Source organism: Macaca mulatta, chromosome 14 (assembly GCF_049350105.2).
Source record: "Macaca mulatta isolate MMU2019108-1 chromosome 14, T2T-MMU8v2.0, whole genome shotgun sequence".
Lineage (NCBI taxonomy): Eukaryota > Metazoa > Chordata > Mammalia > Primates > Cercopithecidae > Macaca > Macaca mulatta.
The window spans coordinates 110838755-110965497 of record NC_133419.1 but is presented as its reverse complement, the minus strand read 5'-3'; the positions used below and the strand labels follow the sequence as shown (position 1 = coordinate 110965497).

The 126743-nt window shown below is 39.9% G+C and overlaps 1 protein-coding gene across 4 annotated transcripts; it reads right to left on the bottom strand.

Moving 5' to 3' along the window:
- Positions 1–12858: 12858 nt before the first annotated feature.
- ZC3H12C (zinc finger CCCH-type containing 12C) lies at positions 12859–91705 on the bottom strand. 4 transcript variants are annotated; one of them, XM_077964260.1, is made up of 6 exons: positions 91317–91705; positions 47683–48434; positions 31927–32066; positions 25195–25429; positions 21309–21415; positions 12859–20350 (listed from the first exon to the last, which is right to left on the bottom strand). In XM_077964260.1, exons 2-6 carry the CDS (start codon positions 48360–48362, stop codon positions 18954–18956), a joined length of 2559 nt encoding a protein of 852 aa, XP_077820386.1. In that variant the 5' UTR covers positions 48363–48434; positions 91317–91705; the 3' UTR covers positions 12859–18953. The 4 variants fall into 4 exon arrangements, with proteins under 4 accessions (XP_077820386.1, XP_014971114.3, XP_014971116.3 ...); XM_015115628.3 differs by lacking the exon at positions 91317–91705 and adding an exon at positions 90722–91149; XM_015115630.3 differs by lacking the exon at positions 91317–91705 and adding an exon at positions 90512–90658.
- Between the last annotated feature and the right edge of the window lie 35038 nt (positions 91706–126743).

Genomic DNA, 126743 nt, shown 5'->3' with positions numbered 1-126743 from the left:
AGCCTCAGAACAAGAACCCACTTCTCTTCACCCATGAATTGCCCACACCCATCAGGCTGGGCAGTGGCCCATGAAGAGTGCTTCTGTAACTATCCGGTGTCAGTCCTGGTCAAGTTCTATTCCCAACTGTGTAAGCCCAAAGCCGATGGGCGTAGCAACACAAAGCGGGGAAGCTAGTCACTAATACTTAGGAAATGCATCGGTTGGGGGCTTCCCTCCTCCCGTGTGGATGCAACTATCATCAATCAGCACCATACCCTTTCCCTGGTGGCATCCCTGTTGCTGCCGCAGTGCTCAGATCAACTCCGTCTCCAAGGCCAGGTTATGTTCTGTTTCCAAGAAGGTGGGATGAGTTGCGTGACTGGTGGGTTTGTAGCCCAGTCCTGTTCCCAGATTTTCCTTTGGGGAAGGAGCTGTCTGCAGGAAGCATAAGCACCTCCATGCCATAGTCTGCTCTTCCCTGCCATAGTCTCACAGAGGCCAGGCTCCCACCTGGGAGGGGCAAGTCTGGGGTTCAGTATTAGAAAGCCCAGTCGCCACAGGCATAAGCCCACGTTCTCTAGTGCTGGCTTTATCAAGGATGAAGGTGGTCTGACAGCTTCACCGCCTTACTCTTTTGCTTTGCTTCTCAATGGATTTAGCACCGTGGTTCTCACTTGAATGTGCAGCAGAACTGCCTGCCGGAGCTGTGAACACACACAAGCTGGGCTCTGCTACTAGAGTTTCTGATTCAGCATGTCAGGAGTGGGGCCCAAGAATCTGCATTTCAGACAAGTTCCCAAGTGAAACCGAGGCTGCTGGACCGGAGACCACACTGAAGACCCAAGGGACACTTGGCTAAGAGAAGGCGTTCTGTTATTGTTCCCTGAAACTCCAGAAGAACCCAGTGTTCTCAAAGCTGTCTGAGTCAGCTGGGCCTCCTTTGCTAACCTTTGCTAACCTGGGGCTGGCAAACAGTCCTCGGTCAGCATGACTAATTCTTACAAATCAATATCCTCTTCTAGCCCACGGCCTTGGGGAGAAACAAATGGTTATGGATTATCCTCATTTCTGTTCTATGTGGAAAGCAAGATGAGTCAACGGCAGCTGTACGTCAGCCCTGAAATGGCTATTTTAAAACAGAGTTGGAGACATGCTCAGTTCTCCTTGGATAAAACCTTGTACAGCACTGTGCGCAAATAAAGACTTTTTAATAATGACGGAGCCAGTGGATTTTAATGACTTGTCATTGAAGTGTAAAAGTACAAACATTTGCAGGTTAGGGAACCGTGTGATGAATTTCAGTGGATTCGGGAGAAGGCCAGAGCAGAGCGCGCTTCCCCGCAGACGTCCCTAGTGATTTTCTCAGGCCCTAGCCCTCCCTCCAAGGTCAGCACCATCTTAAACTCTAACAGGTAGATATGTTTTACTGGCTGGCGCGTTATAAAATTGAGATCATTCAGCAGGTACTATTTCATGTCTGCTTTCTTTTACTCCACAAAGGCATGAATTCCTGAAAATGTTTCTCCTCTGATCAGCCTTGTTGCTGACCACACATCCTTCACTCCAGCCTCTGTTAGTGGGCTGCCCACCGCACAGCCCGCCTCCCACCTGCCACAAGTTTCTGCAACTTCCTGGCACAGTGTGGCTGTTCCGGTAGAGCCAGTTCCCTCTAGACGTGTCAGCAGCTGGGCCTTCCCATCTCTGGGGCTTCCTTCAGGTCTCCCACCCCCATCAGAAGGGCTTTCCCTTCTCGCCTCTGCTCATTTCATTCAGTCAGAGCAGGTGAGGCTCTACTACCCACCCCTCAAGGCTTATACCTTAGAGGCCCGTGCCTTGCTCTCTGTTCATCTGGGGGCATCTTGCTCTGCACAGTCCCTCAGGGATGTGGATTTCCCTGCACCAGGAGGAACACACGACCTCTTAGGCACCAAGTCAGGGAGATGGAGGCTAGAGAACCCCACAGGGCTGTTCACCGCCTCGGCTTGGGAATGACACCTGTCTCTTCTGCCAATATTTCATGGTCAGAACTAGTCATGTGGCGAGTTCTCTTGGCTACAAAGGGGGATGGGAAAGGCAGGGGAGCAGAGGGGAGATTTGGTGAACATCCCTGTTGCTGCCGCAGTGCTCAGATCAACTCTGTCTCCAAGGCCAGGTTATGTTCTATCATCCCGTCTGCACTTGGGCTCTCACATGCTCCCTCTCCCTCCCGTTATTCTACAGTATCCGTACCTTGCACAACAGTGGTCTTCCAGGGCACATGTCTGGGGACGTTTGTGATTGCTGAGATTTGGGTGTGTGTGGCACTGACATCTAGTGGGGATAGGCTAGGGATGTTGGAAAATATCCATGCACAGGACAGCCCTCCCAACACAAAGCACGGCCCAGTCCTAAGCATCTGTAGCAGCGTGGCCAGAGCCCTGTAGTCCAGGATGCCATTTCACCTGGCGTAGGTCTTGCCTACTCCTGCTGAATTGCAACTCTGGGGAAAACAATCATGGTGGCCTACAGCCAGCCTTGGTGACGGATTGTGGCCTGCTGCCCTGGCCCCTTCAGTGGGCCTGATGACTCCAGGAGAAATGAGGGACAGAAGTGACCAGGTTATGGAGCAGTGGCAGAGAAAATAGGTCATCTGAGTGATATTTGTAATGGCTTCACCAGACTTAAAAATACAGCAAATAGTCTGGGTGCAGTGGCTTATGCCTGTGATCCCAGCACTTTGGGAGGCAGAGGCAGGAGGATCGCTTGAGACTAGGAGTTGGAGACTACTCTGGGCATCATAGTGGGACCCTTTCTCTACAGAAAAACAAATTGGCTGGGCTGGTAGCGTGTACCTGTAGTCCTAGCTATGTAGGAGGCTGAGGTGGGAGGATCACTTGAGCCCAGGAGTTTGCAGCTGCAGTAACCTGTGATTGTGCCACTGCACTCCAGCCTGGGTGGCAGAGCAAGAACTTTTCTAATATCTATAGATATAGGTATACATATATTAATAGCAGATGGCAAGCCGAGTAGAGCTTCTCACCTGGAGTGCTCCTCCCTCCCTGTGGACTGGGCACTGGGCTGCATCGCCACCTCTGAGAGGAGCTGGCAGGTCCTGAGTGTGTACACTCAGGCCTGTTGCACCCTGTACCCACCATATTTCTTTATCCGTGCCTACTTTTTAGTTGGTGATTGAGCCACCACGCCCAGCCACGTTCATTCAACAAATATTTCTGACCCTCCTCAAAGTCCCAGGCACTGGAGATGCTGCAGAACGAGTGGCGTCTCTGCCCTCCTGGAGTCCCGCCTCTTCCGCATCTCCCTCGGTGCGCAGCACTGGGGCGAGGACTCCGTGGAGCTCAGTAGTCCTCACTTGCTGAGGAGAAGGGTAGAATTGGAAGTCTCAGAGTTTTCCATTCAGAAAGCTGCTAAAGCAGCTGCTGGGTGTCTCTCCCCCACCTTTTCTCGTGCTGACCCTGGAGCACAGTAGGCATGGGAGAGGGTGGCCGAGGGAGGAACAGGGAGGGGTGAGGGGTGTGCAGATGGCCAGATGAGGGGGTGCTTGTACCCAAGTCATCAGGAGTTGACTGAGTTACTGGTGAGTCCCGGGTGTGTCTGAGTCTGAGTCTGAGGTGGTAACAATGTCTCAGAATAAAAGCTGCCCCCCTTTTTTTTTCAGGCTGCTGCTGTGGGACAGTGAAGCAGATTTAAAATGGTTCTGCCCTGGTAAACTACCTGGTGTGTGTGTGATAACATGGCCTGGGACGCCTCTCTTCCCTTGCTCTGTTGGAAGTTGGTAGATACGCTCCAGACTGTACAGCCTGGGACTAGCCTTTGTCCATTACCATTTCTGGGAACTCCTTCATAGCCACACATTGTAAAATGAAGGCACAGGGGCCATGCCCCCATTCTTAGCCAAGCCCTGAGGCTCTGCTGCCCAACTCATCTAGGCCCCCTGACCTCTTGCCTACCAGGGCACAGGGCAGTTTAAGATACTGGGAAGGGGCCAACCTCAAGTAGCTCATGACCTTAGAGGAGCACTAAGATGCAGCCGTGGCTGGGCGTGGTGGCTCACGCCTGTAATCCCAGCACTTTGGGAGGCCGAGGCGGGAAGATCATGAGGTCAGAAGTTCGAGACCAGCCTGGCCAACATGGTGAAACCCCATCTCTACTAAAAATACAAAAATATCAACTGGGCGTGGCGGCAGGTGCCTGTAATCCCAGCTACTAGGGAGGCTGAGGCAGGAGAATTGTTTCAACCCAGGAGATGGAGGTTGCAGTGAGTCGAGATCATGCCATTGCACTCCAGTCTGGGTGACAGGGAAAGTCTTCATCTTGAAAAAAAAAAAAAAAAAATGCAGCCCTGAGCTGGTGTGTGTGTGTGTGTGTGTGTGTGTGTGTGTGTGTGTGTGTGTGTGTAGCCTGGGTCCTGGCCACTACCTGAGCTGCTCTAACCCAGGCAGATCCAGATGCATTCCAAGGTGATACCTGGAATGGGGCAACCAAGCAGTTTTATCCATTCATTCATCATATGTGAAGTGAGCAACCAAATAAAATCCCTGCCTTCATGCAGTGCATGTCCCAGGACGGGGACTGAGCAATAAAGGAGCCACACAGTTCATCCAATGGTGGTTCATGCTGTGGAGGAATAGAACATGGGGCATATCCAAGAGGGGGTACTAGAGCTACAATTTTCTAAATGTCAGGAAGGTTTCACTGAGAAGGTGATGTTTGAGCAGATATCTGAAGTGAGAGAGGGATCCACGCCGCACCTGGAAGGATAAAGCCAGGCAAAGGGAATGACAAAATCGTGGAGGTTGCAGCGAGCCGAGATAGAGCAAGACTGTCTTAAAAAAAAAAAAAAAAAGTCCAAAGCAGTGCAGGGAGGTCTAGAGGCTGAGGCATTCCATAGCTGGATCTGCAGGTACAACTTACCTTGTTAGATTTTATTAGTATTATTTTTAGACAGAGTCTTGCTCTGTTGCCCAGGCTGGAGTGCAGTGGTGTGATCTTGACTCACTGAAACCTCTGCCTCTGGGTTCAAGTGATTCTCCTGCCTCAGCCTCCCGAGTAGCTGGGATTACAGGCACCCACCACCACACCTGGCTAATTTTTCTATTTTTAGTAGAGACAGGGTTTCGCCATGTTGAGCAGGCTGGTTTCAAACTTCTGACCTCAGGTGATCCGCCCACCTTGGCCTTCCAGTGTGCTGGGATTACAGGCATGAGCCACTGTGTCCGGCCTAGATATTTAAGAGAATATTCTGATTACTCTGTGGAGACAGGATTTAGGAGGGCACAAGTGGAATCGGAAAGATGGGGCCTTAACATCCTAGAGACAATGGAAAGGCGAGGGTAGTGACAGGAATGAACATTTGCTGGGTGATGGCTCTGGGCTAAGTGTGGGACTTCCTGGCGTGGTGTTTGTTGCTGCTTTTTGCCACTGGGGCTCAGGCCCAGGATTCCATGTGTGATGGATGGTTACAGGGCAAAAAGCTTATCCAGCATGACCCACATAAAAAGCCTAGTTTGATCCTACTTCCAAAATGTTTCTGGCACTGGTTCCCCTGCTCCTGGCCCTTGGGTGGGCCTTTTGTGAGCTCTCCTGGATGGCCGTTGCAGCAGCTTCCTCCTGGCTGAACCCCTCTACTCTAATCACCCTCCTCAAAATTGTGCTCCACCATTTGGTACCCGTGTAAAAATCTTTGGTATTTTCCTTGGCCCCGGTACTACCTGTTTGCAGAGACCCAAAACTCGAATGTCTGTAGGAGCCTGGTGTAACAAAATCAGCAGGGCTGGTGGCAGCGATCAATGTAGAGAGTACACACATGGCTGGAGGCATTCAACGAAAAGAGAAACGAGTTGTACCGGCCAAAGCAGATGCATCTGTCATCAAGTCAAGCCCTGGTGTTCCCTCTTTATAATCTGTAAAGGCTCAAATCCTGAGCTGCTCAAACAGCGGCCTCTGCAGCCTGGCCTCAGTGTCTCTGGCTTCCTCTCTGTGCACTCAGTACTTTGGCCGCACTATACCTCTGTCCCTGGAAGGTGCTCTGTCATGCCTGCTTGCTTCTGTACCTGATTTCTCCTGACTTTTCTATTTCCTGCCCCCCAAAAGCTATCAACCTTCGGGACATAGGTCCAAGGCCACCTTCTCTGTGAACCTCTCCCATCTTCCCACAGCGTGATTGTTGGTTGCAAGCATCATAGACGAGTCCCCCTGCCCTGACTCAGATGGTGTTCTCCAGGGCAGAAGCCAACTGACGTAATAGCCACAGCATAGCCCTCAACGTGACGTAGACAGTGCTGATCCTTAGTTCTCTCCCCACACTCTTGTTCAGCATGTAACTTAGCAACTGCATTGATCAGTCAAAGGGGAAAATCAACCCAACACAGCCACTGTTTTTGCGCCTCTGATTTGGACAAAGAGGGAAAGTACTGAACCCAAATTCAGAATCAGGATGCAGTTGAGTTCTGCACTAGGAGAGAGGCCCCCCGCTTGCTTTTGTTAGAAAGACTGGGAGAGCTGAAGGTAGAGGATGACATTTACATGGAGCTAAGGATTTTGTCTTTGCTGGTGAAGCAGAGATGGAGGTTATCCCTGGCAGGGGAGTCTGCAGGACACACCCTGGAGGAATGAGAGTGCTTGCCAGGCATACTGTGAGACGGGCCAAGGGTCTAGAGGCCATGGTGGGTGGGGAGGGCAGATGGTGGACTTGGGATGTCACTGTGTGGGGAGTTTTGTGTGTTATGGTCAGACATCCCAGCCTGATCAGAGAGGCAGGGAGTGTGCTGGGGAGGTAGGAGGGGGAGTGTCGGGGATGGCACAGGGAATGTCAAAGTTTCTAAGTATATCGTGAGATGGTTAACTCTAGCTACAGGGTAGAAGGATTTGAGGCGGGGTGGAGCAGTAGGGAGACTGGAGAGGAAGTGTTTGCTGTAACAAGAGCTCCCAGGCCGGGAGCGGTGGCTCATGCCTGTAATCCCAGCACTTTGGGAGGCTGAGGCAGGCAGATCACCTGAGGTCAGGAGATCGAGACCAGCCTGGCCAATATGGCGAAACCCGTCTCTACCAAACACACACACACATACACACAAAAGAGCTGCTCCCAGGCCACGCCAAGGCCCAGCCAGAGCCATAGAGAAGGACGAAAGTGAGGCAAAGGTGATGAAAGTGAGATCTATTCAGAGGCTGAATGGAGGACTTGGGGGGCTGCGTATGTGCTCTGGGAGGGAGAGGGGAGAACGGGGGCCTAGGTGCAGGCCTCCAGCTGGGAAGGGAATTCTGTCTTTGACACCTCTCATGTCCTGGACTCTGGAGCTGGACATCCCACAGCCCTGTGTGGTGGGTTAAAAGATCCCCTTTCACAACAGAGGAAGTTGCTGAGCTTCAAGATTAAGGACCTGCTCAAAGTTGTGCAGTGCGGCAATGGGGGGTGCCAGATTAGCAACTGGGTCTGGACCCCACTACCTCACTGCTTCCCACAGGAGTTCGCGCTGTCACGGCCTCAGGCCTCAGCCAGGGAGGGGTTGGAGTCTCATGGTTCCTGTCCCCGGGGGGAGGTGAGAAATTCTTCTCCATGAGCATCTCTCCTTGCCTTGGCTTTTTCTACTTTGCCCCAAGGCATTTTGCTTTACAGCTTGACAGAACCAATGTCTCTGGAAATGTGTTTCTTTTCTCTGGAAGATGCATTTGGACCCAGAAACTCTAGGCCTCTCAGAGGGTCTTTTGGGCAAAGCTTTAGTCATGGTGGAAAGGGAGGTGGTGTGCGCTTGGCCCTCGGCAGGCTGCAGGCCAGCCAACTGTGCAATGTTGCGCTGGTTCCTTCAGGTCAGCAGAGAGGACTCCCAAAGGGCCTGGTGATACTGCCACCTGTTCACAAGAACTACAGCCCTGCAGGATAGGCCTGAGTTAGGGGACGCACCCACCACCCTGGCTCCTTAGGAGTTCAAGAAGCACAAGCTGTGGCCTGACAATGCCCCTCTAGCTTCCTGCTAGGCCTCCAGAGCCTGGCGTTGCTCAATCCTTGTAATCCTTGATTCAAGTATTTCCTGTGCCACCCCTCTCACCATTTGGCATTTCCTGCTACCAATCTGGAAAGCGGTATCAGAAGTCTGTATATTAAGTTGTGAGAGAGATGGAGAAGGATCTTTTAAAGTCAGTTGCCATCTTCCTCTTTCCCCATCTGCCTACAGTCACTGCTAACAGGGTGATCGCAATGTCCCCAGGCACCGCGTGGCTGTGGGGAGCAGGAGGCAGAGTTGAGAATGTTTACCTTTTTGGATGACTCAGAGCCAGGAGATGATAGGGTGTGGAAGGCAGGAGCCAGGGGGGTACTGACTGGATGGGCTCTGGGGTTCGTGAAAGCTGGTGCTAGGCCGGACACGGTGGCTCACGCCTGTAATCTCAGTACCTTGGGAGGCTGAGGCAGATAGATCACTTGATGTCAGGAGTTTGAGACTCGTCTGGCCAACATGGTGAAACCCCATCTCTACTAAAAATACAAAAATTGGCTGGGTGTGGCGGCATGCACCTGTGGTCCCAGTTACTTGCTTGAACCCGGGAGGCAGAGGGTGCAGTGAGCTGAGGTCGTGCCACTGCACTCCAGCCTGGGCAACAAAGTGAGACTCTGCCTCAAAAAAAAAAAAAAAAAAAAAAAAAGAAAAAAGAAAAAGAAAAAATGGCTGGCGCTGGTGCGCCCTCACCCGCACCCACCTTGGTCCAGGGGCCTCCTGTAGTCCCCACTCCCGCCTCTCCCACTGCTTCCCACCTCCCTTCAATGTAGGCAATGAAGTTGAGCTTGGACTAGAACAGGCGTCTTGCTCCAATCCTCCTTGTCTAATTTGCAGGGTTTTAACGTGTATTGCATTCACTATGGCACAATGTGCTTTGTCCTTGTCTTGTTAATTTGGCAACATACAGAGCAAACCCATAAATCTCCTCCAGAGTTTATTGAATGGCTTTTCATGTAGTTACCAAATTGTATTTGCCATCTCCCTTAATCTTTTCACATGCATATTTGAAAGAATTATTCAAATGAATGATAATTACATCCTTGGAAAGTGGAGAGCAGGGGGGAGAGGGCTTTGAAGGCTGAGACAGAAAGCCTTGCCTCGGGCAGGCCCCCACCCCCACCCCAGGGGCTGAAGGGGGACCCTCTGTGCACTGACACCCACCCACCCAGACCTCTGGACAAGAGCAGGAAGTGCATTTAAACACTGTACTTGCCATTCTTTCAGTGCTCTGTTCCTCACTGAGTTCTCCTGGGGAACTAGGAAGGGAATCTGTTTGGTTACCTCATTAAACTTTCCTATTTTTAATCTCATGGTGAATTTGTGCAAAATAGAAAGCACAGGGAAACGCCAGCGGCAGCTGCTTCAGCATAAAAGGTGTTGTGTTTGCAGTGGGCATTGTCAAGAGTCTGAAAGCTAAATAGGCCTTCTCTAAAAACACCCTAGAAGGTCCCTGAGCATGATTGGAAACATTAGAAATAAATGTACTGCCTTTTCCTCTCCAGGGCTACAAAGAATGCTACAGTGGAGACAAGACGCCAGACTCTGAAATAACCTCCTTTGGACACAGAACCTACCACTCTTGCTTATCAGAGGCAGCGGACCCTGGATTTTTCCAGGGCCTTGAGCACTGAACCCTGGTCAGCTGGCTTGAGTCCCAACCCAAGCCCATCACCAGAAGCCTCAAGACAGGAAGATCTCAGTGAAACCTTTCCCTCTAATCCAAGTGACATCTTTGTCGCAGGTGTTTGTACATGAAAGCAGAGTGATGAAGGTGTGGGGGTCCACGGAAGAAGTAAAAATACAGCCCTAGTTCATATTTTTCCTAGTCTCTCCCTGTTCCCAGGTAAAGTTATAGCATGTTCAAGGATGTGCACTTATAGCATAACTGGTTTCATTCCTCAGACCCACGTTTGTGTAGAATAACTCATACCAAAGATGACAAAGGGCCCGTTCCTAGCCCTGCCTTGCAGCACACTGAAGTGGGAAAAAGAATTCTGAAAGCGTGCACAGTGGGAATTGAATCATGAGGTTGTCTTTGAGCAAGTGCTTTTAGCTCTTTGAGTTTTAGTTTCCTCATTTCTAAAATAGGGATAATGCTTGTTTCATAGAATTTTAATTTGTGTAAATATATAGTACGGGACCCTCAGATGTGAGTACTCTTCTTGCTAGCCTCATCTCTCCAACTTTGAAAGCAGCAGTTGTAAACTAGAAGGGAATGCTTAAGGGAAAAACAGTCGCCCAATGTCATCTGACATCTCCCCCAAGATGTACATCGTACACCGGAGACCACACAGCAGCTATTGCTCTGTCCAGGTTGGCTCTGTAGGTTCTTATGGGAAGGGACCGACATTCCTCTTCCCTTGGGTCAAGGGTGTGTGCGGTGGGGAAGAGGTGCAGACAGGTTTGCGGAGCGCCACCTTCAGGAGTAAAAGTGGAGTGCAGGGGATGTTAGTGATGCAGTCTGAAACTGCTTAACTGTGAGATTCTGAAACCCTTTTGTAATCATCATTTGTTATTCCACTTTCCCTATTACAATGCAGATACAGAGAAAAACCCTTAAACCAAGAAGAGCTGAGTGATGGGAGTAGCAAGGAAATGGGTTCTAAGAACTCTTCGAAGGTTAAAATACCACTTCTGAAATAGACCTCACCATTGAATATATCAAATTACATTGATTGTTAGAATTCACACTCTTCCACAGCATAACTATAGAGACAGGGAAGGCTCCATTGAGAACGTCTCAAAATTACTATGCATTTAAATACCCCTAGTTATTTACATAATAATGGCTGTCACTTACTAAACACACACTATGGATTTGCATGTTCAAAAGGTTTTACTTGTTTCAACTCATTTAGTCTTAACAACCCTTGGAGATGGGGGCAATTATTACTCTGTTTAGAAATTTGCCAATCTGCTACATGTATGATGTGTGGAGCTGGGGTGTGTACTCTTAACCCAAGGCTGATGACTGCACCTAGAGAGAAATACATTTTTTAAAAGGTTATTTTAAAAATCTTTAAAAAGGGAAACCTTTAAAATGTTAAAAAAAATTAAAAATCCTTTAAAAACACAAAAATGAAAACCATTAACTCTAAAACAGCAACAGAGGCTGAGGTGCAAAGCCTAACAAATAAGGATGTTCAACTAATGAGAGACCCAACTGCAGGCGTTTTGTTTTGAATAAATTCACTATCACAGTTGCTTTTTACCAAACTCCCCTTCTCACATGCCACTTCATTCATCAATGAGTATTAATCCATTCTTCTCACCCAATGGTATAGGTGGAGAAGAAATAGTCCTTACCCCAGGTAACACTGTTGCCTGATAGAATGTTCTCCTGGATTCTTGGCTCAGCCTGTGGAAGTACCTGGGGAACTCACACCTAATGCTTATTTTGAATATGCTGACTCCTCTGCCAACAATCAAACATCAATAATCAAATCTGCTGACAGAGCCAAAATAAATGGTCTAAATCCACAAGCTGGCAGTTACACAGCTTACAGTAATCGAGTAGGGGGAGAAAAGAATACTTAACAATGCAAATGGCAATTTTAGAGAACAATAAGAAAAGCAAAGGTCCAAAAAGCAATGTAGGAGGAGAAACCTGCTCTCTGAAGTAGTGGCTTGTCACGCAGTGACATAGAACGTCCACATGCTAAATCATGAAGATCATGACAATACGGTGACTGCATTGGAAACAGTATTTCATTAATAGAAAATTATTAGGACAATTGGGTCAGGAAGACGCTGCTGTCTAGAATAGTTGGGTTACAGCGAAGATTGCTGTTTTACTTCAGCAAGAACAGGGTGGATACGGCATTGTATTTGTTTGCATCTGTCCTTGAGTTATCCTTACGCCCACTGTCATCACCACCATGTAGCTAGTGACAATAAGCCTGTGAGATGGGCATTCTGATCATTTCACAGCTGTGCATGAAAAAGACTCTGAAAGAGAATTTGCCCAAATTTTACATATTGTGTGTCTCATATATATAGTTACCATAGTAATATGTGCAGGACTGAGATTCAAACACAGCCCTGGAGTTCCTGACAGCTGTCTGCAATCTCTCCCAATCTGTGCAGGAATTTCACAGAAGCAGAGCCTTTCCCCACAGTGATCTAACTTTTCCAGCCTCGACTATTAAAGAGATAAAAATTTCCATTTCTGTTCATTCAAATCTATTCAATTTATTTTTACAAACAAAATCCTTATTCCTGTTGGCTATGTGGCCCTGCACATTCCAGGCCAGCTAAAGAAGTTGAACTCCTTGAAGGGGGCATGTATGTACCCTCGTTCTCTGTGCCCCACTACCTGTCAGGGTGTCATGGACATCAGTGCTCAAAGTTTTGCGCATCCTAGTAAATACCACTGCACCAACATGAGTCTTTTCGATACATTTTTTTTTTTTTGAGACGAAGTCTCGCTCTGTCACCCAGGCTGGAGTGCAGTGGCACGATCTTGGCTCACTGCAGCCTTCTCCTGCCTCAGCCTTCTGAGTAGCTGGGATTACAGGCGTGTGCCATGAAGCCCAGCTAATTTTTCTTTTTGTATATTTAGTAGAGATGGGATTTCACCATGTTGGCCAGGCTGGTCTCGAACTTTTGACCTAAAGTGATCTGACTGCCTTGGCCTCCCAAAGTGCTGGGATTACAGGCATGAGTCACTGCGCTCGGCCCTTTCAATACATTTTAAATCAATTGGCAGCCCTCATAATCAGAAAAGAGGATGTCGTGCCATCTAGCATTATCTTACAAACTCCCTGGACGAGGTCCCTACCAACAATACTCCTAGCCAGACACCTGATGATACTTCAAAAGCACCGGGAACCAACACTATAATGACGGGTTCAGGAAAAAAAAACCACTCTCATCATGCCTTAAGTTATGTCTAGTTGTCTTTGACATTTAATTTCAATTTTCATAGAAATTAATTATGGCTCTAACATTTACATTGATACTGACCATGTGTTTATCTTACACAATGCTCACAATGTTAAGCTCTGAATGCGGGCAAAGTAGAGAGGTATGATGCTTTTATTTATTTAGCATCTATGGTGCCATATGAGATCAATTTCTTCATTAAAGAAAAACAAACCAGCAGAAGAAAAAAGAATTTTTAAATTTTTTTCTCAGTGGCAGAATCACATAGCTGTTTTGATATAGATTTCCAGTAGATCTAAAATACTGCTTTGGGCATTATAAAGATTCCATTACAGAAATACACAGAACAGAGGATAAATACAATCACATCAGTTTATCAGATGGTTGCACTGAACATCTTTTGCCTTACTTTTCCTATAAGAAAAGTTTGCAGGATCAAATAAAAAATTCAACTAGCAGCATACGACTCTGGTTTGGGAGAAAAAACCCTGAAAGGAAAAGATAAAATCAATAACCTGGTACACTTGCAATGAAATGCTTTGTCTCTGCAGAAGTCTGCATGTTTGTGAATATTTCACATAAGAAATTTCTAATTTCAAAAAAAACTGAAGGAATTCGAACACGTATTCTTCATAAAAAGAAACGTTTGCTTTTCGATGCCTTCTTCTCTTGGAACATAAGCTGCTTTAAGAAAGGTGGCGAAAGCTTTAATGAACAACATTTTGTTATTCATCTGAAATACTTGGACAGAAAATTGGCAAATTTGGTATATGGTTCAAGAAGTAAAACGTTAGGGATTTTATAAAGCTAAGTTAAAACATGCACATTTTCTACTGCCAAGTGGCCAAAACCTTAAATTGTCTTTAAATCTAAAAGACTAAGGATCTTAGGGGAAAAGCCACTTTCTAACATATAACAGTTAACACTGCAACAGGAGTTAACAAGCAAGTTAACCGAAAGTATTAAGGAAAAACAAAGTAACCACTTAAAAAAAATAAACATTGTTAAAACCCAGAGTTGCATTCCAATTTTAAAATAAAGTTTAACTATTTAAGTGGATAATGATGTTCATGCTGTTTAAATGTTCTTATAAAAATGATATTATCCATGCAACAGCCGGTATAAAGCACTGTGAATGAACATGCTCAGCAGCGTGTACTTCCAACGAACTCAGAATTACACATGATCATATGAAGAATATCATTGACCAAGGACAGTCCCAAAGCATCTAAAAAACCTAAAGATCTGGACAGACAAAGCAGAGATACATTTTATTTCTTATAAAGAGTTACATTGTAACATGCCACTCACATTATAGCTACGATTACACTAGTCACAAGTTTTAATCTTACAGAATAAAGCTATAGCATGTGAAATTACAATATATTTATCTTCTTTAAAACCATTTTTAAAGAATGGCAGATATACCATTTATTAGAAGCCAAAACCAACAGAAAAATGTAACTGGTAAATGCAGCCAAAATGTATTTGTGGCTAATTAAATGCTGCAACAGATTTTTTTTGGTCCATGAGGCTGTTAAAAAACAAAAGGTTGGTAAGGGATTCCCATTTATCAATAGAAATGAAAAGTTCATGAAAAAAATTCAATACATATTAAAACATTTTAACAGAATGCTTTTTTTGTGTGTGGTGAAGCACAAGAAATATCTCTAATAAATAACGGGTGTAAACAGGTAAAAAACTCAAATGAATTAGGATGCTTTAATATGAATGTCTAACAATCCTCTTTTGAAGGATATCAAAAACTACCAGATTTTCTTTGAATGTCAACTGAAATGCAATTATGATTTCTTCTGTTAACATATACTAGGATTTACTTCTTGAGATCAGCAAACCCTGGCCCACAGGCCAAATCTGACCTGCTTCCTGTTTCTGTAAATAAAGTTTTATTGGAACACAGCCACACTCATTTTACATGTTATCTGTGGCTGTTCTTATGCTATACAGCCAGAGATGAGTAGTTTTTACAATGGTATTTTAGGCCCATATGATTCCTGTATTATTTACTATCTGATCCTTTACAGAAAAAATCCGCCCCTGCCCTAGGGGGCTAAGATAGTGTATGTTTTTTTACTTTTATTAACGCTCTGTTTTCTCTTATTCTAAGGCATGTGTGTAATCCATCTCTTTTTAATACCTCACTTTATTTGTCAGTGTATACCTTGGAAACTTAACATGTTAGCTGAATTACCATCTTTAATATATTTGGAACATAAGTATATGTCCAACCAGAACCTGTTTGATTTCAGGTCACTTGAGAATTCTCCAGGAGTTATATGACAATAAAATGGATGCACCACACACCAACAGAATGGCCAGAAAACTGTACATCTTATTTTATCTTGAATAAGGAAGCTGAATAGCAAAAAGAATAACGAAAACCATATATACTTTAAAGTAAATACCATTGTAAATCAGAGGAAAACAGCTTGAGTTTTCAACACACACACACACACACACACACACACACACACACCCCCAGAGCCATCCTCCCACCTGTCACAAACAAGAGCTATAACATAAGCAAAGTATATTTGTTTTATAAATATATTACTGTCTATATACATATAGATACATCCATAAGACATGTTAAATAATTATTTGTATAATCAATACTACTTTAAGTTTTTTGTGTACTTTAAAATTACACATTCTATTAAAAATATCAAAATAATTCTTTTAAAATACCAAGAATAAAACCAGTGAAGAATCGCTTTCCATCCAAGTGGTTCTAAATCTTATCATTGGCTGTCCAGACCCCAGACTTGGTCGTTCACAACTCAAAGAAACATAGTTCAATTAGAGAAAAGTTAGCCATCAGAAGCACTCCCCCAACCCCTGTTTTTAATACCTCATAACAAATACATATTTGTGTATATATAGATATATATAAAATACTCTTCAGTTATATTACATATTCTCATAAATGAATTTTCATAAAAACACAAAGGTCAAGTTTCCACCAGTATCAAATATTGTATACTGGGGTGCATTTCTTCCAAATGTGTAGGTCAGTGACAAACTCTTATCAGGATATATAGAGAGATCATAAAAACAAGACTGAAAACGTCTGTATCACATGCAAGAAAGAAGGAAATACCAAGAGCCAGTATTTGGCCAGTTAGGTGCTATTCCCTCTGGACTAAGACACAGAGACAACAGACTGGCTACTTACTGTGTAAAGTACAGTCAACTGTCAATTATTCAGGGGCAAAATATTCCAATCTGAATCCTTTTTTTTGTTTTTGATCAGTTGACCATTTCTGGCAATTTCACTTATTAACACACCTCTCTGGTTACTTATTAGCAAGTCTGGTAAAAGATTTGGTTAGAGAGAAAGTTTTGGCTAACATGAAGGCTTGTGATCAGCTATGGATTTAATTTAATGATGGACTCCTTTGACTTATTGCTTTAGATAAGTAAGAATTTGCTGTACCTAAAGTCTGCCAATTATCTCATTCTACAGCTCTGAACGCAACATTGGTGATTCAAAACAAGGGGACAAATTGTCCTCTTCACATAAGAAAACTGCTATTTTTAAACTCATAATTAATTACACTGAAGGATTTAGTGTGGGTAGTTCAGAGCTATTCACTTCAGTAGAGGTGGCAGCTGGTTACACTATTTTCCCAGAATTTAAAATCCATGAGGCAATGACAAATAGTCAGCTAATAACACAAGAAGGTCAAATTCAAAGTGTCACACACATCTCACCTAAGATCTCATTTAAATAAATGGAGTAAAATTTGGCGAATGTTCAAATAAATGGTAAAATGAAGAAAATGGAAGCAAAACCTACATGTATAATTTAAAAGTGATTTCATACTAAAAAAAAGTCTTAGAATATGACTAAAATAAAAGATATTACACATCTGTAACCCTAGTTTTGGCACTGAGTTAGCCTCTACGTTTAAACTTGCTTTATAGTGACCAACCAAATCAAGGAGAACAATTTCACAGGTGAGTAGCGTTGCTCTCAGACAGACACCACTCACAATGGGTTGTGTGGTCTCACCCATATTATTTCTGGGTACAGATGAGTGCCACACTCATTTCAAACACAACAGCAATAATTGTGTAGAATACCACTTTCCTGAATTAAGTTTGCTGAACACGGTTCAGATTATTGGTTATGTCAATATGCACAATGCCTTTTAGAAGCATTTACTGTATACCCAAATCCTACTTCGTGCAACACACAGTGTCACACAAGTAGTGAAAATGTTATCCTAGTCAAAGGTGCTTGGACATTATTTTCAGGCAGCATTTTACCTTTATTTTAAGTTCACACTAGGTAAGTTTTAGGAGAAAGAAAATGCCAATAAATTTATGTAATGTGTTTTAATATATTATATAAAACTAAGACAAACACTTTTATTTATCTAAATTGTTATTTTTATTTTCTAACCTATTCTAGACCTCAATTTTACTTAAAAAATTTGTATTTAAATAAGGGATAAAATGTTGCCCAAAAGTCTAATCATAGTTACATACTTGTGTTTTAACTAGATCTACAAATCAAAACAGTTCTTATAGTTAAAAAGATACAATTTGTATCAACAGTAAAAGGTACTTTCTGGTTTTTCAGGGCTTTACTTCAAACTGTAGCATGTAGAATAATCAGAATAGCCAGGGCATCTAAGCAGACTACAGAAAAAGATCTGAATGAGTCTGTTACACAAAGTACAATTCAAAATCTGGAGGCAACCGTCAAGTGATGTCAGTCACACAACTGTCTGCCACTGGCTGCAAAATCTGTCTTCTAATCCGCAGAAATGTATTCACCGCTAGCAAAACCCATGACTTTGAAACCAGAAATATCCCTTACTAATACTAGAACAGACCTTAGTCTGTATCTAAAACTACACTATTTGTGGCAAGAATCTGGCCTTAATAATATAACAGGCCCCCCAAGAAAACTACCTTCAGGAAAATGGAAAATATACAATATCTTACAAAAATTTTAAGTTACCATTTACAACTTCTCCATCACCATTTCTATAGTGCAGTATCAAGAAATGTTGCATATCCTCAACACATAAACCCACCTCAGGCCAGCCTTGATAAATAGCAGGAAAGCTAAAGAGTATGTTAAATATAAAAGTTGCATTGTGAATAATTAGATTCATTAAAAACAGGCAAGTGCTGTGAAAGGGTTATTTTATCCAGTATTGTTGTGCCCCAAAACAAAAAGACAGACATATTAAAAATACAGGTTAATGGAAATCTAGGAATTCAATTCCACTTCTACTGTCTAGAAGCACATCACAGCTGGATAACAAAGCTCTAACCTGTAACAGTTATAGCTTTTGCCTTACTCATTTAAAAAAAATGGAAACATTTCTTCCATTGATTGCATCTGCTTTCTTTTAAATCAACCATATTAAATTAACTAATTTCTTAACAGAAAAAAATCCAAACAAAAATAACACAATGAAAAGTGCCATATTGTAAATCATTCTAATATATATACTGTTACCCATTTCAACATAAAACTGGTAACTTACATTTTGTTTAAAATATAAAGTCAGTGCTGTAGTATATCTTTGTTTCTATAAATAATGATTATAGCACAAAGAAACCCACTTTCCCCAAATAAAAATAACTTAAAAAGCTGTAAAAGAGTCTAATTAAGCTTGGCTCGAAAAAACAGTTTGCTAGGTCTAGTCAAATGTCCCACATTCTGAAGGTATTGTAATTGCTTGCAATTGATAGACAAACACCAAGTTAATAAAACACAAAACAAGGATAAAAAGTGCTGCATATAAACCCCTGATGCACCAAAGATTAATATCAAAGATCACAGATACATCTATTAAATCAAACTGGAAAAATTTCCAGCCAAGGATATAGCTTTAAAAAGGAAATGTTAAAAAAAAGTTTAAATGTAAAGCAATCCCGTGATACTTCCACCATGTGGGGCTATACATACAGATTCCATGATACAGTATTTCACATAAATGGATACTATATAACCTCCTTGCCGAGAAGGAGATCACATGTGCTATTGTAGCAAACCTCCCTCAGCATTTGAGCTGAACAAAAAAACTACTAAACACCACAAAGATGCATCATCTTTCAATAACCCAGCTGGGATTTCTCCACTAAAATGGCTGCGGCGAGCTGCTGGGCGTCTGTCATGTGAGGATTCCTTTTCATGACAATTCTCACAAGGTCAGGTGGGAAGATGTTGCACAAATTGATATAAATCTTTTCTCGGTTGTCTTGATACCTGGGGGGATCTTGCGGCATTCCACAGTACGGGATCCGCCAGGCGGGCTCCTGCTGCTCGGGGAGGCTCTGGAAGGTGAACTGCTCATAGCACGGCTGCGTGGAGTTATCGGGCAAGGAATATGTCTGCCGGTACCCATAGGCGTCGATCCCATAACCCGGCCTGTCCCAGCCTCCCAGGCCTTCCTGGCGGGAATAAGGCTTTCTTTGTCGTGAAGGAGAACTATCATAAAGTCGAGAGTCAGAGATGCTGTCTATTCTCGTGGCCACCAAGGACCTCCCTAGGTGTGGTGCCTTAGAGTGTGCTGAACTTGGAGGAGAGGGGTAGTCGCCGGGACAGCTGGACCGGGCGCCCACAGCGGGGTGCTGCAGGTGCAGAGCCAAGTGCGGAAGAGGAGGCTTGTGATGGAACTTTGGTTCTTCGTGACTGTAACTTTGCACTCTGGTTAAGGGGTCGTGGAAATTCTGCAGGAAGGGTTGAGGATTAAGGCGGCTGTGAGGGTGCATGTGTTGACACTTCAAATTCTCCTCTAGCTGTGGGTCGGGGGAGCTGACATAGGACCGGTCATTGTAACCCACGTAGGAGTCGCTGCTCCCACAGCTCATGCTCCCTTCACTGCTGCAGTCAGAAGCTACGGAACTTATTCTATAATCTGTGTCTAAGGAGAAACGCCTTTCAGGGCTTCGTGGGCCTGAGAGACTCAGATTTGAGTATGCATTCAACATGGAATAATATCCAATGTCGACAGGCGAGTCACATTTTGGATACTGTTCATAAGGCATTAGCGTTCCATGATTTTTGGTTGCCATCATCATTGGAGGATATTGTCCCTGTGGTCTCTGATCCTGAGGTGGGAAATGAACTCCAGATGGAAGGCCATTGCTTAAAGATGTAGTGCTTTGGGGTTTTGCAGTAGAAGTAGCCGGGATGCTAACTAAGGAAGGTACAGACCTGGTTTCCAATTTGTTTTTGGTGGGAAGCTTTTCTTCTAGGTCTTGGTAGACTTGAGTCCTTATGCTTGGATCTGATTGCCTCTTTGGAGCACCTCGTTTGACATCAGAAGAGCTATCAGCCTTGGTGCTACAAGGAACACTGTTGCTTTTCACCAGTCCTCCTTCGTTTGCAGTTTTGGCTGCTGTATTTCTAGACATGGCACGGAGTTCATCAGCCACTGACCGCTGTGGCTGGCTGCCCCTTTCGGGATGATAATATTTGCACTTGTGTCCATAGGTACACTTCTTTCCTAAGAAGAGTAAAATTAATTAGGCAAAGGAGCATACCATCAGATCCGGAAAACACAGTTTGGCCCTATGATTTTAACTTGTAGAAGAGACAACGACAGAAATGGGAGCTGTTTTAAGTGTCACCCTGTTCTTTACTCTTGAGAAATGTCACTTCTCAGTCTTTTCCTTACTATTAAGAGCAGTAGGAAGTTGGCCGAATGAGTAACAATCACCTCCAGAACTTTTTTTTTTTTTTTTTGGGACAGAGTCTTGCTCTGTCACCCAGGTGGAGGGCAGTGGTGTGATCTCAGCTCACTGCAACCTCTGCCTCCTGGGTTCAAGCAATTCTTATGCCTCAGTCACTTGAGTAGCTGGGATTACAGACGTGCGCCCCCACGCCTGGTGAATTGTTTTGTATTTTAAGTAGAGACAAGGTTTCGCCATGTTACCTAAGCTGGTCTCAACTTCTGGCCTCATGTGATCTGCCCACTTTGGCCTCCCAAACTACTGGGATTACAGGTTTGAGCCACTGTGCCCAGCCACCTCCAGAACTTTTGGCTAATACCTCTGTGTCCTCAACTCCTCCCTGCCTCTTCTCTTCCAGTAGGACTTTATAATTAGGTAGGAAATTCTGTTTTGAAGAGCATAGTGTACTATTGTAGGGCAAAAGAACCATGCTAATCTGATTTGTATCTAGATGAAAAAATTCCAAATTTTTATTCACTTCGAAGCTAACTTCATGTAGAATTAACAGTGTTTTTTGAACCATGTTTTAATATAAGGAAATGCATTTGTATTGAATCCAAACAGGTAAAAATAATTCTTTTTCATGGCCAAGACATTTTCTGAAATTTAATTGGAATCCAAAGACCTGCATATTATGCCATCCAAAATTTTAAGTGTTTATTTTTATTAACAAAAGTTTAATAATATATTGTGTTCTAACGGCATATACTCAACATTCATAAAGCAAGTTACCATATGGACAAGGCTGCTTTTTGTGTTCAGGAACAATAGGTTTCTTCCTCAGAAAATTATCCAGACTGGGGCCATGTCTGCCAAGAGGGTCATCAGGGGGCATGAACCTGTCACAGAGAAAATAAAAAAATGATACCTAAGTTGGAAGCTGATCATTTAATTCTAAAAAGAGGACAAAGATTTGTTCACTCTAAGGAATTTTTTTTGAAATTTTAATCCAAGCGTTTTGATTCAATGTTTACAGAGTAAAAAAGGAATCAGTAAATGAAGTTCTCATTTCTTAATGAAAATTCAACTGTTTTGAGCTCTGAAATTGTATTTGTTTTCATTCAAGTAAGTTTTGAGTTGAGCATATCCTATTAATTCTTCCTTCCTCTCAGTCTTGGGATTTTGTAAGGGTTTTAGAAAATGATTTCAGTCACACTTTAGGAGTTTCATCAACATAGACCTCATGAAATAGATTGCTGCAGGTGGGGCGAGGCGGAGCAGCTGAGAAGGAAGGGGCTAGAACACAATGGGAAGGCACAAACTTACCGAACACGGGTTAGTGCCAGGCACTTTACACACTACACCATGGCGTCCTAACCATGAGCCCATGAAGTATCAGCTCCATTTTACAGACAAGTAAACTTCTCTAATTTAGGTTTAGATAAATTAGGTGATTTTTATCCAATGTCGCATGGCACAGTCGAGATTCAATTATATCTAACTCCAATCTATTCTCTTTCCTATTTGAATGCGCTTCTCAGCTGAGATAGAAAAAATGCTAAGGAAATAAACCTAGTATTTTGGATGGACTAATAAAGAAGAGAAGAATTTATGGCATGAATAATGAAAAGAAGTTACACTTGAAGAATTCTGCTGTTCATTATATCACCATTTGAACTTAAACCCAAGTATTTACCTATAAAATGTGAATAATGGGAATAATGTAAGAACCCTTAAAGGAGTGTCAACATGGCTGATTATTAACACTTAGCAAACACAGTGTTCAGTATTATAAAACAATATGGTAACATTACATGTTACAAAACAGAAGATAAAGTCACTCAATCCCACAATCTTAATACAATTACTTTCCATGTCCGTGTTAGATTGAAGTCATTTTCATTGTGCACATATCATTTTACATGGCTTTAATCAAACACAAATATGATTTTACACTTTGTCTTTTTAACATAAAAAACTTTCCCATGTTTCTTAATAGCCTTCATAATAATTCTTTTTATCTTTTTGACACAGAGCTTTGCTGTTTCACCCAGGCTGGAGTGAAGTGGTATGATCTCGGCTCACTGCAACCTCTGCCCCCCGGGGTTCAAACAATTCTCCTGCCTCAGCCTCCCAAGTAGCTGGGATTACAGGCGCCCACCACTACACCCAGCTAATTTTTTTTGGATGTTTAGTAGAGATGGGGTTTTGCCATGTTGGCCAGGCTGGTCTCAAACTCCTGGCCTCAGGTGATCCACCCACCTTGGCCTCCCAAAGTGCTAGGATTACAAGTGTGAGCCACCACACCTGGCATAATTCTTTTTTTCATAATAACCCTGAAGAGCTGAATAATATTCCAGTAGGAGATGTATCATAATTTGATTGATTTCTCTATTGTACATTTAGTTGCCCTTGAATTCTTGCAATTATAAATAATACAGAAATGAACACATCTGGTCTTTATTTATTCCTCATTATATATTCCAAGAAATGAGATTTTTGGGTTGATAGAACACAATATTCTTGAGGCTTCTGTGAACCTCTGCCAAATAATATATCAGTGCATCTTTAATAGCATGAGGCATACACAAAACTATTGTTGTGAATTAAATGAGTGAGAAAATATATTCTTTTTAGATTCATTTGCATTTTTAATTAGCACAAGAGGTGAACTTTTTCTACATATTTATAAATATATTTACTTCTCATGAGACATGCTTGTTGATGTCATTTGTTCATTCATCAACTTTTAGACTCTCATCACGGCCAGAATCTTAAATTAGTTTAAGAACTTTAAAAATTCATGTACAGTCACACACTGTATAACAGCTTGGTCAACAATGGACTGCATATATGACGGTGGAGCTGAAAAGTTGCTGGTAACGTGATAGCATAATGTATTACGCATGTGTCTGTGATCATGCTGATGCTGGTACAAACAAAGCTACTGTGCCCCCAGTCGTATAAAAGTGTAGCACATACTATTACGGACTGTGCATAATACTTGATAAACTACGATGTTACTGGCTGTGCATCATGGCTCACGCCTGTAATCCTAGCACTTTGGGAGGCCAAGACAGACAGACAGCTTGAGGCCAGGAGTTTGAGACCAGCCTGGCCAACATGGTGAAACCTTGTCTCTACTAAAAAAAAAACCAAAAATTAGCCAGGTGTGATGGGGCATGCCTGTAATTCCCGCTACTCAGGAGGCTGAGGAATGAGAATTGCTTGAACCTGGGAGGCTGAAGTTGCAGTGAGCTGAGATGGCGCCACTGCACTCCAGCCTGGGCGACAGTGCAAGACTCCGTCTCAAAAAACAAAAAAACAAAAGAAAACTAAAAAGTCCCCAACTACGTTACTGGTTTACGTAGTTACTATATTATACCTTTTGTTTTTATTTTAGAGTGTATTCCTTCTACTTCTAAAAAAAATGTTAACTGTAAAACAGCTTCATGCAGCTTCTTCGGGAAGTATTTCAAAAGGCATTGTTACCATAGGAGATGACAGCTCCACGCACAGTGCCGCCCCGGGAGACCTTCCAGAGGAACAATATGTGGAGGTGGAGGACAGTGATTCTGATGATCCTGACCCTGTGTAGGCCTAGGATAATGTGTTTGTGTCTTAGTTTTTAACAAAAACTTTAAAAAGAAAGAAAAAAATAAAAATAGAAAAGAGCATATAGAATAAGGCTATAAAGAAAGAAAATGTTTTTGTACAGCTGCACAATGTTTTAAGCTAAGTGTTATTACAAAAGAGAAAAACGTTTTAAAAACTAAGAAGTTTATATATTAATAGTAAAAAAGTTATAAGCCAAAGTTAATACATTATTGGAAAAAAAAGTATTTTTTGGTAAATTTGGCATAGCCTAAGTATACGGAGTTTACAAAGTCTACAGTGGTTTATGGTAATGTCCTAGCCCTTCACATTCACTCACCATACACTCACTGACTCACTTAGGACAACTTCCCATCCTGCAAGCTCCACTCATGGTTAAGTGCCCTATAGAGACGTACCATTTAGAAATCTTTTATAGCATATTTTATGGTAAATATACCTCTTCAGTGTTTAGGTATGTTTAGATATACAAGCATATCGTACCACTGTATTACAATTGCCTACAGTATTCAGTACACTAGCATGCTATAAAAGGTAGCCTGGGAGCAACAGGCTGTATGTATCATATCGCCTAGGTGTGTGGTAGGCTGGACCAGCTAGGTTTGTGTAAGTATACTCTACGATGTTCACACCCATGACGAAATCGCCTGAGGACGAACTTCTCAGAACATATCCCTGTTGTTAAGCCAAGCATGGCTTATTGAGTAAGCTATCAACGCTCTACATTGATTTTGAAAGGCAGTCCCCTTTGAGGGTGAAGATGGGAATTCCCCCTATGTCTATTTCCTCAGGTTCTTCAGACAGAGTCTTAGAAGACTTCCTCTACCTTAGGTGTTCTGTGAGTGACTTACAGGGAAAGGTGGGGCCTGCCACTCACACCGGGCCTCCTGTGGCAATGATTCTGCAGTTTTCCTGACTCCCACTGAGGAACAGTGGGGAGATCAGTTGTTAGAAACCTGTTTGAGGTCTGGACAGTGGCAAAAAGAGAATTCTGTAGCAGCTACCAGGGATAGTTATATTTTCACAGAAGCAATATCATTGGCAAATAAATGGTTTTACTTACTTGTCATTGACAAATGAATACATTAATAATCGTTCATCTATGAACTTCTTCCATTCCGGTTTCTCGTTAGCCAAATCCCTGTAGTTATCATTGGACACAATGATACCATCCGACTCAAAAGCCAGCTTCACGATGAACCTGTCGTCATAGCACACCACTCTCCTCCCCTGGACTCGCCGGGACGGCGTGAACACCAGGATTTTCTCCTTTTCTAACTTACGTAAAATTTCCTGATCTGCAAGAATAATGATGGTAGGATTTCAGAAAGGAAATACACAGATAACACACATGGCAACTTTCATACAATGTGAAATTCTAAAACATTAGCTGTATATATGTAGTCCTTTAATTAGGGATTATGATTTAATTTGTAGATACAACATAATTTCCAACTCTCAATAGTATTTTTCCTTCAGGAATTTTAATAATAAAGCCTTTAAAAATAGTTAAAAAATATGAACAGTGTAAAATTGAAACATGACTGGGCAAATTCTGTCCTTATGTGAAGCTTTTGCTTAAGAGCTGGAGCCATCAGCACGACCACTATGGACACAGCTTCTTCCACGTTCCTACTTGAACACCGTTCTAACAGAGCAGCTATATGTTGTGTGGGGTTCAGGTGTGAGCAATACATTTTTTTCCTCCTAAGTTTGTTCGCATATTTTGTAGTTGTTTTCTTCCAACTAGTGGGAGAGTATGAAAGGAAGCAGAAGTTGTCGAGGTAGCAAAGGGAAAAATCTTTAAATGCAGAAAGTTCAGAGAGAGAGGAGGCAGTGAGGTCACAAGTGTTGTTATGAACATGGCTATGATATGCTTCATGACCTTACTGTGAGACAGGGTAATGAATGCCAGCATTCTCGTGGGGGTCGAACTGAGTAAGAAGTAAGAAGTGATTATGTGGAGAAAGCATCTGTTGATTAGAAAAGGCCGGGTAGAGAGATGCTCATTTTGTCTGTGGTTGGCATAGTCTATTTTTTTGTGACTGAGTTTTGCTCTATCGCCCAGGCTGGAGTGCAGTGGTATGATCTTGGCTCACTGCAACCTCCATCTCCCCAGTTCAAGTGATTCTTGTGCCTCAGCCTTCTGAGTAGCTGGGATTACAGGCACCTGTCACCATGCCTGGCTAATTTTTGTATTTTTAGTAGAGACGGGGTTTCACCATGTTGGCCAGGCTGGTCTTGAACTCCTGACCTCAGGTAATCCACTCGCCTCAGCCTCCCAAAGTGCTGGGATTACAGGAGTGAGCCATTCGCGCCCGGCTGGTTGGCATACTCTTATGGCACTTTGTAACTCTATTGACTTGTTTTGTGATTTAAAAAAGGGTACGAGAGTTCATATGTTGATCAATGATAAAAATTCTCTTTCAACCATCCTTTCCTTCTACTTTTGCTCCTCTGTCCCCCATTTTTCCACCATTGTAAATTCTGGCACAGAGTACGGGGCACAAACCTACAGATGTCAGGATTTTTTTTTTTTTTTCTAAAAGCTCACTACTTCTCAAGGCTTATTAACTGGACTTACTAAGTTTTTTTCAATCCATCTCCGCAACAGATGATTATTACATACCTTCCTGGTATTGTGCTAGGTGTTAACAGCCATCAAGACTAAAAATGACCTCTCCAAAGGAGCCTCAGTCTCACTGCACTGGACAGACACATAAGCCAGGTAAGCAAGAGTTGTAATTGCCACAGCAGAAGTGTGAGCTGGGTACGGATGGAAGAGTGACGTGGGTCAGCTCTAATCCTGGCATACAGATTGATGATGCTCCTGACAGAAGAATTCATTAAGACCAGACATTTAGGAGGCTGAGGCAGGCAGACTGCTTGGGCTCAGGAGTTCAAGACCAGCCTGGTCAACATAGCAAAACCCTGTCTTTACGAAAAATACAAAAATTAGATGAGCGTGATGGTGCACATCTGTAATCCCAGCTACCCGAGAAGCTGAGGCAGGAGAATTGCTTGAACCCTGGGAAGTAAAGGTTGCAGTGAGCTGAGATCACGCCACTGCTCTCCAGCCTGGGCAACAGAGTGAGACTCTGTCTCAAAAAAAAAAAAAAAAAAAAAAAAGACCAGACCTTTGTATGAGTGGAAGAAATGTGTGGGCATCAGCAAATCATGGACAAATCTCAGGTTCTGCCACTTTCCACATCAGAAAATCACAATCTTGTTGAGCCTGTTTCTCCATGTTGTCAAATGCAGTTGATAAACTATAAGAAGTACATGAGTTAACTTACGGCCAAGCAGCTAGCACAGTGCCTGGCAAGCTCTCAATAAACACTGTGCTCTTCAACTTAATTTTGTTTAATAGATGTAACTGCCGATCGCCGATCTCTTTTATTTTTTTGAGACGGAATCTTGCTCCGTCTCCCAGGCTGGAGTGCACTGGTGCGATCTCAGCTCACTACAACCTCCACCTCCCAGGTTCAAGCGATTCTTCTGCCTCAGCCTCCTGAGTAGCTGGGACTACAAGCGCGTGCCACCATGCCCAGCTAAGTTTTGTAATTTTAGTAGAGACAGGGTTTCACCATATTGGCCAGGGTGGTCTCGAACTCCTGATCTCGTGATCCGCCCGCCTGGGCCTCCCAAGGTGCTGGGATTACAGGTGTGAGCCACTGGGCCGGCCTACTGTTGATCTCTTTTAGAAACGAAAGAATACCAATGCAAAATCGAGTGCCCCGTCTCAATTATAGGAGTTGTCATATTATAGTTTTGTGGGTTAACCTGATAAGCATTTTGAGGGCAGGTGCCATATGTCATTTATCTTTGTATCAGCACCCAGCCCATGAGGCATACCAGTAGATGTTCAGTGACTGTGGAGTGAATAAATGAGTTACTTAAACCGATATACTCTGAAGTCTTTCAGTTCATTCATAGTCTTACATTCATGAGTAATCTATGGCATTTTATTATTTGCGAGGATGTTTACTCATCTATGCCATGTCTTGATCCTCACCAAAGTGAGTTGTAGATTAAGTTCGGTGGCCTCACAGTCATCATGCTTAATTTGCATTTAATTGTTAATGAGGTTAGAAGGACATTAATTAGAATGACATAAATAATCCTGACCTAAGTAATATGGGTTCAGTAAAACTAGAAAGTTAACTGAATTTCTAGTTCTTAGCACAGCACTTGATACACAGCTAGTGCTTGTTTAATATTTGATAAATGAATGGAAGATTGGCAAAAGTGCTAATCTGAATCTACGATGCTGACAACTTGAAAATATTTCTTATCAAGTGTCTTTTTCTGGTGCAGTGAAAGAGTATTAGGCTACTCAATTTACCAGGTATTATCTGGTTGAGGGATTTAGTCAAGAGAATTATTACCCTAGGATTATAACACCTAAAAGCCTCTGACATTAGTTTGGCATTTTACAAAGCAGTCTGCATACTGATGTGTTCCAGGGACTGGCATGCTGGTATTTTTTTTTTTGAGACGGAGTCTCGCTGTGTCACCCAGGCTGGAGTGCAGTGGTGCGATCTCGGCTCACTGCAAGCTCCGCCTCCCGGGTTTACGTCATTCTCCTGCCTCAGCCTCCGAGTAGCTGGGACTACAGGCGCCCGCCACCTCGCCCGGCTAGTTTTTTGTATTTTTAGTAGAGACGGGGTTTCACCATGTTAGCCAGGATGGTCTCGATCTCCTGACTTCGTGATCCACCCGCCTCGGCCTCCCAAAGTACTGGGATTACAGGCTTGAGCCACCGCACCCGGCCTGCATGCTGGTATTTTTAAAACTAAACTTAGACACAGTGTACTATCATTTTCTCTTCTTCTTGCTTTCATATTCCTTTCATGTTCAGGAAGCTTTAAAGTCATTTTTACATGCTTAAATATTGTTTTTTTTTTTTAGTTTACTTTATCCCTTCCCCCATTATCAAAACATTGTTAGGTTCCTGTAGAAAATTAGAAAGGTAAGGACAAGTACTAAGAAGCAGGGAGAAATAAAGACCTCACAAAGTTGCAACCAAGAGGCAATTACTGTTAACAGTTTGGTATATTTCCTTCTCATCATTTTCTGTGTATTTTGTTCTTTCCATTGTTGATATATGTGTGTATATATATATGTATGCCTGTCTGTGTGTCTGTCTATAAAATAAAATCTGCCTTTTATGTAAAACAGCATTTCCGCAGATCATTAAAAATTCTGCCTGAACATTCTAATGCATATTCTATCATATTGATACATCCTAATTGATTGAACCATTCTTCTAATGAATGAACACTTTTTTTTTCTATTCTAAATAATAATACTGCATGGGATATCTTTGGTCATAAGTATTTGTCTGTACTTCTTATTTTCTTGGAACTTATTCTTAGAAGGCGAACTAGTAGATCCAAGAATATTAATATTTTAAGACCAACTACTTTCTTGACAGGTTGCAACAATTTCCACAGCAGCCTATGAGTAACTGCTTCAGGGAAATGAGTGTTATCAAATTTTTACTTTCTGCTAATTTTTTTTTTTTTTTTTGAGATGGAGTCTTGTTCAGTTGTCCAGCCTGGAGTGTGATGGTGTGATCTCAGCTCACTGCAACCCCCGCTTCCTGGGTTCAAGCAATTCTCCTGTCTCAGCCTCCCTAATAGCTGGGATTACAGGTGCCCGCCACCAGGCCTGGCTAATTTTTTGTGTTTTTAGTGGAGACAGGGTTTCACCATGTTGGCCAGGCTGGTCTTGAACTCGTGACCTCAAGTGATCCATCCGCCTTGGCCTCCCAAAGTGTTGGGATTACAGGCATGAGCCTCTGCGTCTGGCCATCTCTGCTAATTTGTTGGGTAAAAAATAACATTGTTTAGATTTGCATTTATTTAATTACTAATTGGGTTGAACTTTTTTTCTTATTTAGTGCTTGCATTCTGGGAGTTGTCTATTCCTAGCCTTTTGATGCTTATATACCGGAAAGAAGTTTGTTTGTTTTTTTAATCAATCTGTATGAGCTCTTTGTATTAAGGACATGATTCTTTGTTGGATTTTTTTTTCCTTAGGCAACTGGTCGATTATCATTTTTAAGAAAGTTTCTCAAAATGCAGGAGCTTTAATTTTGATATAATTTTATCTCTCTTTTCCTTAAGTAATTTCTTCTAAAAGTTTTAAATTTAGAAAATTCTTTTGGTCTCTGATGGTTTGATTTTTGACAATTAAGTCTTCAATCATCTGGAATTTATTGTTATATGGTGTAAGATAAGGGTCTAAACAAGTACACTTTTCCCAAAGGGTTATCCAATATTTGGTACTACTGGTTGAATTATGACCTCTCTGCTTTACGTTTATATACATAGGCTAGGGTCTGGTTCCATGCTCTGGGCTCCACCATGACTTGCCTATTCATTCTTATGTTAATTTAACAATGACATAATAATTATACATAAAAATTAAGTCTTATTTTTTTTTTGAGATGGGGTCTCACTGTGTCACCCAGGTTGGAGTGCAGTGGCACGATCTCAGCTTACTGCAACTTCCGCCTCCAGGGCTCAAGTGATTCTCCCACTTCAGCCTCTCAGGTAGCTGGGACCATAGCACATACCACCACACCCGGCTAATTTTTTTTGGATTTTTGGTAGAAACAGGGTTTCACCATGTTGCCCAGGCTGGTCTCGAACTACTGAGCTCAACTGATACGCCTGCCTCAGCCTCCCAAAGTGCTGGGATTACAAGCATGAGCCACTGTGTGCGGCTGAAAATTAAATCTTAATCATACCCTTTGGGTATATATTAGGTGGTCTCTTTGTTTTTTATTTAAAATGTTTTACAGTTTTCTTTACACAGGTGCCTCAGTTTTTGTCAATACTGGATGTGGAGAGAAGGACAAGAAAGGTTGGAGGTTGATTGTAAATCACTGCAATTGGGCAAAATGTTCAACAACAGTAATGAACAGTTATAGAGGATATCATTGCCTGAAACTCAGACATTTAAACACTACAACATAATGCAAAATACATTTCTTTCTACTGGACTGAAGCACATCTTATGGTCTTACATGTCTTTTTTGAACTGTTGTTATTAGAATCTGACCGCCACCTAATGTCACAATAGCACATGAGAAAATTGGGGCCCAAAAGGGTTCATTGTGTGGCTCAAGGTCTTCACAGCTAGTGAGCAGCAAAGCCAGAATTTGGATCCAGATCTTGTGACTTCTGGCATCTCTCTAAAGGTCAGAATTTCCCAAAATTTGAAGTCAGAATTTCCATAAAAGTAAAGACAAAAACACCTGGCTTATGTAGTGATGATTAATGTTTAATTAATAAAACCAGATAGTTTTCAAACTCAAAACCAGGACAGGCATGGCAGCTCATGCCTGTAATCCCAGCACTTTGGGAGTGAACAGTTATAGAGGCCATCATTGCCTGAAACTCATACAGGTGGGCAGATCAGTTGAGGTCAGGAGTTCAAGACCAGCCTGGCCAACAGGGTGAAACCCTGTCTCTACTAAAAATAGAAAAATTAGCTGGGTGTGGTGGTGCGTGCCTGTAGTACCAGCTACTTGGCAGGTTGAGGCACGAGAATCGCTTGAACCTGGGAGGTGGAGGTTGCAGTGAGCCAAGATCGCACCACTGTACTCCAGCCTGGGTGACCGTGTGTGACTCCATCTCAGAAAACAACAACAACAAAAACCAACGTTAGTGTCCCACTGCATACACGGAGTAAGCGAAACGGATTTAGGATACCTGACAGTGCCAGACACTGCATGGGAATTACAGGAAAGCGAGGAACAAGCAGCCGCCTGGAATAAGCCTACCTGTAATGAGAGCATCAGGTCGGGATTGCTCTTTCCTCCACGCAGGAACAAAAACTGTAATATCTTTGTGGCCTCTTTCCAAAAACCAATCCACTGCCAATTTTATTCCTCTGCAGGAAAATACTTCTTTGTTTCCATGGCTGAAAGATTATTACAGAACACTTAAAACACAATAAAACCTAAATTTAAGTAAATTAATTCAAGTTTATAAACAGCAATTATTACATAATTACAACAGTAATAAGAGATGTCAGATTTAAAATGGAGTTTATAGCTCAGAGACACATCAAGATAACTAAGCTGAAAAATCAAGATCTGTGAGGAAAGACACAAAAGAAAATTGGGATGATTATTTTCCAGAGCAGAAACAAAAGTGAGTTTTCAAAGGTAAAGCTGTAAAGGTTAACTAGTCAGAAAGACACAAGCTGTTTTTGATCAGAATAAAGAAAACAGAAAGGGCTTCTTTCAACCACAGCAAGAAGAATTTCAGTCAAATGTCAAGAACTCAATACAGAAAAAAAAATCTGTAAAAACAGTGGTAAAAATCATTTGTAAAAAAATCTGTAAAAACTCATAAGTAAATAGTTACGAGTTTCTAAAAACTTTTCTTTCTCAAAAGTTCTTAGTGTATATTTCAATACTCAATGACTGAGTAATGCACAAACTTTATTAGGTGACCAATGTAAAACAACATACTACACACTCACTGAAAGGAAAAACATGTTCACAATGCTTAACTCCATAGAAGAAACACTTTGCATACACTGCAGCAAAAAGACACCTAGTTTCTGTTCAACTATATTGTGTTGGACAAGAATAAATGATGACAAAACGGCATTCAAAATTGGATTAGCAGCTTTAGTGCCTAAAAGAAAATGCCCAACTAAGAGTGTAGTCATTCAGTAAGTATTTATCTAGTACCAGGCCCTACTTGTACACTTTAACCTACTAATTAAAAAAAAAATACTAATTCCAATGTTTTTGAAGAAAAAGTCTCCTGCTTTGAATGCAATAATTATGTTCTTTTATAGTGTGAAGGCTCTATTTGTTATCTATAATGGAGATATTTTTTCTTCTTAGGACTAAGGAGGGCTGAATGAAATAATGTAGGTAAATGCTTTATTAACCTTTAGCAGAAACTAAACATTAGGCATATTCATATTTTGTTCTAGGGTTCCCTGGGAAACCCTAGTACCATCTAACATATGGTTAATCATTGTTAGTAAAACACAGAAATAGACTAACTTGCTTTGTAGATGTTGAAGGCTCCAAATACAAACAAGAAACAATACCTGGTTCCATAGTCCTGTCCTAATGGTCAGCAAGATTAGATGGGAAATCAGATGCACTAAGTTTCAGGGAATGGGATAAGGAAAGGGAAATTTTGAGGTCATTTTATAGGTAAGAAGGGTGACCTGATAGCCTGGTGAATGCTCCAGCAAAAGGTACCAAGTGATATTAGGTTTCATGGAAAATCTGAAATACTGAAATCAGTCTTCAGAAAAACTGTAGAAAATGGTATCTCTAGAGAGAACACATGTACCAAGTATTCCTAGATACAAAAAGTCAGCTTGCTAAAACCTCACTATAATTTTACTTTGCATTAATGCTTTGAAATCTATTGCATTGTGTCTACGGCCATACCACCCTGAATGCACTGGATCTTGTCTGAAATCTACTGTAATAAGCTTTGCCAGTAAACTAATGATACTTGGTTTACTGAGAGTTGAGCATTTAATTGCTTCTGGCTCTAACGACAGGCCTGCATAAACATTTCTTCCTGGTAATTTCATTTGGTAAGGATAACTGTCACATTTACTCTAGAAATAGGAAATTCTATCTCCTAATTAATTAAATAACTTTTACTTTCATAAAATGTGTGTAAACAGCAAACCATTTACAATTACGGGATAAAGATTCTATAGATGATAAAACAGGATACTGTACTATGCCATTCTGATATTAAAGGTTGTTTCATTATCCTCCCTCTCCACAAAGACTCACAGGGAAAAAACAAGGATGAGGATGAAAAACGGCACACCGTTAGTGGTAAATATCTCCATCTTGTTGAGAAACACATAATCCTCCACGTGTTTAAGAAACTGTGGTCAAGTTTTCTGTTGTCTGCAGCTGAAAACATCCCTAATTGCTATGCTAGGCATACCATGAACCAAAAGAAAACTGGCACAGCTCTATGAATACCAAGAAATATATTCTATGGCAAAAGCCATTATTAGGAGCAGAAAAGTTATTATGTAATAGTTAATAGGAAGCTATAGTCATTCTAAACTCATCTCCAAATCAGTAACACAAAAGATCACAGAATTACTAGACAAAATGAAAAAAATCCACAACCATACTAATTGACAGAAGAAGAAAACATTGAATAAGGATATAGATAATTGCAATAATCAATTACAAGCTTGATCTAATGGACATATACAAATTCTGCACAAAACTAAAGAGAAAAAATATTTTTAAAAATATGAAAACTTTATAAATAAATTGGCTATGTACTAGGTCATAGAACAGATTTCAACAGATAGTAGGAATCTGTACCATACATACGATACACTCTTCCACCACAATATGTTATTACATTGCAGATATAACGTCTTGTTAAAAAATTAGTGTTGCTATAGCAGCAAAACCAATGTACAATTTTAATTTAAAAAGATCCAATTTGTAATGTAATAAAAGCCATACCAATCTTTAAAAAAAAGACATGCAAGACCTTTATAGATAAACTGAAAATCGAAAACCTATATTAAAGGGCATAAGGGAAGACTTAAATAAAAGAACAATATATTATTTTTATGGACAGTAAGATTCGATTAATAAAGACGGCAAGTGATTTCAAATTTATCTGTATGTTGCAATTCCAATCAAATTCTCCAAAGGTTTTTTTCACAGAACTTGAGAGGCTAATCTTAAAATTAATACAGAAAAACAAAAGGCCAGCAATAAGGTGACATTATAAATCAATGAGGAAAAGATGAACTATTTAGCAAATGGTACTAGGGCAACTGGTTATTCCTATGGAAAAAATAAAACTGCATTTTAATCTCACACCATATACAAAAAATAAATTATTGATAGATCAAATATTTAAATATGAAAAGAAAAATTATAAAAGTTTTAGAAGAAATTACCAGAGACATTCACATCAGGATAGGAAAATACTTCTTAAACAAGACATAGAACTACATGCTATTAAGAAAAATAGATATATTGGGGCACATGAAAGTTCTTTATACAAAAGACTCCATAAAAAAAAAAAAAACAAAAAAAACACAACAGGTCATAGCTTTGGAGAAGAGATTTGTAACATGTAAAACCAATCAAAAGGTTAGTACTCAGAATATAAAGTACTCTCATATATTAAAAGAGGTAGCCAGTTGCTTTTTAAGGCAAAAGATATGAACAATCAATTCACAGAAGAGGAAACTCAAATGACCAATGAACATAGTTTGAAAAGATGTTCAATAGTAAAGAAATGCAAATTAAAGCCAAAATGAGACACTACTTCACACCCATCAGATTGGTAAAAATAAAGTCTGCAAACACCAGATGTTGCCAAGAATGTGTGAAAGTAGGAACTCATACATCACAGGTGGGAGTGTAAATTGGTATAACTATTTGGGAGAGCAATTTGGCAATACTTCCATAAAGCGGAAGGCGTACTTTCTCTAAAACACAGTAGCTCTGCATCCAGGTACAGTAAAACCTCACAGGAACTCGAAATTAGATTCAATACAATTGGCAGCTGCCTTTCATCCTCCCCCTAGCCTTAGATGGCACTTGGGGACAAGCTACTGTTCTTATCTTTTAAACGGCGAGGGAAAGGCAGGTAAGTGGGGATGAGCAGGGTGGGTCCCTGAGTTACCAGGACTTTCCTAGCCAGTATTCCCCTGATCAGGCCCCAAAATGAACGCTAACAGAGAAATCTCCAGAATGGCTACGGTTGTCTTGGAAGTCCGTGTCAGGCATCAAGATCCAGAATCATTCGTAGTATAATAACTTAAGCCTGAGCAGACAATTACCTGGCGGCTCAAACCCGCAGATGGGACTTGTCACGCTAGGAGAGGTTTTGGGAGACTGAACTTAATCTAACCTTACTGACGCATGATGAAGGATGTGACTCATCATACATGCTAGATACAATATAAGGGACAACTGGAGGAGGTACTGATAAAGAATTACAAAATCAGAGTGAGCCAGATAAGGAATGATGATAAACAGGATGTCAGAGTAAGTGCCATGTAGCTACTGATGCAAATGAACTATCTGTTGACTGTTTACTAAAAAAGGACCGTAGCTTTAATTCCATATAAATAGAGGACATTCATCATAGCTCTATAGCCACTTATGGGCGGTCTGCAGGGACGCAGGGGTTTTCTGCTCAGTAACAAAATTAGTTAATTCTACATTTACGAATTAGCATGTTCCTTTGGGCCTTGATTACTTTTTTATCCCAACAATTTGGCAATAAGGAAGATTGGTATATCTCAAGTGAGTCCTTTTGCTGGGTGAATTTGTTGGAGGATTTGCGGTCACCCGAGATTAGGTAAGAACTCTGAATGTTTGCCAAAAAGTCTCCCTCTGACTACTTTGGCTGAGTGGGATTCGGTTCCCACTCAGGGAAAATTCCAAAGCCTCTCTGCAAATTCCAAGTTACAATTGAGCAAAATGGGTAACTCACTGAAGGTCCCATCTGATTCATCTTTAACAGTAGAAGAATATGAGATGCCTAGAATATTGTCAGTAGGTCTCTTTTTAAAAAATAAAAGGCTTCTTTTATTCTCTCACATTTGGCATAAGCGTACTTACAAAAATCCTGCTTTGCAATGGTCAAAAGAAGGCTCATTTGAAATAGACAAACTGATGTATTTACAGGAATTCTCAGAAAAACCCCACTCTAAAGGATTATTGGTATCTCTGGATCTCAGGAAATGAAAGAAGGAATGAAGTGGGCAGCCACAAAGAATGAATTAAGAAACCAGAGGAAGAGATTAAGTAACTGAAAGCTCCTATCTGTTCCTCCAGGTTCTTGACCCCTCTCTGCTGTTGCTCTTTCTGCTTTTTCTACTTCTTGTTACCCTTCTTTGCCTCTATCTAGGACCTAGAAGAGTGGGGCAATGACCTTCTGGATGGATGGATGATTCCCAATGGCTACAGGATCTGGAGATAACTTCTCTTGGAAGGGGGAAAATTGTTAGCCTTATTAGAATATTCTAACGTGGATTCTATCTCCAAAACTTTCCTAAACTGAACATGCAAAACACAGCTAGGGAGGCAGAGATGAAGAAGAAAGAACAAGGAGTCTGAGAGTCTGGATAAGAGACTGTCCTAGAATTAAGGTATTAGGTTGGCAAGTGGTTGCTGTGGTAACTTGGATGAAAGGGGAGGCAAAAGGAGTAATGATACCAAACAGCAAAATGAGACTGACACTACAGTGCCATACAAACCAACTTATTTTTTTTCTTTTTTTTTTTAATGTTACTTTAAATTCTGGGATACATGGGTTGAACGTGCAGGTTTGTTACATAAGTATACATGTGCCATGGTGGTTTGCTGCACCTGTCAACCCATCACCTCAGTTTTAAGCCCTGCGTGCATTAGGTATTGGTCCTAATGCTCTCCCTCCCCTTCCCTCTGACCCCCCGACAGGCCGCAGTGTGTGATATTCCCCTCCCTGTAGTCACGTGTTCTCGTTGAATCAACTTATTTTTTCATCTCAATGTGAAGAAAATCAGCCCTACCCTTTTGTAGCTCCAGTGACTCAAATGCTTTTTTAAAGTGATCCAGGACTGCCAGGTACATCAGACATGGTAGGAGTGCATATGACCTTTTCCCCAGCTGATCGTACCCATCTTAAAGAGTTATTTCCCAGTGCTCTGAAAAGATCTGGAACGTTTGCCAAGGTGCTCTGTGGCACACTGGCTGCTGCATGGAGTTGCTCTGGCTGACTTTGTTTGACTAATGGAACAGGCATGATGGAGGCAAATGATAACCCCTCCTGTAAGGGAGTGCCCTGGCCTCAGGAAGCTGACTGCCTCCCCAAACAACAGGAGACTACCTCCTCTCATGCCTTAGAAACCCACCGCGAGGTGACCTGGGAGAAGCTGCAATGCTGCTGTTGGGTAAGTCCCCATTGATTTTCATCAGTGGTTCAGTGAGGCATTTTCTAAATTAACAAGGATGGATTTAAGAGCAGATCAGAATAGACCCTTATTCTTCTCTACGTTTATGGCAGCCTTGTTACTGGGAATTCAGGCACACGTAAAAGAAAAGGTATGTGGATGGTAAGAACAGACAAGTTTCTCAGGTATTGGCAATCGCAATCCAGTTTTGGGAAAAAAAATGTAGGAAGATAAAGACAGAAATTTAAGACTGCAGTGTTACCTTCCCAGTTAGACTTGTTCACAAGGGGTGCAAACCCCTTTCTGGGACTACCAACAAATAAGAGAAGTTCCTCTAATGAAAAGTCACTAGGGCACTACTATAGGAAGCCAGGACACTGGAAAAAGGGATGCTGGAAGAGACTGAGGAAGACGCAAGAGATGCAACCCAACCATGAAGCTTTACTACCCCCTCCAGAGATATCTCCCCTCAGAAAATCAGACAGGAAATAACTGGCAAGTGGCGCAAACTAGGAGCAAAAGTGACATAATGGAAGGGCCTCGGTGCTGGAAATGGGAGAACCTCATCTGTTTGCTTGTTTTTCCTGCTGTAATCTTTTCCCGCTCTGTCTTGTGGAGACTAGAGCCATGAATTCTGCAGTTTCTGCTCATCTTTCTTGTTTTTACCCTGACCCATTAAAACAAGTTATGGGGCCGGGCGCGGTGGCTCCCGCCTGTAATCTCAGCACTTTGGGAGGCCGAGGCGGGCGGATCACGAGGTCAGGAGATCGAGACCATCCTGGCTAACACGGTGAAACCCCGTCTCTACTAAAAATACAAAAAATTAGCCGGGGGCGGTGGCGGGCGCCTGTAGTCCCTGCTACTCAGGAAGCTGAGGCAAGAGAATGACGTAAACCCGGGAGGCGGAGCTTGCAGTGAGCCGAGATCACGCCACTGCCCTCCAGCCTGGGCGACAGAGCGAGACTCCGCCTCAAAAACAAAGCAAAACAAAACAAAACAAAGACAACAAATTATGGGTTTCTCTCAACCAGCTTCTACCTTTTCTTTCTCCTCTGAGACTCCTGAGCCAATAGGTCCTCTGTTCGAAGAACATGCCTCTTTGTTTCTTGCTGCTGTTAATTTGTTGTGAAGGGAGCGGCTGTGTAACCTAAGGGCCATCATATTCTGTACTCTGGGTATTTGGAAGATTCTGTGAGACAGGGCACTTGAGCTGATGAGTATGTGCTTGTTTATATCAAGAGTAAGTATGTCCTGGGGATCTTCCATGCTATGGGCCACATTTTGAAGAACAGGGGCGTCCTAACATCAGGAGTAACTAAAATACCACATAGGATAGGAGATGCTGATTTACTAGAGTTACTGCAACTTCCTCCCCAAATTTCTGTAATTTGTTGTAGAGCTCAGATTGGATAATAAGATAAGATTAATCTGCAGGCCAAGCTGTGAAAAGGACTACTACACTTTGGACTGGGTTAACTGAAACCTCATTACTTCTATCCAAAAATGCCCACTCAGTTTCAGACAAATGCAACTCCTTATGAACTAGACAATTGGAAATTAGGGAGAGCTAAATGAACATAAATTATCTTAACAAATATATTCTTCATAAGACTTTCACTATTATAAATTTTCATTTTTCTGTAAATTCACTTTGTCTCATAGCTCTTACAAGATTATCTTTACTCAAGGCTAATATATTGGAAAAGCACATAAATTCTACTTTTCTGTTCTTAACAGAAGGGGCTAAGAAGTCAAAATAATATCTTGCATCCTATAACACCATATGAATTGCCACCGGAGAATTATGCTTGTTTGTTAATGGTACTACATTAACCACCTACAATGGTTAAGAGATAAGAGAGGTGCGTTTTATAATGCAGAGAAAAATTCCAGGGACCATGTATTTTAATGCAATGTACCTCAGTCTGGGACCTAGAGGGGAAGATGATGGGCCAACCATTTTTAGATCTGCCATACCTAAACAACCATAATGTTACATATTAATGTTTTCTTTGGGTATATATACAGATACCATTAACTAGGTTAACTGCAGAACAGGAAGGGTTATTTTAGAATTATAACTGTTACCTTCCAATGATAGACACGAGGAGTAATTGAAAAACATGGAAAAACCTAAAAAGAGAATGAAGGCATCTATAAAAAGAGACTGCCTCTTTTTAATACTTTATATGGCAGTGAAGAAAAGAACAAAGGAACCTCTTTTCAGTTATCTTTTTATTTCCTCAAATTTGATTTTACTACAATTTGCATATTATATAATGCTTGTTAAAAACCTTGGAAATTATAGGTGATCTTTATTTCTGAAACTTATATAATACGTGTATTATTTACATGATCAAAGAAGACCTATTCTTAAAAAGTCTTTTTCACAAATCATCTAAAATCTAATGATACGAAATACCTGGAATGGCACATTTCAGTACTCCAAATAGAGATGGCTTTTGAAGATACTGAAAATAATACAGCCTCTGGAATTTGACAGGAGTTTAATTCTTTTCTTTACCACTTTTCTGTGTGACCTTATTCTGAATCTCAGAGATTCTTATTCTGAATCTCAATTTCTCATCTTTGAAATGAAAGTAACCTCACCTACCTTATAGCGTTGTGAGAACTGAATAAGGTAATAAACCTAGCCAAGTGCCTGGCATATCGAAGGCTTCAACACATGTTAGTTTCTTTACTTTCTCATGTCCTCTCAGTCTTAATGTTTAGAAAATGGAAAAAAGCTTGTTTTGGAATAAAAATGAAACCGATAAAATACATCTTTATTTAATAGCTTTAATCTCACAAAAGTAAACTGTGACTTTTAGAGCAAAATGCATGATGTGTAGAGATCACTAAACAGTGTTTTAAAAAGAAACCAAACAGAAGATCAAGGTAATTATGGGATTCAAAAGGACATGCAACTGATTTTCTATAACCTTTTCATCTTTTATTTAAATTAAAAACTTGACCTGTAAGTTTGCTGTATTATAAGATGCACTTGCATAAGATACCTTCCACTGGGAAAATAAAGTATGACTATCAAGTTTCTATTACTTTAATGGGTAATTAGATTAACCCAACTATTGTGATAAGGACACAAGTTAGCAGGGTTTGTCAATGAAGTGGCTAGAATGGAAATATAAAGGTATCTTTTTAGGCTGGGCATGGTGGCTCACGCCTGTAATCCTGGCACTTGTGGGAGGCTGAGGTGGGAGAACTGCTTGAGCCCAGGAGCTCAACCAGCCTGGACAACATAGCAAGACCCTGTCTTTATATATATACATATACATATACATATACATATACATATACATATACATATACATATACATATATGTGTGTGTTTTTAAAAAGAATCTTTTTAAACTAGAAAATCATACTTGAATCTTTAGTATCAAAATCCTTCCAGTTTAGATATAGTTAATTATATTAGAGAAAGAGTATAGTAGATTTTAATCACAGAATATATAACAGAATATTAAGAAATATTTATAGAACATTAAATTATTAATATAAAGTCCAGGTACTCTTCAAATATTTGGTGAATTAATTTTATTTTTTTCTCATATTTTAGGCCTGATTTTACATAAACCATGTTGGACACATGAAAATAGATTTTAATTTTAAAGGACTCTAAAAAAAATGACTTTAAGACCTTCTTCACTGATGCATTTTTCAATGTTTAATGATTGTTAAATTCTTTTACATCTATTCTGTATTCCTTAAGCAGGGCGAAGTACAGCTGCCTATCATCTTCAATAGGAAAATACAGAAACGTAGAAACAGGATGTTTTACTTTCTCTCATTGTAGTCCAATTAAATTTCATATTTATTTGAGAATCTATAATTCATCTCATGGGCATCTGGAGTTTTTTCTTTTGTATTGAAGGCTCATAACTATTTATGCATTCCTATATTGTTATTCTTATAGCTACTCAACATTATTGTCTCTGATCTCTTTTCCAATATACAAAAATCATTCTGAAGCTAAATCTCATTCACAGGATGCTAAATATTAAACATACCACCAGAAAACTAAATCCATGTCCCTTGTTACAGATCATTTAAATCAATGCTTATCAAGCTGTGTTCCAAACAGAAATTCCATGGCATGGCAGGACCTTCTGGGGAGTACAGAAGGGAATTTTAAAGTGGGGAACACAACCCTGTACATCCTTCCCAATTCAAACAGAACTCTGCTCTTGCTTGATTTTAAATATTGGGCTTCCATGAAGAGATTTGCAGGACTGTACTGCTTTAAAGGAAAATAGAAGCCTGACAGTCATCGATTTAGGACAACAAAAATATTTAACACCAAAATTACTATGGAAGTCTATTATGAAATAATTATTACCCTTCAGTTGGTTATGAGCTTAACAGCAGTACAGTTGAGAGAGGTAGCTTTGAGAATTGAAGAGGCTAAGGAAAAAGGAAAGGAAAAAGATTTCCTTCACCATATAAGGTCTACAATTTGAGGCAACATCTAGCTGGTCAAGATCCAGTCTAAAGATGATAAAGAAAACACATCTGTTTAGTAGGTGTAAAAAGGTCTTATTAACGAAAGTAGAAAACATGGACTCTAACCACTTTTTCCTCATTTTGTGTAACTGGTAACACTAGTTAGGTGAAGATCTGTGATTAACTTTATTTCTATGTAATAGGATTACTAAGGTTGCCCATTTTTAGGTTAGAGTTGAAATAAGCACACTTGAGATAATAGGAAAGTTCACTGCTGATTGGCCTATTAAAGTACATGATGTTGATCACAACTAGAATTATGTACTTAGAATTATAAAGAGGTGCAATGGAATATAACTCTAACATCTGTCTTTGTCACGTTCCACAATGATATAACTAAACAACAACAAAAGCTAGCTCTGATTATTTGATTCTTTTCATAGTCTCTAAGGATATTCTTTAAAAACAGTAAGAGAAATGGGGCACTGCCAAATGAAGTAATACCTGTGACACTCACCTAGAGGGAATTTAAGCTATCCTTTAATAAATGTTACTTCTAGTAAACTGGGGCTTACAAAACAGTCTACTAAGAGGCTATTCAATAGAAATATAATGTGAGCCACATATGTAGTTTTAAATCATCAGGCATAGCATATTAAAAAAGTAAAAAGCAGCTGAAGTTAATTTTAGTATATATTTCATTTAACTCAATATATCAAATTCTTTAAATCCACAATCAACATAAAAGTTACTCAAATAGTTTACATAGTTTTGTACTAAGTCTCTGAAATGTGGCATGCATTTTATATTTACAGCATATCTCAATTTGGGCTAGACACATTTCAAGAGTTCAACAGCCACATGTAGCTGGTGGCTATCCTACTGTGGATCATGCAGGTCTACTGCACATAATTTTGATACAGTTTTGTTGAGAGAGTCAAAAACACATTTGTATAAATTCTGGCAATTTTTAGTCTCATCTGTAGTCTAAACCATATATTTGGACTAGGTGTCCAGGATGATTTTAGTAAATATAAATCAGTGCTGTACTTAAATGATAAACAGGCAACAGGAGAGCGAAACCAACCAAACAACTGAAGGCAAATTTTAGAACCTAGGCAAGAAAGCCTTCAGTATTCAAATTTATAATAAAAAGAGTTCTCAAGTTCATACAGTTTTACAAAGCAGATTAGATATAAGAAAGGCTTTGTACTTTTTAAAAGATTAATCAGAAGCTTAAATCTTGATTGTACAGATTGCTAAACTCTGCTTATATTTCATAAATATATGGGCTTAGTTCATTTTCTTGATACAGAGGAAAGTTATCACAGCTTAATGTATTTTCCCTGTTCATATTCTGACTCTATAATCTATATCTGATATCTGTTCAAACTTTAAGAAAATTACTTCAGTGATTTACCTGCAGTGCTTTTTTTAACACCCCAGTTAACAATCAGATGTGTACTAACACCAGCTGTTTTCCAATATGACTCTTTGGGGAACTGAGTATAAACTCTCAAGCAAATGGTTGGTTTATTTCTCTATTCTGTATCATTTGATTGGTATACAAAAGCAATGATGTTCTTGGTGCATCTTTTTCCAGGATTTGTCCACAATTTAACTTTTGCATACATTTTCAAACATAAGTGGGTCTCTTTGTCTCCAATCTTAGTGCTCAAATCCATTCTCTACATTTCTCTACAGAGTGATTTTTCCTAAAGGCAAATATTACTATGCCACTTTTTTCCTTGCTTGAAATCTTCTGGTAGCTCCCCATCACTAACAGAGAGAAAATACAAGCATGGATCCCATTGGCAAAAGTGGTTCACCTGAGATTATTAGCAAACAAAACATTTATCCTAATACTGCACACAAACATGCAAAAATAAAGCCTACCCACCAGTCAGGGGAGAGATTTGATCTAACCCCAGAAACCTGGGTTCACTGCCCAAAAGGTAGAACTTGCCATGATAAAGGAGGGAAAAGTTTCAATAGTCTGTTCATATCAAAAACACAAGAGTGGTGTGGCCAGCTTTCATTCTAACACTCAACAGAAGAATGTGTGCTATGGCATGACATGGAGGTAGCCATTGAAGCTGTGGGCTTTTTCATTCTTATTTTATATAAAATCCGGAAGAAGCTGAAGTAGGATATGGAGATTTGGTTAATCTTAATGAAGTCAGATGACTAGGTCATGGAAGTATATTGAAGAACTCAAACACTTTTAGGTACCAAAGGGGTCTAACATCGTTTTATCACATTCCCACTCTGGATAGCTCACTAGAATTTGTTGCTATTGTTGTTGTTTTTGAGATAGGGTCTCACTCTGTCGTCCAGGCTAGAATGCAGTGATGTGATCTCAGCTCACTGCAGCCTCCGCCTCCCGGGCTCGTTCCATCCTCCCACTTCAGCCTCCCGTGTAGGCATGCACCACCATATCCAGCTAATTTTTGTATTTTTAGTAGAGATGGGATTTTGCCATGTTGCCTAGGCTGGTCTTGAACTCCTGGCCTCAAGTGATCCACCTGCCTCGGCCTCCCAAAGTGCTGGGATTATAGGCATAAGCCACTATGCCCAGTCTTAATTGTATTTTCTTAATAACAAGTCATTTGAACCTAAAACCAGGGAAAAATCTAGAAAGCAATGGATTCATTTAAGAAAATATATTAATTTAAACTAGAGGGTACATGTGGATAGAGACTAATTCTATATTCCACAAGAGTAGAATGCTAGAAGATGTATTTTTAAATAACTCATCTGAAAATTCTGTTATACAGCCATGTTTAGGTTAGGTGTTCCTCAAGGATCTATGACCTTCCTTCACTATTCCCTCCTTTGGCAATTTTATGGCTTTTGGTCTTACATGTTATCACTAAGGTAATCATTCAGACATTCTGGATTATTACAAGAAAAAGATCATTTTGTGGTCAAGTTTGGGAAAGATCAAACAATAGAGAGGTAATCTTACTGAAGTCCTTCTCAAAGCCCTATGCACATTCCATACCTCTATGACACTTGGCGAGATTCTTTCCACTCCATTAGAAAGGGTTTGTATCCAAACTGATCTCCTACCTCCCATACATCACTGCAAAAATTATCAGTATATGGCACAACTCCACTCTTGAAACTCCTCTACTGAAAACCCTTCAATGACCCTTCGATTACAAAGCCAGCTTTAAATTCTCTAGTAAGATCTGGCTTGAACCTTTTCAACTTAGTTTTTCTCTTTTTTATATGATGAAGCATATAGGCTTTTAAGTCAGACATATTTGGGTTTGAATTCCATTTTATCTTGGCAAGTAATTCAAATCTTGTTGAATTTGCTTATAAATGAAAGAAAGATAATACTCCCTCCACCCAAAAAACTATTTAGAGGATTACAGGTTGGTTCTCCTCATAGTCTATGTGAAAGAACTTGCTGTCACCTACAGAAAACAGTAGTTCCCTAATTTCAGCATACATCATTATTGGAAGGCATACTACTTACAAAGTGATGCCTGAGTTACATTTTGAACTTGACTTGGTAGGTCTGCATGGAGCTTGAGAAGTGCATTGTCCAATATAGTAGTCAATAGCCACATCAGGATACTGAGTACCTGAAATATGGCTATTCTGAATTGAGATGTGCTATAAGATATACACCAGATTTCAAAGACTTAAAATCAAAAGAATAATGCAGGCCAGGAGTGGTGGCTCACGCCTGTAATCCCAGCACTTTGGGGGGCCTAAGCGGGCAGATCACTTGAGGTCAGGAGTTTGAGACCAGCATGGCCAACATAGTAAAACGCAGGCTTTACTGAAAATATAAAAATTAGCCAGGCACAGTGGCATGTGCCTGGAGTCCCAGCTACTCAAGGAGGCAGAGGCATGAGAATCGCTAGAACCTGGGTGTAGAGGTTGCAGTGAGCCAAGATCGTGCCACTGCACTCCAGTCTGGGTGACAGAGTGAGATCTTGTCTTAAAAAAAAAAAAAAAAAAAAAAAAGAAATGTAAACTATCTCATTAATAACTTTTTAAAATTGATTACATGTCAGCAAGATATTTTAGATTTTAGACATGTTAGCCTAAACAGTATACATTAGTCACATTAATTTTACCTGTTTCTGTTTACTTTTTAATGTAGGTACTAGAACATTTAATATGGCATACATGGTTTGCATTGTATATTTCTCTTGGATAGCACTGATATATATAATCTGCATTTTCAACAACTCCCTCAGATGATTCTCTGGTAGGCATCCTCAGGTCACCTTCTGAGAAACTGCATATGAAACTCTAAGCTCTCCAGAAGAACTAATGCTTTTATACATGTATCTTTTTATCTTCACAGCGCTCTGAACATTGTGAGCAGTTACCCATAAACTGATTGAATTTAGATGTGCTTTAAATATTAAGCCATCAAAATTACTAAGAAAAATTTCTTTAAATATTTTATTTTAAAAAAATATATATATATACACATATATATATTTGGTATAGGTAGGCGTTCCCTATGTTGCTCAGGCTGGTCTCAAACTCCTGGCCTCAAATGATCCTTCCACCTTCACCTCTCAAAGTGTCGGGATTACAAGTGTGAGCCACCCTGCCTGGCCAAAAAAATTATCACTGAAAGTTTTGCTTCCCCCCCCCCACCCCGTTCCCTAAGAATTATTTCTGATTTGCATTTCTTGACTGGAAACAACTCAAACTACAAAATAATTCAAACTACAGCTTTGGTTTTTTCTCAAATCAATAAAATACATAGTTTATTTGCTAGAAGAATTAGGGTTATTTAATTTCTTAAAGAAATAGACCATTTGACTAGATTCTAAAATTGTTGAATATTATATCAAATTATTCATTTAAAACTACTGATTAATACTAAACCAGAAATACACACTAATTTTTATACCATAGAAATTTAGCCAGATGAGGACAAAAAGAGACATATCTGAGAAAAACGGGTCTCTATACAGGGATAAATGAAGGAAAGATAGGGCTGAGTGCCCTGAAAGAAGAGAGACGGAAAACTAATGTTTTCTAAAGTTAACATCAGGATACAGAAAAAATGTTGACCTTAATGACTATGAGAAGGAAAATAGCCACAAAATTAGAAATAACTTTTAAAGATTATTTGGTAGTAATTTTCAGTAACGATTTTTCCACTTACCTCATTGCCACATTGCTGCCATCAATAACTATTGGTCTCAGATTTTCACCATCATCTGTTACAATCTCTTGCATTGGAGATTCAGACCTCTGAGATTCCAGGGAAGAAGTTTCCCGTGTTATAGTGTTAATTGTACTAACCGTCTGATCAGCCTCACTTTTATTTCCAAGTTTGACAAGTTCTCCCAAAATATCATTGATTAAAGCATCAGTACCAAGTTTGTTTAGTACAAGCTGAACCTGTTCTTCAGAATATCCTAACTTAAGTGCAAACTCCAGTTTTGTTTGGTATTCTCGCACCACATCAGGTGGTTTCTTTGCTTCCTTGGATGTAGTCTGGGACTCTTCAGGTTTAAAGTCTTGCAAAATTTCATTGCGCTTGAGTATGTGAGGCTGTAAACAGGGAGACCTGCAGAGTTGTCTGTGAGTCTTAGTTATTAAGCCTGGCTCTACTGAAATGCTACCCGATTGTTCTGACTCATGATCAGAATTTGTGTTTTCTTCAGAGTCACCAGAGCTTGCATTCTCTTCAGACACCTCTTTTTCATCCTTTCCCGCATTAACGGTATCCATACTTGGTCTCTCTACTGTTGACCAAGGTGCAGCTGGACTTAACTGTGGGTCACTGCTCTCCACATAAAGGTGGCCGAGGTCATGTCCTAGGTGATCCTTCAAGCCCATGAAGCTGTTATGTGCACTTGACTCCACTTTGCTGTTTTTTCCGTATTCCTGAATGCAAAGCACCCCGTATTCCTAGAGAAAAATGTAAAATGTTTAGAATTTCATAGTTATGGCTTGATTTCTGTCTTGATGGAGAAGTCAGAAGAGAATTACTCAACTACTGAATATCTATTAATATTTTGTATTTTGTCTACATCCTCTCCTCCCTCCTAACACCCTTGCCAAGAGAGTGTCATCTGCCATTTTTCAGAAGAAGTTATAAATTAGAAAGGTCATGTAATTCCTCCAAGGCAACAAAGTAAATAAGTAGTAGAAGTGGATTTTTTTACCCAGTTTCATCTGACTCTAAAACCCATGCTTTTCCCACTATATCATGCTCCTTCTCAATCTCGATGAATCAGATTTTTCTACTTTTAGGACAGCTTATAATTCTAGAGTGACACATAGAATATTATCAAAAAGTATGTTTTTAATATGCATGACAGGTTATTTACATTTTTCTCTAACAGAATTTGTAAGTATCTATATTCTTTTAAAGAGAAAACCACGTGGAAAGAAACCATTAACTTACACTTGAAAAATCATTATTAATCTGGATGAAGCTTAACAGCAATCTAAAGAACTTTCAAAAATAATATAGATACTGCAATGAAAGAGCACATATTCTAAGATGGCCAGAATGGAATTAAATTATTACAAAGTGAGTTAAATTCTTCTTAGAGATGAACAGGGTTTTGCCCTAGTAATCATGATTTTTTTGACTCTGGAACATGATAACACAATATACTTTCTAGCATTATGCTATCCTTATTAAGTGCCAGGGAAACAACAGTCTCTTTCATTCCAGGAAAAAATAAAACTTGTTTTATTCTGTCTGCACTTGTGGAAAGCAGAGATGATATCTCACATAAAATTAGCAGCAAACAATTAGGCACATTAAATAATGTTATCTCAGTTTCTTGAATTTTATGGCAGAAAATGCTCCTGTATTACATCAGATTAACTAGCCCTTAATCTGCATTTGGTTAAAAAGTGATCTTTTTTCCTATTTTTCACCATATAAGAATACTTTTACTATTTAAATTTTTTTTTTTTTTTTTTTTTTTTTTTTTGCCATTTTACTATTTTTCCTTAAAGACTATTGGAAATGTTATTTCTCTACTAGGAATGGGTTAGGGAAATAAAGCTATTTTCTCTGGTGCTTCATTGTAAGAACTACATCCACATCAATGATTTCCTTTTTTTTTTTTTTTTTTTATATGGGAGTCTTACTCTGTTGCCCAGGCTGGAGTGCAGTGGTGTAATCTCAGCTCACTACAACCTTTGCCTCCCATATTGAAGTGATTCTCCTGCCTCAGCCTCCTGAGTATCTGGGATTACAGGTGAGTGCCACCACGCTCAGTTAATTTTTATACTTTTAGTAGAGACAAGGTTTCGCCACGTTGGCCATGCTGGTCTCAAACTCCTGACCTCAAGTGATCCGCCCGCCTCGGCCTCTCAAAATGCTGGGATTACAGGTGTGAGCCACCGCGCCTGCCCTCATGATTTACTTGTTAAGGCAATTCTAGTATTCTACCCAGACACAGCATAAGCAAGCCAGCGGCAGTTGAATTTGAGACTGCCATAAAACACCTATTTAAAACTAACCTGAAAAAGAAAACTGAGAAAATGTTTCTAAAGCTCTTCCACATCATATTTACACTAGAAAATAGCTATTATATGAATGTTAAAAGAAAATGCTAAGCGATTTTCTGAGAAGTCACAAATTTGAAAGCATACCTGGTAAAGTTTAATTAGAGAGTCAAGTAATGAAATACATTTTATTAACTATGGTAAATACTAGAGAAGAGAACATGAGATCTTCAGCTTGATAATACACTTAACATTCCTTCAGTGTAGATCTAATACATGCTTCTACAGGAGTTTCCTCAGGGCTTATTCCCTGAGAAGATAGACAACTTTAATATCATTGTTCTACTAATACAGCATTCATTAGTTTTAAAGAAACATCAATTCCCCTAGCTCTGGATTGCCCAACTCATAAAAAGAAATATCCCTTAGGAGAGCTCTATATACATCTGCTTCATTATTAAGCTGTATCCACTTCATTTTTTCCTATTAATATGGATATGCATGAGCCCAATTATTTAGAATTGAAGGAAGGAATTTTAAAAACAGATTTTTACACCCTGTGATTTATTAACTACTGTAATATACTAACACCATAATACAAGTAACAAATCACAGCAGCATCCTAATAAAGGGATACAGTTAAAAGAAAAGTCCACACTACGGCCTTCGTGGCGCTCCCACCAAAAGTATCTTAAACGAGGAAAACCTATTGGAAGCTGGGCTGCTTGGCAACCAGAAGCTGGTTGCTAAGCTGCACTCCTTTAACATGCCATCATGAATGCTAGCACAGTGAAAGAATAATTTGGTATGAACAAAAGCCTATAAAAGAGACTGGGACTTAAGTGCGTCTGGTTTACCCTCCAAGAACAATGCAGCTGCCAAACCAATCTGGAAGCTCCGACATCATTGTTCTGTAAACCCCACAATCTGCTCTGACTGCAGGAAGTGCATTTAATGGGCAACATTTTTGATGTCCCCTGAAAAGTTTGGGTTTTGTACAAGTGCTGTTGTGAGATAATTCTTCAAGATAATGACTTGCTGACCAAATCCCTGAATTGACCTAGGAAATATTATTTAATATTGAGCAGTTTGGGGTTTGCTTTTGTTTTTTGTTTTTTTTACATCAGACAAGATGAATACCTTATGAAAAATACAACCAGTGGCAAATATTAGAACAAAATGTTCTGCTTAAAGGATAATTGGAATTATTCTTCTTAACTTTCACATTTTTCAAAGTAACAAAATTAAATACTGCAAAGTTTTTAAACTGAAAATCAATCACTCTAAAGAGTATTTAAATCTTTCTGTATCTTCTATCTAATATTTTAAAAAAGTGTCAGTGATACTACCTAAACCTGCTATACCATGTAGTTTTATTATATATGGCTAGCATGATACAAGGGGGAAAATGGGATTTTCAGTTTCTTTTAATAACTAAATCACACAAACCTCATTTGTATACCAATGTATCTAGTGGATACCACATACTTTTAATGTGTGATAATTTATGTAATTTGCACATAATTTTAAGTAAAAAGTTTACAATAATTAGGCTGACTTTTTAATGCTAAGGATAAATGTAAGCCTAACCTACTTAAAAAGAAATTAACATCCAATTTTTTAGGCAAATAAGTTTTGTCTTAAAATATTCTAGTTGAACTTTTTTCACACTGACAGGCCTCTCTTCATCTTCTAGATTTCATTGGTTAGCTCAGAGAAGGTTATCCAATGTCACTGTGTACTAAACAAGCAGTTAAGTGATTTTTTAGTCCTTGCAAAACAAGAAACTAAATAGAAACCATACAAATAGGGACAAATGAGTTCAATTTCCAGGCCTATAAGCATACTACAAATTTGAAATAACCTGATTTGTAGTGATCCAAATGGTAAAGATTTGGTTTTTAAAACTTTGATCTCTAGAATGCTTCCTTACCCACTTGTAATTAGCAAATGATTGCCCTTACTTAATAGGGCACCTAAAAACAACCCAGAATTTGGCAATGTCTTGAAATAATTCAATGAAGAGCTACATGATAAAGATTTAAAAACATGGTATTTTAATAGGCTGCTGTATTTGTTAATATAATGCAATATGTAAAACTTACAAGAAATTACTATGACAAACTTAAGAAGAATGGTATATAATCTTTATTTTCATTCAGTTTTTTAAAATGATTCCCAGAACCAAATGGGAACTCATGGAAGTCAGGAAAGAAATGGAATTTTAAAAGAATGGAAAAGACCATTAACAGCACAAAATGTATTATGACATGTAAAGTAGAAAATATTTTTCATTTCTTAAAAAATTATTAGACTTTTAGGTTTGCATTTACTACAATGTAAACTCATATAAACCATCTTAAATGTAATCAATGAAATATTAACTAATAGGGGTAATTTTGCTCATTTCATGAAGCAGCATAGTCCAAGTTTCACAAAGTAGGTCAGTTTTTACTCCCATAGTTACCAAAAACCTCCAAGAAATACAGCTAATTTTTAAACTGTATCATCAAGGCTTCATTGTAATTGACCTCAAGACATTATAGTCTTGAATACAAAAGGAATTGGGTACATATACAGTGATTTGTGAAGATTCCTATAATTATAAATCTATAAATTCCTTCCAGATATGGTATTGGAAACTCAATTTTTCTTGCTAAAAGGCAAGTTGAAAAGTAAATAATATTATTTGTTGAAAAAGAACTAAATGTTCTTGCTAATTCTGTAGATGATGATGAAGTGTAGCTAATTCTTTTAATTATCAAAAAGAAACTGTACTAGCTGAATGCAGGTTTACAATATAATGGCTATTCACTAGAAATTTATTGCACACACTGAAATTCCTCCATCTAGTGACCAAATTTTCTTAAAGTTCTCATTAGTTAACTTGGATAATTCTTCATCTCAAATCAGATTTTTAAAAAAATCTTTTTTCTATTCTAAAGAGCCTCCTATTAATCAGGAATATTAGACCATAAACTTGTTAAGCCGATTTATTTGTTTGTAATGTAAAGTTACAATGCCATAAAAGTGGGTTCTGGTTGTTATCCAAATGGTAATACTATGAGAACAATAAAAATAAAATAATGAATATGTAATAAATACCTACTGCTGTAGTCTCTGTGTATTTAATTACCATTGTATTTGAGTGAGTGCTGTTGTCTGCATCCCTCTAGCTAACAAAGGAGGGATGTCCCTTTGAACAGATTGGTTAATGCTCTGGGGCAACAGATGTCTACTGGAACTGCAGGAGACCAGCAACTGGTGGCCTGCCCATCTTCAGAAAACTTTCAATAGACTTATGCATATGTTCGCACAATAGGGCATGTGGTAGAAATGAAAACCTCTTTTTAACCCTTTATGCTCTTTCTTTCCCTCCCAACTGATAGATGCAAGTCTTTGTTTCTTCCTCCCTTCCCCTTTACAGAACTCTTGAAGAAAATAGTTCTTGGAATGACATCTTCAATCTAATGTCTGAAACTAATGTAAGGGAGAAGAAAGGTGAGAGTGAAGAAATGAGAAACTGTACATGAATACTGAGATTGCTGACAAAGCAACTGAATGCTGAATCATCGCATCTAAAACGAGTTGAAACATCTACCTACATCAATCCATCTCCCCAAGCTAGACTTTTAAGACAACAGAAAGCTCTATCGAATCTTACCATTTTATAGCACCTAGGAACGACAGTGACATCTTAAGAAACTTAAGACTTTGACAAGATTTAAATCCACCATTTATCGAAAACATCGGAACATTTATTATAACTTGACTTTAAGCTCCAAATGATTATATGTCATGCTTAATGCCTTATAAATGTTCATGATGCTAGAAGTAATTATATAACTCTAGAATAGAAAAGTGTAAAAATCTGCTTCGCAGACATATTTTACAAAAATAACTTAACTTTCTGGTATGTTGGCACTATGTAATAACTTGTAGACTTTCATTGGAGGTGCTTTCTTTTGCAGAGTTCAAATTAATACTCTGAATATTTAGCAAAGTTTAACTTCCAAGGCATTAAAGTAGCACAAATACTCACGTTAGCAGGAAAATACAAAGACATTGGTTTCTGTAGCAGCTTCAGCAGTAAACTCCTTAACACAATTTTAGCTGCAGACTTCCAGGCAGGCAAGGAGAACAATGAATGGTTGAACAGATGGAATGGCAGTGTCTTTGCTTAACCTATTACCGAGTGGAATCACAGCCAATCATAGGCCAGAAAGCTCACAATTAGTTGGCCGGGCAGATGCAAGACAACCTCAGCACCCTGCGTCAGGTTCGTAGGTTTCTAAGATAAGCAAGTTGATGTCATTCGCAGGGTCTGCCCCGGGCAGCATGTGTATTAACGAGGGGTGTGCAGCAACAATAGGCCATACAAAGCTGACTAGTAGGCAGCTGCTCTGTGAGAGCGGAGTCATTAGAGAGCAGGCTGCCAACAAGAAACACCTGGCTTGGGCAGACTTCAGCTTTTCCTCCTAGTTTTTAATGCGTGAAACAAAGAAACCAATTATATTTTAAAGTAGTAAAAGTTGCATGTTTCCAAAAAGTTGAGGCTATACTGTAGTCTATGAGCTTTTTATTTTTATTAAAGAAAGAAAATGAAGTGTGTCAAAGTAGCAATTAACTACTGCAGTAATCCCTGTCTTTAATAAATGAGTTACTGGTGAAATGAGACAGAAGGGTATAGTCAAACTATTTCCCTGGAAATAGTGGAAAATCTGTATTTTTAAGCATTTGTTAATTTGCTGCAAGATAAGAAAACAAAAAGGAGAGATGATGCAAATACAATTGCGAAAGAAAAAGACTTAAGAGATCACAAATAGAACTGATTTTTAAAAATTCACTGAAAGTGTAGCATAGTAAGATAAAACACAAGTTCTGTCTAACTTTGTGCCAAATGAGTCATCTAAACTGTAGATTTAGACAGAATTATTTAACTTCAACCTAAAATCACCAGAATAACCTATCCTGTGTATGCCAAGTAGCAGTGTAAAATTGTTTTACTATAGATACTAGTTAACCATGTAATTAAAGAGAAGCAAAGTCATTATATTTTAATATACAACATAACTATTTAAAGCATTTGTATTTCATAAAATGTGTAAGATGTAATACTCAAATTTTAGCTCAGGAACAAGTTAACATTATAAATACTATGACTTTCTGTAGTGTACAGTGTATATAAAAATAAGCCCCTTTGGTGAGTAAACTTGTTATCCCGATTTATTCCAAAGTTTCAGACTGCAGCATTTATAATACTGTGGACTACTTGCTTTTGTGGGCTGCATAAGTTATACCTTGAGTGGCCTCTGATTATGAACAACAAAAAAAAATCAATCAAAATGTAACTACTATAAGGCATTGTAAGGATATTTCCCTACTAAAGAAAAAGGAACTCTATAGCTGTTCTACTATTTCCTTATGTGATGTAGAACACAAGCATGCACATTCCCTTTTCATTCCAGTGCAAATTAAAACAGTGAAGGCAAAGAACTGCTCTTCACATAGAATTTTCTGCTATAGGCTGATTTATGCAGAGCCTAGACTTTTTCATTATATGATCATGAATTCTAAAGAAATGAAAAGTACCCAAAACAATCAAAATCAATCTCCTTTTATACACAAATACAGAGGTTACACACAATTAGGATCGTTTGTGAATAGTTGGAAAAAAGTAACACTAGTTTGGGACTCCTGGCCTTGTCCTTATTGTGCCTACTCAAATGCAAATGAGATCATCTCTATTTACAAAATAAGAAGATCTACATAGTTAAGATTTTTCAGTTATCGCACAGAAAACACTTCTTCTGACCACTAAAAACTGAAAATTATTGTTGTTTCCAGAAAGAAAACTAAAATATAAAGTACCATATTACAGATCATCATTTGTTTACAGATACTTCCTCAAGAGAGTTCCAATATTTTATTGATATATGCCATTCCAAAAATGGTAGGAAATTTAAAAATCAGTGAAAATATTTTTGAACTAAATATAATTACTGGGTTCTGAATGACAAACTAATTTCTAAAGTAAGACCAAAAGGTTATAGCAATATTACTGATATAGTTAAGGCAATGGTCTAATTTCATAAACCCATCAAGGATCAAGATAAAACATCTCTAGTATTATCATTTATTGCAAATTACAGTGTGAATTACACAGAATTCAAATGTCACATCTTGGGTAAGCATATGGATGTCCCAGAAATGAAGAAAGACTTTATCTTTTTTTTTTTTTGATGGTGGTGATAGTTCTTTTTGAAATCTCCTGAGTAAAAAATATATCAGCCCTGAAAGGAATAAGAGAAAGGCCACTGTTATGGCTAATAAATGTAATTCTTCTGGTAAAACTGAGATTGATTGAGTAGGATAAATACGAAAAACGTAACGTGCATGCACACAAAGTCGTTACAACTGAAACCTAATAAAACTTAATAGCTGTGCACTGACTAGAAGAGACAATGAGGTCAGTATTTACGAATTCATATTAGAAACTCTTTCTTTTGTATATATCAAGGAAACTACTTGGTGTGAATAGACAGTCTTCTTTTTTCCCTTGGGTTTTCTTCCTTCTCTTTATCCCTTGCTACTATAGTTACTACTTCACAGCTTTAATTTAGGAGGAGGAGGAATCTGCTCACTAATGCCTGCCACTGTGAACACAAAGAATGAGAGAAACTACCCCAGGGCTCAGCAGGAAGCCTGATCTCTAGCACTGGATTAAGCTTTTTTGCAAACAGCAAATAAAGGCAGTGATCTGAAAAAGCTAATCAGATCCTGCTGTGGTATTTAGACTATTTCGGTTGCTAGTATTGGATAATGTTAAGCACATTAAAACATCTGTAGGTGAAAAGACAGTCCCCAGTCTGGCTTTCTTAGTCACATGGCCCTAGTCCACTTCCCACTACAGGGCAAACACAAACAGCTGGACTGGGCTTTGTTTGGGTCACTGCAATAAATGACTGAGCACAATGCACACTTATGACAGAAAAAAAAAAGTGTAGTTTTAGGAGTATTATACTAAAATCTGTCTATGCCAAGGGTGGGTCTAATATTTGAAACTTCAACCATTTGAGAGGGGCTTGTACTTTTCCTGAGGCATGAATGTGAAACAAGTAAGCTTTGATGTGGGGGTATGGCATCAATTATCTTTGCCAGCAGTGATCTGAGTTCACTTTCCTGGGACCACTCTCGTAATACGGACTTGTTCCTCTTTAATATATAATCTCTCTCTCTGTCTTTTTTTTTTTTTTTTTCTTGAGAGAGTCTCGCTGTGTTGCCCAGGCTGGGGTGCAGGGGCCCAATCTCAGCTCAGTGCAACCTCTACCTCCCAGCTTCAAAGGATTCTCAAGCTTCAGCCCCCGAAGTAGCTGGGACTACAGGCCCCAGCCACCACGCCCAGCTAATTTTTGTATTTTTTAGTAGAGATGGGGTTTCACCATGTTGCCCAGGCTGGTCTCAACCTCCTGGCCTCATGTGATCTGCACACCTCAGCCTCCCAAAGTGCTCGGATTACAGGCATGAGCCACCACGCCCGGCCTATAATCTCTTTTGATCCTAATGATAACACAATGGAAGTAAGCTTATTATATCAAATTTTCCCAACTGTCCCCAAAACGTTGAAGTTAAAATTTTAATCAAAAACTATTATTTTTGAGAGTTTAAAAAAAAACCAACCAACAACAATAACAACAACAGAAGCTAATTCATACACACAGTGTAAAAGAATGGAGTAAAAAATCAAACAGGCATTAACTCTAACATCTGAGAGTTATTATATTTAGGAAGTCAGACAGGCCATGAGCTCTCTTACAGAAAACTACACTTCTGAGTGCTATTTGAAAAGTGTTAAAGACTAACTTTAAACCACAAAACAATGCTAAGAATATTGCCTGTATGAATTAAAGACAAATAAATTGCTGTAGATCTAGGGAGCACTAGTTAACAGAAAGTCGTAGGTCGAATGTATCAAGAACCTGATAAACATCTGAGACATGCCCATTCTAGAAAGTACTGTTGAAAGCGTTAGACATTCTCCTAATTCCTTTCTGTCCATGAAACCATGCCACTTTTCGGAGAAGAGGCAGACCCCGAAAGTTCCAACATTAGCCCATATTTGAAGCCTGCCCTGAATACAATCCACCCAAAGTAACTTCTGGAAAAAGGTACCTTTATATTTAACATTAACTGTAAGGAAAAAGGTCTCAACTGTAATCAAGATCGTATGTTTAAAATAAATCATCAAATATAAATGACTTTATATAAAATAAAGCTCATAAATAGAAAAGTATTAATATGGGGCAGAAAAAGTACATTAATATTAGTGTACTTATCATTAAAATATGAACATCGGGTAGAAAATAACTAATATTAACCAATAATAAGGAAGAAAACAAAAATCAATGAAAATAGCACTATTGGAACATGCAGTGCAAATGAAAAAAGTTCCAAACACATTTTCTGCTCATACTTCCTCCAATAACATGGCCATCTCTGCCATTTCTTACTATTAACATTAATCACATTACTGGAAGTGGGGGCTGAGGGGAAGGTAGATTAAAATTATCATCATGATATAGTTACCTTCATAGCCATTAAGTAAACTACTGGTATTTTAATAATAAGAAAGAAAAACATCTGGGTGCAGTGGCTCGCACCTATAATCCCAGCACTTTAGGAGGCTGAGGCAGGAGGACTGTTTGAACCCAGGAGTTAAACACCAGCCTGGGCAACACAGGGAGATCCTGTATCTCAAAAATAAAAAATAAAAAATTAGCCAGGCATAGTGACATGTGCCTGTAGTTCTAGCTACTCGGAAGGCTGAGGCCGGAGGGTCACTTGGGCCCAGGAGTTCAAGGCTGCAGTGAGCTGTCATTGTACTACTGCACTCCAGCCTGGGCAACAGAGTGAGGCCTCATCTCAAAAAAAAAAAAAAAAAAAAAAAAAAAAAAAAAAAAAAAAAGAAGAAGAAAACAACTACTTTTCCTATCCAAATCCTAAAAGAAATTGTATGAGAACTCATTTTCTTTGTAAATCATATATGCTCCTAAAAATACTAAGCAACTACCAATAGGTAAATAAAAGTTAAAAGGGAAAAAGAATAAGATATAATAGATGCATATCAATTTACTCTTTTCTTCACTAGCAAGAAAAACAGGCCTTTTAAAAAAGGGCTTGGGACATTTATTGGAAGAACACGAAGGAGCTCTCAGAGTCAGAAAGAGAACATTCAAGCCCTCAGGTCAGAGACGAGGACTGAACCCTGAGTTTCAATTGCAGAACTTCTAGACTATCTCTCTCTGATGATTCAGCACTATGTTCTCTGACCTTGTGTTCTCCATTCAAGGTTCAAATTCCTGAGACAGAGAATCTGATCAGCACAGTTGAAGTCATGTACTCACCCCTTTGCCCTATTACCGTGGCCAGATGTATGTGGGGCCATGATTGGCTGCCCTGTCAGGCCATAAGGAGATGTTGGGGGAGGCGCGTTCCTTAAGTGGGGTGATATTAACAGAAGCAGAGCGGGAAAATGCTAGGTGGACAGAACATGAGGCACCCAGTACGGAAGCACATTAAACACATTAGAGAGGCCAGGCATGGTGGCTCACGCCTGTAATCTCAGCACTTCGGGAGGCCAAGGCAGGCAGATCACTTGAGGTCAGGAGTTCAACACCAGCCTGGCCAACGTGGCGAAACCCCGTCTCTGCTAAAAATACAAAAAAATTAGCCGGGCATGGTAGCATGTGTCTGTAATTCCAGTTATTCGGGAGGCTGAGGCAGGAGAATCCCTTGAACCCGGGATGCAGGGAGCCAAGATCACACCACTGCACTCCAGCGTGGACGACAGAGCGAGACTCCATCTCGAAACAAACAAGAAAACCACACACACACACACACACACACACACACACACAAATACTGGAGAGAGATTCTATCTGGTTCCCATAAAATCCATCCAAATAACTTTTAAAAAAGGAAATAGAAATGGAATAAACATCAGTCTTGAAGAACATATGCATTGCTTGGCTTCCGTTTTCACATCTATGAGCAACAGTGTATCTCATTCCCAGTTTCCCTTAAGGGTGGCTATTACTGTTGCAACAGTGCATTCTTAAAACCTCACAGACACCTTTGTCTATTTCTCAATTGTTTCATTCACTTAATACATACTGAAGATCCAGTTAATCAATTCTTGATTATTTTTCTCTTCTCCATTTTCTCATTCCCATGGCCATGAGCATCCCCTAGGCTAAGCATTTATTCCCTCAGTCTTAGATTTTGTTTCTTAATTTATCTCCTTCCTTGAATATCCCTTAGGTACCTCCCTGCCAAAGTAATTTTCAATGACATCACTCTTCTGCTTAAAAAAAAAAAATCTCAGTTGCAGATCACAAGTCTCTGGTCCTCTGCTTTGTTTTGTTTTCGAGGCTCTGTCTACAAACGGGGCCTTCTCTGGCCCTGTAATCTAATTTCCCACTTAAGGTGAAGGGACAGCAAAAGTGAGGGCACAGATGCCTCTTTGCCTTAAGTGTTGTCTTGCACTACCGCCTCACCTATCCAGATCAAATCTATTGTTCTAAGCCCAGCTCAAGGCTTATTTTTTCCATAAAGCCTTCTTGGACTAGTTCAGTTTTTATTGTTTTCCAATTCCTTCGAACTTCTGTAACATGAATAGTCCGTACAGTACAATTTAGCACTTACTTATGAACCAGGATGTAGGCTTCTTGAGAGCAGAACCATTCACTCTCCCATAATCTATATAGTACAACCAATACGGCATGCAGCAGTGTGCTGATCTCTAGATGATCGTCAAGTGAAAACTCAACCAGTAAAAAAAAAAAAAAATACGCCCCTGCAAATTTGAATGCAGGCATTCACAAGAACAAAAATGCTGCTCTGCTAGTCTTTATTTCTCCCTGTGACAGGGTGAGTTTATCAGAGCCCTTGGCTATAGGCAAAGTTCTTGTAGCCCTGATACTGCCATTGGGCTGCTTCTAACATTCAAAAAAGCTCAAGTCTCCCAGTGATGACCAGTCTTTTCCCACAATCTCATCTGGATTAGCTCCCCAACTAGAGCTGCACCTGTGGAAGTTCCACTGCAGCTTCTGCCTCCCCACTTGACGATGACTTCTTTGTTGGGTAAGTCTGTGAGGACCAGTCACTTTCAACTGCACATTTCTCTTTGAGATCAGCCCACAAGCAGAAAATACTTGGGTGCTTTGCTCTCCAGCATGGCCCGGAACTGGATGGTTAAATCTTTCTCATTCTGAGGTTCAGTGTTACTAAGCTCTTTATGCTGTTCTCTTAAATCACCTTCTCTCCAATAGTTCCATGGATGGAAAGGGCTGCTATTTTGATCTCCATCTGCTTGGCTCCTTTGTCTATTTCTCAATTGGTTGAGAAATAAGGCAGGAAAAAGACCCCTCAAACTCCAACAATAATCAAGAATAAAAAGAGTTTTGTTATAAAGAAATACTAAGAAAAATAAAGGGTAATAAAAACTACATGAATTAACTCTAATCAGAACACTTGTCTAACACATATGAAGGGATTAATTTCAAAAAAGAAGAAAAAAATAGAGTCACAAGAAAGATAATGCTCCTCAAAGTCAAAATTCTTGAGGTTTATGAAAATCTTTCTGTACTATGTCATCAAGAGTGGACAACCTTCAATTCTGTTAGGAACCAGAAACAAATACAAAATAAATCCACAACAACAGCATTGCTTTCCACTGGTCTAAAGACAAAGGAACTCTTCTACATTCATTTTAAATGAAAATATAACCCACATCCCAGGACTTCATCCAAATATTTCCCAGTGATTAGTTTCCCATTTAGTGTTTTTTAAAAAATTCATTAAGCAACTAGCTCTTAAAAAAGATTACCTTCAATTCCTACAAAACCTGTAAATACTCACGGAATGAGGAATTTTAGAAAAGTACAAGGAATGCAAATGACATCCAAAGTGCTGATGTAATAGGTTCTAAGGCAGCTAGTGTATGGGAAGAGAAAACTCGTGAGTCAAAAAGACATTCAGCAGTCCCCGCCTTTATCTACATTTCACTTTCCTCAGTTACAGTTACCCACAGTCAACTATGGTCCAAAAATATTAAATGCAAAATTCCAGAAATAAACAATAAATTAATACATTTTTAATTGTATGCCATTCTGAGTAGTATGAGAAAATCTACTGCCTGCTTGCTCTGTGGCACCCAGGGTGTGAATTATCCCTTTGTCCAGTGTATCCACACTGTAGACCCTACCTGCCTGTTAGCTGGCTTGAGTAGAAATGAAAAACCGGAGTATAGATACGCCTTGACTTACAATGGGGTTATGTCCTGACAAACCCATCTTAAGTTGAAAATGCATTTAAACATACTGAATATCATAGCTTATCCCGGCCTACCTTAAATGTGCTCAGAACACTAACATTTGCTTACACTTGGGCAACATCATTTAACACAAAGCCCAGTTTCTAATAAAGGTTGATTATCTCATGTAATTTATTGTACTGAAAGTGAAAAACACTTGAATGGTATCTGTGTACTTGAAGTACAGTTTCTAGCAAGTGTGTATGGCTTTCGCACCATCATGAAGTTGAAAATCTTAAGGTGAACAACCATAAATTGGGGACCATTTGTATATATATATGTATGCCACAGTTCCAGGCATCCACTGTGGGTCGTAGAACATACCCTTCGAGGATAAGGGAGGACTATGTATGATTTTTTTTTTTTTAAAGCAGAAGGCACATGATTATCATTCATGTTAACAAAATACACTCATGGTTATATTAAGTATAACTGAGATTGTCAGAAAAAGATGACCAAAAATGTGTAATTTTATACAAAATACAATGTATATAGAAGACATCTTGAAATTATAAAATATCTGGTGGTAGTTAAATGACAATGTATGGTAATAATATTCAAAACGATCACCATCAAAGCCCGGTCAGACCTCATCTCATCTCTCCTTTGGATGCCACTCTCTCTGCCATCCTGAGCCACCACCTGGTATGTGCTGCTCCTCTGCCCACATCACATCTTTAGGCTGCTTGTACCAAAAGAGGGTATGTGCATGTTTTGTTCTTAAGTGTTAAATAATTTACTTAGGAAACTAATTAAAAACTGCTTGACCAAAGCATTGTTAAAAAGTGAAATGGATAGACTACAAAGAATAATTGCATCAGAATTAAAAGAGTTATGCATTTAGGTCTGTTTTTACTAAGAGTCTAAAGGAGTGTGTAAACAACATATTCCATGCTTGTACAGGAACTCAGGAAAAAAAATAAACTATGGTGTACGGCAAATAATCCAAAAGGAGCTGCAAACCCACTATGACCCAAGAAAACTACTTTGTTAATTGTAAGTCTGCTCTCAGCATAAACTCTTACTAAGCATCAATGTAGAAAACACTTCTTTCTACATCAGTGTTCTTGTAAGACGGGAAAATGAAAAGCTTGAGTTATAATTTCCAATGGCCTCACACTACTGATTTTAAATAACTGCATACTACTGATTTTAGACAAGTGTACTGGTGTGCAAGAGGCTAGAAAAAAAAGGAACGGCTGTGTTAGAAAACACTCAGTGAGATTAGCACAAAAGTTTATAGCAAAACTTTCTTTAGAGTTCTATTCATATCAAAAGGTGATGTAATATTTTAGGCATTAAATTAAGAATTCTGAGCCTTTAGGACAAGATTCCTTCTAAATACAAATCATCATATACTATAAAAAGTTAAATCTAGAATATGAATCATCCTGAACAGCTGCCAATGCATTTTGATTGTTAGCACTAACAGGGTCGGGATTCTTGTGTTTTGCTTTCTGAAGTATCCCCACCACCTAGAAGAGTGCCCAGCACACAGCAAGTGAATACAAATGTGCTAAGTAAATAATAGTCTTTCAATACCTGGACCAAAATCTCTTTTCTGGATTCATTTGTTTACTTCCCTCACATAACCTATTCTCCAGCCAAACACAGGTACTTAAAGCAGCAGTTCTCTCAATTTCAGATACACATTAATATCATCTCAGGAGATTTAAAATACATTGATGCCAAAGTCCCACCCTAGAGATGTTACTTTTATTGGTCTGGATGAAGCCTGGCCAGAGGCATTTTAAAAGCTTCCCAAGTGATTCGAATGTGTAGCCAAGGTTATGGAAATTGATTTAAGAGTTTCTTTCTTCCCAAATACTTTTCTCCACGGTTTCACCTGTTAAAATCCTACCCATTACAATTGAAGATTAGCTAAATACCCGACTCAGCCACACCTGAAACACTGTTAAATTCATCTTTAAATTATTTGAGTTTTGCACAGGGACTGGCATATGGCTAGGAATTGATCAATGTTTAAGTGCTGCATAATCCTGGGAACATGGCACACAGTAAAACTCAATACACAGTGATTGAAAAAATGATGTACAGCTGATCCTCATCATTTGCAGCATCCTCATATTTGCAAATTTGCCTACTTGCTAAAACTTCTTTGTAACCCCTAAATTAACACTTGTGATTTTTAGGTCATTCCACAGACGTGTACAGGGAGAATGGTGAAAAATCTGAGTTCCCAGAGGCATATGTTCCAGCAGAGGCTGAATGAGAAGCTCTGCCTTAGTGTTTCATGTCTTTGTAAACAAGTGAAGTGTCCTTTTCTTTGACGTCTACTTAGTGCTACGTTTTTCCCATTTTTGTGTTTTGTTGGTGAATTTGCTGTTTAAAATGGCCCCGAGTGTAGCCAAAATGCTGTCCAGTGTTTCTAAGTGCAAGAAGGCTGTGATGTGCCTTATAGAGAAAATATGACTGTTAGACGGGCTTTGTTTAGGTGTAGAGTGCTGCTGGCCATCAGTTCAATGTTAATGAATCAACAATATGTATTAAATAAGGCATCTTTAAACAGAAACACACATAAAACAAGGGTGTACATTGATGGGCTGATAAAAATGTTGTGACCAGAGACCATTTCCCTTAGCAAATGGGCACCTCCTAGGTGCCAAGCCCTGAGGCTACAGTAAGAACAAAGCAAGTCCTCTCCCCAAGGTTGCACTGCAGTGTGTGTTGAGGCAGGGGAGATAATTTAAATAATAAATACGTATCAGGTGATGGTAAGTAATTTTAAATCAGGGAAGGCATCTTAGATAAGGTGATATTTATGCAGATACCTAAACAAAGTGAAAGGAGATGTGTAACAGGGCTATGATCTGAATGTTGGTGTCCCTGCAAAATTCATATATTGGAAACTAACATCCAATGTGATAGTTTTAGAGGTGGGGCCTTTGGGAAGTGATTAAATCACAAGGTTCCACAGTTGTGAATGGGATTAGTGCCCTCATAAAAGAGGCCTGAGCAAGCTCCTTTGCCCCCCCATCACTCTGAGAGGATACAGTGACAAGACCCCACTGATGAGGAAGAGGACTTCACCAGACATCGAAGCTGCCAGCACCTTGATCTTGGACTTCCCAGCTTCCAGAACTGTGAGCAATACATTCCTATTATTTATAAATTACCCAGTGTAAGGTATTTGGTTATAGCAGCAGGAACGGATGAAGACAAACAGGAACAAAGCTGTGAGATAAGAGTGTGCATGGTGTGCTCATGGAACAGCAAGGTGGCCAGTCTGAGGTGGCCAGGAGCCTCCAAGGGAAGAGTCAGAAGCAGCAGGAAAGGCAAGGTTAAGGGAAGCCAGGTCATATAGTGCATTAAAAGACATTGCTTTGCAAGCTTTAAACAGCATTTGAATCATATAAGGGTCTTGAAGATTCTGATTGAGGATGTCTGGAGTGGAGTCTGAGATTCCACATTCTAACAATTTCATAGGTGATGCTGTTGCTATTGGTCCCTGGATCCCCCTACTTTAAGTAGCAAGGTTGTAGATCACATGAAGGAACTGGCTTTTATACTGAGATGGGAAACCGCTGGAGGGTTTTGAGAGGAGGAGTGATGATCCTATTTTATATTAATATCTTATCAACTTGTGCTTACTTCCACACTTCCAATTGTGTTCCACTGATCTTTTGCTATTTGTGTGCCTGCAGCACATGTTAATAACTGTAGATTTGTAATATATTGTGTACTGTGTGTGCAAGTCTTCTCATTTTCATATTCTTATCCTGGTTATTTTCACACGTGCATGCTTCCAGATACTCTTTAGAACTGTTTTGACAAGTTTTAACCAAAAAGCTGTTGAGAGTTTGATGGAGATCGTGCTGCAGAAGTAGGTGCTTAAAAAGCATTGCTGACTTATTAAATTGTTCACTTAATAACAATTTATAGAAAATTTTAAAATCTTTCAATAGAGTTCCCTATATTTCTTTATGGGGAACTTACATATTTCTTCACAAACTTTTTTTTGAGACAGGGTCTCACTTTGTCACCCACGCTGGAGTGCCGTGTTGCCATCTTGGCTCACTGCAAACTCCACCTCCAGGTTCAAGCAATTCTCCCGCCTTAGCCTCCTGAGTAGCTGGGACTACAGGCACATGCTACCACACGCGGCTAATTTTTGTATTTTTAGTAGACACGGGGCTTTACCATGTCGGCCAGGCTGGCCTCCAACTCCTAACCTGGGGTGATCCACCCGCCTCGGCCCCTCAAAGTGCTGGGATAACAAGCGTACGCCACAGCGCCTGGCTTGTATTTCTTAATAAACTTTTCTTAAAATATTTTGCTTTTTGTTCTTGCTGTTGTGAATGGAGGTTTTTCTTCCCCCATTATATTTTCTAACTGGTTATTGTTGGTGTCTAAAGAAACACCTATTCTTGTATATGAAACTTCAGTGAAAAAGTTTTACACGTCTCAGTGAATTCTTAACGGTAGTGTTTCACTGAGGCTCTTGGGGTTTGCGGGTATATATAATAATATAAAATAATCAGATTTCCTTATCAATTTTTTTATCTCTTGATCCATGCTTTTGTTCCACTGCATTACAACATTAAAGAACAAGGGTTATTTTGTGGTGTTTCTGATATTAACGGGAATGACTCTAGTGTTTTAATACAACATATATATGTGTATATATATGTGTGTGTTTATATGTGTGTGTGTATATATGTATCATGTGGGACAAATTAACCTCCCCATGCCTTAGTTACCTCAATTGTTAAAAAAAGGATAAAATATGGTTGTTATGAAATTTAATGAGCTAATAAATATAAAACTCTCAGAACAGCACCAGGCATATAGTAAGCACTCATATGTTAGCTATATGTAATTATAGCTTTATACACATCTATACATATACATACCACACTACATACAGCCTTTGAAAAATCATTTACAGAAATACATTTTTCTCCTACATAAAAGATTTAGAGAAAAAAATTTAGAAATGTGGATTACATTAAAATGATCTATTAGACAATCAGTTTTTTAACTTACTAATATTGTGAATTATATTAATAGATTACCCAATATAGAAATATGATTACTTTGAGGAGGATCACATACGCTGATATTTCACTAAGAATTTTTACATCAATGATCGTAAGAATGGCTTGTCACTTTCTTTAACCTATTTGCTTTGCCACCATTGGGCACCACTATTTTGTTGATTTAAAAGCGGTATGGTATTCCATTCAGAACTTGTTCTCAATGGCAAACCAAATGGCCAGTGCCAAAGGAAGCTAGGCGAGACTGGACCACTTGTTCCTATAAAGGGACAACTATTTCCAGAGATCTGGCTTACTGGTATTCTGAAACTTGTCTCTGAATACTTACTGTAAACTCCAGGGTACAATTTATTCTAGTATAAAGTACAAAGAAAAGAGGATGAACTACAGGGTGATTTTATAATTTATGGATATAAGAACTAATCCCATACCATGCCTTCTCCCTAAAACTAACCAAGCAACCTGTACAAGTTACTTAACCTCTCTGTGTTCCATTTTCCTCAAATATAAAATGGAGATGACAATACCACTAACAGCGTAGGGTTGTTATGAGGATTAAATGAGTTAATTTACATAATAACTTACAACAGTGATTGTCACATAGTAAATGGTGAGGTGTGTCTTTAAAAAAGTTTAGTGTAAAAATGAAATTGCAGTACAGAAAAATAGAAAACCTGATTGTCATTATTTATTCCATATTCTCATTACTATAATTCTAAAACGCCTCTCCTTAGTAATACAGAAGAATATTATGCAGGCAAAGGCTTTAACTGGGTCTCATTAGCTCTTACCACATATTTATAGAACCAAGAAATCAGAGGCATTAGAGTTAAAATGCCCTAGAATTAAAATGCCCAACTCTATTCCTTTGTGCATGATATCCCAACATCTGAATTTTGGAAAATAAAGAAAATAATTTAGAATAATGTTTCTCAAAGGGAAAGGGAAATAACATTTAGTTTGGAAAAGCCAAACATATCTATCCTTTTTATAAAAAAAAATTGAAGATTAAAGTGCTGGGATTAACACTTTGGCTAGTGCAAATAATTAGAAAATAATGTTAGAAACTGGTAAGGAACCTAAGTGTAAGAACGCTTGGAAATGAGTGATTTAGAAGAAATACATTGTTTTAATGGTGGGCAGGAGTGAAGGCAAGAGGGAGAAAACTGAAGTTTAATTAGAAGAAAATACAGCAGGCACCTGAAAGGAAACAAAGATTTTCTTCCAGAAAATGAGAAAACAGGCCAGGTGTGGTGGCTCACACCTGTAATCTCAGCACTTTAGGAGGCTGAGGCAGGTGGATCACCTGAGGTTAGGAGTTCAAGACCAGCTTGGCCAACATGGTGAAACCCTGTCTCTACTGAAAATACAAAAATTAGCTGAGCATTGTGGCAGATGCTGTAATCCCAGCTACTTGTGAGGCTGAGGCAGGAGAATCGCTTGAACCTGGGAGGCAAAGGTTGCAGTGAGCCAAGACTAGGCTACTGTACCCCAATCTCGGAGACAGAGTGAGTGAGACTCCATCTCAAAAAAGGAAAAAAAAAAAAAAAAAAAGGAAACGAAAGAAAATTAGAAAACAGTTAGGTGTAGTGGCTCATGCCTATAATTCTAATACTTTGGGATGAAGGGGTGGAAGGATCACTTCGGGCCAGGAGTTCAAGACCAGCCTGGGCAACATAGCAAGACCCCCATCCTATGAAAAAACAAAATAGGCCGGGTGTAGAGGCTATGCCTGTAATCCCAACACTTTGGGAGGCCAAGACATGAGGATAACGTGAGGTCAGGCATTCGAGATCAGCCTGGCCAACGTGTCAAAACCCCATCTCTACTAAAAATACAAAAATTACCCAAGTGTGGTGATGTGCGCCTGTAAACCCAGCTACTCAGGAGGCTGAGGCAGCAGAACTGCTTGAACCTGGGAGGCAGAGGTTGCAGCGAGCCAAGATCATGCCACTGCACTCCACCCTGGGTGACAGAACGAGACTCTGTCTCAATAATAAATAAATAAATACATACATACATAAATGAAAAAATAAAATAAAAATAAACTAGCTGGGCCTGGTGGTACACGCCTGTAGTCCCACTACTGAACAGGCTGAGGCAGGAGGATTGGTTGAGCCCAGGAGTGCGAGGCTGTAGTGAGCCATCATCATGCCACCGTACTCCAGCCTGGATGACAGTGTGAGACCCTGTCTCTAAAAAATAAATAAATACATAAAAAATAAAGAAAATGAGAACTGAAACCTTCATTTCAGTTTAACAATATAGATGGTGGATACTGAAAAATTATTATAAAATAAATGGCTACAGACAAATTTAGTGCTGCAGTACCCTCCTACCTCTCCTATAATTTCATTAACATTTAAATTTCTAGCCACAGAATTCCCCTAAAGTCATATCACTTAGCTTTCTCCAAAGATCTATAAATTATTGAAAAGTTAAAGCCATAATATTTTTCCCCTAAAATAACTGTTAACTTAAAATCACTTGTGTAAAAAAAATGATCCTTGTGAATGAGGAGTTTATTTTACTGATAGTGGTATAACTTGGACGTATAACTTAAATATAAAATACCTTAGTTCTTGGGGCATTTTAGAGACATGAGTTAGTTGATCAAATTTTACTTCAAAATTCTATACAAATAATATACTTTTAAAGTAATACTTTCATGAGAAGCAGAAAACTAGCATCATGGTCCACGATTATCCAGTCAAACAAAATGAAAGGTTAAGCCAGTATCCAATGAATTAATTTACTCATGGAAGAAACATTTATCTGAATGCCTACTATGAGAAACAGATGATGCTTAGTTAAAGACTGAGGTTACAAACATGAACACAAGTTGCTGCTCTTAAGAACTATAACATTTATTAAAGAAAGCAGATAAATGAATATCTGTAAAATACAGGGGATGCCTGCATATAGGGATATGTCATAGAGTACAAGAGACAAAGACTTTGCTTCAGATTTGGGAAGCCTCTGAGAGGTGACATATAAACTGAGTACACAATGACAGTGACAAACTATTCCTGTATTCCCTATGGTCTATGTGTTTGTGTTAGGTAGAAGGAGGGGAGTAGGGTGAGGCAAAGAAAAAAAGGATTGTTGCCCAGAGAACAACAGGATCAAAGGTCCAGAGGCGTGAAAGATGATACAACAAGCAGCAGACTGTGTGATGAACACTCCTGGAGAAGCGGCTAGTCAGTCAGCATGTGGCTGGTTTGTGGAAAGTCTATCATGCTATACGGAGTTTCACCTTTGGTAGTGAGGAACTACGGAAGATTTCTGAAAAAGGGAATAGTGTTCTTCTCCCACATTTTAGAAAGGTAATGGGAACCACTGAAGGTTTCTGAGCACATATTTCTATTTTAGAATGACAACTCCAGCTGTATTAGTTTTGGGGAGGCAAGAAACTCAAAGATGACAAGGTAGGAAGGTCTTATAATAGTCTAAGTAAAAGTTGACTAAGTTACCTAAAGTTATGCAGAAAAAAAAGAGAAACAAACATGAGACATTTTCTAAGATACAGCCAATGGGTTGAGTCAGGATTTGATACGAAAGACAAGAGAGGAAGGAGTTATAAAATAACTGATGGTACCAAATGATACAAACACATCACAGAATGACAGAGAAGAGGATGTGGGTCAAGGTTACTAATGGTCCCTGAGAGAGCTATTTCTGTAAAAGGAAGAGAGATGGGATAAACAGGCATATTTTTGTAACATAGACCCCTTTCTCAGTCCAATGAAGTCTACAGACTTCTTTTCAAAGTAAGGCTTTTCAATGCATAAAACAAAAACATAGGATTGAATTGCAAAAGAAGCCAATTGTATTATAGTCCTCAAAATATTAAAAATTGTGATACAGTAAAATATGTGCCTTTTACTAACACATTAAAATAACAAGATGTAGCAGCAAATCTATTAACATGATTTTGACATAGTTAAAAGTGTAAATATTTCAGGATATTTGTTTAAACTGTAGTATGTAGGGAAACATCATTTCTATGGGTGAATACTGCTATTAACATTGGGTTTGTTGCTTACATTCATAATTAAGGGAAATGCTAAATTTCAATTAGAGATTGTAGGAAAAGAAAGATGAAAATTTTTTCCCATCCCCAACATCACACAATTTCCAAATTCTATCTATCGACCCTTTGGAGAAGCATGGAACACAGGTTAAAAACTCCTGGCTAAGAAATAAGTATGTGCTAGAGAGAGATGACAGCATATGTTTGGCAGGAAAAGAATAAGATAGAGAAGGATTATTTTGGGGATGGCAGGGAGGGATAGGAATAGTTTCAAAAGAAGACTTTTTCTTCTTTCTTTTCTTTTTTTTTTGGATAAGAACTTTAAACCAGGAGATTGGATTCAGTGGGGCAGGAAAGATGATGGGTATATGCGTGCACATCTGTGTATGAATGAATTAATGAATCGATTACAACAACAGAAAGAATAACTTACAGAAAAAAGAAGGAATAGCAGTGAAATGGGGAAAAACAACAGACTTGGTTCAGTCAGGCAACCATTGGCTTTCCATCCTGTAATTCTCTGCCAAAATCAACCACTCTCAACTCTGCAGTCCTTCTTGCCCTCTATAACACTCAGTGGGCCAGGACTGACTGGGAGTGGAGAGTGAAAGGCAAGGAAAAGGGCCTCTGGCAGGCAACTGCCAGTTATCAGAAGGAAGCAGGAGGTTAACTTCTGTGGCTCTTCTACCTCCTTTTCTAGTCCTTCTTTAATCCTTCTCAGCGCTTAATGTTGCCATTTGGCAGTCTAAATACTCCTAGTTGCTCCTTCCATTACCTCTTCCACCAAAAATCAAAATTCCAAAAGGGATTGGGTGTGGTGGCTCACACCTATAATCCCAGCACTTTGGGAGGCGAAGGCAGGAGGACTGCTTGAGCTCAGGAGTTTCAGACCAGCCTGGGCAACATGGCAAAACCCCATCTCTACAAAAAATTAGCCAGGTGTGATGGTGTACATCTGTAATCCCAGTTATTTGAGAGACTGAGGTGGGAGGATTGCTTGAGTCCGGGAAGTCAAGGCTGCAGTGAGCCAAGATAGTGCCATTGCACTCCATCCTGGGCAACAAAGCTAGACCCTATTTCAAAAATATATGCGTACATTTCAAAAGGAAGATCAGTGAAGGTATGAAGATGCTTACATGACTACAGTAATTAAACATCTATATGTGAAGGATTTTTGAGGAGGGGATGTAAATGTAATGGATATTATAAGGACAGCAGTCCTAGTATGTTCCTGGCCTGTGGACCTCCTTCCTTATCCCTGCACCTTTCCTCCTCCATGCTTGTGTATGTTCACATGCATGAGTGTTCGCGTGTATATGTGTGCATATGTGCATGAGCGTGCACATGCACTGAACGATGAGGATGTGGGGAGGATAAAAGCAGCTTACCCTATTTCTCACTTGCAGAAAAAACTTTTACTCCATTAGATTTGGTAATCAAAAAGCTACTGGGGGCCAGGTACAGTGGTTGACGCCTATAATCTCAGCACTTTGCGATGCTGAGGCAGGAGGATGGCTTGAGCCCAGGAATTTGAGACCAGCCTGGGCAACACAGGAAGACTTTGTCTCCACAAAAACTAAAAAAAAACAAAAAACAAAAACAAAATCAGGCAGGCCTGGTGGTGTGTGCCTATACTCCCAGCTACTTGGGAAGCTGAAGTGGGAGAATCCTTGAGCCAGGGAGGTTCAGGCTGCAGTGAGCCGTGATCGTGCCACTGCTCTCCAGCTGGGGTGACCAAGACTTTGTCTCAGAAAAAAAAAAAGCTACTGGGGAAGCAAAGATCTAGCAATTAGACAAATGAGTCAAGTCTTCAGAACTGGTGTTTCTAAAATAAGTTACTGACTTTTATTTTACCTACTAATTCTGTTTTTTTTTTTTTTTGAGATAACACAAAAAGTTGAGTAAGAGTCTATCACACATTGAAGAATATGAGAACTCTATACATTGTATATAGGTTTATAAATTATTTCAGGATTTTGATCATATGTAAATCCATGTTGAACTGTCCTGCTCACATTAGGTGTATACCATCAAATAAGTATCTAATCTAGTAAAATGCACATTCATTTGCTATCAAAGTAGGAAATAAACAGTTATGATCTACCTGTTATTTTGAGGAATGCTCAGGCCCAAGACTCAGCACCTGGTAGCACACTTGCCAAAGTAACATTCTGGCTCCTGGCTGTCACTCAGGAGTTCCAAAGTGCCTTCTCCACCTGCCACATCTTCACTCAGGTGCTATCACAGCACGGGATGATCTCGAAGCTAAGCTGCAGCTGCCAGCCTGGTATGTGCTTCCCAGACATCCAGGCCAGCAGTACAATTTCCCACCTCAACCAAATCCACAAAATTAATTTTGTGAAGTTTTTTCTTATAAGCTGATTCCCGAGTTTTCTTTAAAAATCATACTTTAAATTATACTACTGACACTCTGAAGCTAGTCTTTCTTTTAGTACAGAATATCTTTCTAATTTGGAGATTCCAAATTTGCCTTCAAATATTAGCTGCTTTCTGTTCCCTACTCACGTTCTATTCCAAAGAGGGGTTTAAAAGACCTGAGGACCAGTCAGAGGCTCTCTCATTAATGTAACCAGAAGAACTGACAGAACACTAAAGAGTAGGAAACCTAATAGGAAATAAAAGGGCAGTGACTTGATGTATTAGTTGTCTGTTCCTTGTCTTACAGGAATCACTAAAATTGCCACCCTTCTCCACTCTCAAGAATGTGGAATAATCTCTGTAATTCCACTGTTCCTATGGCAGTTTATTCATTCCATCCATAAGCAGGACAGGAAAGAGGAGTTAATTATTATTTCCAAAGCTTTAAAATCTTGAGTGTGAGGGTGGAGAGTGTTCAGAAGTGCTCCTGCAAATACTATTAAACTGGTAAAAAAGAGTACAGTGGGGGCCATGGAAAAGCCACAGGTGCTGGCTCAACTTCCAATGCCCAAGAAATCCTATAAAACCCATAGACAGGAGCATACCAGGGCCAATCAGTGTGGAGAACTATTAATATCACAGGGAAACTCCATTTAAGGAACTCAAATACTTTTAAAACAAACTAGGAAAAACACGTTTATTTAGAAAGTTACACCATCCCTGTCCTTACCCAAAAAGGACAAAAAGCCCTGACAACCAAAATTTTATTTCTCTTATCCACAGGCCTTAAATAATGGTGATGGTATTAAACTCCAGGGTTTAGCTGTTTAAACAACAACAAAAGCAACCCCTGTATCTCAGGTATTCATGTAATAATTTACTGTGGGCTGCTTGACTTCAAAGTTGAGATTCAGGCAGACATTTGTGCTAGAATAACTTTTTCAAGGCACTGAGGAAAAACTCAAACCTGGAAAGTAGAAATAAACCGTCTAAAAATCCTACTATCTGTAAATTAAAATGCTCTTCCAAATAACTGTAGTTAAAGAGAAATAAAAATTACAGACTATTTAGAAATGAATGACAATAAAATTATAGCCTATAGGATATGGCCAAACTGATAGTCAAAGAAAAATTTATGTTGTAAACACATCTAATAGAAAACAAGAAACAAACTAAATAAAATATTTAAATTGGAAGAGTTAAAATGAGCAGACAAACCAAATAAAGGTGAACAAAGGCATAAAATTAAAAGCTGAAATAAATAAATTAGGAAGCAAAATTAAAAAGTAAAACCCATTAACAAAATGGAAAGCTGGTAACAAATGATGAAGGAATGAATGAGTGAATAACCTCCAAAAAAGTATGACCAGGAGGTCAGGGAACTCCACAAATATGTAACAGTACAAATGTAATATTCAGTGAGACGAAAGGGATGCTTAAAGTGTGCCATTTCTGCATAAATCTTTATGCCAATAAATTAAAAACATATAATCAAAGCTGACTTGGGAAGAGGTTATAAATATGAATAACCATGGATGGAATGAAAGCTTTATTAAGGATTTATATACTCTATTCCATACCTAACAAATAATCCTTTACCCATAGATTCTGTGGACATGCTATAACAAAACTCGAAGCAGCTAACAATCCCTGTGTTTCTTAGATGATCCTATGACATTAAAGATTGAAGGCATCCCAACTGATCTATGAGGCTAGCCTACCTGTTGACAAGGCTCAACAAAGATGGCACCCAAACTAACCAAATATATGAACAGATTAATCTTATATGCAAAAGCTCTAAATGTAAGAAAGAAATTATACAGTATATTCAAATTATAATAATATACATTAACCAGGTAGGTTTTATTCTATGATAACAGATTTCCTAATATTGAACAACTTTGTTAATTCAACTTGTTGCATGTATTGGTTAACAGCTCTTAAACTGGATTGAGTGTGGAAGATGAAGGAAGTATCAAGAACTTCTAGATTTCTTATTTGAGCGGGTGAGAAGAAGGTAGTAACATTTAGACTTAGAAAGGAACAGATTTAGAGGGATAAAAATTCTGTTTTGGATAATTTTAGTTTCAGATACCAATAACTATCCAAGTGGAGCTGTCCACAAGACAGCAGTGTACAAGAGAGAAGTCAGGATCGGAGATATAAATATGGTAGTCATCAGCACATGGATGGTATTTTAAAATACAGTATTGGATGGACTATTTTGGAAGAGTGTAGAAAGAGTCCAGGAGCAAAATTTAGTAACCTAAGAATAGGAAGACATTACCTAGATTTGTGAATACCTTATTTTCATGTAGTATATATGCCACTAAACTTAATCATTTTTTGCATGCTAAATTAGGACTTCCGTACAAAAACTATTTAACAAAAACCTCATGATATCATGATGTGGTTTGTCTGCCAGCCTCTGAAAAGCTCCATTTCAACAGCATGTCATTTTCGGTGTTTGCAAATTATTTGAATCCTTTTTGAGAGAGCAGGAGCTTTCAAAACAGTGCTCTTGCAAAGATACCTAAGGAGCCAGGTAAGGAGGGCATAAAGATCATGATCTTAAGACTGCATTAAGGCCAGGCATGGTGGCTCATGCTAGTAATCACAACACTTTAGGAGGCCGAGGCAGGAGTATTGCTGAAGCCCAGGAGTTCAAGACCAGCTTTGGTAACATACTGAGACCTCATCTCTACCAAAAACAAAACACAAAAAAAACCAGGTGTGTTGGCATGCATCTGTGGGCCCAGCTACTTGGGAGGCTGAGGTGGAAGGATAGCTTCAGCCCGGGAGGTAGAGGCTGCAGTGAACCATGATTGTATCACTGTGCTCTAGCCAGGGTGACAGAGAGACTGTCTCTGAAAGGCTGGGTGTGGTGGCTCACACCTGATTCAGCACTTTAGGAGGCCAAGGCAGGTGGATTGCTTGAGCTCAGGAGTTTAAGACCAGCCTGGGCAACAGTGCAAAACCCTGTTTCTACAAAAAAATGGAAAATTGGCCAGGTGCGGTGGCTCACACTGTTATCCCAGCACTTTGAGAGGCCAAGGTGGGTGGATCACCTGAGGTCAGGAGTTCGAGACCAGCCTGGCCAATATGGTGAAACCCTGTCTCTACTAAAAATATAAAAATTAGGCAAGTGTGGTGGCAGGCACCTGTAATCCCAGCTACTGGGGAGGCTGAGGCAGGAGATCTGCTTGAACCCGGCAGGCAGAGGTTGCAGTGAGCCAAGATTGCGCCATTGTACTCCAGCCTGGGCAACAAGAGCGAAACTTTGTCTCAAAAAAAAAAAAAAAAAAGAAAAAACTACCTGGGTATAGTGGTGTGCGCCTGTTGTCCCAGCTACTTGGGAGGCAGAGGCTTCCGTGAACTGAGATCATGCCACTGTACTCCAGCCTGAGTGACAGAGTGAGATTCTGTCTCAGATAAAAAAAAAAAAAGACTTCATTTGAATAAATGGTTTTGTATACACTATTTCATTTACCTTTACTCATATTTTATAGATATGGCATAAAAAAACGAACAACAGTGATAAGAATAGATCTCAAAATTTATACTACTGAGACAAGGATAGAATCATTAAATGGATTGAAATCAGTAAAATTTCAGCCTTCCTGGATTTAAACTGATTGACAATATGTTCAATTAAAAAAGACACCACGTCTTAAATACTGAAAATACATTGTTGAAGATGTTTCATAAAAGATACTTAGGGGTTTAATAATTTAAGGGAATCCCTCTATGGCATGTAAGTCTATTTTTAAGTTTATCACATTTGACCAGTATAGGTATTTTCAGAACATGCATATATAAGCAGGAGATACCTGTGTTAGAAAACAAGAAGTCCCATTAAAATTGGAAAAAGAAAAGGCTGAATGCCTACTACTAACCAACACGGTTCTCTGATTTCAGCCAATGCAAAAAAACAAGAAGAAAAGAGGTATAAATTGAAATACTGAAAAAACCTTGATAGTATTGGGCCATTATTATAGATCCTGAAAATCATGAGACTCAACTGAAAAGTGTTGGAACTAGGTCCTGCAATTGATTTAATAGTACCTCAAAGGGTTCATTCAATAAGGTAGCCAGATGATTACATAAAAACAAACAAATTTCTTTTATATCGGCCACTACCAAGTATAAAATATAGCATATAATGAGGAGACATCACATTCATAATAAATAATGATAGCTGACATTTCTCAATAATTTAAGTGCTTCGATATATACCATCAAATAATCTCTACAACCATTACCATGACCTTACCATGATATGTATTATTATCATCATTTTACAAAGAAAGAAACTGAAGCTTAGGGACATTTTATAAGAAACTTACCCAAGATCACATACATAACCCCCAAGTGTCACAGCAGGAACCCAATCTCAGTCTCTCTGACTGTAGAAAATGAGCTTCTTAGCACTATGATGCGCATTCTTATCTATCAAATGAACATAAATAGGCTGTGCGGGGAAACAGTGATGGGTGCAGAGAAATGGACACATACGTTGCTGATAGAAATATAAATTGGTGTAACTTTTCTAGATGGCAGTTTGCATGACCACATCTAGGAATTTGTTAAAAATATATTCAATAATGTGAAGAAGATCTACATATACATTTATCACACTGTTATTACAATAAAAAACTGGTGACATTCTAAAAAAATATTTAACAATATAAACATAATTAAGTTGCAGTACTTAAATATGTTGAATGCCATTCAGCTAATAAAAATAATCTCTTAAAAGGATGTTAAATGACACAGGAAGACTCTTATGATACACTGAATGAAAAGCAAGAACCAAACAAAACTACATATGTATATACTTCTTAAAAAATGTGTTTATAAAGATTAATAGTTTTTTTAAAAGATGAAAACAAGAATTATAAATTTTAAGTCATCTCTAGGTGAGAATTATAGATGATTTTATTATCATTTTATGTTTTCTATATTTCACATATGTAATAAAATGCTAAAACAACTCAAAATTTAACCTTAAAAGATAAGCTGAAATAGTCAAAATAATAGAAATGTAGTTTAGAAAACACTTTCCCCATCTGAAACTATTTTTTCATATGCATGATTTAACATACTTTATGCCCTTTTTTTGTTACCTAAGGCACTTTTCCATCTTAGCAAAAATAGAAATAATGTATTTTAACCTAAAACAGACATTTTTTACACATTTCATATCTGTTCTAAGCATTTAAAATTACAGCAAAATTTCTTAAAGACTCTAATACATAAGATCATCAGCTCAATGAGGCCATCAAAGAAAATGATGCTAAAGATTTTTTTTTAAAGTGTAAGTCAACAATGAGGAGACAGCCTCAACTATATGGGAAAACTGTTCCCTGTGAGAGCATAATAAAAATAAATTATAAAATAAAAGCCAAGATTTGAAACAGATTAAATCACAGAATAAGGATAAAATTAAGCCCACATAATTTTGAATAGGAAATGAGTACAGATGACTAAGAACAAAGAATAAAAACTAATTTTAGCTTCACCCTATAAGACATAAAGTAATAGATTTGAAATCTCTTTGAAAAACCCAAAATATAAACTGACATATTAAAAGCAATAAAAGTGAACTTGATTTTATATCTGGCTATTTCAATGACTCAGAACACAACTAAGAGCCAATGAATAAGTAGAAAAGCAAAACAAAATCTCTGTCCAATCAAATCAACAGACACTGCTAAATCATTTCAGAATATTGAGTGCCTTCTATGGGTCAAGCACTTTTACACTCACTATCTTGAATCATTGAAAACAACTCTGCAAAGTAGATCATGTTTGATGGATAACAAATCAAAGATAAATTGAGATTCTCGCTGAAGGTCACAACCAGTAAATGGCAGAGATGGGATTCAAATCCAGGTCTACCTGATTTCAGAGGCCCCACCTGTTCTCTCCACACTGTGCGGCCTTTCAGGTCTTCAACCTAGATTATATGAATATCTTATAGCTTTTAATTACTGCCTGAACATTTTATATTTAATATATAATGTTAGCATGTTGTCATCCAGGTTCACAATCCACAGCGTAAGTCTCTCCTGCAAATCAGAGGGAGGGAATGATGATGTCAGCAAGCAACAGCTAACATCAAGGAAACAAGACCCCAAATCACTAACATGAATCCATATAAATTGGTTCCGGCCAGGTGCAGTGGCTCACTCGAGGCCGAAATGATCCCAAAGTTGATTACTTGAGGTCAGGAGTTTAAGACCAGCCTGGTCAACAAGGCAAAACCCCGTCTCTACTAAAAATACAAAAATTAGTTGGGTATGGTGGTGCATGCCTGTAGTCCCAGCTACCGGAGAGGCTGAGGCATGAGAATTGCACGAACCTGGGAGGTGGAGGTTGCAGTGAGCCAAGATCGCACCACTGCACTCCAGCCTGGGTAACAGAGTGAGACTCCACCTCAAAAAAAAAAAAAAAAAAAAAAAAAAAAAGAATTGGTTCCCGCTGCCCCCTACCATCTAAAGCAAACAAAAAGCATAACAAGTATTGCTGTTTCACTTAGGATAAATTAGAAATGTCAGTAACTTGGGCCAAGCTACTCAACAACTCCAGGCATCAGTTCCATTACCTGGAAGATAAGCAAAACAGTACATACCCAATAGACTTCTAAAACTAAATTAAATAATTTAAGCAAAGTTCTTAATATTGGGCCTGGCATAAAGTTAGTACCAATAAATGTTAGCTACTATTATCTTTCAAAATAAGTGAAATCATAGGCTACGCATTATTTGAAAGATGAAAAATATACATGCGTATAAATTCTTTCATTTAAAATAGTTAAAATGTTATGCTCTTGCACACTTTAAAGACTACCTTTTTGGAAGATTCACTTTTATAGTATTTTACTAAGAGAAGTAAATAAGGTTAATTATATTCTTCAAAGGCAAATGTGTATTGCCCCTGAAGAAATTACATGACACATTCCAGGTTAAATTTTAAATGTTTGGGTATCAATTGTATCTGCTCAGCATGTATTATTGTTACCATCTCTTACTCATCCATAGGCATACCTTGGAAATGTTGTGGGTTTAGTTCCAGACCACTGCAATAAAGTGAATGTCACAGTAAAGTGAATATCACAATAGGGCAAGTGATGCAAATTTTCTAGTTTCCCAGTGACCATAAAAATTATGTTTGCACTACTCTATAGTCTCTTAAATGTGTAATAGCATTATGTCTAAAACATTTACATGCCTTCATTAAAAATAGTTTAATGCCACAAAATTCCAATGATGATCTGAGCCTTCAGTGAGTCATATTCCTTTTGCTGGTGAAAGCTCTTGCCTCAATGTTGATGGCTGCTGACTTATCAGGGTGGTGGTTGCTGAAGGCTGGGGTGGCTGGGGCAATTTCTCAAAACAAGATGATAATGAAGTTTGCTGCATTGATTTCCTCTTCCTTCCATGAAAGATTTCTCTGTAGTATGCAATGCTGTTTGATAGCATTTTACCCACAGAACTTCTTTCAAGGTTGGAGTCAATCCTCTCAAACCTTGCCACTGCTTTGTCAACTAAGATGAATTTTTGAAATCCTCTTTGTTGTCATTTCCACAATGGTTCATGGCATCTTCACCAGTAGATTCCAAAATTAAGAAACCGCTGTCTTTGCTCATCCAGAAGACACAACTCCTCATCTGTTCAAGTTTTATCATGAGATTGCAGCAATTCAGTCACATCTTTAGGCTCCACTTCTAATTCTAGTTCTCTTGCTATCTGTTCCACATTTGCAGTGATTTCCTCCACTGAAGTCTTGAAGCCCTCAAAGTCATCCATGAGGGTTAGAGTCAACTTCTTCCAAACTCCTATTATTGCTGCTATTTTGACCTCTTCTCATGAATCACAAATATTCCTGATAACATCTAGAATGGTAAATCCTTTCTAGAAGGTTTTCAGTGTATTTTGCCCAGATCCATCAGAGGAATCACTATCTGGCAGCTGTAACCTTAACAAAATATATTTCTTAAATAGTAAGACTTGCAAGTCAAAATTACTCCTTGATCCATGGACTGCCAGAACGGGTATTTTGTTAGTAGGCATGAAAACAACATTAATCTCCTTGTAAATCTCCATCAGAGTTCTTGGTGGTACCCTGTCAATGAATGGTAATATTACATATTTTGAAAGGAATCTTTTTTTCTGAGCAGTAAGTCTCAACAGTGGGCTTAAAATGTTCAGTAAAGCATGCTGTAAACTGATGTAAACTGATCCAAGCTTTATTGTTCCACTCATAGAGCACAGGCATAATAGATTTAATTAATTTAATAGCATTGGGCCAGGCAAGGTGGTTCACGCCTTTAATCCCAGCACTTTGGGATGCCCAGGTGGGTGGATCATGAGGTCAGGAGTTCAAGACCAGCCTGGCCAATATGGTGAAACCCCGTCTCTACTAAAAAAATACAAAAATTAGCTGGACATGGTGGTGCGGGCCTGTAATCCCAGCTGCTCGGGAGGCTGAGGCAGGAGAATTGCTTGAATCCGGGAGGCAGAGGTTGCAGTGAGCCAAGATCACACTACTGCATTCCAGCCTGGGCGACAGAGCAAGGCTCTGTCTCCAAAAAAAAAAAAAAAAAAAAAAAAAATAGCATTGATTCCCAAGGGCCTTAGGATTTTCAAAATGGTAGATGAACACTGAACTCAAAGTCACTAGCTGCATTTGTCCCTTAAAGAGTCAGCCTGTCCTTTAGCCTGTCCTTGCAGCCAGGCATTGTCCTCTCCTCTCTAGCTATAAAAGTCTTAGATGGCATTTTCTTCCAATATAACGCTGTTTAGTCTATAGAAAAATCTGTTTAGTGTAGTCACCTTCATCAGTTATCTTGGCTAGATCTGGATAACATGCTGCTTCACCTAACACTCTTGCTTTTTTCCTTAAACTTCATGAACCAGCCTCTGCTAGCTTCAAACTTTTTTTCTGCAGCGTCCTCGCCTCTCTTAGCCTTCATGGAACTAGGGAGAGTTAATGCCTTTCTCTGGAATAGGCTTTGGCTTAAGGGAATGTTGTGGCTGGCTTGATTGTCTGTCCAGACCATCACCAGCAATACAGTGAGAAAGTATAGCTGATATGTTCTCTGTATCAGCAATAAGGTTGTTCCCTTTCTTTTCATTTGTGTGTTCGCTGGAGTAGCACTTTTAATCTCCTCACACTTTTCCTTTGCATTCACAACTTGGCTGTTTGTTGCAAGAGGCCTACCTCTTGGCCTATCCTGGCTTTCACATGCCTTTCTCCCCAAGCTAAATCATTTCCAGCTTTTGAATTAAAGTGAGAGAACCTGAATCTTCCTTTCACTCGAATACGTAGAGGCCATTATAGAGTTATTCACTGGCCTAATTTCAATATTGTTGTGTCTCAGAGAATAGGGGGGCTGAGAAGAGGAAGAAAAACAGGGCAACGGCTGGTCGATGGAGCACTCAGAACACACACAACATTGCTCGATTAAGTTTACTATCTTCTATCAGCACCCCCCACAATTACAATAGTAACATCACGGATTACAGATCATAGATCACCATAACAGATAAAATAATCATGAAAAAGTTTGAAATATTGTGAGAACTACCACGACGTGACCCAGCAACACTAAGGGAGCAAATGCTATTGGAAAAATGGTACAGACAGACTTGCTTGACCTACGGTTGCCACAGACTTTCATTTGTTTAAAAAAAAAAAAAAAAAAAAGCAATGTCTGTGAAGTACAATAAAATGAGGTATGCCTGTACCTCCTTTTGTTTATCATACCCACTACCAGCAGATTCATTTAAAGTACTATATTGCTTTTTGCTGGGCCTGGTGGCTCATGCCTGTAATCCCAGTACGTTGGGAAGTGGAGGTGGGTGATCACTTGAGCCCAGGAGTTCGAGACTGACCTGGGCAACACAGAGAGACCCTGTATCAGGAAAAAAAAAAAAAAAAAGTAACATATAGCTTTTAATAATAAAAACACATTCATGAAGTATGAACTATGTGCCAAACTCTGTAGAAGAATCAGGATAAAATAATGTGGCTCACAGTGTCCTTGCCCTCAGGGAGCCTAAAGACTACTAACAAGGTAAAAATCCTAGGTACAGTATGGTGTACTATTATTATCATTTTGTACTATCGGTTAATTTTTATGACTAATCTATACACTAGGGAGTATTTTCTCCATTGACAGATGAATAGAAGAGACAGAAAGCAGAAAAGAAACGAAGAAGAGTTAACTATCATCTAATATGCAGGTGTTATGGAAAAAAAGTATTTTGAAAACACAGGGAAGTGAGCAATTACCAATTACTTTTGCCTAGGACTGGGGGATTAGAAAATGCTTGTGATTTTTTTTTTTTTTTTTGAGATGGAGTCTTGCTCTGTTACCCAGGCTGGAGTGCAGTGGCACAATCTCGGCTCACTGCAACTTTCACCTCCTGGGTTCAAGCAGTTCTCCTGTCACAGCCTCCTGAGTAGTTGGGATTACAGGCACATGCCAGCACACCCAGTTTATTTTTGTAATTGTGATATGTTTTTACTTAAAAATTCATGTACAAATTCTGTAAAGTGTAACTACAGGAATAAAAAAATAATTGGGTGAATATTTACAAAATATTAACCTGAAGTTATTTCTGAGAAGGAGATTTCAGGTGGCTTTTTCTCTGTACTTTGCTTATCTTAACCAGTTTGTACTACCTTAATAATTTAAAATAAAGTAGAAAAGTCAGCATTAAAATGAGATATTAATGCTCATCATCAAACTGTCAAGCACTTTCAAAGTTAATACTTCGTGGCTCAAACATGGGATGAAATCAGTACTCTGACTCTATGTTAATGGTTGCACATATCAATATAACTTTTCTGAAAAGCTTTTTGGCATTAAAAAACCTTAAAGTTTATTCTGTTTTATCACTACTTCTAGGAATCCATCCTAAGAACACAGATGCAGAAAAAGAAATTTCACTGGGCTAGTCAAATAAAGCATTATGATATTAAAATATTGGGAACAAAAATACATGTCTAACTGAAATAGTAGAATGATTAAATAAAACAACACAATGTTAGAAATATTTTTAAGTGTCATGAGAAAATCCTTAGTGTACGTTAAATGAGAGAGCAAAGGTAGGATATCAAGTTCTATAAGTAATATAATTCCAATTATACTGGAAAAAGATGTATCTTTTTAGAACCACACTCCTAAGAAAGATGATTTCATTATTTTGCTTAAATCTCACAACAGTAGACAAATCTATTGACACGTATTAGGTTACACAGACCTTAACACAGTCATGTGTCACTTGACGAAGTTATGTTCTGAGAAGGAACATAAGATGCCTTTCTTCCTTAGGCGATTTCTTCTTTGTGCAAACATCACAGAGTGTACTTACACAAACCTCTAGATGGCTATACAGCCTACTACACTCCTAGGCTATATGGTATAGCCTATGGCCCTAGGCTACCAACCTGTACAGCACATTACTGTACTAAACACTGTAGGACACTGTAACACAGTAAGTCTTTGTGTATCTAAGCATAGAAAAGGTACAGTAAAAATGCAGTCTATAAGATAAAAATGGTACACCTATACAGGGCACTTACCATAATGAAGCTTACAGGACTAGAAGTTGCTGTGGATGAGTCAGTGAGTGAGTGGTGACTGAATGTGAAGGCCTAGGATATTACTGTACATTACTGTAGATTCCATAAACACTCTACACTTAGGCTATACTAAGTTTATCAAAAATATTTTTCTTTCTTCAATAAATTACTCTTACTGTAACTGTTTTACTTTATAAACTTTTTCATTTCTTTAACTTTTGGACTCTTTTGTACTAACACTTAGCTTAAGACAGAAACACATTGTACAGCTATACAAAAATATCTTCTTTCTTTATATCTTTATTTTATAAGCTTTTTTCTATCTAGAAAATTTTTTACTTTTTAAACTTCATTTAAAATGAAGACACAAACACACACAATAGCCTTGGTCTACACAGGGTCAGGATCACCAAGATCACTGCCTTTCACCTCTACATTTTGTCCCACTGGAAGGTCTTCAGGGGTGGTAGCAGGCATGGCACTGTCACCTCCTATGATAATGCCACCTTCTGAAATACCTCCTGATAGACCTGCCTGAAGCTGTTTTACAGTTAACATTTTTTTTCGTATAAATAGAAGGAGTACACTCTAAAATAACAATAAAAAGTATAGTATAGTAAATAAATAAACCAGTAACATAATCGTTCATTATCTTTCTACCATCAGTAGCACAGTAGGTTTGTTTACACCAGCATCACCACAAACATATGAGTAATGCCTTGTGCTATGACATCAGGTGATGGCTATGACATCACTAGGTGACAGGAACTTTTCAGCTCTATTACAATCTTAGACACCACTGTCATATATGCAGTCTGTTTTTAGCTAAGACATGATTATGCAGTGCATGACTGTATTTGTTTTAACAGGGACTTAGCCTGGCTAAATTAATTGGAACCCTCATTGTGCTATTATTAACTGTAGGAACTCGGGTAAGTTATTTAGCCACATTGTGGTTCGGTATTCTCATCTGAAAAAAGAGGTACTGAAATACCTCTTCATTAAGCAGGTGGTAAGCATTAAATGCATTAATATCATGTAGAGCACTTAGAACAATACTTGGCACAATAAATGTTTCATAGCGTTCTCAAACTTAAACCACAATTCAGTAAACCAAGTGACATCTAAGCTGAGGCCTGAATAAGGTGTGACCCAGGCAAAAGGTGAGGGAAGATAGTGTAAAATGTTCCAGGTAAGCAGGAAGACCGTGGGGTTTTCTACTTATTCCATGTCCACCCTTAGAGATGTGATACTTATCTTAAAGGCAGAATGCTTTGAACGTTCAGATCTGTTTATGAGTTCTGCTTTAGGCTACGTCACTGGGCATAAGAATTATTGTCAGTAATTGTAATGTAAAACCATGTATATTATACTTTAGGGGAAATTAGTTTCCATTTTCCCTTAAGAAAGTAAAACAATCCCGTGATGATGCTAAGAATAATTAAACAGTGAGAAATTTGCCATAATGTTAAATGAGTTATCTCTGGATTATGGGACTACAGGTGTTTTAAAATCTTTATACTTCTCTATATTTTCTAAATTTTCCCACAATAAGCACATTACATTTCTATAGTCTGAGAAAAGAGTTATAAAAATCAATTAAAAATTACTCATTAAAAATGTTTGTTGCTTTTGAAAAGTGCTCCTTTTTGTGAACTACACTGCTGTTACATCATTTGCCACGCTGGGCTGAAACTGTCTTTTGATTTTTCTCTTTAGTGAACCCAAGCAACCTGGCAAAAAGACATGGGCCTTGCCTTCAACTTACCTGGCCAGACAGGATTTCTGTATTGTCCTATTACTATTATACTTTGTAGAGGAAAGCCTTCTCGTCTTACCTATTCACTATGCATCACGTAATTTTCAAATGGTGTATGTCAACAAAACAACACACGTGATGACACACTTTTTAGAGAACAAACTAAAAACAGAATCCTACTGAGGCAGAACTGCACAGTGGTTAAGATCATGGCTTCTAAAGTCAGACTGCCTGGGTCTGAACTCCCTTCTGCAACTTACTAGCTATATGACTTTGGGCAAGTTACTCAAACTCAGTGTCTCAGCTTCCACATCTATAGAATGGGGATAATAGAAGCAATGCATAAAGGTATAGAAGGGTTAAATGAGATAATGCATGTAGACTTAGCATGTTGCCTGGCACATCAGTGTATACACATGACTATTACTATGTCACCTATAAAAACCAAAGCAACAGTAGAGAATTGATACCACCACAACACAGATCTGAAAATTATCTTTATGCTATCAGATGCCAAAAATTACTATGGTCAGACATTAATCCTATGACATTTTTAAACAAATCTTGAATCACCAAGAAATTAGAGATCTGAAATAGATCTTTCTTAAAAAAAATCACATTCTTGATTGATCATTTCTCTGAACTATTAATTGAAAAACAGCAGCAGAGATTATAACGTGTTTTGTTGAATCTTCACACGTTTTCGCTTTGTAAAGTCATGAGATTTCATATGCTGCAGACCCATGAGGCATATTAGCACTCAAAACACAAGCAGCTTATTTAGAACATTTGGTAGATTTACAATCAAATCCTGGAATCTCAATATTTTAGGCTTAAATTTGGAATCCTGATTGAATTAATTTTCATTATTCACTGACCATCTTATTTACTTAATATTGCTCTAATAAAAACTCTACTCCAAAATTCTATTTGCCACCTTACCCACTCACTACTCCTGTCATCTGCCCCAAGCACCACATACTGGACCACCCACTCCCTGCTTTCCTGCCAGGGTTCACTGACTCATTTGGAAATGACTCCCAACCAGCTCTACCTACTCAAATCCTCCCTTTGAGGCACTCCCCAGTACCTGAATTTCTCACTTCTTTTTTCACGAAACTTAGTACATTCCACTTAGCATTATGTTCTGTTCATAATCTACCCTTTTAGAGGTTGGGGGCCTTACACAGCAGCTAGAGTGATAAGTAATTATTTGCAGAGGGAACAGAAGCATACCAGTTTCAAATGAGCAATAACTGCAGATTAGTGTTATTCTACATTCCAACAGTAAAAAGATACAAACATTCCCTACTTAATATCTTGTTTGTTTCTTAAAAATGTTATCAAATCAGAATGAAAGAATCCTAAATTAATGTAAAAAAAAAATGAAACAAACTAAGAAGTTAAAACAGCAACACTTTTACATTTGTGATAGTAATTAAAACTAATGTAGCAACCACTGTGGTCTGCTAGAATGAAGACCTAGTTGTAGAAGGAGAAAAATGTTTTAAAGGTAAAATTTCTATTAACAACTTGGGATCCAATTTTGCAGATGTTGGTAACCCATGAAAACCTAGCTCCAAAGAATCCCATAATATAAAATAGGGTATTTATATATAGTCTGGTCATTAAAACAAAAATTTAGTAAAAGGAAGTGACTAATAAAAACTCCCATCAGTATAGAAACATTCCAAGTTTCTGTTTCCTATTCTTTAATATTTCCCATTACACTAAAATAGTTCCGTTAGACTTCCATTATTAAATAAAGGCTAAAAAACACCAATTTGTTGTTTATTTAAAAGTTCATTTTACTTTGGTTATAATGTTTTAAGTACTTTTATGATGACCAAACACTAGAAGTAGAAACTTGTAAATTACTTTGAAAGTAAAATTGACTCTTTCATGTAAAAATATTAAAAAATTTTGAACTATGGGCACATAGTCAACAGGCCATTCTATTTTTATGGTACCATCAAGTAGACAGATTTAGGTAACTTGAAATAAGCATGCCAAATTGGAAGAAAACAGGTGAACAGGGGGTCAAGTCTGAAATAGGCATCTTCCTGGGCTTATGACACTAAGATTAATTTTACAAATCTTTGATGAAGCTATCATGTAGTCAAACACCAGAGAACACTAAAATTAAGAAACTGCCACTAAAATCAATTGTATATGTGATTAAAGAAATGGAAGTCATACCCTCTAAATCCTAAGTCCATTAAGACAAAAACATTTATAACACACTGTATTTATGACTTCTTGTGATTCTTGAAAAGTCAAAAATTGTGTTTGAGGTTTATCTCTTGTTTTCCGTTTGTAATATGCATTTTTAAAATTGAAAAAACTCAAGCACGTAACAAGTGAAAAACTGAACAACGTTGCCAAATGTCTAAACATACAATACTTAGCTCCAATTATCTCTGCATCTATTCTAAAATGGTTTAAAAAAAGTCTGAATCAATAAGCGCCTGATGGGCCTGGGATACTCCAATACAGTCTTGTCAACCAATAGGAAAACTTTCCCTAAATCTGGATTCGTATTTCATCTCTTTATCACAAAACACCGAGCACAAACCGGGATTGTTAAGGGATAACCAAATGGCAAGAACCCCAGACAGAGTAATCAGTACTTGGATGTTAGGGCTGTTTTTAAGGGCTTTAAATGAGACAGCTTAGGGAAGAAAAGCGGGATTCATTTCCCCAAGTTCTATTTGTAACACTTCTTAGTAGGGAGTTAAAAATGTGAACTAGCCGCGCTAAAATGAACGCAGCGTGTAAAAGGGATCTGGACTGGAGCCTGGGGGTGAAGGAGGGACGAGGGGGGAGTGAGGGGCTTTCGCGACGCCCAGCCTGGGGGTGCTGGCGATCTGGATGGAGCGATGGATAGTAAAGCGAATAGCCGGGGCTGGATCTGAGATGCCAAGTGATGCCTCGCCCCACGAGCGCGCGCGAGTCTGAGCCGCGGGGGCAGCGCAGTGTGTCCGTTCCCATCCGCGGCGCCCGAGCCCGCCTCCATGTTCGGGATCTATGCCCCCGGGCGGGCGGACGGGGACCGGTGCCCTAGGCCGCGGGGCCGGGAAGCCCGGCCTCACCTCGCCCGAAATCCCGGCGGGGACGGTGTTGCCCGCGGAGAGGATGCGCCGGGCTTTCCGCTCGGCCCCACCTGAGCGGCGGGAGCTCGGCGACTCGACCTCCGGAGCCCGACCCGCCTGGGCCTGGAGATCACCCGGCGCGGTCGCTGCGGCTCCGGCGCCCTCTACCCGGTGCCCGGGCACGGCCCCGCGGCCCTCCCCACGACCGGCTCCCCCAGGACCGCACTCGCCGCCGTCCGCGCCCCCCACCCGCTTCCCGAGGACAAACCTGGGAGCCGCTACCCGGCATGGCCAGCCCCGCGACGAAGCGGCGAGCGGCCAGCGGGGCCCGCGGAGACAGCGGCCACCTCGGCCCTCCCGCGCCAAGCCGCGCCCGCCCGCGCGCCCTCTCCGCGGGCCGCAGCCCCGGCGCCCCCTCCCCGGGTTGCACAACTCACACCCCCCACGCGCGCGCACTCGAATCTGTTGCTCAACCTACTTGCATTCTCTTCTCCGCAGCCATCACTACATGCCCTGGAGCCGGGGCAGCCCCGGGGCCCTCCGCCAGGCGGCCGCCTCTCGCCTCAGCCCTGGGCTGCCGCGGCCGCCGCTAGGGCGCGGGGCGAGTGCGAGGCTCCCTCATGCCTCCCGCCCGGCCAGCTGGCCGCACGCCGGGGCTCCGGCTCGGGCGCGCCCGAGCGCTCGGCTCGGCCCTGCCCGCCGTCCGTGCCGCTGCTCCGCGGGCGAGAGCGAACCCGGCTCCGCCGCCTCGCTCTGCGCTCCTCGCTCGCTCGCTCGCCCGCCCGCCCGCAGCCACCGCAGCCGCGCCGCTTCCTCCTCCCCTTCCCTCTTTTCCTTCTCCTCCGTCGCCGCCTCTGGAGCCGAGGTTGGCAAACCAGCACCTGCTGCTGGAGAACGCCGAGAACTGAAACAGGAAACCCCGAGCCAAGGGGAAAACCCGGGAGGCGTGGAGAGGGGTGAGGGGAGCTGCTGGAACCTGTCGGGCTCGACCCAACCGCTGGGGCTGCCCGAGGTTCCCGCGCCGCCTCCCCTCGCGCCCATTCCCTGCCCCGGCCCAACCCAGGGGTCCCGACCTCCCCGCGCCGCTCCCCCGGCCTGGTGCAGGACGGCGCCTGTCCGCTCGGCGACACCTTCTCCACCCAGCAATAACACGGATCATGTCCTGGGCAGTCAAGGAGATCGACGGGCCGCCTTCTTAGGGCAGGTTCCCCGTGGTTGTTTACTTATCAATATTCCGTGATGAGGAAAAACCACACCCTGCATTAACAAGGCCAATAAAAGAATTTAAACAAATGACTGTTGGGATTTCACCCAGGGGTAGGACTTCTTTCAGCAAGGAAATTGGCTTTGATGGAAATGGCAATCAAAGTGTCAAAATCGAGCGTGAACCCAAGATCCATCCAGATCTCTTTCAGGAGATCGGAAGGAAACAGCCCTTTGCACAGAGGTGGGCGCCTGAGTCGCAGGCTGAAGAGCACCGGGAGCAGAGAGTCTCTACTTCTGTGAATCATACAACACCCAGCACAAACTAAGTCAGTGTTTCAGAAATGTTCCAATAACCTTATTCACCCACCCTTGGAATCATTACCAGGAGCCTCATGCCTAGCCTTGGGCAGGATGAGTCTGCTTCTGGAGTGAGAAGGAAGGGACACTGAATGGGTTGTGCCCCTACCATGTGCCACTTGCCAAATAGCCTGCTTTAAATCCACTGTCCCATTTGTCACCACAGTCATGTGAGCTGGGTATTAGAAACCCCTTTATCCATCAGAAAATCGAGGTTAGAAAATTTACCTGCAGTTACACAGCTTGAATGTGAAGTATTCAGATCTGCTACATCTAAAGGGCGCATTTGTTTCACTGGACCATGATTCATGCCTTTGATCACACTTTTCACCTTTCATAAAATTAGCTATTGCCTCTGAATTGTTTTCAGTAGGGCATATATATGGTTTAAGCCTGGATCTGTTGCATTTGCTTGGACTGCCCAATGGTATTCATGATGTTTTTTTGGGGTTCAAACGTGATAATTTTCAGTTTAATATTCTCTACCAAATATAGGATTTTACGGCTCAGTTGAGCAGCACAGATGTCCCCATCTTTTTGGTCAGCATCAGTTGCTCTTTATCTGTTGATGATGGTGTCCCAGCTGAGAGTATCCAACTGGCTGGTGCACATGGGCATCCTGATTCTGCCTGTGAGATGAAAGGAGTGTGTCTTACTGAGCTTCTTTTCCACATCAGTAGGCCAGTCGTGAAGCCGATTAAATAAAATTCCAGATAGGCAGGTAGGCTGGCTTCTCTGGTTCTCTGGTTCACACATTTTTTTTTCTTTTAGAGTCTGGCCCAGTCGCCCGGGGTCGAGTACAGTGGGGCGATCTCAGCTCACTGCAACCTCCGCCTCCGGGGTTGAAGTGATTTTCCTGCCTCAGCCTCCCCAGTAGCTGGGATTACAGGTGTGCACCACCACACCTGGCTAGTTTTTGTATTTTTAGTAGAGACAGGTTTTCCGCATGTATGTGCCCGGGCTGGTCTCAAACTCCTGGCCTCAAGTGATCCACCTTCCTTGGCCTTCCACTGGGATTACAGGCGTGAGCCACTGCGCCCAGCCAGGTCCACATTTTTTCATACCACCTTGAAGCCCCTTAGGAAGATTGGTAGCCTGCTGTCTGCAGCTGGGTCAGATTTTATTGGCAGGAAAGTAGGGACTGGGAAAGCAGCCCCTTTACATTGTGCCAAAACCTTAGAGGTCTCTGGAGCAGAGTTAGAGGCCCTTAATCTTAGGATCTCTAAGGGACTTAGCAGGGACTTAGAATGAGGCTGTTTGATGGTAAGTGACAGCATCTATGGCATGACTTTAGTGATGCCAGGAAGTTCCCCCATTCCACAGTATTCTGCCCACACAGTCTACCTCTTACCTTGTAAATCCCACGATTGACTCAGTTGAACTCCATTCAATATTGATTAAGGCTGGTTAAAAAGGTAAAAGAGATGAGTTATAATTTTAATAACTAACATTTAATGAATGCTTACCATGTTCCAGATACTATTCTAAGCACTTTGCATGCATTGTCTCATAAAATGCCCACAAAACCCCTGTAAGGAAATACCTACTACTATTTCCATTTCACAGACGAGACAATTAAGACCAAGATTATAGTCAGTAAATAACAGTGCATGGGCTAAAATGCAGTCAGTTTGACTCTAGGAATCAGGACCCATTATGTGAATAAGATACAGTAACTGCCCTTATTACTTTACTATTTATTTGGGGAAATAAAAACACATGAAAAGTTAAAAGAAAACTAAGAAGAGAAGATAATTTATAAGTGTCAAATGTGAATGTAGGTAATAAATGCCATGAGGTATCAGAAGACAGAGGAATCACTTTAGGTTGGGGTGGTTAGGAACACTTACGTAGAAGATGAATCTGCGTTTCAAAAAGGGGAGATTTGAGCTGGATTATGATGAATGAGTAGTATTTTGGTACGTGGAGAGGATAAGGAAGGGCATATTCGTAGAATTGACAACATATACAAAGAGTACCAGGGCAATTTAGGGAACAGGATAACAAAAAGCTGAAAAGGAAAAGTAGGACAAAATTACAGAGATCTGCAAAACAAGCAAGGAATACACTCTCACTCATGCACAGAGTGAGAGCGCAAGAGAGAGAAAGAGAGAGAGAATTTGGCCCCATGTAGTCTATGTACCAGTAGGGAATCTGGAAGGATTTTGGTCAGAAAGTGATGTGGATAATGTCCCATTAGAGGAATACCAATATTATGATGGTCACCGGATGGTTTGGAAAAGGGAGGGAAACAAGTTTGCAGGTTAATATGGGAGAAATGACCTGAAATCACGAAGTGGACAGTGAGGGAGGGAAGAGAAGAAATGGGCTAGTGAGACATTGTGGTATACGAATCATAGAGGCTTTGTGAACGATTGAGTGCACTTGGTGGAGATGGACTTAAGAAAAAGAAGAAGTCTAAAATGACTTCATGGGTGTGAATGTGAAACCTGCAGTATTACTAACGGAAAAAGGGGGCAGTGTATGGGTATAGAAACGACTTTTAAAAATGTTCAGAATAGTTTGGCTTTAGGTGTGTATTTGAGATAACAGCAGGATATGCATGTGGAAATATTTTATGTCCTATCTCAGAAAGGCAGATAGTTCAGTAAATGAGAGTATTCATTATCTACTATTGAGAGCATCAGTATGAAAAGTTAAAATTGTCACTATCATAACAATAACCAGGCATGGCTGTTCATCTTTAATAAACCAGAGTGGAAAGAAAATTTCAAATAAACATAAAATGTTTATATGACTCAGTATTAAATAGGCATTAGGGAATTCCACTCATATTCTGTTTTTACCCCCAAATTATATTTACTTACAGAGAGAGAGAGAGAGAGAGAGAGGGAATGAATATATTGGGAAGAATTTTCATGGGTTCAGGGGATGTTAGGATAATGAAAAGAAACTTAGAGATCATTGCAAAATTGAGGATCAAATTCTGAACATCTGATAGTAGACTTCAAAACAGGCATTAGGCAAATATGGCACTTTAGCTATTATTGATTCTGGATAACTAAATCTTTTTTAGTTACAAAGTTAAGTCTGGACCTTGGATTGCGACTTGGAATTGTACATAATTAAAGAACTCTAGTGGCTGTGGCTTCAGAGTAGGCAAAATCTAGGAATAAACTCACTAGTAGAAAGCAAATGCTTTGGAAAGAGCAGCTAGAGAGAGAATGGTCACAAAGGCAGCAGTCCTACCTTCTAAAATATGGCTCTTAGGTAGACTTCCACACACCTAGATTCACATTTGAGCCTTAAATGGTAGAGTTTCAGATCCTCCTCACATCTCACCTTGGCTGCCTTAGTCCAGAACTTCCAATTACCTTGTCACCTTATCTAAGACCTCCTGGGGCTTCAGATGCTCACCCTCAGGTGGCACACCTCCTGGCAACTGCTTTTAGTTCTATTTAGAGGTTTCCCAGTGGTGTCCTTAGGAGTTTTCTCATTGAAAATGTGTGGACCCCATGGCTACACTTGGTGTTGCAGGAGAGTTCTGTCTCCTGCTTTCATGTCTCACGCCTCTGCCGTTTCTGCCAAAACACTTACCTTAGTTGAAGCAATATCAGCAGTCCCCCGGAGGCGCCTTCACCTCTGTCTCTTTGGCCAGCACCTGATTTCCTCTAGTTGAAGAGCTTCACACACATAACCAGGTGACTGTTGTGATGTTTCATTCACAGTTTCTTTTATGTCTTTTAGAGAAGTTCTGGTTAATTCCAACAACCCATGAAGCATTACTACATTACAACCATTTACTAAGCACCTGCTGTGTATAAGACAGACACTGAGGGCTGAAATACATCCTTGCTTATGAGCTTCAGTGACTGGCTAGAGTTCCTTTTTAGTACTGAGTTCTTAGGGAAAGGAAACTAGAGGACACAAGAAGTGTGCTGCTGACCAATCTTAGGGCTTCTTTCTTTTGATGGGTAACTGCAAGATTCCTTACCAACAGCATGACTGTTTTTTCCCCAGTATTTGCAGGAGGCTACCAGAAAGACAGAATTGCAAGGCTGTAAATATGCTAGTGTCATGAAGTCATGTGCTGGATTTTCTACCTGAAACAGATAGTGTGACTGCCCTGCTATAGCCATGTTTGGCCAGTGTAGGAATTTTGAGAACAGTGAACACTTAATACTCAGATGACATTTTTGCCACCCTGACAAGGACCATGCCTGCCATTCCATTGTGGTTCGCCTTGCCCAGAAGTTTTAAAATTTTTCTTTCAACCTGTGATTTCAAGTGTACTACAGCGTCCTCTTCACCTATACAAGCATCTGTTGTTTTAAAAGGAAACTGGTAAGTAGAATTATAAATGTACAAAATTTAGATAGTTAAAAACAGAGTTATAGAATTTGCAGGTTAGAGTACATCTTCTGTTAGAAGACTGTATTGCAGAAATGTTAACTGTAACTTTATTTGCAAAGACAAAAAGTATTAGGATCAGTCTAGATGTCCATTAATAGGGGACTTTAAATAAATTGCAGTATCTCCATACATTGAAATACCATTCACCTGTTAAAGAGAGTGGTGTGGCTTTATATGTGTGGATAAACTTCAAGATACATTGTTTAGTGAAAAGGGAAGGTAAAGACCAATGTCTACTACCATTTGTGTAAAAAAAACCTCTGTGTTTGCTTATATATGCATATAATATCTCTGATGAACACACAAGAAACTGGTAAAGCTGGTTGTCTCTGAGCAGAAGAACTGGATAATTGGGAAGAAAGGGTGGAGAAGAGTCTCACTTTTTACCCTATACCCTTTCATAGCTTTTGAATTTTAAATTGGGCACTTGAATTTGCTATCAAAAATATTTTTTAAAAGGCTGCATTTATTGGTGATGTGTGCTCTGCCCATGCCTTTCTTTTGCATTCTGTGAATAACCAGCCACCATTTTTTTCAAATAGTTGCCCAGTCACAAGGAAGAGGAAGTTATAGGAGTCCTGTGAGTTGCACGTGTGGAGGCTGGGGCTTCCCAGGCAAGGGAAAGGTCCCTATGATCATATGAAAGGGGAGATCCCATTATTGCTCAAGGATTCCCAGCCAGCATTAATGGAGTTAGTCATTGTTTTACAACTTAATTGTCAAAGGCTCTAAACTCAGATTCTATGAAGATTTTTGCTGGGAACTGCTTTACCCAAGGGGAATATCCAGGGATGTTCTTGTGGGCAGACACAGGAGGAAGTGCACAGAAGCTGGAGGTATCACAGTGGATCAGCTGTAGGCATGGGGCCGAGGCAGCACGCGTGTTTGTTCATAACACTCATCACCTCGAATTGTATTTGCTTATTTGATGTATTATTGGTCTTCCCACACGAGAATGTAAGCTCCCTGAAGCCAGGAGCTCTGTCTGTCTTGCTGCTTGTGTTGCCCTTAGTTTTTCTGTGCCTGGCATGTGGAAGACACACGGGTTGGCTATGGACAGTGGAAACCCCGATGACTCTCCAACCTGTGGCTGCTTGTTTAAACATTAATTTGTTAGAAGGTAGTAAAAACATGGCTATGGGAACTGGGATTCAGAACTCCAGTCTCTGAAAGATAGGATTCAAATCTCAGAGGAATTGGGGAATTAGAAAAATATTCAAGCCTGAGGGAACAAGGAAGGAGCCAACTACCGAACTAGCAGAAGAAGGCAGGGATTCGGTTAAAAAAGAAAAAGACAAGCAACTGACTAGCAAACAAATTAAGACAAAACAATTCTCCAAACAAACAGCAAATAGCACAGCAATAAAATAGGAGCAAAAGCCCATAATTAGGGCTGCAGTTTACAGGAACAGCAGGATTATCAGCAGGGCAGGCTTGCTGCCAAGTCACTGAACCACCAGAGACTTGAGTAATTGGGATGGATCAGGTCACTTGACTTAGGGTCTATATTGTCTTCAGAGTCTAGGATGGGGGCAGGTAAATGAGCTTAGTGACTAAGGACAGAGGCATGGAGGGGAAACAAGCAATCTAGTCCCAGGTACTCACTTTCAACTTTAGAGCGGAAGTCAATGGAAGATGTACACTTACAGCTATTTTTGATTGAACACCGAATTCTAGGAAATTTTCAGCCCAAGAATATCCGGAAGGAGTCAGAAATAGGGAATCTAGCCAGAAAGGAGATGTTAAGCACATCTCTATGAGTCCTATAAGCAAGTGCCATTGGCCTTGGTAGGCAGCGATTGAGACCAGAGAGATAAATAGGCTAGAGCCATCCAATAGTTTTCAATGGTTTCAGTGGGTCGCAGATCACATTCAGGGATTTGGTGGAGGTGAGCTCTGACCTTAGAGGAGCGATTTGTCTTCTGCCCTTTCTGTTCTGTGGTCAGTCTAGAGCACAGAGGTTTAACCTTACAGACAAAGGTAAGTCCAGCTATACTTTGGGATACATTAGAGCCATTCACCTATTCCTATGTCTCATGGTCCTTCATTTTAGTCGAAAGTCTTACTTTATTTGAAACGGTATCAGTAGTCCCCTGAAATGTTTCTCCAGCTCTTCACTGGTTATGTGACTTACTCTAATGTTTGAGTCTTATACACAGACCTCTGAAGATTCATTGAGAAGGGCTAGGCCTTCTGATTCATTCTTACAAGCATCTGTTTTTAAAAGTGAGCATTGTCTGTCTTTGGCATTCCCTACTTTCTAATGGAGATTTTGCTAGAGAAATACAGAAACTTGTCATTTTATTTTGGATAACTACAAGAGGCAGTTAAATGTTCAGTAAGCTTTGGCAAGGACAACTTGTTTACGAGAAGACACTGTTCTGATGAAATGTACTACCACTGCTTTTTGTGGCTTACTTTGCTAAAACATGTTTGCAAGAGCATTTTAGAGTGTTGGTAGGATAGTGTCTGTATAATTACTTGTATTATCTTAATGGTCGGTTCTCCATGTACAAAAATGGGAGCTGGCTTTTTCTAAGACTCTTTTATACATATAGCCAACCAATAGTTAAATTGAGGCTCAAGTGTTTCATCTGTATGGACCTAGAAGAAGGTTAACAGAGATGGATTTTACTGCCTTTAACATCTGGTAAATTTTAGTATTTTAATATATTATTTTAAATTGTAACAGAAAAGCATGCTCATTATAGAAATTTTTTAAGAAACATGAAGTTTCAAAAATGCAGATGATCTCTAATCCCATCACCCAAAGATAACCAACCACCTCTTCTTTCATTGTCTTCATGCTATGCCTATATTCTACTCCTTTTTTGATTTTATTCAATCAAACAGCTGTTTGTTGACTGCTGGCACTGGACTCAGAATCATTAAAAGAAAGGACATGGCCCATATCTTAAATAAATTTAATATTTTCTTGGAAAGTAAGAGATACATCTGGGGGAGAAAAGGTCTGGAGAAAACACTAAATTAAATATAATCAAGTGCTAAACTTGCCGGAGTTAAGGGTGAACTCAGTCACCTGGGATCCCAAGGGCTTGTTCTCAAAATAATTCTCTGTCCATCTTGTGGATTTTTTCATTAAATGAATGTTTACTGAGCTTCTGCTGTGTTCTGGGCACTATTTGGATGCACCACTGCTTCCTAAGTCAGACTTGGAGAATTCCTAAGTTGAAGGCAGGTGCTGATTTCTTCAGTCTATCCTGCCAACCCCTCATCTTTTACAGCTCTCTCCTTTGCTTATTCTGCACTAGACACACTGACCTTATTGTTCTTTTTGTCTCTCTCTCTGGAGCCTTCCCTGCCTACCCCCCCAGAAATCTACAAGGCTTATTCTCTAATGTCCTTTGGATTTCTGCTCAAATGTCACCTTATTAGAGAATCTTTCCCTCAACACCCTATCAGAATATCACACGTATCTTCCCTCTCTCTGCATTCTGGTCACTACCCATCTCCTGAACTCTGATTTTTTTTTAGCACATGTATCAGGTGATTATAAGTGCGAATACACACACACACACACACACACACACACACACTTGCTGAGAAGGGGGCCAGATAGGATGCTTATGGCTTCAACCTTCACTTAACACAAGCTGAAAACTATAGACTCATGATACTATCAAGATTTTGATGGCTGGAGAAGAGATCAGGATCAGAATATAAGTATGGTAGATTCTGTCTTGTTAATAAATAAATACTTTTATAGGAGAGGCAGAGTAGTGGTATATGAATGGAAATTTGTTTGCCAAAGGTGAAAATGTAGGAAAGTTTATTTGAATAAAATAAAAAAAGAGAACAGATATGGCATCACTACTGGGATATATCACAGGAAACGCAGACAGATGGTAAATATATAGGTGAGACTTTCTTCAGAGAGATCCCTAAATGGGCACAGTGAGAAACAGCAGTAAGTAAAGTCTTTAGATATCTAGGAATCTGCTGTACATTATCATCAGCCAGAAGCAGATTATCTCATACAGTCATGGCTTACCCTGTGGATTCTGTTTTCCTTTGGCTTTCTTTGGAAGACGAAGATGCCACTTCTTACCTGGATCCTCCCCTTACTATCCTTATCAGTCTCTTTGGGGTCTTTCTTTGTATATTTAGGCCTACAATGAATTTCTCTCGATCTGTTATCTTTTGGCTCCACCCACATGCCCTGGCTTTTCTCACACATTCCTGTGTTGTCAGCTACTACCTATGTTCTGATGATTGCCAAATCTATCACTGTAGTCCATGGTACCTGGCACGGAGTAAGTGTACAATAAAACCATCACTTGATTATTCAAAATTAATAAATGGGCTTTGTTGAGCTTCTACTGTGTGTCAGCTACTGTTGTAGGTGTTGGAAAAGTTTCCTGCTCCAATACAGCTTATATACCCAACATACAATTAAAGACACAAAATGTACACATAAACAAACGAACAAAATAATTTCACATAATAGTAACTGCTCAGAAGAAACAAACTGGAGTGGAGTACTGGCAGGTCTGGAGCTGGCATGTGGGTGGTAATCAGAGAAGGCATCTTTCAAATGCCATTTGAGCTGAAATGATGTTCAGGAGCCAGCCTTGCAAAGCAATTTCCAGGTGGAGCATATAGCAAGTGAAGGAGCCTCCAGACGGTATAAGCAGTGTATTGGAGCTTGGTGAGGGAGGGGAGTGTGACCTTCGTAGAGGTGGCCCCTTCAGTTGAGTCCTGGGCTGAGCAGTTTGCCTCAGGAACCCACGTCTTCCCATTGTCTTACCCCTGGCCAGCCTCACTTATTTACCTTACTTGCCTGGTGCTTGTAAACATTTATGTTCATGTCCCTTTGCTGCTCTTGATAAATTGCACTGGCAGTTATCAAAAGCTCCATGTTTCACTTTACTTCCTGGCCTTCACATCCGCTGCTCTCTCTGCCTGCAACACCTTTCTCCTCACAGCTCTGCGAATAAAGATTTAACTCGGCATTTCATTCCATTCTAGAAAGCATTCTTTGATCTCACCTCTCTGGGTTAGATGTCTTTCGTCTATACTCTCAGAGTACCATGTGATAACCAAGGCACAGAAAAGTTGAATAACTTGCCCCAAATCACACGACGGAGACAGGATTTGAACTCAGGCAGCCTAACCTTATTCTTAACAGCCTCATGAGGCATGGTGGTTAGGAGAGTTACATGGGTGATGCAGCCATGGCTTAGCACAAGCCATGACCTTTAGAAAATAATCAACGTTAGGTCTAATTACAGAGACAAGCTCTGTTCCTGAGACACTTATGGTTAAATGAGGGAGCTAAAAGCCTAGTAAACAAATGAAAAAGTTGGGAGAAAACAATTTGAAATTCTAGAAAAATTTTTATGTAGTTTTTATTGTTTCTCTCATTTGTATCCCTTTCTTAAGTACTTGCCACTAATAACAGTGATGATGAAATTCTTTGAAGAAGAAAATATTTGAAAAAGAGAAGGTCTTGTGAACAAAATGATGAATTCAGTTTTAGACATGTTGACCCTGAGATACTTCTGGAATATCCATTTAGAGATGAGCAGTAGGCTGGACAAATGGCAGCACAATTCACCCTGTTACTTAAGCATCATCCTTGATTCTTCCCTTCCCTCACTTCCACATCTAATTCAGCAACTGAGCCTTGTTGGTTCTGCTTTCAAAATATATCTATAATCTGCCCTCTTCCCTTCTCTACTACAACCCTGATCCAAACCAACACTATCTCCCTGTGCCTCGCTTTCTCCATCTGTAAAATGGGGATAGTGTTTACCTTATGGGATTGTCATGAGCTTTCAATAAAATAATTTATGTAAAACACTCAGCATATTACCTAGAACATAGAGGAAGGAGGCACCAAAAAATAGAGAGAGGACCAAGATTGTGTGGAGCCAAGGAATCAAAGGAGCAAATATTTCTAAAAGAAAAATGTTTATCAGAAGTTAAGAAGATTGGGAACTTCCAAACATGTAATATCTTGTTCTGTTAGGACATGTTTTCCTAAGAGTGGTGAAATAGAAAGTTGAACAAGGTTATTCTACGCAATCAGTTAATCAGAGTAGTGCATACAATTATCTCCAGAAAGATTGAGTCAACTGGAGTCTCTTGATTAGAAGCAACAAGAGTCAGCTAGAATCTGGTTGACTCAGATCACCTCTGTTGAGTCAAAAGTTTTTGTGCCAGGCCATCTCACAGGCTGCTGACCAATTTGTGGACTGGCTTTTTTTGGGGTCAGTTACCCAATCCTGTTCAATCCGTGGAGACCAGAGAGGGGTATAACAAAACCACCATGGTCAGCTAGGGCTGCCCTTGGGGCTCCAGATGGAACAGTTTTCCTTAGAAATGGCTCTTGGCTCTGGATGTGGCAGGCATAGTTATGTTGAGGAAAGGAATGAGGTTTGAAGTCTAACGCCTGGTTTTGAGTCCCAACTATGCAGTTCCAGTTGGGACCAGCTGTATGCTGTGAATAAGTTAGTGAATTTCTCTAATGCTTGGTTTATGCTTTAATAAACAGATATGTTCAAAATGCAGCTGGGTGTGGTGGCTCCCAGCACTTTGGTAGGCTGATATGGGCGGATCACCTGAGGTTGAGAGTTCGAGATCAGCCTGGCCAACATGGTGAAACTCCTGTCTCTATTAAAAAGACAAAAATTAGCAGGGTGTGGTGGCAGGTGCCTGTAATCCCAGCTACTTGGGAGACTGAGGCAGGAAAATTGCTTGAACCTGGGAGGCAGAGGTTGCAGTGAGCCGAGATGTGCCAGCCCCAGCCTGGGTGACAGAGTGAGACTCCATCTCCAGAAAAAAGATATGTTCAAAATGCCATAGATGTTTGCTTTGGAAAGCACTTTATAAAGCACAACCACCCTGAATCATCCAGGTCCTGAATAACCTTTTAACTTAGTAAGACAAACATTTTTAAATGGAATTATTAAGTTAATTGTTAAAAATCCTTTGTTAACATACTTTGTTAAAGTGGCACTACTCTCTGGGAATAGGATGGATTTAATTTTCTCAGGTGGTTTTCTTTTCTTTCAGAATTATAGGAAGAAGAAATTCCTTAATGCTAGTGAGAGATAATATTTGGCCAACTCCAGTCAGAACAGTCTATACATGCACAAGTCCCTGCTATGATTTTATTTCCTAAGAATTAGGTTAAAATGCAGTAGACTAGCCAAGACTCTCCTTTTTTAAGAAATTAGTTATTTTTATTGGCAATCATTATGTATACTTATGGTGTACAATGTGATATTTTGATATTTGTACATATTGTGGAATGACTATATCCAACTAATTAGCATATGCATTATCTCGCCTACTTTTTTTTGTGGTGAGACATTTAAAATCTACTCTCTTAGCAATTTTTAAGTACTGTGTACAGTATATTGTTAAGGATCTTCTTTAAAGAAACAAAATTGTACTAAGGAACTCTTGACAAGAAAGTGGAAAGAGAATTAATAAAATGAGAGCAAGTTCAACAGGGCCAGAAGGTTGACCTAGGATTTCTTTTCTTTCTTTCTTTTTTTTTTTTTTTTTTGAGACAGAGTCTTGCTCTGTTGCCCAGGCTAGAGTGCTGTGGCGTGATCTCAGCTCACTGCAACCTCCACCTCCTGGGTTCAAGAGATTCTCCTGTCTCAGCCTCCCAAGCAGCTGGGATTACAGGTGCACATCACCACACCCAGCTAATTTTTGTATTTTTGGTAGAGACAGGGTTTACCATGTTGACCAGGCTGGTCTTGAACTCCTGACCTCAGGTGATCTGCCCACCTCAGCCTCCCAGAGTGCTGGGATTACAGGCGTGAGCCACTGCCCCGAGCCTGACCCAGGATTTCCAAGATGTTCTCAGTGGTTGCAAATTTCTCCCAAAGCCACACCCCTTCAGTGGGCCAGTCAGCTGTGGAGAGTGAACAGGCTGGAAGCCACAGTATGGTATGAGGACTGTAGAGGTAAGAGAAAACAGCTAAATGCTGATGCACATTACATGTTAATTCACAGTCATTGTCTCCTGGAAACTACATTCTGGAATTTAAAGTGAGAATGCCCCAAACTCACAGCACATGTTTTTGCAATCTCAAGGCTGACAATTGCCTTGCCATTGCAAAACTTGTGTTTCTGTGTCCCTTTCTCTCTTTACTAATTAGCCTATGCATTACCTTGACTTGCTTGAGAAACTGCCTCATTCCCCAAGCTATAATATATAGCTGAAGTAAATATTTTAAAAAATAAATATTGAACATTTAAAAAATGTTCATTTTTTTTATTTTGAAAATGTCCAATATTTTTTAAAGTAAAAACAATGAAATAATCAGGATTCTGGTCTCATGTGATAGAATTTATTAAAGAATATTGGTATGCCTGACAATCTCTAGACGTGCTGGAGAACTGGGCTTGGAGACTGTGGAGCCTGGCACTATGACCAACATTATGCAACATAAGTATTCCAGGAAGATATCAACGCCTCTGCCAATAGGCACTGACACCACAGCTTGTCTTACCTCCAGCCTGATGCAGGCACTAGAGGTGGCCCCTAGAATTGCTATGCTTGCTGCTTCTGCAAAATGAATATAGCCTCTGTCCCTGCTGTTGCCAGAATGGACTCCTTGAGGTTCCTCCTTCTTTGGTCATGACCTCCGGGTTCAAAATGTGAGGGGAGTGAATCTAATCAGATGACTCAAAGTCACATGCCAGCATCCTAGCTGCAAGAGAGGCCAGGCAAGCTAGTACTTAGAATGTTCAGCTTCTAGAGTGGGAGGTGGGCTCTGCCTCATGAGGTTTCTCATGCATAGCTAAGGGTCTTAGATTCTGGGGAGCCAAAAACATTACAAATATACACAAGGTTTGTCTTCTAAGAATGCTTGATTTTGGTTAATAAGCCCTTGATTTAGTTAATACAAGATATTTTGACACACAGCCTCTAATATTTTAGACATTTCCTTTATGGCTTTCAATTTTTGTTGGTAATTCCTGCAAGGTCCCCAAGATAATGATTCACTAGAACCTTTTACCTAAATAATTTTTCTCAGGAATATTATATAAATAGTATTTTTAGTTCAAAATCTTAACATTTACTAGCATTAAAAATCAAGATATGTTTTTGGTTGCACAAATATAATTGTTAATATATTGAATAATTAGCCATAAAAATAGTGAATCAATTGGACACTTTTGTATTTAAGATATGCCAAAATTACATAGCATTAAAACATGTATTATCATGATAATATACTAAACAAGGAAGGAGTATCACAATAAATATTTTATTTATTCTTATATTTTTTTTAGATTTCTGTCTGGACCTCTGACAATATACAGATGCAGTGAAGAAGATTCAATCTCTTTTTGTTGCTGGTGGACTATTTTTGTAGTCCAATATCTAGACTAATAAGAAACTGTCTTATCAAAGCTACATAATAGTCATTTCACAATTGATTAGCAATGCTAGTCGTGATGCAGATACATGCCACATGTAAAAATTTCTAATATCTATGGCCACTGTTTATTCTCTTCAAACTCCTGTGTAATTAATTTACAAGTTAGGAAATGTATAAGCCAGATGGGAATTAGACTATGCTCAAAAGCCCAGGAGATTTTTGTCCATATGTTTTTGGTTGTTCCATAGTGAGACCATATTTTCCCTAGTGATGTTAATGAAGGGATGAGTGGCCTTTCGTTGGTGCTTACTCAGTCTTTGTCTTTCCTGTGAGTCATTATTGTTTTCCAGCTAGATACTGTGGCCAGCCCCGCTTTCAATATGTCATTTTCATTCATTTGGAAACTAAAGAGCTGTGCTTTGCACCACGTCCTTGATGTCAGCAAAGCCAGCTCTGTTGGACTAAAATGCAGAGACATGTTTGCAGCTAGTGCAAAGAGCTGCAGGCTGCCTATCTCAGGGAAACAGCTGCGTGGAGCATGTTAAAAGCTCCATTCAGAAGGGTTTGAGGACTGTATGCCTGGAGTTATCAGCACCTCAAGACTGGCCTTGGTAAGAAAGCTGGCCTTCATCTTTGTGACTTGGAAGTACAGAATGTACCATGTAGGGGAGATATGAACTCCCTGTAAAATAGTGACATGACATATATCCCTAAGTGTCCCATGGGATGGTCATCTTGTAAGGGATAAATGAGTTAATACATGTAAAACAGAAAGAGTCTTGGTTATTAAAATGATCTAAGCTTTTCATATATGTTATCTCATGCAATCTTTATAACCACTCTATTCAGATTAAGGAAACCAGGTCTAGAGATGTGAAGTAAATTTCCCAAGGTCACATAGCTAGTCAGTGACTGAGTTAAAATTCAAACTCAGTTCTGCCTGACAATCTGAGCCCTTACCCTTTACTAATGAACTCAGATTCAAACACCTGGAATTATATTCTGTTAGTGATAGCAGGGGCAAAGTACTGTAGTTCACATGGAAAGAAAAAAAAGTATGAATTAAAGAGAATTGTCCTGAGCTTGCCCTAGTGTGATGCTCAGATAAAGGAAGGGACCCCTGCTATAGAGTTTGGAAGTTCCAGAATGGAGACAGTTGAGCTATGTCCAGAAGCTATTTAAAAGTCTGATGAGGGATTCTGTTGACTTTTGCATTCTTCAGTGTATTTATACCCTTCCCCAAATTACTTCACTATGTAAGTAAACCTACAGGTGGGGTAAACTGAGTGTGTGATAATTAAGATTGGAGACAAAGAATTTAAAAAGTCAAGATAAGAAAACCCTTCGGTTAGTGATAATGATCGTGGCACCTCAGTAGATGTCTAATAAATGGATGAAGTAACTTAGAGATTATCTCAGAATGTTTTGTATGTAAAGCTTGGATTACATGCAAACAGAATTACAGCCTTTTAGATCATAATAAAAATAATTTATGGATGAATAATTTTAACAGGTGGTTTGAAAAAACCTGGATCCTTCTAAGAAGAGACATGTGGTTGCATAAAACAGGAAGATTTACTGCAGTCAATTCTCAGAGGCCTCGGAGCTCTAGTTAATATGGCCCCAGGCATTTTATGGTTTTTACAATCTATTTGCCTTTAACTATATCAGCTTCTAAGGGCTGAATATCCTTCCGGGAGTAATGCTGTAAGGAAGTTCGAGTTGTCCAAGACCCTAAAGCACTGCTGTTCAGAATCTGTCCTTAATAGTAACAGAAGTGTGTGATATAGTTTGACTATGTGTCCCCACCAAATCTCATGTTAAAATGTAATCTTTAGTATTGGAGGTGGGGCCTGGAGGGACGTGTTTGAGTCATGTGGGTGGCTCCCTGATGACTTGGTGCTGTCCTCTCAGTAGTATGTGAGTTCTTGAGCGATCTGGTGATCTGGTCCTTTAAAAGTGTGTTGCACTTCCCCCCACTTCTCTCTTGCTCCTATCTTTGCCTGTGATATGCCTCCTCCTGCTTCACCTTCATCCTGAGTAAAAGTTCCCTTAGGCCTCCCCAGAAGCTGAGCAGATGCATCCTTCCTTTACATTCTGCAGAAGCGTGAGCCAATTAAACCTCTTTTCTTTATAAATCACCTAGTCTGAGGTATTTCTTTATAGCAATGCAAGAACAAGTTAGCACAGGATGTCTCTGGACAAGGGGTGCCTCTGGGCATCAGATGATCACTTAGTGGGTTAAGTGGGTAAAGGGTACACTTTGAAAAGACTATGGTCTCCTAATTCCAGCAGGATTTCCTTTCTCTGACTCCAAAAATTGGTTAATTGCTTCTCTGAAGTTTTTCCACGGCGTTTTGCATGTTATCCCACTGTGACTCCCAGCAGGACTTTATGGTATAAGCTGGTAATGAAACCACCTTTGCAAAAATCATAACTGAGGAAATTGTGACGGTGAAAGAGATCAGACTTAACCGACCCCTTCTTGCTTCTGACCTCTAAGCTATCCTTGTTCATTCCTGGGCATAGGCCAAACTAGCCTTGGAAAGGAATTTAGTTTATAGTTTAAACTCTGAAACAAAATTGATAATAGCTGTTTCCCGAAAAACCCCCTCTTGCCTGGGGACCAGTCTGCCTTTGTAAGACTAACAAATTAGCTACAAGATTAGAAATTATGGTTTAGGGGCCATACAGCCTCTGGCTGCAAGAGTCTGAACTTCCCCAAATTGTTCCTGGGAATAACATCCCTGTTGCAAAATCTAAGATCAGTGCTTGAGATATATTGCAGACCCTGCATTCCTATGCAGCAGATGACACCACCCAGACCTACAAATAATCTGGCTCAACCAGTTCTGCAATCCCACCCAGGAGCAGAAGTCAGGAAGAAGAACTCACTTCGACCACCTATGATTTCATCTTCAACCTTACCAATCAGCACTCCCCACTATCCGAGCCCATACTCACCAAATTATTCGTAAAAACTCTGATCCCCGAATTATCGGGGAGACTGATTTGAGTAATAATAAAACTCTGGTCTCTTGCACAGCCGGCTCTGCATGAATTACACTTTCAACATTACAGTTCCCCCGTCTTGATAAATCGGCTCTGTCTAGGCAGTGGGCCAGGTGGACCCATTGGGCAGTTACAGTAACTATAGTATGGATCTGTGTTCCCTCCCCAATCTCATGTTCAATTGTCATCCTTACTGTTGGAGGTGGGGCCTGGTGGGAGGTGATCGGATCACGGGGGTGGTTCCTCATGAATAGTTTAGCACCATTCCCTTGGTGCTGTCCTCATGCTAGTGAGTGAGTTACCATTAGATCTGGTTGTTCAAAAGTGTGTAGGGCAGGGTGGTGGTTCACGCCTGTAGTCCCAGCAGTTTGGGAGGCTGAGGCAGGCAGATCATGAGGTGAAGAGATCAAGACCATCCTGGCCAACATGGTGAAATCCCGTCTCTACTAAAAATACAAAAATTAGCTGGGCGTTGTGGAGGGCGCCTGTAGTCCCAGCTATTCGGGAGGCTGAGGCAGGAGAATCCTTGAACCCGGGAGGCGGAGGTTGCAGTGAGCCGAGATCGCACCACTGCACTCCAGCCTGGCGACAGAGCGAGACTCCGTCTCAAAAACAAAAAAAAATGTGTAGCACCTCCCCACTCCTTCTCAGTCCTGCTCCTGCCATGTGAGACACCGCTCCCTCCTTGCCTTCTGCCATGAGTGAAAGCTCCCTGAGACCTGCTCAGAAGGAAATGCTGCCATGCTTCCTGTACAGCCTGTGGAGCTGTGGGCCAATTAAACCTCTTTTCTTTATAAATTACCCAGTCTCAGACATTTCTTCATAGAAATGTGAGAGTGGAACTAATAGAGCTGGTTTACTTGTTCGTTTCTTTTCTAGAGACGTGGGCTGCCAACGTTCACTAAGGTATCTCCACCGCTTTGGCATATAACAGGCATTTGATAGGTAACTGTTGAATGATTGATGGTAAGCCATATAGGAACAGGAAGTTTTTAAAAGGCCATGGGAACAGGGTGATCTCTAATTGCAGTTAGCACAGCTGTCCCTATGAGTTGTTATTTAAAATTCCTTGCATTTGAATTGCAATGGATTATGATATACATATTTTATACCATTATTAGGTTCAGTTCAGAACCCACATGTACTGTACGCCGGGCCGTGTGATGAATAAAACATGGTTTTCACTCTTAAGGAGCTGCCATTCTAGTGGGATAGAGTGAGCCTAAATAAGTAACTATAACCTAATGTCATATGACCAATGGTAAAATTGCTCCCTATGTGTCCGACTCTGTTCTAAGTACTGTGTATTCTTTATATAATTTAATTTGAACAATCTTATGGGATAGACAGTATTACTGTCTATCAGGAAAGTTTGCATATCAGAAAACGGAGACCCAGAAAGACTATATACATTGTTCAAGACCACATAGTGACAAAGTGGTACATCCAGGAGATGAACTCAGATGAATTTGAATTTGGAAACCAAGCTAGAAACTGTTGCACTCTACCACTCCGGTACAGAAGAGGGAGGGATTACTCTGGGGAAGGAGGAAAAGAATAGAGGAGATGCCAGCAGGCATCTAGGAGAAAGTGTCTTAAGCAGTAATTTGAATGATAAAGGGGAGTATGCCAGATGGATGAGTTGGCAAAGGAAGGGTAAGAGGGAACAGCATTTGCAAAGACATAAAAAATTGAAAGCCTGTGATCAGGGAACGTGGATAATTAAGTCATACTCTACTGACTAAGTAGAGCATGCAAGGAACAGAGTGGGTGAAGAGTTAGATAAAGATCATGTCAGGGGAATTAGAACCTCCTCAAAAGTCAGTAGCCTTTGGGAGAATCTGCCCCTTAGCAGGAGGTTGTAAATGAGTAGACTTTCGATTTTCATCACCTTGCTGTTCAGCTCCTTCATGGGCACATAACGTCTGCAGGGGCCTCTGGCCCAGGAAGACCAATACTAGGGACTAACTGAGTTGTACAAAGCCTGGAATTTCAACAGAAAAATCACAGGTTTGTAAAACAGCTAAACCTCACTTAAACTGCAAACTCCATGATTGTTTCTGTCTTATTCATAATCTCTAGTACATAGCATAATACTTAACATGTAGTGGACTCTCTCTGTCTCTGTCTCTGTCTCTGTCTCTCTCTCTCTCTATATATATATTTTTTGTTTTTTGAGACGGAGACTTGCTCTGTCGCTCAGGCTGGAGTGCAGTGGCACGATCTCGGCTCACTGCAAGCTCTGCCTCCTGGGTTCACACCATTCTCCTGCCTCAGCCTCCCGAGTAGCTAGGACTACAGTCGCCCGCCACCACGCCTGGCTAATCTTTTGTATTTTTAGTAGAGACGGGGTTTCACTGTGTTAGCCAGGATGGTCTCCGTCTCCTGACCTCGTGATCCGCCCGCCTTGGCCTCCCAAAGTGCTGGGATTACAGGCGTGAGCCACCGCACCCAGCTGTCTCTCAATATATTTCAATACATTCATTGCATGAATGAATAAAAGAGCAAGACTTAAAGGCTTAAGGCTAAGAAAAATAGAAGAAAAGCAAGAAGAGATGGATATTGTGAACTTAAGAGACAGCAAGTAAGGGCTGGAGTGGCCATGTTGCCTGATAATGGTGAGGCAGAACTTGTACTGTGAATAGGGTTGGGAGAACCCAGAGAAGTCAGCAGGCTTCTGGGCTGCAATTTTGACTTACACTTATTAACAGAGAGAAAGCACACACAATTTCTTTTAGGGTAGTGAAGACTTTCCTAGTCCTGTATTCTTTTTCTCTCTCTTTTTGTTTTAAAGAAATGTTATACTTGAAACTTTATGTAGGCAGTAGTCATTAATGAGCCCAGTGATTTTTTAATAGGAAGTCAAGTAGTAAATTTTCTATGACTATTTCTTGCAGATTTTGTTGATAGACATCTCATTAGACGGTTTGATTTGATTCAAGGCTATAATATAGGATCTAGAAGAAGCGAGGGATTGCATGTCACAAAAGAGAATTTCTAAATAATACCACTCTCAGGAAGGCTGATAGAAGCTGGGTAGGAGGTGGGTAACGTTGAGGTTGCCTGCCCAGTCCAGGGACTGATTCATCAGTGGTCTCTGTGGCTGGTTGAGATCAAACCATACTTTGAAAATAAAAACAGTAGAGGTCAGAATGTCATCCTATTATTAATATATGAAATCTTTCAGTACATCTTGGATGATTATTCTACCTCCACATGGAAATGGGTCAGAGAATCATAAGTACAGCATCTATGAGATGTGGAAGGTGGGGTTTGGGGGACTATTCTTCCCCATCTAACTTTTCAGAATAAACACAAATAAATAAAGAAGTAGAACCATCAAAAGCACACACATCAGTTAAGTAAGTTGTAAACAGATCTCAAGATTCTATTCTCTGATGTCGCACACACAAAATATTATTTTCCCATGTGGTCATTATGGAAACAATGACCACAAAAAATTATGAACACTTTGATAGAACTCTATTAATAATGACAATTCTATGGCATCATCTCTTCCTGGACAATGTCCTGCCTGCCTGCCAGAATGATGTACCCTCATAGTATCACTTACACAGCTTTATATTTACCAGATACAAATACTCCTCCTCTCCTAACTTGTAAAATATTTGTTAGTTATGATTTCCTTTCTGGTAACATATATGTATACATATATGTATACTATATAGGTATTATATAGGTATACTATATAGGTATTATATATATATATGGATTTTTTTTTGAGGCAGGATCTCACTTTGTCACCCAGGCAGGAGCTCAGTGGTGCAGTCATAGCTCACTGCAGCCTTGAACTCCTGGGCTCGAGTGATCCTCCTATCTTGGCCTTCCAAAGTACTAGAGTTACAGGCATGAGCCATTGCACCTGGCTAGTAGTTCATATATTTGAAAATGATATCAAAGCAAACATTTTCGTTTTTTACCTAGCAAAACCATAAGTCTCTGACTTTCTGAAATTCTTTCTTTTTCTTCCCTTCTTTCCTATCACAACCTCTTCTATTTCAGAATTCCTGGAGAATGTGTCCCAGAGAAACAACTGTGACCTCTCTCACAATGTTGGTCCCAGACTATAGAATACATGCTTCGCCTTCTCTTTTACTATTAAGAAATCAATGATATTGCCCAACTCTGAAAAGTTGTTAATCCAAAGGTAACATTAAAATTTTCCCAGGAATGTATTTTAGATCTACTCTAACTTTCATTCATTCATTTGTTACTTTCCTTCATTCAACAATTATGCTGGGCAAGATATTATGTTAGGAACTCAGGATTAAAGATTAACAAAAGACAGTCCTTTCCTTAGATTCTGTGGATTAGTGAGAAGACAAACATTAACAACAGATGATTACAGTGATATACAACAAGGTTAGAAGTCCCTGTAGGACCATCAGGAATGAACTGGTAGGTTCTGCTGAGAGAAATCAAGAAAAGGTCAGGTGAGGTGGCTCATACCTGTAATCCCAGCACTTTGGAAGGCCAAGGTGGGAGGAACACTTGAGCCTAGGAGTTCAAGCCCAACCTGGGAGCGAAGGGACACCCTGTCTCTACAAAAAATTTAAAAATTAACCACGTGTAGTAGTGTGCATCTGTGGTCCCAGCTACAGAAAGCTGAGGTGGGAGGATTGCTTGAGCCAGGAAGGTTAAGGCTGAAGTGGGCCATGTTCATACCACTGCACTCCAGCCTGGGCAACAGAGCAAGACCCTGTCTCAAAAGAGAAAAAAGGTAAGTTTTCTGGAGAAGAAAACATTTATATTTAATTTTGAAGACTGAGTTAGAATTTACTTGGTAAATAATACAAGAAAGAGCATTCCAGAAAGGGGGAATATCAGAGGTAGGAAAAACATGGTACATCAGAGAAAATGCCAGAATATCATAATGGTAAAGACAAAAGTCATGCATTCTGGTAATGGGGGAGTTGTGAGTCAGCTGGAGAAGGTGTTTGGAGAAACATCATGAAGGACTTGAACTGCCATATTTGCCAATAGGGAGTTTGAACTTTATCTTGAAGACCATAGGAACCACTCAAAAAGTTTAAGCAGGGGAAAGACAGTATAAGCATTTAATTTAAGAAAGAAGAACCTAGCTTCAATTTAGAGGCTAGATCAGATATGAAACTAGATTAGAATCTAGCTTCAATTTAGAGAATAGGTTTGACAGATAGATTAGTGGTCTTCCCCTGGCCAAGAACTGGATACTGAAGGACTGGTGTGGGACCAGTCTCCCAGACCCAAGTGTTAGGAGTAGAATATTAGAACTAGGTGACTATCAGGATTGTGCCTGGGAGAGATAATGAGGTTGAACTGCGGTAGAATATCCACAGAGAACCGTCAGCACTAGTCAGTGACCCAGAAGAGACAAGAGCAAAGCATATCAGATTGGAATACATGGGCACAGAAGGTGGCCTGAGTAAATTCCGGGGCTGAAAGTCAGCCCCTGTGATAGTCTGTTCTGTGTTCCTGGTGTACAGCTGCGTATTCTTACACATATGTGTGAGCTGAATGGGTTCACTGGAAGTAGCCGGGGGAGACAGATCAGAGGCACAGAGACCGTGAATGCTGTTGAAATTGTCCAATCAAGAAACATTGAAAATCAGAAGGTGGCAGAGTTGATGAAGAGGAAGAGACAGGTTTCAGAATTTGGGAGTTGCTTTTCTGGGATATTTTCCAGGACAAATTAAGAGAAAAATGTACTTCTAGATAACAGATCAAATTAATTTACAGTAAGTAGTTACTTTACATTAAACTTTGGAGTTTAGTTTTGCAGACTATCAAAGATATATACTTTTAGCTTTAACATAACTTATATGGAGACTCTCTGGCAATAGACTCAAGAATCATTTTTTTATGGACTCCATGCCCTGGTTCATAAGAAAATCATATGAATATACTGTAGGAGAATACTTCTCTCCTTACTGTCTGTGGCAGGGGACATCCTCCAGGTCAGGTACACTAATTTCAAATTATGAACGTATAAATTAGAAAGAAGTAGGGTGGGAACGCATACCACTGGAGGCTGTCATCTGACTTGTCAGGAGACCACTTGTGTCTATCCTGGTTTCGTGTGAACATAAATAACCAGATGCTATATTGAGCTCGAGCAGCTTGGCCTAGAGCCACTTCCTGCCTCCAGAAGGAAAGGGAAATGACAGGGCATTACAAGTCATAAACAGTTGTAACGAGATGCCCACACTACTCTCTCCCTGCTGGAGTTGCTCCAGTGAAGCATTGTCTGGTTCCAAAATCCAGGCATGAAAGCATCTCCTTCTCTGCCCAGTGGTTGGTTCACACGTGTCCTGAAGTGAGACTAGTGATTGTCTGAATGTGACCAAATGCCTTGGTGTGTGAGGACTCCAAGCACTAGCCAGGCAGAGATCCCTCTCCTGCAACGTCCTGGCAGTGGCTGGCTGAGGTAGAATGTTCCTCTTTCTCAGGAAACAGCTTGCAGTAGCTTCTACACACATTGTGCTGTCCCACACAGTTGTTCCCTTCCTTGTGCTGAATTAGGACCCTTGGGAATAAGGTGACTATCCTTTGTCAGAGACCATTTAGTTCCTACCGCTGACTGTGTAGACTGGTCTCTGACAAAGGATAATCACCTTAAACTATTCATGTATGAAGTGTATTCACATGAATTACAAGACGTGTGGCCAGGTTCAGGCTGAGGCGGTTAACATCTATTAGTAGGAGCTAGGCAGGGCAATTGGAACAGCTCTTCCAGTTAAAAAGAAAAAAGATTCTTACAAAAACAGGAACTGGCCAGGCACAGGGTTCACACCTATAATCCCAACACTTTGGGAGGCTGAGGCAGATGAATTGCTTGAGCCCAGGGGTTGAAGACCAGCCTGGGCAATATAGTGAGACCCCCGTCTCTATTTAATTAAAAACAAACAAACAAAAAAACAGGCTGGGCTCGGTGGCCCATGTCTATAATCCTAGCACTTCGGGAGGCTGAGTTGGGTGGATCACCTGAGGTCAGGAGTTCATGTTCTTACCAACATGGTGAAACTCCGTCTCTATCGAAAATACAAAATTAGCCAGATGTGGTGGCGGGTGCCTCTAATCCCAGCTACTCAGGAGGCTGAGGCAGGAGACTCTCTTAAACCTGGGAGGCAGAGGTTGGAGTGAGCCGAGATCATGCACTCCAGCCTGGGCGACAAGAGTGAACCTCTTATCTCAAGAAAAAAAAAATTAAAATAAATAAATAAGTAAAAAACAGGAACATTTTCCACATTTCAGTTTAATGAGCTCTTAGTTTTAATACTGCAATTATCTGTAAATACAAGTTCGGAATTCCTACCATAAGGGTTATGAAGAGAGGACTTTTTCCTTTACAACATTCATTGACCTACTTATTTTGTTGTTGTTGTTTTCAGAATTAAATAGCTTTATTTTATATAAAATATAAATTGGATAATACAAAATCTATTTCTCAGTACATCTAAATTTATTTACCTATAGTATATAAGTAAATGTATATAAAACATAAGTAACATATCTTAAAGAATTAAAGCTACATATAAAAATTAAAAAAAAGTCAAGTTCATCTAAAATTCCACTATCCTGAGATAACCATCATTCACCTTTTTGTTGATCATTATTTTCATGTATCTTTTTAGGAGTACATATAAAAATATACATACACATACCTATTTAAAAGATATATTATGCATTAAATATGTGTTTATATATTAAACATGTATATTAATTTATATATAAATTTTTCATGAACAGGATCACGTCATATATTCTGTTTCTATCATGGAGACCTGTCATCCCACCCATCCCAGATTTTCACATCCCATTTCAGTTCCTTGACCACTTCAAATGACCCATATTAATGTCTAGTGAGTCCTTTTTTATTTTATTTTGGTTTTTATTTTGAGACAGAGTCTCACTCTGTCCCCCAGACTGGAGTGCAGTGGCATGATCTCGGCTCCCTGCAACCTCCACCTCCCGGGTTCAAGCGATTCTCCCACCTCAGCCTCCCAAGTAGCTGGGATTACAGGTGCACACCATCACACCCGGCTAATTTTGTGCGTTTTTAGTAGAGATAGCATTTCACCATGTTGGTTGGGTTGGTCTCGAACTCCTGACCTCAAGTGATCCACCTGACTCGGTCTCCCAAAGTGCTGGGATTACAGGTGTGAGCCACTGCACCCGGCCTAGTGAGTCCTTTTTTTATGTTTTCATCCACATTTATGTAATTCTATATAGGTCTGTTATTTCTGTTTTTGTTTGTTTTGTTTTGTTTTGGAGACAGAATCTTCCTGTATCCCCCAGGCTGGTGTGCAGTGGCGTGATCTCGGCTCGCTGCAACCCCCGCCTCCCGGGTTCAAGTGATTCTCCTGCTTCAGCCTCCCAAATAGCTGGGATTATAGGCACCATGCCACCACATCTGGCTAATGTTTGTATTTTTAGTAGAGATGGGGTTTCACCATGCTGGCCAGGCTTGTCTTGAACTCCTGACTTCTGGTGATCTGCCCGCCTCAGCCTCGTAAAGTGTTGGGATTACAGACGTGAGCCACTGCGCCCGGCCTAGGTCTATTATTTCTATCTATCCATCACATAAAGATTTTTAAAAGTTATTTTTAAAAATAAGAACAGATTATATTATAGATGCTTTTTTTCTGGCATCTGGCTTTTCTCCTTCAACAGTAGCTCCTGAAGTTCCTCCAGATCTTCTATTGCTCTAGTTCATCCTTTGGAATGACTGTGTGGTATTCTGTAGGCATACCACAATTAATTCAGCCCAACTGATGGACTTTCACTTTGCTTGCAGTCCCTGTCTCTTACATGTATCCTAACATTTTGGCACTTTATTCCATAGGGTATATTTCTGCAGGTTTTTGTAGTATAGTGGTTATCATGTTTGCCTCACATAAGGTAGATTTCTGGGAGTGGGATTGGGAAGTTGATAAGTATATATATTTTAATTTTCATAGATGTTGCCAGATTGCTTTCCATAAAGGGTATAATAAATTTCAAAATTCACCCTCCATATATTTTAGTATTGTCCCTTATATCTCCCCAAATGCAAATGTTAAGCGTTTTTTTTAGGTTCTGCAGTTTGATGGGTATAAAGGAATTCCTCACGGTTATTCTACTTTTAATTTTCCTGACTATGAATGAATTTGAACATACTTTTACATAGTTCTTGGGCATTTAGATTTGCTTTATCTCTGAGCTATCTATTCATATCTTTTGCTTACTTTTTCTGTTACTTCTTATTTTTATTTACCCAACCAACTTGTTTGAAAGGACTCTTTATATATTATAGGAAATTTAAATGGTGGTTTTCAACATGGACTAAAATATTCATCCCAAGAATAGTAATAAGTAAGCCAGGGCTAGCTACTAGAAAGTCCAAAACATTAATTTGTAAAGCTCAGAAATAAGTGAAATTTACACTAGCCTCATTCCAGAGGCTAGGCTGTCACTCAGCAATATTTGTTGAAATGTATAGATTTGACAGGAGACTTTTCACTTAGGTCCAAATAACTCTGTAGAAAAGTGGCCTATGCCACATGGAAACAATCCTTTTGGTCCAACTTATCTCATGGTCTCAGGAAAAACTGTCAAGACTGTCTGCAGTCTTGACATTACAATCTTCAGAGATGAATACCACATTTACCAGAGGCCAAGCACCTGAACAATCAGTGTGCATCCTTGCAGGAGAGGCATATCATGCTCACCTTATCACAAATATGAATCAGATGGGCGTAAACAGGTGTTACAATATGACCCTGGAAGGTTTTGTTTTGGAGGGTGGGGGGACCTTGTGTTATGAATTTTATTTTAAAATCCACATAGATGGCCGGATGCAGTGGCTCACGCCTGCAATCCCAGCACTTTGGAAGGCCAAGGTGGGTGGATCATGAGGTCAGGAGATCGAGACCATCCTGGCCAGCACAATGAAACCCAGTCTCTACTTAAAAAAAAAAAAAAAAATTAGCCAGGCGTGGTGGCGGGTGCCTGTAGTCCCAGCTACTTGGGAGGCTGAGGCTGGAGAATGGCATGAACCTGGGAGGCGGAGCTTGCAGTGAGTCGAGATCGCGCCACTGCACTCCAGCCTGGGCAACAGAGTGAGACTCCGTCTCAAAAAAAAAAAAAAGTATTAAAATCAACATAGATATTAGATAAGCATGAGGAAAAGAACCATATTTACAGAGATTTAAATCCAGAGGAGTTATATATTTCCATTCATCCTGAAGATTTAGTCTGGGCATTCCCTCCTCAGCTGTCATCTTGCAGCTACTGTTGGTTGATTCATAGATGACATAGCCTCAGGAGAGCAAAACAATCCCAAGCAGCAATGCAAGGTAAGGGAGTGGCAGCTGCAGGCCCTAGAGTAACCTCCCAGGAGGTGGTTGTGGGGGTGGCAGCAGCTGTCTGATCCTGGGAGCTGAGTTACAGTCCCTTCCACAAGGCTGTAAATTAGGTAGGCTAATTCCCTCTTTTCTCTCATTGTTGTCTCTAAGAAAATTAAAAAGGCTTCAATGATTGGAAACGAGAGCTTGCTTTCTAAATATGGATTTCTCAGTAGCATAATATTTTAAAGCATGCAAAAATACATTTGGTTGTAGGATGCTGTCCCATATCTGTTTCTTGATGGAGTACTCCTGGGAACCTCCTGGGCCTGTGAGGAGCCATGCTCCCTGGAGGGTGCTCCTGGGCCTGAGTGTAAGCCTCGTGAAGCCCAGTGCCGAATTTGTCTTTCACTGCTGGTTGAGGATGGGAATCAGAACTGGCTAGCTGTGGTTCATCTGTGCTGAGGTACATAAGGCAGGGCATGACCTAACCCTTTGAGATGAAGACCCTGCGGGCCTTTAAGATGAGCAGAAGTTCAGCAGGCACATAGGAGTCTCTATGCTCCCTCAAGCCAGCCAGCTCAGAAGAATGCATAACCATGGCTACTCAGTAGGGAGGTACAGGAGGTTGGAGTTATTAAATACATGCTGGTAAGAAGCAGGCTGAGCTCTAAGCCCCAAAATACTTTTCCAGGAAAGGAAATAACATTGATAATGTTAAGGAATTGATGAAGAGGAAGCAGGGAGGTGAGGAGAGAGAGAGAGATTTTGTTTTTTTGTTTGTTTGTTTTTTGAGACAGGGTCTTGCTCTGTCATCCAGGCTGGAGTGCAGTGGTACCATCACAACTCTGCAGCCTCAACCTCTGGGGCTCAATTGATCCTCCCACCTCAGCCTCCCAAGTAGCTGGGACTACAGGCACACATCACCACACTGAGCTAATTTTCAATTTTTTTGTAGAACTGGGGTCTCGCCGTGTTGACCAGGCTGGTGTCCACCTCCTGGGCTCAAGCGATCCACCTGACTCAGCCTCTCAAAGTGCTGGGATCACAGGTGTGAGCCCCCATGCCTGGCTGAGGGAGACTGATTCTTATTTAAACACATTCTTCAGGAAATGTAAGTGGAAAAATTAACTTGTGAAATTTCTCTTAGTTTAGAGGAATCATGGACATGGGCTAGGCCCTGATCGTTTATCAGGTTGTTTTCAGAAACTCAACTTTAACCAAAATGGCATCCTGCTTTCTTTGAGGGAATCAAACAGAGGAGTGCAGGTGTCTGGCCTTAGCCCCTTCTCCAAACCGAGTGGCCTCCTTTGTGAAAAAGTGATCCTTTTAGTTGGATTGAGGCAACTTATACATTCTTGTGAGGGTTTGAGGTTCACAGCACACTCCAGCTGCTTAATAAGATTCTGGTCTTCAAAGGATCCAGCAAAAGTACAGCTGAATGTAATCAAAAGACCATCTATCTATTGATCATCTTTCTATTTACCTACCATCTATCAATCATCTATGTATCAATAGTCTATATATTATATATCTTTTTATTTATCAATCATCTATCTATCTGGAAAAAACCAAACTAAAACCAAACCAAACCCACACTCTTATTAGAGATAATTCCTGGCATAGCTCACTTCTCCTTCAAACTTGAAACTCAGTAAGGTGTGTGGGTTACCTACTTAAGAACAGAATTTTTTATTGCAAACTTGGAAAACAGATTAATCATATTAGTTATAGGCAAGTTGAGGGAGTTTATGTTTTTTAAAAACCTTCAGGTTTTGGCCAGGCATGGTGGCTCACACCTGTAATCCCAGCACTTTGGAAGGCCGAGGCGGGTAGATCGCCTGAGACCAGGAGATCAAGACCAGCCTGGCCAACATGGTGAAACCCTGTCTCTATCAAAAATACAAAAATTAGCCAGGCATGGCGGTGAGTGCCTGTAGTCCCAGCTACTTGGGTGGCTGAGGCACGAGAATTGCTTGAACCCTGGAGGTGGAGGCTGCAGCGAGCCAAGATTGTGCCATTGCACTCCAACCTGGGCAACAAGCAAGACTATCTCAAAAACAAAAACAAAAAAGCTTCAGGTTTTGTGGGGTCTTTAAGGTAGATCCTTTTTTGGAGAGAGATTACGTTGGGATCTCCCCTGCTAGAGTAAGCTTGGGGACAATGTGAAAGAAACCTCGTGTCGCCCTCGTCCTCCTGTTGTTCGGTGATTCTCCACAGATCTTGTTCCCGTGCATTGATTTTATACAGGAGAGACCATGGATTCTAGAGCACAGAACTTCTAGCAGAAGGACGTTACCAAGCACAGTGTGAGACACAAATACCATTCCCTATGGGCGAGCATGTGCAGCTAAAATAGGAAATATACTGTCCAAGGAAGGAATTGTGGATGTTAAATCTCGTGAATTGTCTGGCTTGAGGGGTTTAGCTGGGAGTTTGAGAGTGTGGGGGGAATGGGGAGTGGCTGTTAAAACTGGGAGAAATAGGGGAGCTACTAGGCAATGCTAACAAAGCAGAAGCAATACTACAACTAGGTAAGGAAAAAAAGACAAAACAAATAAATATAGCTGTTACAGAAAGTATTTAAGAGAATTAAAAGCCACTGCAAAATTAAATAAAAAATACAGGCTTTTAAATATGACTAAACATGGTAAAATGTTACAAACAGGAAGGACAAGATAGGTTAAATGTCATTAAGATAAAATAAAACCATCATACCTAACTAAGATATTTAACTATATATATAAAACAACATAATAAAAATAATGCAATTAAGCCACTTAGTTTCTCAAAATATTAAACAGGTGAAAATTCCCTGAGTTGAAAGGGAAGGTAAAAATGGGTAACAGACAAATATTCTAAAGCTTAGCATCTCCATCTGGGGACAAACCTCCCAGGCTTCCAAGATGAGGCCACGGGTAAGTCCTCAGAGAGCTGAAGACTGAGAACAAGAACTGTGGCCTCTTTCTGCCCCTTGCACTGCTGACTTCCCCCCATGCCCTGCTTGGTTAAGTGGTCTGTGTGTGTGGGTCCGCAATGTCTACTTATCCTTGTTACTAGCTCTCCAAAGCCTGGACTGACACACCAACAACCATCCATAGGATGCTGGACAGTATCATCAAAGCTTGGAATGGAGGATAGGCTTCCAAGACACCAAGAGAGGTGTAATGCTTTAAAATATTGCAAGTTTGAAAAACAGTGAATAGAATGACATGTTTTGGGTTTTAATTCACCATTTTTTTTTTTTTTTTTTTTTTTTTTTTTTTTTGAGACAGAGTCTTGCTCTGTCACCCAGGCTGGAGTGCAGTGGTGTGATCTTGGCTCATTGCAACCTCTGCCTTCCGGGTTCAAGTGATTCTCCTGCCTCAGCCTCCTGAGTAGCTGAGACTACAGGTGTGTGCCACCACATCCAGCGTTTGTAGTAGAGACAGGATTTCACCATGTTGGCCAGGCTGGCATCTTAACTCTTTATATATTATACCCTCAAATTGTCTTACTCAGTTGGTAAAATCTTGTAGTGGAAATGAGTGTAGTCTAAGCATGTTTTCCTGTAGTAGAACTATTAGCTGAGCTGTTACTGGAGAAGAGAGGGTTAAACATAACCTGGGGATTCCAGATGCCCAACGTTTGGGAACACATAAATCAGTTAGAAAGGCAGTTGGTGACTGGATTCAGTGTGGGTATGAGACAGACCCTACAATAATGTTCCCTTCACCAGTGTTTCACATTGGTTGACACATGTCAACTGGACACATGTTTTACACTCTAGTATTTCACTCCTAATGCAATGACCTAGGTTCAGATGGCTTCCAATAATAAAGAGCTATTTGCCTGATTCAAATCTCAATAGAATTTAGGGAAATTACTTACAGCTTTTATTGCTTCATGGAAACATGCCAAATCACATCACTTCGTTTGTACATGTTGTTGTATTCAGATGGCTTTCCATATGCTGTATGTGTAAAAATGTTTTCTGGTCTTTTTTTTTTTTCTGGAACCAAATCTATAGCCAAGAGTTTAGTAATACATGTACAGTTTTATGCATTTTTCAAGAGATTACTTAAAGATGCATTCATGTATGAGTGATTGTTTTCTCCTCAAATTTGTGGTAGCTACTGCTCCGTCTTCACTTTCCACTGATGGTCTTGCTTCCTACTTCACTGCAATATTGAGGCAAATGTGGAGGAAACAGCACAAGCTCCCACCATCACATTTACCCACTTATGTTCATCTGTTCCCATAAATTCTGCCTTCCTCTGGGACTATTGGTTAACACTCCGCATTCTTACCTCCACCGCTTGGATACTACAGCCATTCCCCTCTTGCCTACTCAAGAACATGTCTCCAACAATCATCCTTTGTTTTTCTTGTAGCATCAATTTTTTCCTTTCCACTCAAGCATAACCATCAGCATACAAGCATGATGACATTTATCCAATCTTTAATACCCCCACACCAACCACACCACTTTTCTGCCATTCTATACTCTGTTTTTGTTGTTGTTGTTGTTGTTTGTTTGTTTTTCCAGCAGCCAGAGTGGTTCTGTTAAAAATCAGATCACATCACGTTATTTTTCTGTTAGCAATCATCTGATGCCTTCCTATCTCAGTTAGAGCAAAGGGCAAAGTCTTAACAATGACCAAGAAGGCTCAACGTGATTTCCTCTCTTCCTCATTTGCTCTGCTTCAGCCAGACTGGACTCCTTGCTGCTTCTTGAACATGCCAGGGGTGTTCCCGACTCAGGGATATTACATTTGCTTTCTTCTGTCTGGAATGCTCTTTCCTATTTTCCTACTCCCTTACCTTCCTACAGAACTTTGCTTCAATACCACTTTCTCAGTGAGGTCTACCTCGACCACACTATTTAAAATTGCTTCCCCTATCTGTACTCCCTATCACCTTTCCTTGCTTCAGTCCCCTCTTATCCCCTCCAAGATTGATCACCTTCCAATATATTATATATGTTATTTATTTATGTAATCATTTTCTGGTTTTCCTCCACTAGAATGTAAATTTCATGGAGGCGGGAATGTACACCCAGTGCTCAGTAAAAGGCCTGGCTTCTCAGTTAATACTTGTCATCTGAATGAAAGAACATGGAAACCCCTAAATTTAGGAACCTTTGTTGGCATGTTTATTGCTCTATACCCAATGACTAGGATACTGTCTGACTCACAATAATTTTTCAATAATGACTTGTTGGATGAATCACGATAGAACCTGAAAACTAAGAGAAACTGCTCAGCACCATTTCATGGCACTGAGCCAGTCATCCCCCCCAACACCTCTGAGTTGGCAATCCAAGTTCTTTGCTTTTACCTGTTTTTGGCTCTGAAATGATCCTACATGAATTTATGGTCTTCACTTTCAGCCAAGTCCTCAAATATTTCGAAAAGATGGGGTGAACCTGGGGAAGAAGGGGAGTATGAGTCTAGAGTGGGGAAGGGTTGGAGTTACAACTGTAGGGCCAGGAATTCTGCCCTGAATTCTGACTATTGGGTTGTGAGTTTACTTATTCATTCAAGAAATATTCATAAAATTTCATCTATGTGCTGGACACTAGAGATACAATTCGCCCATTTATCCTTTCATTTAACAATGCTGAATGTTCCCCCTGTTCATGCAACTCCAAGTTGTCTTCACATAGTGGCTAAGTGTTCAGATGCAGGGCTGGTACCTTGGCTCCAGAAAATGGTGAGGAAGTGAATTACAATCCCCTCCTGAAGGGAGGTGGCAATCGGGACAGCTTCATTCAACTGGAAATTGTGATTCTGCTGGCTGTCCTACCTGATCCACAGGACACTATGAGCCCATAGGAATAAGTAAAGCCCCAAACTGTCCCGCGTTTTAAGCCTTCTTTGAACTGGAGATGTTACCTGACTATTCTTTGATGATAAAATAACTAGATCTTGGATTCACCTGGCAGCAGTTTGTATTCCTAATTCTTTGTTGCCAGCATCTTATCTGAGCTAAAAAACTGGAAGTTTGTTTGACATCGTTCTACTTTAAGAATTTTTGTCCTTAAAATTTGTTGTCCTTAAAATTTGTTTTGTTTCTGGTGGTGGGATTTATATTTTTGGCCAGAAATATATTATGGATGACAAACTTCTCTCAAAAATCCAGTAGCTAATACCGAACAGACTGCTTTGTACATAGATATTCAGCAATGATTTATTTTATTCATTGTGTGTTTTTGTATAGCAGGGAGAAAGTCTGTATTTTCTTTCCCATAGATACAATCCCTATCTTTTCCTTATTTCAATTTTTCTCTGCTCACTGGAAGCTTATGCAAAAAATTGGCAAAAAAATATATAGACATAGATCCTTTCTCTCCACTGGTTTGAATGGGAAATGGGCTGGAGCTATAGGTTATTTATTTTTTTTTTCAAAAACTTGCTTATGAAAAGAAGACAAGAGGGTGGAATAGAGTAAGGGGGACTTTTGAAATAGGATGTGGGCCGGGCGTGGTGGCTCATGCCTGTAATCCCAGCACTCTGGGAGGCCGAGGTGGACAGATCACCTGAAATCAGGTGTTCAAGACCAGCCTGACCAACATGGAGAAACCCTGTCTCTACTAAAAATACAAAAAATTAGCCAAGCGTGGTGGGAGGTGCCTGTAATTCCAGCTACTCAGGAGGCTGAGGCAGGAGAATCTCCTGAACCCGGGAGGAGGAGGTTGCAGTGATGGCGCCACTGCACTCCAGCCTAGGCAGCAAGAGTGAGACTCTGTCTCAAAAAAAGAGAAAAAAAGGATGTGAGTGCCTTCACCATGTGTATGGCCTGAAGCAAGTCAGTTGAGAGGAAGAGATTCAGAATATATAGAAGAGAAAGGAAATAATTAAATAATGAACAAAGGCATGAATTAATGTGCTGAGGGAATAAGGGTGTTGGGGGCATGAGGGAGGAAGGAGGCTTGAAGAGAAGGTGAAGACTTAAAATTTCCCTGAAGCCAATAGATGGGGCTGGATGTAGGCACAGGGGAGCACTGCTGAACTCCTGGCTGAGGCCCTCACGTACTCAGTAGCACAGGGACAGTCATATCACTTCAGAGGAACTGGAATTAGAAAGGGTCCTTGTGAAGGCCTGGCCTGCTACCTGCTACAGGGGCACTTAGGGGCAGTAGCATTTGTTATTGTTATTGAATTTAAGCATCATTTTAGGGGAAAAATATATATTTTTCTGGAGACAGGGTCTTGCTCTGTTGCCTAGGCTGGAGTACAGTGACATGATGGTGGGTCACTGCAGCCTTGAATTCCTAGTCTCAAGTGATTCTCCCACTTCATCCTTCTGAGTAGCTGGGAATACTGGTGCACAGCACCACACCTGCTTAATTTTTTTAAAGTTTTTTTTGTAGAGATGGGGTCTTGCTATATTGTCCAGGCTGGTCTCAAACTGTGGCCTCAAGTAATCCTCTACCTTGGCCTTCTGAGTAGCTGGGGGAATTTTTTTTTTTTTTTTTAATTTTCGTTCTAAATAATTTCAGACTAAAAGTTGTAAAGCAGTATAACAATTTCTGTTGACCTGTCACCCACATTTACCAGATATTAACATATTACTATACTTGCTTTATCACTCCTTTCATAATTCTCTTTCCATATGTGTATGCAAATCATTTTTCTGATGTTTGAAAGTTGCCATATAATGACTCTTTACTTCTAAATATTTCAGTTTGTATTTCCTAAAAACAAGAACATACTCTTACACAGTGAAATTGTCAAAATCAGGAAACTAACATCAATCTAATACTATTTCCTAACCTACAGACCTTGTTCAAATTTACTTTGTTGAAATTTTAAAAAGTGAATTATTATACCTGCCACCTTTCAGTAGATTGGAAGAGTTTTTTTTTGTTTTT

Coding starts and splice junctions, on each gene's coding strand:
- ZC3H12C (XM_015115628.3), bottom strand. CDS start 90,745: ATGGCTGCGGAGAAGAGAATGCAA. Junction 32,067..47,682: donor GGCAGCAATGTGGCAATGAG/GTAAGTGGAAAA, acceptor ATAATCTTTCAG/CCATGGAAACAAAGAAGTAT. Junction 21,416..25,194: donor TATTCATTTGTCAATGACAA/GTAAGTAAAACC, acceptor TCTCTGTGACAG/GTTCATGCCCCCTGATGACC.